The sequence below is a fragment of the Xylocopa sonorina genome, chromosome 8 (assembly GCF_050948175.1).
Source record: "Xylocopa sonorina isolate GNS202 chromosome 8, iyXylSono1_principal, whole genome shotgun sequence".
Classification (NCBI taxonomy): domain Eukaryota; kingdom Metazoa; phylum Arthropoda; class Insecta; order Hymenoptera; family Apidae; genus Xylocopa; species Xylocopa sonorina.
In genome coordinates this window covers 2531323-2653218 of record NC_135200.1, presented here as the reverse complement: position 1 = coordinate 2653218, position 121896 = coordinate 2531323, and the positions used below count along the sequence as shown (strand labels likewise).

The following is a 121896-nucleotide window of genomic DNA, read 5'->3' as shown; positions in this document are numbered from 1 at the left end:
CAAAAATATAAGCTCCAATAATCTTTAGCAATAATTCGTTCAGTTTTTGAACGTAAATCATTCGTTCGACTGTTTTCACGGGTGCAGCTATCCAATCCATCAATAGAAGCTATAAAAAATTCAATAATAATTTATCTTATAAAATAAATTCTGATTAATGTACAAAATAATAAATAAATTCCAAATTCAGATCACATCAGTTTCTTAGAAAATTTTTGAAATATACTGATGTGGATTGGAAAGCAACATTATTAATAGCCATATCTGTTTGCATTATCTCCATTATCTTCTTTTCGAGACGGTAATATTCGTTTCCTCGAAACAAAAAGAAAGAACGAACTTAAGTCGCAGTCAATTAAAGTTTGCAGCGAAGAAATCACCGCGTATGTTTTTGTAAATTCATCGATCATTTTATTGCCGTATCTCATTCCTCGTGTTTGAAAGATGAATTCCTCTTCCTGTGTCACACGTCGACCGTAAACAACGATAACACGTGTACCTTTCATCATCGCGTTCACAGTTTCAAAATCCATCCAATTGCGATAACACTTGCGCGCAACTCGTCTATCACAATTCGGTCGTAGCAACTCCCCAGTACTGTTGCATTCTGGTCGCGTCTTGCTCCAACGAGTCTAATCCGTTCCTCTCTTGAATGACGGCGAAATCGTACTCGAGATTATACGGCATCAGCCTCTGCAGGCTGCCAAAGTAAGCCGCGTTCGGGCCACCGTTCAGTAATCTCCTCCCGCTACCAAATCGCACGATTGGAGGCTTCGGTAGGGAAGGATTAAAGGATCTGGCACTTCCGAATCTCTTCGATAAAAAAGGCAAATTGCTGCCTAATTGAGGAGTGGACCTCGATTGACCGCGTCGGAGGGGGGTCCTCGTTAAGGTGTCCAATTCCTTGTCGAACAAGAGCTGAGTATTCTGTTCCAGCATGTATTCCCAACAACGAAATTGCTCCTCGCTGAGCGCGCCGGATCTCTCGGACACAGTGTCTTCTTGCGTTGTTATGCAACCTGATGCACCCTTGAAGTTTTATGTTTCATTTTATTTATAGAATTTTTTTATGTATACACAGTTAATAAATTGATAGCAGTAAAATATTGGCTAGATCCTGAAGACTTCCGTTTTTAACAGTTCGTTTTATAAAGAAAATTATTACTGTATAATGTTCGTCCAAAAATAGTTTAATATTTAGAAAAGTTCAAGTCTTTCTTCCTCGAAATTCTGTACATGACAATTATTTTATAAGTTATATACTGTTGTTTTGATATATCACTTTTTATGCTAGTTATTGAAGATTAGTTGATGTCTATGCTCTGTGAAGAAATAATATTTAAAGAAATTTATAAGAAATAAAAATATGTGGCTACCTTTCTTACACCATTCTCGTTCACGAAAACGCTTTGACGAGCTTTGTTCGTAGCTCTGGTGGCGGCACTCCCAGCCCAAACTCTACCGGATGGTTGCCTCGACTTAAAAGTACTGTCGCTGGCTTGATCCGATTGACCACTAGGTGAACTTCTATCATCTTTGTACGGCGGACTTTCATTCTCCTGTGTGCATCGTCTGTTCTTAAAATACCTGCCGGATCCGTTGTGAGCTTTGTTCGACCTGCACCATTTAAAGTTATTCAATTACCAATTATCGCCATAGTTGCAACAAGAATTAAGTGTAACGAGTTTTATTAGAATGTTTGAACTTTCAGGAAATTTTGTAACTACGAGAAAACGGCTTTCAGAAAGTAAAAAACACAGGTACACATCCTTTCATAAAATTATATGATCGTAACGAATAGCAAGGACATTATATAGGTAAGGACTGTTCCAGTTTAATGGTTTCGCTATCCCTTTGTGTTAGCGAAGTCAGTAAAGTCAGAATTACTGTTCCCTTTGTACGTACAGATATCACATACAAATAATAACTCAACTCCAGTCATAATAATTCAGATGCATTCAATTCTTCATTCCTTAATCAATTGCATTCATTCTCCATATAGTAATTAAATTATATTAAAACTATATTAAAATTACCAGACCAATGTGTCAAACTAACGTTTTACAGATGCTATTACACAATCTCATTCGAACTTTCTCACCTATTCACTATAGTTTTCAGCACGCCGTTTAAATAGTATCCCTCGCTCGCGTGACAGCAGCAAGGTCCTGGTGGTTTATGAGCAGCCGGTGGCACGCAACAAGGACAAGGGCACGCTGTTTCAGTTTGACCTCTGTTCTTTTCAACGGCGTGCCTCAGCTCTCTCATTAATTGATCCAAATCACCCTGATTCGGTCCCGTTAGTCGCACCACGACGATACTCAAATTATCCTCCGCGCCATAAGCTTGTGCCAGATCTTGAAGCCTTTTAGCGGCTAAAACAGGGCTAGCTTCTGCTCTGGCTTCTCGAACGGCTTCCTGAACACTCAATACTTCCCACAATCTTCTGTTGCCTATTATCACGAACTCATCGTCGTCCTCCAAATCCACTTCCTCGAAAGTTGGATCAGGCAACACTAGAGGGAACATGGCTGCGTTTCCCAATTGATTTTTCACAGGAACCTTCTTAGGCGAAGCCAAAATTAATGGGCCAGACGCCCTGCAGAGTACCGCTTTCGCGTCGCCTGAGGTGGCTACTTTCAACGCATATTTTGGCGGCGCTTTCGGATACCCTTGTTGCGATTGGATTTTGACGATATGCACCAGAGTCGCGTCGATCCCGTATTTCTGGCCTTTCTCTTTCAACTCCTTATGAGCGGACAGCAGCGTGTATTTTAGGTATTCCATCGACGTTTCCCGGACGGTCCTTTCTTCGAGTAAAAGGCGCGGTATCATCTCTTGGAGGGCACTGGGGGCTTCTTGGTTCGAGCCGCCGTCGAATATACCGAACAGCCCTTCCACGTTGCAGAATGACGGCATACGAACTTGCGACACGTACAGCCTGTGCATACGAATTATGCGATAAGCGTGGATAAAATTGAACGGTTCGTTTTGGGGTTAGCGATTGAACCTCTTCACAGGGGTGTGATAAAATGACAGAGAATATAAAGTGGAACGATTTTTAACATATATTGCTGCATTGTAATCTTTGACAATTATTAAACAACGACTGATATGCAACTTTGATTGTTTAATAATAAATGAGGATCGTTAAGAGCTATCATCGATCGCTTCCACCTTTCTCTAGCTCCTGCTGTTTCCGAAAATCCTAATCTCCACGGCTGTTCCGAACCCTTTTCAGCGGAAACGATCTCCTGTTGATGCGGGTGAGATGGTAAACTAGGTCTATTTTGCCCCGACACGTCGACCAACGATATTGGACGTTGAGATCTGTACACTTGGAATTGTCTGGGGTCAACGTGCAGCCTCGAGTTACAGGATATGTCGAGAAATTGGAGCTGTGGTGGCACTAGAGTAGCCAGATTTACTCTGTCCAGCTGATTATGGGCTAAGTCTAATACCTGCATGAAATGGCACCTCTAAATTAGTATACATTTCTTTGCATATTAATAAAATTAATAATAAAATTACAATTAAGAAAAACTAACAGAATAGTAGATTGAAGGAAATATTTGTTATAAGTTTTACCTTTAATGATGTAGTTTTATTAAACGTCGGGCAAGTTAGAAGTCGATTGGAATGTACACGCAACACCCGCAAATGTCGTAAATTAGCTACGTTATCCGGTAAGTATTGAAGACGATTTCCCGATAACACTAATTCTTCTAAATCCCTCCATGAAGCAATGCAACTGCAAGCGAACAGCCTTTTCACTTTCGATTTTAATACGGGATATTAAAGGGGATATAAATATATAGGGGGCACATAAATCGTACCTTTCTGGAAGCGTATCTAAAGTATTATACGCAATATGAAGTGCCCGTAAAGAAGTGAATTTCGCAAGAGTATCCAAAGCTGTGTCTGTTAAACAATTCGCAGTGAGATATAATTTCTCCAAGCTATTATTCTGTCGACTTTTGTTTCCTTCTCCCAACTGTGGAAGTTCTGACAATCGGTTGTTAGAAAGATTCAGCACTTTCATTCTACAACAAAGAAGATATTTCTATTTTCTCTCAAATACAATAATAGATTCTATTACAAAACAATTAATCAGTGGTTCTATTTTCTTCAATATTTAAAAAATGTAAATTCAGAGAAAATAAATTATTATTATGTCCGTCATGAAGGGAACGCATGAATGTTAGATTACATTACGTTGTTGCATATGCATGGTAAATGAAATAGTTCGCATACTTTTCCGTATTGCTGAAGAAACTCGTTGGTAACGCAGTCAGTGCATTGTCTTGTAGCGTCAAGTGAACGATGTTGAGTGGTTTCCTGGGTGGTGGAAGCGCTTGCAGTCTATTGTGGGGCAAGTGGAGGACTTCCAGTCTCGATGGCTGCGTTAGCAGTCTGTCTGGAAGAGCTGTTAAAGCATTGTGGGAGGCGAAAAGCGCGCGCAACAAGGGCAGGTCCGGTGTCCATTCCGGCAGCGCATCTAAATTGTTGCTAAAATATGAACGGACATTATTTAAATGAAGGAAATAATTTATGGGCAATATACTATTTTTTTAGTAGTATTTTAATGCAGCCCAGTGGCATGCAGTACATGGAAGCTTCGGAAGTGTCACTTCCCTTGTATTTTCTAAAACATAAATAATAAATACATATTGTGCGATTACTTTGGTCACTTTTAATATCTGTTTGTAATTTTTATGTGAACGCAGCTTCTTTATCGGCAAATTACACCGCACGCCATTGACGTAGATAGATTCATAATGTAACATTGCCAGATATACAATACTGGCAGTTACTAAAAGCTACATAATTCCATTCTATGATAATGATATATAATTTAATTAAAAGTTAAAGCATATTTTATAAATCCAAAGAATTTTATTAAAATTTCAATTTCATTTTTATTATATCACTTACTATGAAACGTCTAGATGCTCGAGATTCACTGGCACGGGTTCGATAGTCAACTTTTTTAATTCTGCAAAGTAATAAAAACAGTTTCAATATAAATTGTTGGTTGCGGAAGTGATGTGCAAAGAAAAATAAAAAAAAAAAGAAAAGTTCTCACTGTTATTCCCGGCAATAAGGGAAACAAGATTTCTCCCGCAGACTGTCAGTTCCGTTAAAATATTTCGCGCGCAACGGACGCTCCTCAGCTCTTGGAGCGCACTGATGTCCAATTTCTCAATGCTATTTTCACTGACGTCTAGATGCGTTAAATTCTTGATTAAAGAAGAAATAGAAACGGTAACGATCAGTAAACATTATCATAAGATTAATGCGTATATACATCGTAATTAGACACATTTGTTATTAGGAAAAGACTTACCCCGTAATTTCCCAGTATGATGTTCCCTTTCAATTGATTATTCCGTAAATTCACTTTGTACAAGTTATTCTGATTATTCTTTTCATCCTTGCAAACCTTGTTGTGGTCTGTTCTCGACAAAACATCCTAAAAATATCGAAGAAATTCCTCGTTTACTAGCTTAAATTCCATCAAATATTTTGTTATTGTTTGTTATATTTATTAATATTTTTTTAACATTTTTAGTGTTATTTTGTGGGCTTATATGTTTAATGGACAGTTCAATATAATCGTAAAATGTATACAAATATTGCACTGTATTGCACGCACATATGCAAGTGTGTAGTATGGTCCTCAATGGTGTCTCATTTGACCACCAGAGGGCCTACGACTCGATCGAGTTGCTCGAAAGTGAAACGTTCCGGCGAGTGTATATAAAGGTGTTGAGACGCGTGTTTCATCACTCTGGTTTCCCTTCAAATCACGCATAAATCTTTCGCCTTTTACTAAAGATTTCCGTGGTGGGGAACAATTGATGAGTCTATAGACTAATTTTTTGTGTACCCGGCGCAAGCTGGGTCGTAATATGAAATAAACATAATTCGCAGGTTTTTCCGCTTAATAAGGAAAGTATATGGAGCAATCCAATAACGCAAAGAAATTTGAATGTGATTATGAACTTTCCTTGTTTACTTTATTCGATGCAAGTTATCTTTCATCGTGAATTAATATATTAGTTCTTTTGGGAATGACAAGGTAGCGAAATTTCTAATAATTCTTTAAAAATAAAGGCTAAAGTAGCCTAGTAAAATTTTAGAGTATTGCTAGAGAAAATCGGGTGTGTACCTTGTATGAACTCTCACTACTTGAACAAAATGTCATTTGCTTAGGAGATAAAGTATATCTGCATGTTTACATCGCGTTTGAACAACGATCATATAACCCGGGTCTTGCTAAAAAATTCGATAAGATTTCTTGGTCGGTTCGGTGCGCGCATCAAAGTCAACAAAAGACACCTGTCTTTTTATCTCCAATTTGATAATCATTAAGAGACTCGTGCGTACATTATCATTCCTTGTTTGCAAATCTTTTACATTACAACTTATTTAGATGTTTGCAGGAATGTTTTATATAATATAATCTTGTATTTGAAAAGATGGATCTTTTAGCAAACGAGCTACATTCTTCGTAAATTAAATACTGTTACATTTTTCCGACAAATATATTCCAAGAATGCCAGGAATTGGATCGATTGAATTTCTGGAACGCGTTTCCAGATTCTCCGATTCGTTTTTCTCCCTCACGGCGTTAATTAACCGGGAATAATTGCCCGTGATTCGTTAGGTTGGAATGAGACTGTTTGCAACGCAGGTTGCCTCGCCATTCCGCACGCGTTCATCGTAACGGTGCTTCCGCGCGAATTTTGAATTACAAAACGGTTTAATAACGCCGCGAAACGCATTCCCACGTACCGTTAGCGCGAGCGCTCGCATGTTGAAGAAGGACGGCAGACAGCTAAGGCAATTTCCAGCCAAGGATATATTTCTCAGGTTCTTCAGCTCCGCGAGCTCGTATGGCAGCTCTCTAATCCCATTACGATCCAAAATCAGCTCCTTCAGGCTACGAACAATATATATCGTGTTACTTTCGAACAGTTATCGTCGAGGAAATTCGAATGAGAATATACGAAACTGTTATAGGTTTATGTATCGCGGTCATTAACGAAATTTCACCTGGCAGTGTAATAAACGCTCGCGAAGTGGTAGAAACTAGCCGTTTCGTCATCACAGAAATAATAACTTACAAGTTCATTATTTAATCAATTTTAATGCGTCTGCTGCTGAATTTTACGTTATCTTAGCGTTAAATTTTAAATTTTAGATTTTATCATATATCGTGAGTTTGTAGAAGGAAAATTCAACTGGCAATGCAAAATAGAAATCTTTACCTTGAATCAAAAATGTATTATATTCTTCATTCTATTTTCTGTTTATAATATCTTATTTGCAATAATTATTTATGCATTCATGTGCTTCATAGTTAAAGCTAAAATTATTATATAATACTGAGAAAAAAATAAATTTGTGCAATTCTGCATTTTTTTTCTCAGAATTATATATAAATACATAATGCATTTAGTATTAGAGAATTATGCGATGCAATGTCTTAATTCAAAATTTGAAATAGACAAAATTTTGGAGAATTCCTTTTATTGACACATCGCGTAGCACCTTCCGGTATATTCGATTGGATGGAAATAAATCGCGAGAAATTAAGCGTCACAGCTGCAACGATTTGATGTCAATGGACGTTGCACCCTCGCTGCACGGACAAACGAATCGGTGAACCTAAACGAACGAGCCGCCCACAGGATGTTCACTTGAGTAGAAAGTTTCAAATTATGGTGAAAACCTTCCTGGCAGTAAGCATCTGTGTCATCAGACGGACTTTCGGTTTTTAAAGTAAAATCGAAACTGTTGCCGCGTCAGATGGAACAGTCGAAGTTGCAAACACTGTGTAAGTAAGTACTTGTACAATTAATTTATTCGTAATCTTATATATTACCGAACGTATTTGTCATTTTTTAAGAAACATCTAGAAAAGTTCTATTTTCTTCACATATTTCTTCGTCGCTCGTCAGGATTTTTTACACGATTACTTTTTTATTCGATGAATAATATTTGTAAATTTATAACTATAAATCGATTTAAGAAAATTCGTTAGATTTTGCATTTCTTATGAAGATTTATTATTTCTTTTACAGGGTACTCGAATTTGGTTTGTAAAACTTTGACGTGATCCAAAATTTCAATGGAAATAGTCTTTTCAAGATAAAAAAATTAACATAATTCAAGTGTTATGTTTGGTGAATTAAAAATCGTTTAATGTCGAGAAATAAAGAAACTGACGTAGTATAATTTTTTAAATAACGCGAATACATTCCTAGTAAAAATTAATATGTGCGATTAAAAATTCTTTTTGATATAATTACTGTCTGCAGCCATTGCCTTGTTTAACCCTTCCATCGTATCAAGTCACCACTTTATCCTCTTATTGAACCTTGGAGCCACGCACTTGTTTCCGGAGCACGCAGCCACTTCTCACCTGCTTCGTAATTCCTTATGATTTCTTATTGTTTGATTGACGCTTAAAAAGCGTAGACGCCTGCAAAGACTCAAAGTATTCTTTTGATCATTCCTAATGAATAACCGGGACACTGTACTCTTCAGGTAACTTCCCTTCCGCGTTTCTCAGTTCTTTGTTATGCATTAAAACGTTCACTGCTTGCTTTTCATTCTATCGCTGTCCATTTAGAGCGCAACACCTTGAAAGAGGAACTTTTTCCAGAACAGCAAGTGCATTTAATATTCTTTAAAGTCCGTTCCGCAATTCACGGCGCTGACCCATTATTTTCAACGTGCTGCCATTTTCTTAGGTAGCGTTCACTTTAAAATTCGATGTATTAATATCAACAAGTGTCCGATATTAGTATTGAATAGTTCGCGTTTAAATTAATTGTATGTATACGTAGATTCAGTCTGGTGAAATTTTAACTTTTTATTCGAGTAGCACCCTGTTATCGTCTTCGTTATGGTACTCTTTTCCTGTTGAGTATTCCAAACAGACTTTCCCAATATATTGTAGCATTTTTCTTCGAGAGTGTTCCAGATTCCTCTGACTCTCATCAACACAATAAGAATTTCTTCTTTAATAGTATTTTATAAATACTCAGATTGTCCAATTATTTAACATCATTTTACTTAATTTACACCACATGGTAGGTTCATCATTATAGTACCAATTTGCCGATGAGAATCTTGAACAGTTCAAACTTTGCAACATCAACCAAGTCTCTGAATAATGTAACGTTAAATTATTTATGCAACATCTTCTTATTCCATTTGTAACTAGGATAGTACTTATCAATTTCTTCACAAAATTATTATCTAAATTTATACAGATTTATCAGTTACTTTTCCATTCAATTGATTGATTGATGTATTCGTACGTCTATTAATTTCCACAACGTGATACCATAATGTCCGTCCCATCCAAGAATGTCCTAAACAGTTTCAATGCTTCTCCATCAGAATCCACCGGTATTCTCACCACGAGATCATTCCAGATCATTCAATATCACCCTCCTGAGAACGTTTACCCTCTTCGCGGGTGTGTCACGGACAGCCTTCGCACTTGAACGGTTCTCCGTCAGATAGTTGAACAGTTTCTTCCGCAGAGTATATCCGGCGAACGTCAGTTGGCGAACCGTCAGGAGGTCCAGGGTACACGATTGGCCCGGGGAAGTTGCTAGTTGGTGCACGCTCGCGCGAGTTCTTCGGGGTACTAAGAAGCCCGTGACGAGCCGAACCGTATCGAAGCTACTCCTGCGCCAACGAGGAAAGAGGGAGGAGACCAAGGATGGCTTGGCTGACCACTCTGACGTAACAGAAATGGGGAGATTAGCTTCTGGCGATGGTGCAAGCCAGCATGTGCCGATTCCTCATGTTCTGGCCTGCTTGTGGTACCGGCAACCGGTTACCAGCCGCTGGTTAACAGGGTTGGTACGATTGATGTATGCTGTCGACCTGGTTGCGCTCTACGAAAGTTTGACACTCGGGCTGTTTCGATTTATTCATCATATCGTCGCGTTGGTAGCTGTCGCAATTGCAGTCAAGCATTTCTCAAGTTCGTCAACCGATAGGGAAACGATACTCCTTTCAAAAGTTTCAGATTGCGTTCGAAGTGTATTGTGTCGTTGCCTGATACGCAACGAGGATACGCAACAAGTGGACACGCATGTTTGAAAGTACCATCCTTTCAGAAGGTAGCGTTAACGGTTGTCACGACGGTGGTTCTGCATACATGTTAAGCAAAAGGGTTCGAATCATAATAATACGTTCAGACTCGAACGGTGTTCGAGTAAGATATCCACAGGTAACAATCGCAGTCTTTTCAGTCGTGTTTCACGAGAAACTCGATTTGCATGGCTACGCTGGCGTGCACGCGACTGCCATGGACCTGGCCAACGAGGGATGTGCGCTCTTTCTGATCGCGGCGTCTGATCGGGAAGTAATTGCACGGTTCCATCGTTTGGTCTGGCTCCATTGTTCCGCGAGTCTGGCCAGTTCACGTAGAAGGGATCCCGGTGATAAGAACCTTTTAAATCGCGCTTCTCGCGAAGGGCCCTCGTTTCTTCGTAGTTGGGAAACTTCGGCCCGTTACGTAGATTCTTCTTTAAGATCCTCTCATTGCTACGATCTCCGGTAGAGACCGCGCTGAATATTTTAAACGGCTCTTCCGCCCCCTCGGGGAAACGAACCGTCTCTGTTGGTCCTTTCAGTCACTTTCTTCTTTTTTTTCTCTCCTCGCTATTATTTTTCTCCTTTTTCTTTCCGACGAACGCGATGAGTCGTGTTGTACGCTTTCGAAGAGGCTTCGTTTCTGAGCCAAGATGGCCGTGTGAAGGAGTACTATTAATGGTGCTAACTGCGGATTAATGTCATGTATATTACGCGTAACATATTGTACATATTAATATTTAATTTGTGTATCGCTTGTTATACATGTTACAAGATGGCGATGGTATATATACAAGGTTTGACAAATATGAAATTATTTGTCCGCTTCTTTTTAATTATCTATAAGTAAGATTGTGGTTTTTTCTTAACTTGAATGAAAAGTGGGTACTTGTTTTGTTGAATGCTTCGTAGGATTTTTAGAAAATTGAATAAAATCAATGTTTAGTTTAAGGCTGGCTCAATCAGTGTTTAGTTTAAGGCTGGAAAGGAGGTTTATAATTAGACTACGAGCGTTCATATAAATTCGTACATTTAAAAACACAACTAAAAAGACGTGGCATTTAAACGGTAATTCCTTTGATTACAGAGTCTGGATACTGTAGCCGTACATTTCACTCTGCATAGTTCGTACGTGTTCCTGCATTTAAAATTCCCGTAAATGCATAAGAACATCCGTTTATTAATTATCCTTTATGTTAATTGCTAAGAATTACGATGCAATAATTTATGAAATTGTGCTGTAAAATATGGTAGAGAGTGGAAACAGTAAAATTCTATGGTTACTATTTTTTGAAGGGAAAAAATTAGATCTTCACAGAGCAAGGAAATGAATAGGTATACATTTTTAACGTCGAAGCATTTATTCTATAGGCGATGCTTTTACGTGCAGTTTTAATTACAGAAAGAAACTCTTCTTTCACCTATAAATAATGAAAGAGTTCGTTCACATTGACGATGAGAAAGAAGCGTCCAGCACAGCGAGGAATTTGATTTTCCATTTCTTCTGTAACGTATCGTTGGACCTAATATTGTTACCTAATTCATTTCTAATCATTTCTTGGCGTTCACTTTAAAAACAATTGAATTCAATCCGATGCATAGTTTAAAATTAGCTTGTTAGCAATTCCCGTTGTAATTTCCGTGCGAGTTTTGCATCGCTGCCATTTTCTGTTCACCTGTTGCGGTAATGAATGATTGAACACAGTTGTTGATCGCGGCGAATGAAACAGCTTTTTACTTTACTAATGAAATATATCTACGTAACACGTTCGGAAACTCGTTAAAATTCATGCAAGCATAGAATTTCCTGAATGTTGTGCGAAGTGCCTTTCAAGTAATAATTATTTCTTTCAGTCGCGTAGAAAATTATACGTATCTTAATGGGTAATTGGTTATTAATTACAATGTTGAAAATTAATCCGTTAATTAAGAATACAAAGGCTTATTTGCAGTTAATTAATTATTTTAAGAAGCTCTTAAAAGATTGTAAAATTGTTTAACGAGAGAATACATCTTCATCGATGATTTAGTCCATATTATGTGCGAGCTCCGTTGTTAACGAAAATTTCAGGGCTACATATTTTATTTTATTTTCCACTCGTTCCGCAGAACAACATTACCAGGTTCTAAGTAAGTATTTTTTTGCAGAGTTCAGCAATTTAAATATCATGCACTATAAAGCACTGCCCGTCGTACACATACAATTTATGTACTGTCATTTTTAATTATCAACCATTGTGCATTAGGCGAATAAGTGTTACGTTAAAATTGTTGACAGCGAAGTGCTATATTATTTTTCACTAATTTAAGCACTGCGACACATATTTCCACTCTTTATCTGATATTAACAAAAGTCAGCGAAATAAAATGTTATCCTCGTTTGAATAATTTCGCTGTACCACGGTCCCTAGTTTTGCTCCCCATGCACGCTACACTAGCTCAACCAGAAATCAAGCGATTACGTATAACAGAGGGAAAGAAAAATGCTATAAATGCAAGGTCAGCAAGGGGATTCGTACAATTTGCTTTAATTAACAGCACGTGCGCACAGCGATAATGAGGCTCGACTATGCAACGTGGGATTTTTCCTACGTAGACACACGTACACCTTTCCGTAATATAATTTTATATTTTCAACACGTTCTTCAATATGTTCAACGTATTCAACAACGTTTTCAATACGTTCTATTTGCTGATTTTAATTAGTAATCCAACGTTAGGACGTTTAAAAAATTCTTGATCCAAATATTTTTTTATAGTAACGATAAAAATTGTGTTCATTGTTTTTTAATACGTACGTACCATAGGATTTATCGTAGCTTCCAAAAATGACACAGGCTTCATTTATTTAATGCGCGAAGTTCTTACGGTACATACTTTTCATGGAAATGTCACTTAGGTAGCGAACTGAATAGATTTTCAAGAGAATTTTCACCCAAAAACATTCTAACTCACACAAATTCAATCTTTTCCCGAAACCACGCCACCCCCACCCCCCATTTTCATCGTCAGACTGTAGCCACTACAGCGTAGGATTTGAATTACGAGAACGTTCCTTTTGAATTACGAGGTCCGCCACATACTCTTTTAGTGAAATTATTATCATGAGATGGGTTCTGACACTAACTGACCTACAGGGGCCAGCTATTTATTGTAGAAAAAATAGTTTTGTATGTTCGAATTCAAGGAATACCATAAACTTGTAATATTTCTGGTGTCATGTTGTCTATTGATAATTACCATTCTGATTTTTATTGCGAGCACGTTGTATGCGCATTCAATGGTAACCTTAACGTTAAAAACTTGTAGACTTTAATATATCGCTATAAGTTATATTGAATCATAAGTAAAATTTGTAATGTTTTAGGAGTAAGAATTGCCATGTTTCATTTGTAACGTTAATCTAGTTAAAAATGTATAAATCATGTTTCCTTATTTTCTTACTTAAAATAATTTCTATTAAATGTTATATTTTATTGTATACCGCGCGCATTGTACCAGATTATCTTATTTCGTAATACTTTAATCAACAAATGTGTCTATTATACTTCAAAGTAGCAAGTCATATCTATTCTTGAAAAAAACAAATCATTCTATACAATTTATTAATGAAACTCTGCTATCCTAACTAATGCAGAAATTATTCAGCTTCGCAACAAAACAGCTTCAATTTCACGGAAACCCTCGAAACCACAATTTCCTCGGCTCCATTCGAAATTTCGCTCAGCTCTCGTCTGTCGCCAGCTGATTATTGGAAAGTTTCGCATTAATTCGGGCCGCGGCACTTCTTCCAGCGTCGTTTCCGCGCCACTGCTCGTCGATGTACGACTTCTCTCGGGCGTGTTGCCCAACGCTATTCCACCAACGGAGTCGGCGTTACCTTTTGCCACTCGCTCTCGTCCATACGCTTTTTCTTCTACATCTTGTTCCACCTTTTTCTTCTCTCTCTCTCTCTCTATCTCTCTCTCTCTCTCTTTCTGGAAGCGAACGAGGTGTGTATGCACGAGGCGCACATGTGTGTTACCAGGCTCGTGCTCAGACCGTAGTTCCTCCTTCTGCGGGTATCCCCGTTTCCGGCCTGTGGAAAGCACTTTTCGAGGAACTTTGCGTAACCTCCGCTTTAATTATACGGGCCTCTCGCGATCAACAGGCTAGATGAGACGGTTTGTGCGGATTTATCGGCCAATCAGCTCGCCCCACGCGTTTATATATTCGCTTACTTAGAAGGCGGACTTTCGCCGCTGTAACTTCGCGTATGTTGAACGAAATTGTTGCACCAGTTACGTTGTTAAATCTAATTCGTGCCACGACTGATTAAAGGAAAAGTGAAAAAGAGCAGCTCGTCTACGGCAGTGGTAGGAATATCGATTTAATTGTCGAAACCGAGTCGTTCAACAAAATTTGAACCGTATATGGAGATACGGTTTAAATAGTAGTTGACTAACGACGTTAGTTCGCCAGTTCGCTGGAACTGTTATGTTGACAGAGCAGATAGGATTTCCATTCGCGATATTGACGAGATTGAATCAACGCACGAGAGTGTTAAATGACAAGCTAGTTACTCTTTCTATTATGTCCACTCTATAATAAAGCAGTTAGGTGGCGTTGGTTAAGTAGCCCTGATCTCCCCTTCTGTTCTCGCTGTTAGCGTTTAATTTAGTCGGGTACGCGTGAAGTTTTATACGAACAAAGATGGAAGACAAGTATTTCGAATGCAACTATATAATATAATAATTGTGAATAATTTTTAGAGAAATTATGTTTCCAAACTTGATGCAACGATGCTGACACGTTTTTGGGTGAAGAGGAAATTATAGTTGATGATATGTAATACTGGTACGAGTAGTTTACTACTGTAGGGAAACAGTATTAGCTACAGATATATTGGAGAGGAAGGTTTAATTAGATAATGGGTGCGGAATGTGTACTATGCATGCATCGAGCGTCTCATTTTCATTAGTTGTTTCATTATTGCTGTTCGTGACAGTACTTGTTGTAGCTCTGTGTCTATTGCGTCCTCTTTAGCGTAATTTAATACAATCTTGAAAACTTCAATGAGTTATTATTTAAATTTGTTTTAAATCCATATTTATATAAGGTTATTTTTTTTTTTAGTTGCAATTTCTACGAATGTATCACTCATAAATTAATTTAATTTTTAAATAGTAACTTTTTAAGTTATTTCTATTCTTCTATTCTTGTATTGCTCTACTTTGCAGCATTTCTTCGGTTTAACGAATTAAATGGAAGAATTTCTATATCGCTTTCATTCTTTTGGTCCATTAGCCCCGTTGTATTCATTTTTGGAAATATTGAAACGCTTTGTGCGCCTATATATCGAAGTGCGCCTAAATACGAAGCGCAAAAACTACACAGATCACATTTTCTTCGAAAATTACACGGTAACCTAGCTCGCGGGGTATTGTAAGGTCCGTAATTGTAAGTTTGCGACTTCACGCGGCAGCCTCGCATAACTTAGTCGGAAAGTTTCAATTTCTAAAGCTACGGCAACTGAAACAACTCGAGGCGCAAGTTCGCGCGAGTTCGTTGCGTATGTAACGTTTGTTACTTTAATGATGTGTCCTTATTGCATCAGAATTGTACATAACGCGAATTAATAAGGCTACGGGAATAACTGGACTAGAATAACAAGAACAATTGTGTATTACCTACGGTGTAAAGTTGCAGCTACCGGTTCTTGCAAATCTAGCCTGCATATCGTTACTCGGAACTGTAATTCTCGTTCTATATAAATTTCTCCGAAGACTCCAGTGAGGAACCAACGACTAGGAAAAACAATAGCGGCACCTTTCGTATTTTCTAATAGACAACTCTAAAGAAGTTAATTAAAAATGTTCAAATTTAAATATACGAATTTATATATTGCAATAAGCAAATTAAATTAATTTGAAGTTAACAAAACATAGAAGAAATATATTTTACGACTACATACTTTGTCTAAGCTATAATTAAGAATGGTTGGATACTTTGAAGATTCACGCGCAATGTATTTTACCTCTTCACGATCCATTTACTATCGAACGAGATAGCTCGTTAATTAAAACGAAACGAGCGGCTCGTTAATCTACATTTACAGAGGCTACTTTGCGTACCGTAAAACACCTGCAATAGAACGAGTCCATTAATTTTTTAACTATTTTTTATCCTTTATTCCATTTATGAGAAATAATCGCCACCGGTGCTTAATTGTGCGATACTGATGGGCTGCAATGTTCCTTTGTTTAGTGCATGAACTGAATGAAATAGCTCGTTCTGTATAAATATAGTTTAATAGAGTTTGTTAATACAGTTTAATATGGTTTACTAAAGTAGTTTGCATGGTTATTAAAATGTATACGCGTCTTGTAGATACATTTACCCTTGAGTTCATTGAAACGAGTATGCATCTAACAAACCTGAACACAACGTGCATAATTCGAAGAAGTGGAAAATTATCTGAGATCGCTAAAATTTAATATCGCAATGATACGTCTACGTTTTCGTAGGACTAACTACTATTCCATTAGTATTAGAATCGCAACCCTTCATTTTTGCTAAAATTTTTTGCCTTTGAAGTGCCAAAGGAATACTTTAATCCATAAGGAAAATTCCGCGCATATATGCGTTTATTATGCAATGAGTTAAACTATTTCTCGTACGTACCGAGAATACACACAATGTTGAAATAACGTTCAATAACTATTAATCAAATTTTTCTTGCTGTTCATTTCACGTTTTACAGGTTTCGATAAAAGGGGAGCCATTTTTTGTTCCGTCCGCCATGCACGAAAAGCCTTTTACGCATTTTAACCGATCGAAACGAAATTAAATCAATTTTTTACGTTCCTCGGCAGACGTACCGGATGTTTCGCTGGGATCAATGAATTTCCGGGACGGGCGAAAGGGTTCGAATCGCGGTATCGATTCCTGTTCAAAGCCAGCTTCAATTATCCATAGGGGTTAGGCAATTTATCTTAATTAGCACACCGTCGACTAGGTAAGGGTGTTACGGATGCAAGGAAATCGGCAAATAATATATCTGACTCGGCGGTTCGTTCGATTAATTAACGGATAGCTTTCTATTATCACCGTACGAAAGCGTCGTTGATTTATCGACAGATCGGCGACGCGATAAACTTCGTTCGTCTCTGGGAATCGAACAACTCGCGTGTATTGGCGAACGAATTATCGTACATCGGGGGCACATTGGTGCTTGTGCTGTTAATTATTAATTCCAAGTTTAGAGCGTTTTAGCGATTGTGTTAACGATTGCGAAGATCACAAGATCAATCGACATTATTCGATGATCAAGAGATTCCTTATTTTAATTTGACCGATTTCTTTGTTTTATTTTTTTGTTAAGCACGTGGTAACGAATCTTTTTATATATCTTTAGATATCACTTGTTTAATACGTTTACGATTTTTAAATATTTATCATCTTTTAGAGATTATTGCGTGACATTCGAAATTCTAGTTAATATGCCGTAAATTGTCTTTCCTGTGAACTTCTGATAATGCAAATATTAACTTTCAAAATTAGGATACCACTGGGTTTTTTTTAAGTATTAAATACTATATCTGAAAAATAAGAGTATGAGATTCGTTGAACTCGAGGATTAATAACGGTAAGTACACGGTAAGCTTGGCTTTTCTTTTTATGGAATATTGGAAATTATGTAAAAAGGACTTTGCGCTTGACAAGCTTCAAGAATATTTAAAAGTTCAATTTTTGTTATACGATTAAAAATACTTCATTGAAGGGACGTTCTCTCCATTGGAACAGAAATATTCCTCATATTCCCTATATAGTTCCTCTCACTTTATTCAGTAAATACTTATCGATAATCTTAAGAAACACTGGTTCCTCAAGAAATCGATTTTTCTCAATCTAATGATTTTTAAGCAATTAAACTGTACATGTTTTATATTTTGCTTAAATATTTATATCATGTTATAATTATATTTATATCATACTTAATTCAAATTGGATACTTTTCCATTTACTTTTGTAGCAGAAGAATATTCGTAAAAAACTAAGAGTTTTCTTATTTTTAAAAAATGAAGCTATTAGATTTTCCCAAATAAATAATCTTTAATAATTTTTCTAGTACATTCAAGAATAATTGCTCGCAGTAGGGAAACATTCAGGGACTTAAGACGCGGCAGGTTGTTTTCCAGAGCAAAATCCGTTAAAATTGACTTTACATACTTGATAAGCTGGCTTATGCCGGGTGGAATCTTCTCAATTTTGTTGTCTGAGAGATTGAGGTAGATCAGCCCTGTGAGCTCCAGTAATTCCCGTGGTATTTTCACCAGCTCGTTGCTCTCCAAATGAAGGATATGAAGTTTCGGGAACCTACGTTGGAAAGAAACTTAATTAACTTCAACCGTGTCGAACGTTCCCAATAAACAATTCAATTCCACTGTTATAATTCTCCCGCGATCTTTATCCACTTAATAAATCAAATATTTTATACGAGTTGAAAAGCAGGAGTTTAAATAGTGGTTGATTTATGGGGAAATGAAACATGTACGTTGAAATAATCGGCTGTAAAGCGTAGACATAGTAATGGATGGCATACCGAAGTAGTTCAGATTGTATATGTTTAAGCAATACAGTATTCCTAAAAGCGTGGATATAAATAATCAAATATATTTTATTTTCGATATTTAAAATGCATTTTGTGCACTTTAATTCGTATTATTACATATCACGGAAATTTTATTACACGCTGCTAAAAAATGCACACGTAAAACTTCGATCAACGATATTAAATATTGATATTTAATATTAAATTTTACTTAATAAATTCACGTTTATTCGATATCACCGGAAGTACTCTCCGAAGTAAATATTAATATTTAAAAAACGTTGATCTCCAGCGTTGCGCGATTACATTTTACGTGGAATTATATGCGCCTGCTTTTATCATTTATCGAATTGCATATTCGTGAATTTAATAGGACGATATTTAATAAAATGTAGTGAAATCAAAGAGAAACGGGAGATAATATCTCGAAACTTGTAAGAGAATTAATGGAGGACGTTCCACTAATTTTAGCTCGTAAATTTTAATACCTGTGCAGCAACGCTAGGTTGTTATTCGCATTCGTAAGTTGATTCTGGCTTAATACCAGCTCTTCTATCGCGGGGAACGCTACAGCGCTGTCAGGGACCCTTGACAGCCCTCCGTTGCTGAGATCCAACTGCTTTGGGCACGATGACAATTGTATAGCCTGCAATAAGGTACCACGCTTTGTCAGTACGATGAAAGGAAATGAAAATTGACTTAGAACAATAACCAAGATTTCTCTAGCTACGCTCTTCAACTTCTTGCCATTTAACATTTTTGTTCCAATTTTTTCCTGCAGTTTAAATATCATACACTTACGAGCAACTAAATCGATTGAACCCTCCAGGTACGCGCGTAAAGTAAATTTGTTCAAAAATGGTGCAACTAATGGACAAAATACATATTAGTTTTTAATAATTAGATATTTAGCTTTAGATTGATACCAACATCATAAAAATTGGTCTACTATTTTTTAAATTGTCACTTCAATTCCAATAAGCAGAAAAAGCTAAAATATCCTTTTCTTGGAAACAATATTTTTATTAAATTAAAACTAAAAATTTGAATTTAATTCAAAGTTTATTTAATTTATTAAATTTCAATACTTGATATTGGTCTCCTAGCCTAAAGGATACTTTAGCTTTCTTTGTTCATTTCGGTCTTTTTGTATTCGGGTCATATAATTTAAGAAATAGTGAACCAATTTTTATGATGTTGGTATCAATTTAAAGCTAAATACCTAACCATTGAAAACTGATACGTTTTTTGTCCATTGGCTGTGCTATTTTTGAAAAAATTTACTTTATGTGCGTACCTAGAGGTTGAGCCGATTTATGTATGTAGAATCTTTATTAATGCAAGTTACATACTATTGAGAATATAAAATTCATATTAGGTACATTAAGATTTGTGTACGCGCAATTCACTTTTAATATTTCATTATATATACAAATTACGTAATAGATTAGAGAATATAATAAAACAAAATGTTTTAATTCACAATTGAATCGCATTCGAAATACGTTATCGTGTAAAAAAACTAAAACAATTAATACTTACTCTGGATCATGAACAGTACTTTTGTTAAAGGAACCTAACCTGTGCTATTTCACTTGTTTATAATATTATTTAATTATTAATAATACAAGGTCAAATATAACGTAACATTGAAATAACATTTAGTATTAGAAATATTTATTCCATCGCTGACATCCATGACTAAAATGAAAGTTGCACGGTAATACTTTTTCATGTGTTCCGCGAAACATTCGTGTTCCGCAAACAATCAATAAATGTTCGCACGAAATATTATATAATAGAGTACAACGAAACACTGTCTGCTTTATTATTAAAAATTGAAAAACATTTCTTTTATAGGCATGACAGAAGAATTGAAATAAATTCTTATTTTGTTAACCTAATATATCTCTGTTATTTATTATAACTATAAGCTCAAACTTTTTTTTAATGTCCCTAAAAAATGTTCGAACTTAAAAAGTGTTCAGCGATAAGAAAAGTTTGGGAAACACTGCAATAGCTACTTCTATGGCTACCGATGCATATTCTAGTATACTTGAAACAGCACGTAAAATCATATCTTCCTCGTGTTTCGAGCATTAGGTTAAATTATACAGTCTCGTCAAATAACTCTGTACATTCGATATAATGTTACTAACCTGAAAACGAACGAAAATGTACGAAACACGAAAAGGGTCCACGAAAAGGTTCGAGGTGAGCAATATCAATAGCGCATGGTTTTCGTCAGTTAATTATCAAAATGAAAGAGTGTTTTATCGAAAGAAGCCTCATTACCTCGGATTCCAGTGAATCCGCATCGATAGCGTCCCTGTCAAGATCACGTTCCTCCATAATAGCGAGCAGATCACCAAAACGCAGCATCTTTCGCGCGTCGTCCATCAATTCTTATGGTAATCGCCGGTTGGGTGACACGCGCATGCGCCACCTATTGTCCCGTGTTTGCGTATTTATTACGCAGGACGTCGATTTCAAGTTCCTGTCGCGCTTCTTTTAAACAGCGGCTATTCTTCCTGAGGCGCTAGTCCTGGCTAGCTAATGTTTATTCCGAAACTTTCGCGGGCCGCGCCACTCGAATTTCCCCTGATTTACAAATAGCTTCATCAGTTAACGGGCTAAGTATTTTTGTCTTCCTTCAAGCGGGACTTGTTAATGAATTCTCGGGAGTAAAGCGGATGGTCTTGAGAATTAGAGTGGCTGTTCGAGTTTTCAATGTGACACTGTAAATATGAATTCCTTCCTTTTTTTTACTATATCTGTGTTTTGAACTTAGTTTTCTTTCGGGTGATTCATTTTAGTCACGTATTTGTTATTAATTTACTCGTTCGTTCAACTTTATTCGATATAATGGATTTACACGCGTGTTCGTAAAGCATTAAATATAGCTTTGTAATTATTTTAATTATTTTTATAGTACCTGTACGGAGAGATTATATTTGGGTCAAAGTAATTAGAGGATAGCATTTAATTCGATATGCAAGCTAACGAATGCGTATATGTGCGTGTGCGCGTATGCCTGTGTTTTTATTCCACGTACGTAATAAAAGTATTGTTAACTGAATTTCTTATATATTAGTATTTCCCATAAATAACAAAATGAACTAGTATTTTTACATCAAAGTTGTTAATACAATTTATGATCGATTACTCGCCAACTCGAGTTTTCGACTGCAATTGACACAAAGCGATAAACGAACTCATATTATTTCATATTTTAGTCTTCGTTCGCATTTCATCGTCGACTTATTTTCGAAATATTACCAATCGATTTCTGTTTCTATCAAATCAACATCGCTGGCGAATTATATCGAAACTGAGCAAAATTGTAGTAACATCTTGCGCGAAATGACAGTTCGGACAAAATAGTTTAAACCCATTGAAACGTTTTAATCCATTCACTGCCAACCACGAGATGTTTCGTAGTAAGCGTATGTACCAAAACTGCCGGCTTTACGATGTCCCGTATTGTGTGCTGCAATTTTAGATTGATTACAATTTGTCACGGAATTTATAGCCGTTTGAGTTAGAAATTGTTAGACAAGATGACCCGCAAGTGCCATTTCAGTACTATATCTGTAACTTAATATTATTAGATTTTGTGAAATTTTGTGTTCTCATTAAATATTTCCTTTTATGCACATAAAATTTTGAACCTTATAGAATTATTAAAATTAATAAACATATAGTGATAAGTAATAGTAAATTACGATTACATAATTAACCTTATCAAAATAAACCTTTTATCAGACACATTACTTATATTTATATAAAAGATTAACATCTATATTCAAGGTATGAGTCTAAAAGCTTAATTTGGCTTACTTATATGGGTAACTTTCATATACATAAGAACAATTAAATGGAATTTAAATATTATTTTTAACTATTATCCAATAAAACCTTGGCACCCAGAGGTCAAGACCTTTTTTGCCTGGCAGTGAACGGGTTAACGTTGAATATTCCTGCGCCAATCGTTTAAGTCGTAACAACGAACAACGTGGAAGTGAAACAGTTGAAATTAGCCTTACGAATCAGTCGCGAGGCATATAAGCCCACGTTAAATAATCACGAGAACGAAAGCTATAAAGATTTTATGGTCGCGTTGGCTAAGTCCGGCCGTAAGTTCGCCCACTGCGGGAGAACTGATAGCCGCGGAAAGTTTTGCGAAATTGCGGAACAACCAGTTTGTAAGCATGAATTATAGGATCGATGATAAACGCGGTTACCACGGCTCGCGTATGCATACGCCTTCGGAATCCAAGTTTCGCACGGGTTCCACGCCTTTGGTACTTTTTCTAAGAGTCGAGTTACGAACCCTTCCCACTTGCTGGTGCTAACCCATACAAAATGGCGAGGAACGCAAAGAGGGAAACTTGATAGAAACCGTTTATTTCTTTTTGTTTTCAACGTTTCTAGTGCATCTAACGAATGTAAAAGGGTAATTATGCACTGAAATTGTACCCACGTTGCAAGGTTTTCTCTCGTTTAACTAAAAAATCGGGTGAATGTTACAATAAATGCATCCTATACTGTAATAGATATTAATTACGTTCTAATAGGTGGAATCGAGGGTAGGAAATCTGCGTTATTGCTCTCAGAGTCTCTGTCCAAGCCTCTCTGGCGTATAATACGGTGAAAGAGTTAAGCAATTTTATAACACAGCTATTAAAAGCATCGGGCAGTGAATATACGGTAATATAATTAAACGATGCTTCGTCGGAGGCTTCTATAAATATCTACATTAATGAGGGCCGCGCTTTGTATTTATCATACGAATTCATGAAATGGCGCGTAAGACACGAAGAGATTGCTGACGGGGAATTATTATTTCGTACCCGCGCACGTGCATTAATGAAACCGTTCGCTGCGATCATTAAATGTCTACTCACGGGCGTATAATAAATTTGAACGAGGCGAAAATGAATACTGTGTGGCGATAAAGACCGTACAAACATCTCTGCGTTCGCTGTGTTACATTAATAATCGGGAATTGCAATGTTCGGGCGAATCGGATGGGGTAATTAAGGGCTTTCTGTGTCACTGAAACAATTTGATAGAGAATATTAAGCGTATTTGATCTGAATGAACTGTAAAGGTAAAATCGTTATTTAAGAAGGTAACGTATCATTTATAAATCGTGGTTTACATTCGGTTGATCGATTAATGTATCTCACGCAGTAGAATTAAAATACATACGTTTTAAAAAACAATAATTTCTTGAATTATATCGTTTTTTAGTAGAAATTAACGATGCTGATTAATAATACGAAAAAGGTAGATAAATAATATGTAGCAGTTAATTTCATAGTTGAAATTCTAGTATTCTGATATAAGAATCGTTATAGTCAAGTAATTATTCGTACTGGTAACACACTACAGATTGCAAATAACCGTATTAAAAATTTTAACTAACAGAATGAAAATAATTTTGATCGCGTTGGTAGTATAAATTTATTTTTAATGTTTCTAATAATGATGTATATCTTATATAGTAATTAAATTATACATTCAAATGGTTTCATTTTTATTCATTGTCTAATAATAGAAATATTTCTGGTCAATCAATGGACATCTTTCCTCGTTTTACTATTTTGTTTTTACCGTGAATCTGAAAATACTATAAATATCACAGATAGAATGTAACCCATTGCTACCTTAATAACTAAAACGGAAGTTATAATTATTTTATCCTAGAGATCGAACGTCGTCCATGACAACTTCTTTTTTATTATTCATGTTTAAGGGTAAAAAGGAGCCAACGCTCAACATCAATTGCTGTCAATATCAATTGCCAGTTTTATTGTTGGAAAAAACTCGTCGATAATAGCTTAAGTAGCAACGATTAATTTATAGCTTTCCAGTCGATACATAAAGGATTGGTGGAGCCCTCATTATTAGTTGTAAGGGAATAATTTCACAGCTAGTCGAATTAGTCGAACACCCGCGCTGTATTTATTAATTAATCTACTGATTTCTCATGCAACTACTATTCAATGCTATCCTGTTATAATATGTTGAAAAATTATTCAAGAAAAGCTTGAAGAAACATTTGCAAAAGTGAGGGTAACCAATCCCCCTCCGAACCTTCGTCGCATCGATGAAAGAGAGTCGATCGATATCTTCTTCCCCTAAAAAATTCTTCTCAAAAGGATCATTTCAAGGAACACCTCGAATTCCAATCTTCTCCCCAATTTAACGTCGCAGTCGTTCTAGAAACTTTTCCACCGTTGCAACCTTTGCGCAGTATTACGCCCGACATCTTGTCGTGCAAAAAAAAAAAAAAAAGAAAGTGTCGAATTGAGAGAACAGCACACGTATCGGTTGGTTGACACGCGAGGTCGTGAGAACGAGAAGCAAACGAGGTAAAACGTCGTTCCTAGCTAACAGACGCGATGCCTCCGCGAGAAAAAAAGAAAAAAAGAAAGAAAAAAAGCAAGAAAGAAGGAAGGAATCAGAGGGAGGACGAACAAAAATGTGAAATTTCGCACGTCTACGTTCTACGGGAAGATCCTAACGAGGCACGTAACTTTTCTCGGCTATGACGGAGAAACTTGTATCGTTGCGATAAAGTGGCTCTCGATACACGACAGAAGTGTTCCGCGACGTGGATCGATACCCGTGTGACGAGAACTCGACTCCTGCCTACGCGCGCACGCATACACGCGCAATAAATTTTATTAATAAATACCAGACATTCTGTACGGGCTGTTCCAAGTGGGTGTAACAGATTACTCCCGCAGGCATCGCGACTAGCAATTCCGTCCCGAGAGGAAAGCTGTTTTTTGGGAAAATTCGAGAAATTCTATTTGCGTTAACATCCGACGAATCCAGGTTTCGATGGTTTCCTGGCTATTCTGCGTCACTTTTTTCCTTTACCGACCATATATCAGTGACGTATCCATCCAGTTTCATGAAACTGTATCAATGGCAGTGTCGCACTCTTCTGTTTAAATGCGTATATTCAAAAGTGACATATATGAATTGACACGGAATACTCGTTCGTACGCGAGCCGTTCGCAAGCCAGAGTGGCTAATTCCACTTTGACAATTTTTTTTAAATTTAGTACCAACCTATGGTTCGCTAACGCTGAAATTTATAACTTTCTCAATTTCGTGTTTTCCGTAATTAAGTGCTTTGGCAAATGAGAAGTCTGTCCTAAAAAGATTACTTCTCAATAACACCAATTAATGATATTCTAATTTATACCGAGAATGGATGGATCATCTGATAAAAAATAATACAAACAAACTGGAGCCATCTTAATCTCACGTAATCATCGGTCACGTAACATACCAGGTAAGAGTACACGAGCCCACTCGATCACGCTAATTTAATCAAATCCACCCTCTATCGATCACTTCGCACAAGGTACCCACAAAATCACGTCTCTTCTTCGCGTCACGAAAACCTCACATCCTCTCCGACGCCGTCGTCCATTGAGAGCAACTTCTACCGTTCTCCACCTGTCCTCCGCAACCCCCATGTTCGCCGTGAGCGTTAAACTCGCCCCCGTCGTGCGACGCCGTGGTCTGCACGAAATTTCGCAACGTCCCCGGCTCGGAATCTCGTTTCCGGACCGCGGGACCGTTCCACGCGGCGTTCCACCGTCTTTGAACGCGTCCACGGACCGTCTACGCTCGTCGGATACGGGGCATTATTCATGACTGGAGACAGAATCGTCACTGAGGTGGTCGGCAAGTTTGTCGCGTGTCTCTCGCCCGCATCTACCGGGAACCGGAAGAACACGCTCAGCTGGCCACCGTTCTGCAACCTGTTTCTCCGCTGTTCACGGCCGAGTCGGGACCGAAAGACAATTTCGATGGTTTCGACGGTGACGGCCGTTGGAGAACGGTACCCATTGGTATTTGACAACGGTATTTCTTCTTCTCTCGTTCTAGCTTTTTCAAGATGGATCGCAGGTTTTGATCATTGTTTTCTCTGGAGTAATACGTGATTTGTTTGAATTCAATATTCTTAGGTCTTTGTTAACTTTGAAAATCCTTTAAGTGTTTGGTAATAAGCTGATGGGTTTTAATATGGGAAAATATATTTAATATACTGGATGACATAGGTCGCGTTACGGCGAAGGCGAACGAAGAACTGATCAGGAAGAAAGAAATTTAAATGGAAGAAGATTTTACCATGGCGACGACACACACACCACACCGAACCGTGTGCATCGATATGCTTATGCAATGTCGGCAATATATAACAGTTACTATATAATGTATAAATAAAATATATGTCCTTTAATAGTTAGTATGTCGTCGATGAGAGGACAAGGATGGAAATCATGTTAGAAGAAATTTTGTGACGTATTTTACGCACAATATTCCATAAAATATATTTGTTTATTTTTTAATCGCATTATCGTATAAGTCAAGAAATATCTGAGGACGAAGACCAGATGGAGACGATACATGGCATAGAAATAACTATATAAAGTTTCTAGGACAATCAAGTAGTTTCAAATACAATTTTCTTTCTTAATGTGCCTGGCGGAGACTCGTAACAATCAATTTCGAGATCAATTTCGCGTACCGTTGAAATCCCCGCGTCTAACGGTTCGTTCCTATCGTTTTTGTCTTATTTCTACCGGCAAGGATCGTTCGTACCAAGGAGACGATGGTACTGATTGCAAGAAATTACCGCAAATTGCAAGTTCACTATGCCACCTCGGCTCTATTGCGGACTCATCTATCTCCAATCTCATAACCTTCCATAATACCCCTCGAACAGACTGGTAGGGGGGTTGAAACAAAAATGGAATCGCGCATTATCAAATTCGCCATCCACTTAGTGCGCAAATGGCGGTTTTATGGTAATGAACGAAGATTAGTGGAGGCAAGAATTTACTCGTATACTGCTCTCGGGTTTTGCTCTCTTTTCGGGTTAATGGAGCATCCTCTCTTTTGCATGATAAAAGTAATTCGCAATTTAGTATTTTAGTTATTTCACAATGTAGTAAAATATTTAGTATTTTATTTAAACTTCACAAATATAGTGAAATAAATTCTCTGTGCTACTAGCTGTTGCTATCGGATTCGTTTTTATACTTTTGGTGTCTGAAACCGGTTCTCTGCATCCACTGACGGTTTATTATATTCTATTTCTACTGTCTGACTCTGATTCTCTATATCTATTGACAATTTCCATCTAGTGAAGATAGTTTCAAATTCTCAACCTTCACTGGTTGCTTCTGACTTCAGTTTCTTACAGTTACTGGTTTGGTTACATCAACTCGATACAAAAGCGCAGGACTTATATCTACGATGAGATTTCGAATACTTACAAGTGTAATCTCTATAGTAGAGACAATATTGCTGACGCTTACATTCTTGCGTGCTCGTGACGACAATCGTACAATTGATACCTCTGTATTAAAGTTTGACGCGCGATATCTCTTCTGACGTTTCGTCTCGTTCAATATTCAGCTTTAAAAATACAAAAACTAACTAAAACTTTCGCGTCACAACTGCAAGTATTACAATTATTCGTGCAAATGAATTGCAAAAGGTTCCGTGTTCAATTTTTTAATTGCACGATTTTAAAACCACATCTCACCACGCCGACGCTTCATCAATACACGATGAAGGTTGCGATAAAGCCAACAGCAACGATAATGAATCGTTACAAGTTTTCCAATCAGAAACTCAATTTAGATTCGCTTCGAGACGAACAGGTAGACCCCAGCGGTGAGACCTCTTCAACTATTTATTCGCCCTCGTAAACGATGGATATAAATCGTTGCCCGTGCAAAGAGACAGCTCGGGCAGAACTCGACAACGTGCTCCAGTACTCGAAACAGAAATTACAGAAGTTCGGCGGTGAGGATTTTACGTTTTAAGCGGGAATCTCCCGGAACCTTTTGCAATGCCACCGAAATTCGGGACAGAGCTTCAGGTGGCACGGAAGAAGGGTCAGTGAATAATTTAATTAAACTCGCCGAAGCGGTTTAACGAAGTTTGCTATGTCTAAGAACGACCACGATCTTTCTTATCGTGAATTGAACGTCTCCATTAATATGCAAATGGGTTATAAAAGTGGAAACAGTAATTTAATCAGTTAGTCGCAGGTTTATTTCCATCAAAATTCTCATTCAGATTTTTCGATCAGACAATTCGAAAATTGAAACGCGAGACTACGGGGAGGAAAATTATAGAACAAGCTATGTATCTTCGGTTTTGAATGGAACACGACGCGTCGTTGGTGCGTCGATACTCTCGTTATTTCCGTTCGCATTCGGACACTCAACGTAAATGGAAAGTAATTAGAATCCCTGTTGAAAAAACTGACGTCAGCCTAAATTGTCGAACCTTTAATTGAAATTGATTCAGTAGGAAATGTCCGGACGCGGGACAATTTCGAGCGAAAACAGCGACGGGCCGCGCTCGTTAAATTGCTCGTCATAAGGGAGCGCCGGTTTCCGGTGCACAAGGACTCGTAATTAACGGAGTAATTAATCGAAAGTAGAAATTACCGTAGTGGAGATAAAATTGACGCGTAACAAATTTTTATTCCATTGTTATCTGTGAGCCAATTTTTTGACATTTCTGTATTCGACAAACTATCAAACGCAAACAAAAGGATTTCGAAGGTTTTAACGGAAACAAGCGTAATGGTAATTGATTGGGAATTTTTATTGAACACAGCACTCGGTTGCTTCTATATTCTTTTGTAGATTCTCTTATCGAATATTTTCGATTCTTCTGCAAATATTCGCATTTATCGCAACTATATCTTTTGTTTCGCATATGTATCAAGTCGTAATAAGATCATTCACACCCTACGTAATAAAAAGGAACTCAATTGTAAAAAGTAAACCTTATGAAAGCAAATGGATTTTGGCGAGAAAGACTAATTTTTGATATGGCAATAACGAGTTCTTGGGGATTAAAGCTAGTCTGGGTGAAGAAATTAAAGAATGTATGAACGAAGGGAACAAGAGAAAAACGAAAACGGAAAGGTATATGGTATTTCTGGAAAATTAAAAACGGCTACTTCTAAAAATTGGTTATAGAAATAGAAAGGAAAAGTGACGTATCGTGGATAAAGGAATGGCTTCGTACCGGGTGGGTTAAAGTGCGGAACAACCACGGACTCTTAAATATAATATAATTTGGACTTGGACATTTTTATTCAGTGCAACATGGACTCTAAATTTAGGATTTTAAATAACGATTAAGTATTAGTAATATAAGAATTTGTGATTATGAGTGCGAAGTTACACACGCAAATAAACTATTTGTAACGACGTTAGCGAAGCTGCAATTTAAGCTGTACTTGTTTCTTCATTAAGAATCTCCTTAGTTTCGTCATATTAATTATTCACACTAATTTGTAGACTGACACTTCTGTTTCTCCTAATTTGAAGGAAATCAATATTAAGAAAACTTTGGAACAGATAAGATTAGGTTCTATTAAAATGGAATGAATTTCGAAGACCATTGGCGAGTTGAAAAATTAAATTTATTTGGCTATTTAATATTCAAGGCAAGTGTATATCTATGTCACTTAGTTCTTTGGGCAGACGTCGAATTCGGGAGGAAGTAGAAAATAGTGGAGAAGCGCGTAGCCAACGACCGGGACGAATCTTCGATCGAACGGAAGGAAAATTGCCTATCTCTACCGATAAAAAGTTGCAAGGAAAGTTTAACCGGAGGAAAAGAATCGGCTATGTTAACTTTGCCCCCGCCGGAAAGTTGCGCCGCGAGAAACAGCGACTGAGCTACTATAAGCGATACAAAATATTTCTGAAAGTAGACGTTTACGCGTTCGATTGGTCGTCCGTTTGTGAAATTGATCACGTAAATTTCAGTTGAGCGCGAGTAGAATCGAAACCACTCTCTACCGTTGTTCCCCGCCATTTTTCCGAATTTACTTTTCAAACGAATAATATTTCCTCATAACACCTGAAATCTGTAATTAATATTACTATTTTTGTGGCACAAATTGAATTTCTACCTTACTTTTACATTTATTTTACAGTTGCGATTTTTGTGCTTTTTCGCAAAAAATTCGTATTTTAAAAAATATTCGAGGGTTTGAAAATTAAATTCGTGAATGATACATCACGAGAAGAATCGAAACGGTTCCTATTTGATTTTCAACCAGTAAAATATGTTATAACGTATTATTGCGTTTCATTGTTCACGTTTAATTGGCCGTTTTTAATTACGTGCGTTACGTTTTGCTTGTCACTGGTGTATTCAGGTATGCACGTCTGAAATTAAATGGTGAAAAATTATCCAGCTTATTACGTGTATTCACTTGACGGCAGGATAATTAATGATACCCAGGTGGACTCCCTTTGTTTTCGACCGAATAACCGTGAACATGCCGTTGCTTTTCGAGTATAATGTGATGTTTCTTTGTTAATAAGAAGCCAGGTTTCTCGTATCGCGAGAGAAAAATACTGCATTATCAAAGGTAAGGTTTTTAAATTAATTTTTCTGCAGGGCATGCGATTATTTTCGTACTTTTCTTTGATTATTTTCTCTCCTGTTTTCAGCACTGGAAATTATAAATATGCACGTGAAATATTAATAGTATCTTCAGAAAATATATTCTTGTTCATCTTATTTTAAATAAGATTTGAAAATATTGCAATTCTTGTTTGTTCAATCCTTAATATATGTAAATTTATTTATTCTTCTTCAATATTTATTGATATTCATTCAAATTGATATTCTTAATAACCAGTCTAATGAAATTTTATAATGTTCATGAATAATAAATTTCTTTGTGATTATAATTCTTTCTTAGCGAGGGTAGCTAAAAAATTTGCATGAGTGTCAGCACAGCATATTTACCAAAGAATTACAAACACTTGGTAAACAGAATGTATCTAAAACACTGTCATTAGATGCGAAGGTAGACGCTTTCTCGAAAATGAAGTCATATAGATTCGGATGAATATTCATAATGAATAACATGCAAATGTGCAATACGTACGTCGAGGTAACAAGAGTGCACTGGGTGGACCGAGGATAATATTGTATATTTTACACCCTTATTTGATGGCTCAATCAATTTTAACAAATTTACGTTCACGAGAATCCGTAAATTATTTTTCCTCAACTTATCCATTTTATTTTTTATAATTAATTATTTCTCTTTAATTTATCTCCATTTATTTTTAATTCAACTCTGGTAACAAGCTATTTTTTATTCGTATATATTCCAAATACCTATAAATACACGTAAAATATATTTAATCTACTTTTCATTGCATATATTTATTTTCAATTCAATACTTTTATCGAATATTTTACACATACTTTACTACATGTTACATAAAATTTTTAGTTAAATAATGAAAAAAAATTATATTCTAGTGAAAAAAGTCACGCCTAGTTACGATCTTCCTCCAGAGAACTTTACTCGCAGCGCGTTCCCGAAAACAACGTGTATTTTTACGATCGGCGGCAGATTTCCCTTTTCTTCCTTTGGTGTTTTTTTTTTTTTTTTTTTTTCCTCCACCAAAGCCAGAGGGGCATATTGTACCGCAGCGTTGCTTTATATCCCAGCGTTTGCATTTCACGCTGCGCGAAGCGTGTCGATCCAATCTCCAGTTGTTCGGACAAGTACCAGAACAAGCAATACGCAACTACATTGCGCCCGTTCATTACCATCCCCGCGTTTACGTGCATCCATACGTGTTTTTGCCCGCTGTCATTCGACACGCGTCGCGGAACACCCGCGAATTTTCCTCCATAGATTAGAATCGCCATCATTTTCCTTCTTCGATGGTGAAAAGGGCCCGATTTTTGACAGATTTCTCCGTTTCATTCTGTTTACTTCAGTGTATATGACTCGTCGTAACGATTACGTTTAATGGATCTATGTATTTGTTGAATTAACTAATACATTTCTTACTTTGGTTACTTATAGTTATCACCGCTATTTAACTCCGTTTTTTGTCATGGTAGATACTGTAATAACCTTTGTGCAACGCTATCGATTTCACGCCCCTTGTTTCTTTTTTCGTTTTCTCCTGCAGTAAAAACTTTTGATTGCAAACAAAAATAAAAAAATGGAGTTAAGACAAATCCAAGCGTTACACAAAGTTTGACGTCGAATGTGGACGATCAACATGGCAGCAAAAGCAACACTGCGATGCCAGATACTTCGATCATAGAATTACATCAATCACATCATAATGACAACATATTCCAACAGATTCAAGGGTTCAATGTCTTCATGCATCAACAAATCTACTCCACGTTCTCACTGTTACGGACACAAAAATCGACGAGGGAAACTACCCCCATTGTATCGCCACTCAAAGTCACCTATTCCTTGCACACCAAGGAAACCAAATTTCATCTGGCTAAGAACAGCGGAGGAGGCGGCAGCGCTCGAAAAATCCCGGGTAAAGTTCCCAGCCGGTTAAAGTAAGATAACGCCCCTTCGAACCGTATCTCGCGACTCCTCGTAATTTACGGGGGTGCGCGAGCCGGGCTGAATACGAACGGAGGGCCGGAAGTACACCACGGAAATATGGGAAGTGTCCTGGGGATACGGTTGGCATGGAACTTCGACTCGACGCAAAGAAACGGCACTCCCGCACACCCTCTGGCCTTCTATCGGGACGAGAAGGGATGGGGGATGGGGAAGGGATATTTGATACACACGAACGCCGCGCGGCGATATTTGAATAACGAGATAAGCATTCTTCTGGGCGCCTGGCCATAAACTCGCTCCGCGCCGTACTTATTTGCCGCCTGTTCTCGAGGGTTCCGTAAGGGGTGGATTGACAGAGTCGGTTCAGCGTGAGCGGGACGAGGGTTTGCGGCGGTTCAAGTGTTTTTCGGGTATTTCTGAGGGCAATTTAGAGCGAGGAGTTTGTCTCGGGGATGAATTGGATTTCGTGACGGAGTACGGGGCTAATCGAGTTCTCGTTGAAGGATGAGGTTATTAGGTTAAGAAAAAAATTGAATGTAGGTATAACTTGGGGGTATCTTTGGGATGGGGGGGGGGGGGGAGCGTAGCATTTCCTAATCAAGAAGAGAAAGAGTAGATAAATATTTAATCCCTCCAATTATTTTTCTTTTTATACTTGTTTCTCTTAAAATGTCAAGAAAGTTTACTATACAGTCTTCCATTGCATTTTGAGGACGATTTACTCTATTCTTGAAATTCTTCTAACCTAATCCTGGTTATTTGATTCTTCAATTGCTTTAAGTTCCACAAAAATAAAATTAAATCTCTTCTGACTACATTCTACAAAATTATAATATAATCGCATACATATAATATAATACGCATACAGATTCAGACCTCAAATCAAGATTTAAAAAATGAAAACCAAAATACGACCCCATTGAATGTGAGATAAGCACTACGCCAGAAGCACTAGCGAAATTAAAATAGACTCATCCCTTCTTGAATATATTATAAAATCATACCACAGAACAATCGCGAGAGTACAAAAAGTTCCAAACAAAATCAACTTCCTCTCTCTCTCTCTCCCTCTCTCTCTCTCTCTCCCTCTTTCTCTTTCTCCCTCTCTCTCTCTCTCTCTCTTTCTCTTGCACGAGATGAAATCTTACTTGACCAAGAAAATTCGTTGATCCAATTAGTCGATCGATATAAGATGATCGAATCGAGGGGTAAGAAAGTACTATGGAAAAAAAAGAAATAATAAAAAGATCGACGCCTCGCTCGGTGATTCAACTAGCACTTAGTTACTCGACATCTTTATCGAATGAACGAGCATCCTGGCCGCGATCGAAAGCTTCCAGCCACTAAAGTCCACCGACTCGAGGCAAGATTTACCCCGAAACGGAAACGAGCCCGTGTCTCTCGTTCTCCCGACTTGTTCCGATCGTTTCCTCGCCTTTCCACCGGTCCGCGCGGATGCCGGAGTGCTTTCAAATCGATGAACCGCGCGATGAATTATGAAACCCGTAATTCAGCCGAGCTTTAACCGGAGAGGCAAAAAACGGGTCGACGGTTTTCGTGGCCGACGGCGTCGCTTTTACGGGGTCAACCACTTCGATCACAACCGATCGTAAATCCGGGGAAGGGAAATACGTCTCGGAGTGGAGATCGAGGGGGTGGATAGGATAGGAGAGCGGTGAAGTTGATCGCCAAGGGATTCTGTTTCATCTCGATCGATTTTCACGCGCCAATATTAGCATAAACGAAGAGATCGTTGTATTGGTGCAACGTGGCTCTTTTGTAATTTTCTGCAAGCTTATTTATGCTTTGCAAGTTTCGCTTTGAAACTGATTTTAGACGATACGTGAAAATGGCACCAATGAAAGTTATGGGATTTAATCGTGGACACTAATGGTCATGTTTTACGCTTGATTCTCGATGGGATAAAGAATTTCGAGTATAAAGGTACTAAGATGTGTTTATTTTTATTTAAAATTGATCTCTTTCGAGATGTTTGACTTTGCTCGCCTTATAATTTTCATTGGTGACATTTTCGAGTATCGTTTAAAACAAGGGAGATATTTCAGATGGACAGAGTTCGTGGAACTATTTGTACATGCGTTAAGATGTTAAATTTTCCAAATCTTGTTTGACTATCGCTTCGTGTTACGAATAGCGTATGTAACAGGAATGTTTTAATGTACGCGTAAACCTCTTTTTGGAATTTTCTAAGTAGTAAGCTGGAAACGCGGGTAAACGAGTGTTGGTACGAGGAAAGGTAACATTTTTTAAGCTACCCCCGAGGAAATGGGGAGGGAAAATACGCGAGCCTCGGGTTTCTGAGAATTAGTGGTCAGCAGAGAATCAAAGGAAATTATATTCGAGGTACGTGTCTTGCGGTAAATTCGTGGAAAATCTTACATTTTTATGGCTAGAAAACCAAACAAATGAAAAACATGTTCTTCCTCTACCATTTCATTTTTTGAAAGTATTTTAGTAACGGGGAGGAAAGTGTTTATCTTTTCGAAAGAAATCTGAAGAACTATTTGAATGAAAATATTTCCACGAATTATTTCGATAAAGGATTTTGTTTAACTAAAGATAAAGAATTGCATTTAACTTCTTTACTGTTTAAAATGTACAATTTGCTAGTTCATTTCCGTGTTTTAATATCATTCTATGAATATTTGCTTTTATACACGGTCTAGCTAAAAATTTCGATTAAAAAATTGTGTAATCTTTTTACCTCTCTATTCGAGTTAATTTATTTAACCCAATTTGTTCGTTCACTTCTATATTTCAACGTTCCGAATTTACCTTAAAAGGAAACAAATTTCCGTTTGAGAAATGTTTCGCTTCTGCCCAATTTTTCGACAGTATGAATATTAATTAAAAAAAATTTGCAATTTTATGAGAACTAGTTGCCTCAAATACCATTTCCTGATGTCATTCCATTTGGGTTGGAAGTTACACAAACCTGAATAAAAATTGTTATCCCGCTCTCAGCTGAGTTTCACCGTTACTGGCCGCATTTAACGGTACTTTTATGCAAATAACTTGTTTCCTTGCAATTGAATCCCTTTACAGATCGCTGCTTTTGCGGCGAGCGTGAATCAGTTCCTTCCGCTCTCTCTACCAACAGCAGATGGCGCCAGCGATTGAGTATTGTTAATAATTTTATCGGATAATCGATGGGGAACTATCGTTTCTTCTTTCGGTAGATTAATCGGAAAATTGAGAACTCGATATAAATTGGTTGTGATCAAGGAATCGATTGAAAGCTGTTCCGTTGCTATTCAATGCGTTACCAGAAGGCAATGGGCACTCCCTGATAGTGCAAAGTTCCCGCTCAACTAAAGCACCCGTCGCTTCTACTGAAACCTAAAAGTTTTCCGGACATTATTACTCAAAATAGTTCTAAACTTGCTCCTTTAACGTGCGATATGCTTTTCATAGGTAATAAACAGACTCTGCAGTCTCGACGAAACGGCGATAGCTATATATAGCTAAATGTTGGGCTATTTTTTAATTTTCTATGATAACGATACGAATACGATCATTTTAATTTGCATACTCCGAATTATTTTTAAATTAACAGTTTTACGATGCAAACTAACGTCTTGAAAGTTGTTCTATACAAAATATAGAATAATTAATAACATTGAAAAAAACGTAATTTTCATATGTATTGATGCACAAAATAATGTAAAAATATTTACAGACAGTTTAATTTTTCTATATAACACTTCTTTTCGTTTTCAATTAATTATTTTCATTCCCGTAAAATTAGTCTGGTATTTCATCATCATCATCACCAATGTCTTAGACATTTGTTTTTGACTGTAACACCATAGCCTGGCTTGCCTTCAATAGTCGCGCGCAGCTTCCTTTTCAACAGAGAAATCCTCTCGTTGCACAATTTTCAGTGTTGAAAAATCAAGGGGACGAGGAAGAGAAGATCCACTTCTGAAAACCACCCCTCTGTCCCCGATGAACATCAGCCAGTGTCGCATTTTTTCGCCGCATTTCACATCGCGTCACTGTCTTTCACCCCTAACTTTGGCCCGTTGATGGCTGGCCACGCGGAAAACTGTTTCCCGGCAAATTTCTCCAAGGACTCGTTCACCGTCTCTATGAAGTTTTAAAATCCTCGGAATTCTGTGCGGACACAGGCGAGCCGTGTGTGCACGTCGCGTGAATTGCACGGCCGAACGATGCTCGAACCATGACTCAGGGTGTTTCGACGCGGGTTGAAAATTGGAGGAGCTTTCCATAGCGTACATCGTGTTAGGCGAGAGTACTTTTTTTCAATCGACTAGTGTTGATTTCATTTTACCAGAGGGAGAAAGGGGAGGGAGGGAGGGAGAGATATAGAGAGAGAGAGAGAGAGAGAGAGAGAGAGAGAGAGAGAGAGAGAGAGAGAGGGGGGGGGGTGGAATGAGAAAGTGAATAGGTGTTTTGAACGTAAACCTTTTCACTAGGCAAGCAAAGTTTTTTTTTTGTGAATTTAATTTCGTAGCTTTTGTACAGGAGGTGAAAATTGATGGCGAAGCGAAAAATTGTTCTCACTCTCAAAGCGAGCACTGTACTGTAAATTTGACGTAATGCTCGTACAGCACCATTTCGACAATGAACGATTTTGATTATCAAATTTGTGGGACGCGCAGAACTTCGCGTTTCATACTCTATGGACGTGAAAGCTTTGTTTGCTACGGGAGAATAATATAATTGCGATTCATTTCGCTGAACACCTATGACGAAACAATCGCTGGAACGGTTTGCGAACATTTTTACCCGTACCGTTTGATAAGGAAATTGATATCAAGTATATTCAATTTTCTGTTTCCAAAATTTCAAACGTTCTGCGATTTTTCGTTCGTATCATAGGTTTCATACGCCTGTTTCTCTTACCACCGACCCCTCAGTTAAGCAAAAATATATACGACTGTTAAAAGCAATAACAACAAATATCATCTTATTTATCTAATGAAAAATACACACAGGATCTTTTGAAATGTACCTTTCGAACTCAATTTAGAAGATTGCTCTTTCACTTTGTCTTGGACGTTCCGTCTGAACAGTTCGAGCTTACACCACTGAACTTCTCCGTTTCATTTCACAAATTGCGTCGTTTCTTTCCATATAATTTCTATAATTGATATTGTTCTATTAAGCAATTGGCCGTCTCCGAGCGTAAGAGAAGAGTCTAAGAAAAAATTCAACGAACACGATGCAATTTATGCCTCGAAGAGGCTGCGCTGTTTTTCTTTTTAAAGACGAGGGAACGCGGCTGCTTTAAGAGGGGCTGTTTACCCTCGATAGGTTTCACGCGAGCCACTCGTACGCGCGAGTGCTTTAATCGGGACACATTCTTTGATCGCGTCCCGCGTACCATTCGAGGTTTCGAGGGTCCTCGAAGATGGTTCTCGCGCGAGAAGAAGGAAAAAAATGGAGGCGGAGAGGGGATCATCTCTTTTGCTTGCGTTCGGGTCTCCGATTTCTATGACGGGTAACGAGCGGGAACTCGTGTACGCGACTCGTCCCCTTCGAAGACGATCCAACTAACGATTTAATGACGGTAGGAGGAACGTTGTTTCTCAGTAAGAGGGCGAAGCTTAGAAATTAAATGGCTTCGCATAATTATAACTTCCGAGTTTCATTTTGGATGCGTGTGTAAAAGAAGAAGAAAATTGTAGAACTTTTAAAAGTGCGAGAGAATTTTCTTAATTGTATAATAAAAGCTTGAAATAAAAATAGCTTGCATAAAATTACTTCAAGCAAGAATCACGCTTTCATACTTGGATATATTTATTATTATTTTAAGTAATCTTTGTCGCTATCTCTCACTAGTCATCGCGCTTTCGCTTCTTTCACTTCCTCTAAACTCCTCGCTTTTCAACTTTCTCATTTTATTCAGATTTTTAGATCGTGATTGCTTTGATTTGGACTTGGACATTTTCATTCGGTGCAACATACGCTTCACACTTAGGACTTTGAATATCAAGTAAGTACCAATTAAGTGAGTAACAAGAATATATATTTAACAGCTTACTAGGGTAACAAATATTTCTGGTATTGTATATTATGACGTAATTATAAGAATTGAAATATTTGATCCGAAATAGAATTGCAACGGAACGGCAATAATTTTATTCCGATATTAAATTTAATGCTTGCACAACGAAAATTCAGCTGTGCGAATAAATCGCACAGGTCGTTCGTACAGCTCGATTAGCATGCGATATGTTGAAAGACAGGCGATAAAGCTTTATAGCGGTAGTAATAGAAGAGAGATTTGTGAGGATTAAAATATAATTAAAATAAATTCACTCGGAGCGCGGCCGCGGGGATATTATTCTAAATACTGTGAAGGCACGCGCGTACCCGGAGGTCACCGCACGAAGTATTATAAAATGAAGTTATTGCGACGCAATATGCGGTTGATATACCGCTGGCACCTGCTGTTTCGCGTGCAATTGTTCGCTCCCGCGCTAGATTGGGTCTTTGCGTGGGCGTCGGGTAGTTTTGTGTTTGATGAGTTCGCGCGGACGTGATTTGTTAACAAACGCGCGGACCGTTTCTTCTTTTCCTTTAAATTGCACTTTCATCTCGATCGAGGTACTGAAAAAAAACGGCTAGGAAAAAGATTCTTTACAGAGAGCACCTTTTAATTGAGATATACGCCGCACGCGAGTAAATACGAACGTGTTTGCAATACATTTTTTAATGAATCTTTATTATGCGATACAAATTATCGTTGTTAAACAGTATTTATCGCTAAATTCTGCTATGCAGGAGAGAGAGTGGAAAATATCGACCATTTTTTATTTCAAGCGAAAGACATATTAATCTTCCTTCAGTATTTTACCCGGAAATTCTACTTAATTTTCAGAATTAATTTATTAAATAAGTGTCTGGTGTGAAGGATAAAGGGTTTTCATTAATTTAACATCATTACATTAAACTGTAATTATTAATAAATTCACTAAAAATGACTTGGACTTGCTAGAATATTTTCAGAAAAACCTCTCAATTGCAAACGGTTAGAAATATAGAAATTTACATTAATACATGAAGAAACGTTCAGTGTAAAATTATCTATCACATTTAAATCTAAAAAAATGTATCTCTCATTCACAATTACAAATTAATCCGAGGAAACTTAATCCCTTTTTCCAATTGGGGGTTGAAAACGGAAACGTTCAGCCATGGAAATTTCACGTGTATCGTGCAATGTGAATTGCAAAATCTTGCGATGTACATTTCGACCGACATATCTTGAAGAATGAAAAAGAAAAAGAAAAAGCGAGTACCCGCTCGAGCTACACTTTACTTACTTCCATCACGCGAGCAGCTAGACGACGATCGAAGACGCGGCGCGCCACTTGTGGCGCGCTTTAATCGCCAACCCTGTAGTCGAGAGCGTCGATCGTCCGGGGGGAAACGTCTTCCGATAATCCAACTTTTTATCACGCGAGTCGATCGCGAGGCAAGTTTCCACGGTTCGACGAAATTCGACGTCTGTATTACGTTCGAACGATGTTAAGACTTTTAAGAGGGGCGAGAATTGTCGAAGGGCAGGGATGGCGGTGAGAAAGAGCGGGGGGTGGAATGTTGGAAATCGAGGGGAAGTTGTAAGCGGTAACTTTCGCGAAGTGCCTTTCAGCGATTAAGAAGAAACTTTCGCGATTTACAGTGGATTTCGCCGCAGACCTCGACGATCCAATCGAAGATTTACGACTGAAATCGCCATTTGAACTTTATATCTTCTCGAACAACTTCGAAATTGGAGAGGCTTGTAAGTATCGCGGCCCCCGGGGATCGTTATCCGCGCCAGGTTTTCTTTACGTTTAATTGCGCGGAAGTTATGGCATCTCGATTGAATGGAGCCACGATTATTAAAATTGTTCGTTACCGATCGTCTCGACGATATCCTTCGCAGAATTTTAACTGCATATATATATAAATTGCCTGATAGATTAGTTCTAAATCATTTCCATTATACGTGTTCTTCTCCAATATACAATTGTTTATACAGTTTCAAATGTACACATAAAATATTGTTTTTTTAATTACAACTATTGTAAAGGATATCAATTCGGTCAGGAATTCAAAACAAAATTATATATGATATTGTTTGCAATTAAAAAAAGCATTATTTTATGACGATATGACGCTTCGATATCTAAGCCATATTAGTTGATAGTAAGATGAAAATTAATTATTCGTCATTACTTGTAACAAACGCAAGAAGATTTCCATTAAAAGTAATAAAAATTCGTGAAAGAAAATTATTTTGTAATTTTCGCAGGGAGCGATTCCGAAACCAAAGGGAATCCCTAAAATCTCTCGTATAACTTCGAAGAGCCAGCTATAAATAGCCGAAAACGGCTAATCCTAATTTCCAGCTTCTCATGGGTCTGATCGTTTCGTTGATCCAACATTAGCCCCCAAGGACCGTTCCAGGCTGGATTCAAGAGGCAACGAGAATTCGTGGCAAAGTTCGCGCAAACAGTTTTTCGATGCGCGATTTCGCAGCTAATTTCGAAACGCGCGGGAACGATGGTTCGAATTGGCGAATCAAATATTTAGCGGGGTCGAATCGACGGGTGGTGTAATAACGCGGCCGGGTCATTGGCTGGCGAAATTTTAATGTCTCGTTACTACGAAATCGGTGCCAGGCCGTGGTATAATAAATTCCACGGGAGGTGTCGCTGGTTAATATTGAATGCGACAAGCGACGCCTGTTAACGAGTATCGGCGATTTGCCGTGCAATCGGTTGTGAAAACCGCGGCGAAAGGAGGAACTGCCGTTCTGGGAACCGTTACGGCAAATTGGGGGATGAAATGTGTTTCTTTCTGTATTTTGTTCTGTTTACCATCGTCAATTTTAGTTTACTCTATAAATTTTGTAATTTAACGGTTTTGCAGAATTTTAAGAGGAGTTATTTCGTATTCAGTATTTGCATGTACAACGAGAATCAAAAAGTACAATTTCACGTTTACGTTGCGTAAATTAAAAATACGCTGGATCGCACGAACGACGAATTGACAAATGTAATTCTTATAAGGGTGAGCCGGTTTTATTTTTGTTTTTCGAACGAATCTGTTTGGTAAAGTGTGTACAGTGAAATTGCGGCGAAGGTTATACCTAATTGAACCATCGAAAACGCTACGAGACACACTGATTCTACTCTGCTATGTCAATTACGTTCTTCGTTAGGTAATCAGCATTTAGATTAATTTCCCGCGTATTCGAGAGCGCGGTTTCGTCGTTCCGAATGGAACTGTTCTAGAGCAGTATGAATGCGATGCGGATACATCGAAGGTACGCCCCGAATTCCCACAGGCATGAAACGCAATGAATACGATTAATTAATGATGCAATGACAGAGGAGGTGCTGATGATTGCAATATACCTATACCTTTTCTATATCCTCCATCCTGTGTCTCTGCTGTATTTACACACAGGGTTGATTAAACATAATTACCGCGGTATCTTTGTTTGTACGCATATTATGTAGAGTATCAAGAATTTCCAATTTCCAATATTTGAATATTTTATCAATATTTTTATAAATTATTTAAAATCTTCGTCTCTTTTTAAGTATTTAGATTTGATTGAACAATATACGTCTCTACAAATTAACCTTTTGCATCGAGGGCGAATTTAAAATTCGTCTTCTAACTCGTGGTCTCCGATATGGAGATAATGCAAATGTGAAATAAAACGAAGACAAGAGGATAAACAAAAAAGATACACTAACAGTATATTTAATCGATATAGATCCTCTCTTTCAAGGGATGGACGCGTGACTGCCTAGCTCGCTTCCTCGTCGCTCTTTGACACTTTCTCATCTCGACCGTTAGCCCACGTTACCCATTTACCATTTCCCACACAAGCAATTTTTAGTTCACATAAGGATAAAAACAAATCGTAATGACCTCATTTATTCTGTTGTAAAATGACAAATGTTATGCAAATGATAATGCTGTTACTGTTACTGTTACTTTTTGCTTTCAAGTACAAAGGGTTCAAATGCAAAATTGTCTACAACAATTGGTCTCGCGAGACCCTAGAGAATCGTTTAAAGGGAAGATAATACGAGCGGATCTGAGAAACAGAAATATTTTAAAAGTAACGTAAAAATTGAAACCACGTTAGGCACAACGCTCTGGTTACTCAGGGTAGTTTCCATCGCGGGAACTTGTAACAGCGTTCGTCGAGCAAGTTTCTTGAGCGCATCGAACTGCGACAAACGGAACTTTGTATTCCCCGGTTCGAGGGGCAACCGCAACGCGACGCGGGAATTCGTTACGAGGGACATTGATTTCCTCTCTCCCTCTACTATCGTGCAGCGAGTTCGATCGTGGATCGAACGTGCCCACGTGGACGTGGACGCGGACGCATCGCATGAAATACGGGATCATGATTCGGATAAATTCGTCTCTAAATATTCACCGATCGGGCCCGATACAAATAGGGTAGCAAGCATTCACGCGTGCACTCGATTTACTTGTCGTTCGCGAGGATTTGAATAATTCAACGCGCGTGCCGGCCATTTTCCTGGTTCCCCGTCCTTCCTCGTCAAGATGTCCGACCCGTTTCATTTTTGATCCACCTCTATTCTCCTTCCCCTCCGAATTTCCAACATTACCATCGATGTCTTTGTTTTACCTTTCGTTCACACGAAGTTACGAATTTAACTACTTAAACGAACCTACTTTAATTTTCGTTGCTTCTCTGTAGTACAACGGACGAACAGCAATTATATTTTTCCAACGAAAATAGTATTGAATTTATTTTATCTTTGAAAAAAAACCGCAAGCTCTTCGTTTTATCTATAAAGATTTAAGGAACTAGTAAATTGACTCAAGTCTCTTTTTCTATGAATCCACTCGTATACGTAAAAGGAAACGGATGTTACAAATTACAGTTGCGTGCAGAAATATTTGTTGGTAGTGAAGCGTGTTTCCATAAAAATAACAGCAAATACTGAAAATGACAGAAATAAAATAGTTCATTTATTTCGATTCTAAAATAGATACATTAGTATTATTATTATTAGTATTATTTATATTTTAATAAATATATAGAGATTACATTTTTCAAGAAGCTTTTACTATTTCTATGGACTCCAACGCCACTGACAAATTCATTCTCGTCGAGAGTACAATTTTTGATCTATAAATTTTTTAATCTCCAACTCGCAGTCTGAGCTGACTGAAAATTGTCATTTCATCCGAAATAATTTAAAGCACTCGCAACTTGTTCACGATACCCTTCGATTAACGAGTCGGGAAACAATCATAAACCACGGTTTATCGATGCATTGTAGATGGAACGCAATATATCATTGAAATGCAAATTGGAGGAAACGCGATCAACGAGATAAGACGTTCCATTCATAGTCCAGAAGGCAAATTGTCTACTGGTCTGGGTTAATTCGTCTATATAATACCGGGCATGCATAATGGTAATTTGCGATTATAAGCTGTTACGGTTACTGGCAACGTCGATCCTCGAACCGGTCAAAGTTCCCGTCCACCAGAGGGAGCTGGAAAGGGATAAATCCTTCTGCATAATTCATGTGACGTTTGCCAAGTAATATCGTTAAATGTCGAACAGATTCACCATCGTGGCAGCTGGTGCCCGAAATAGTTGCGGAGTTTCATCGTTTTCATTTACATTTTACGGTGCCGTCCATTTTCGTTGGCCAAGTTTCATTGCTTATTTGAGCATTTCGCGTAACTGAATATTTTAAATATCTCGAATAGTGATTGACATTGGAAATCTATTGATATACCGTTCCTATTAAAAAGTACTTAATTATTCACGGATAATTGCGTACAGATGTCTGCTCAAGGGGGTTAATTGTTTGCGATAACAATTAATATCGACAGAAACCATTTAGTATTCTTCGATCAGTTTCCTATGCTTTGAAACTATCGATACTTTGTGTTTTTCGTTACGTTTCCCATTTCGTATCTCGTGGCTACGAATTCTTCTTAGAAAGATATTTTCAGAAGAGGTAGAAATGTGTATAAATCTTAATGCGCCTCGCAAACAGCAAACGATAAGAGTTCTGACGCCGGATAATTTATACCAGGTTAAAATAAGTATCTCGATCACGCGAGACGTTACGAGTACGAGACGAACTTTCCTTCCTTCTACTGACTTTATTTAAAAGAAAAAACATTTTTCTCTCGCGTGTGCTTAACGTAAGAAAAGGGGTAAGAGTAAATTAATAGCGTACGCGAGATTGTCCGTCGACGAAACGACGAGGAACGGAGTAAGATGTTCACGTGAGATAGGAGAATGCGTGGCTAAATTTGCCAACCGCGATTAGCCGGGAGTTAGAAAGAGAAATTGTCACTCTTATCTTACTCTGCATATATCGCTGGAGAAATACGTGCATAACTATTTAGTATCTTTTTGCCATTTCAACGAAACAATTTAAACTCTTTTCTTCTTGTTTCAAAAACGTTTAGTTTAGTTTTTAAAACAAAAATAATTCATTTATCTTTGGCCACTAAAGGGTCGAAGAAAAATGTTTGGGATATTTGCATATAAATGTTGCATAATCGCTACAAATTTGCCTAAACGAAGCACTGTTCCGAACGTTGTAATTTCCCATACACTTACTTCCTGAAAATGCAAATGGCCGCCTTCCATAAACTCCAATTCCTGTGACTCGTTACGATCGCTTAAAATTCGTCCGATTTCCGGTTCGAGGGCGTACGTAACGAGAAAATGCAGGGAGGGTCACAGGTACCGTCCCTTCTCATTCCCGTTCTTAAAATAAAAGATCGATCTGTTCGCGTATCACGAATAACTACCGTTTCCAAGAATAGCGAAGCAATAACGCGAGATGCCCCGTTCGAGGGCAGCACAAAGAACCTGCTCAATCGTATTCCTCTCGCCTTTACTCCGTGGCCAATACCACGAACCATCCCCCTTTTCCTTTCTTCGTGATCTACATTTGGATATTAAAGTTTATTCATCGTGATTTCATATTCAGCCAGGTGCCCTCGGGGCAATGTTTGCATCATTCCGAATTCCGCCCGTTTCGAGTCACCGCGAATCACTCGATGGCATCAACTATCCCGGTCTCCTCGTCTCAATCGTCGATCTTTCAAACGTTATCCAGCCAGCTACGAAGAATACGGGAAAGGTTTCATCCCGCTCGTACGTTTGACGTGTCGCCGAGCCCCGTCTCGATGAGAAGCTTTCTTTATAGATTTTAGATATTGGAAATTCGGAATGCCCCGTACGTGCCTTCGCGGTGATTGGTTGGACGTCGGGTTGTTTGTTCATTCGGGAGTTAGCGAACATTTTTAGGCCCTCGTTTCGATGAAACGGCCATCTCTTGAAATTTCTCTGTTGGAAATCGATGGATTTCGTTTCAACTGGACGATTGTGTACTTATATTTGGTATTGCGCTTTAATTTTGCGTGTCTGTTGGAGGGGTGGTCGCGTAACGAGACGTAGTTGCACGTTATTCGGAGTGATATGAGATTTTTTTATTTGATTCCATTTTAGTATGGAAATATTGTCTTTCGATAATTATCTTTACAAAGTTCATTAACAAGTTCCTTAAAGAGTTCATTAACACGGTCAATAGCCACTTTCAATGACCTTTTCATTATGTTATACCAAAGATAAAATAGAATTTCCATTTCTTTTCTTATTGCTATAATCGTGTTTTGTAACAATAATTAATAACATCAATCAGTAAATATTCGAATATTACATTTCATTGTTACATTGTCGAGGTGCTTCTTAAGTTTATTATCCGCTACGGTCAGTTCAGGATATACGATATTTCCCCGTGGATCACACGGGGGTGAATTTTTACCCGCGATACTATCACTAGTCAAAAGAAGGCATTTCATCTCAATGTTTTGCTCGATAAGTAAAATTGAAGAAACTCCTTCCACAATTCCTATTAAAATTTACTTCAACGAATCCGTGCGTATCGTCTTTTTTAACATACGTCCTATGAAAACTATTGTAAGCGTATGCCTTCGTTATCCAAACTTAACTACTTGCTCGTCATTAACGTTAATGTGTGAAGTGAGCATATCCGAAAGACTTCACGTTGAACACTAATTTGCTCACGTCTGAACAATCAGAGTGATATACGATAAATGAACTGAGATATACTGTTGCGTCCTTAATTTTTCTTTGCTTAATTACTCTGATAGAATATCGAGGACGATTTTTACTGCCAATTTGAAGATGATTGTGTGCCGAAAGAACGAACAGTTTTCAATATATTCAACTCTATATTTAAATAATATTAATTTGATTTGTTTAGTTGATCTTAGTTGGTATAATTCCACAGTGGTATTTAAAAAAAGTATACGCTTATATACTTTGGAAAGCAGCAGTGAGCTGCTTTTGATTCTGTGGTGGTGATGGTCAGGGTAATTAACTCGAGGTTACTCGGCCTAACGGGACCTTTAATTAGGTATTTTGGGTTTATGATACATCAATTTTCGTCTATGTTTTCTAGCAACCTTTTAAAGCCTTAATCTCGATAACTTGAATTAAGAAGTTAATTAGCAAAAGTAGTAAGTAGAAATTGAGGCTTTTAAAAAATAACTAATTATAAGCGAACGTGGCATAAACTTGGTTTGAGTTTGTAGTTGTGTTTTGAATGAGACGGAACACAGTTAAACGCGTGAAAAATTCACATGAACTCGACTGTACTAAATTTCGAACGAATTCGTTGAAACAAAATCGAAAAGGGAACGCGGGGAACGAGTTCCTCTGCATTCCTGCGGAGGGCTGCTAATCGTTATTCCGATTTAATCCGATTTGCCCTCGGCCGCAATTGACCGTATATCGCGAGCAAAATTCCTTCCACTTTCTGGCCGGGCGTGTAACCGGTAATCGTCCGCGTTTATGATGCAATTTCGGATGCGCCGGACGCGTAAATCGAGTTGGCCCCGGTGAATTAGTGGGCCGCAACACCTAGCTAGACGCGTCGAGCGCGTGCAGCTAGGGCATCGCCGCGTTATTGCCGGGGTGATTCGATTAACCGGCGTCAAAACGCGGGGGATGCTTGTGTTTCACCTCATTTGCGAGCCCCGCGACGCGCCCTTCTCCTACGCTAGCCTGTCTTCATCAAAATCGGTTAATCGAATTACCGCCTACCACTTCCTATCCGCGCGTACACCCTCTCTCTAGTTCCAAAATTAATTATCAATCATTCAATTACGATTACCGTGACTTCTGTTTTCTTTTTTTTTTCTATATGATTAAAGAACGTATGTCGAGCATGTCCAAAGATTCTTTTGATATCGTTTATACGCAGCACAACACGACGGTTGAAACTTAATACTGTTGAGAAAAACGAGTTGCACTGATTCCAGAAGTGGAAACATTCCTACATGGGGTGTTTTCATTTTAAACGATCGAAATTCATCGATCTGTTCAGTGAATAGAAACGAGAGAAAATTAATTAATCGAGCGTAGGTTCTATATTTATATCTGATATCTTTACAGGATCCAGTCATATTCTTATCACAAATTTTTTTAGGAAGCTTCTGCAAGTATTTCTTCTTGGGGGTGTTAAAAACTGAGGTTCGTTTAACGATTGCGCTCGAGAGCAACCCTTTAATCGTTGGGAAGAAATCCCATCAGCCGAACAATTCACGCGTCCCTCTCCTAATCATCGATCGGAGGGGACCCAGTTATTGGCCAGCACGGGTCTCTGTCCACGGGTGGTCCGCGTGTGCACGCAGAAACTGCTCGACCAGTTTCGTGCCGCTAATATCGGGAGATATGAAATATCGGCCGAACGATGCCGATTGAATTCTAGAGCGGGCCGCTTATTGAACGGCCGCGGAGTTTCTTTATTCCCGGCAGGGAATCGAGCCTCGTCGTGAATGCAGCCGAAGAGCGGCGACTCCTTGGATATCTTTTTAAAGAAAACGGATCCCTGAACCTGTGCGAGGATGAGAGACAACGAGAGCGAGTGGAGAAACCGAGTGAGTGAACGCGAAAGAGAAAGAAAGTCTAAGAGTATGTGTGCGTGAAGCCAGAAGGGTAAACGAAGAAAAGAGAGAAAATGAAAAAGTTAGCGTTTCTATGTATCCGACATGTGAGGAAGAGTTAGCGAGTAAGAAAGGGAGTAACTAAACGACCATGTATCCGAGTGAATACACGTATCTATATATAACATATACATATAAATATATACGTGAGGGTGAGAGAAAGAGGAAGTTAGGTCAACAGCTTCTCGCTACAAGCGGATATAATCCCATAAGTCAGCCCTGTGACCGGCATTCGTTCAAACAAATATCGAAGAACGCCGATCGTCCGATTCTCCTCGCGTCTTCGAGGGACGGTTAAATGATCCTTCGTAGAGTGTACAGAATCATCGATCCACCCTGAACGCCTCGACTGCTCGACTAGCGCACACCTGGCCGTGGTCACTTTATCGGGTCCATCCAGTCGGCTTCGACTCGGCTGGCGGATCCTCGATTTTCAGGGAACACGCGGTTCGCGATCGTGAATATTGCACGGGCTGGATGGGTGGACATCCGACTCACCGAATGACCGCTTTATTGTCAGATACGTCGGTTTTATGTGCCTCCGACCCATAACTGCCGTTGGATCTACCGGTGTTTCAGGCTGCGTTCGATCGGTTCCAGAAGGTTGATTAACGATCGCGATTGTTTTAATTATCGGGGAGATCGAGTGCTGTTCGAGTTACACGGAAGTGTAATTTACGATGTCACGGATGGAGCAAAAATGTGTAACTTTTCGAAGCTACGGTAACTTTAGAGTAGAGGGATTATTGCAGTAAATGATTCACTTTTCTGTGCATCGTTCTTATTACTTTACTAATTACTGTTTTCTATTTTCGAAAACCCGTTAAAAATTTGGAGAAAGTGGTGTTAAAAGGTAAACTCGATCAAACTCGACTTAATTTCTCGTTTAACTACGTTTATTAATGAATCTACTCGCGCGACGTACTTAAAGGGTTGAACGATGGAAGAGTTTTATTAAAAGTAAACCAAGACGATACTTTTCATAATATTTGCAGATATACTTTAAATTTGTATAAGCAAAGCATGCTTCGAATATTGTAAATTTAAATATGATCAACTTTAGCAGTAAAACAGAAACATTAATATTCACAGAAGCATCGTCTGCGAAAATTAACAATTCGTTCGCAACTGAACCTTCTATCTCATTCTCTCTCTTTCCGTCTCTAAGTATTATAATTTCGAAACCCACCGTTGTCAAATTCATCCTCGAACTCGTTTTCAGAGTGTCATGCAAAATTCAGGGGCGAAAGGATAAGGATCGCTCATTCTCGCGCGGGTTAACCTAACCGGCACCCCAGGAATTGCTTTCGTCGACGAGAGCTTAAAGTTTAAGTCAGCCGCGATTGTCTGACAAACATTTCGCCCCCTCGAAGATTGATTCCGGCTTTGGAACTCCTCTCGTGGAAATCGTCTCACTTTTCACGCGTTTCCATTTTGTTTTCTTTTAGTTTCTTCGCGCGTCGCACCGCGGTGCCAATGTTAACGGATAAAGCGAACGGGAAAATTGATTAAATTTCCTCAAGCATTTAGTTCGTCGTATCCTTCTTTTTCTTTTAAAAGTAGAAATTGTCCTTCTTATTCTACTTGAAAAATACTATTTGACTATTTTTCAAGTTTTAGCCATCAAGTATTTGATTCGTAATTAACTTTGTATCTCTCTGAATTTTCTGTGTCTAATTCTTGAACAGTGGAGTATCACGTTGGAATATAAATAGGACCGTAAAATGTTTCGATTTGATCTTCCCAATTTTCAGAAATAGAACAGAAAATTCCGTTATACTATTATTTCCATATATTACCAGAAGATTGTATCAATGCTCGAGATTCAATAGACCTATTTCCAGCAAACGTACCAAAACATCGCGCATCACTCCAATTTTCAAAACTCTCGATTCTATTTAAAAATTCCCATTCATTTCCAATGAATGCAAACATCATTTCCTATTCAAGCATATTATGCAGAATCCTCTATACGTCTCCTTATCCGTAAGCTATTCATAGCGTACGCAGAAAATGTCTAACACCGCAACAGTTCCGTCCCTCGATAGCGTGCTCTTCGAAGCGATGTTTCGAATATCCCCTCGAGTTTTCCACCGGCGGACAAAGAGCACTCACGCCAATGAACCGGTTGCGATAGATATTTATCCGAAAATTACTCGAGCGTAGCCGCGATCCCAATTTGTTCCATTTCGTTCTCGCGCAGACTTCCCGAACGGGAATCATATTTTCGCGAGGAAGCGGGCGTTAAAAATCAGATTGGAAATTAAATTGACCGTGGCTCGAGCGGCTCTCTTCCCTACGGAGGTGGTTTCTTTGTGATCGCGCCCTTAATTGAAATTGGCAACTCGTTTAATCCCCCTTGGACCGTGGTACGCGCCCCTCGATTAAACCCTTTCACGTTTTGCTCGACCGTCTCCGCCGTGGCCGGCTTAATGGACAGGCGTTCGTTAACTCTGTTAATTATCACTAATCGATACCGACGAAAATGTTTCGTGCAAATAAGTGGAATGTTTTCATTCGTACCGTATTTCACTGTTTGCGATGGTTAAAAACACTTTTTAGGGAATTCGAGTACGTGCGTGCGATGAATGGACAATGGTTTAAGTATTGTCATTTAACTTTCAGGACAAAAGTTGCAATAAACATAGATTATAAAATTGATATTTTCTTCGGTTATAAATATTTTCAAAAATTCTATTTCACTTGTAACAAATAATTTCATTAACTCAACAGATTATGCACACCTCTTTAAACACCCTGCACAACAATAACTGTCAACAGTACTTGCAACCTGTTCCCCTGTACCCTAAAAAAATTCAGGACCCATCGATTTCAGAAAATTTCCACCACCAGTCTCCACCTTAGCACCTCTTCGACGAACCCAACTTTTCCTTTGAGCCGTGAAAGCAGCGCAGTTGAGAAGAAAAGAGGTGAACGAAGAAAGCTGAAGAGCGTGATCAACATAGAAACGAAGTTTCCCTATTGCGGCTCGGATTGTCCCGGTGTTTGACTTACCTGTTTAATCCAACTTTTCCACAAGTCCCTGTCCCAAGGGTGGTGAAAGCCGAGATATAAGTGTCTCGTCTCGCGATGGTGGCTCTCCTCCTGCTGTTGACTCTGGTGACACTGGTGTGTGACCCGCGGAAATCCAGTGATACGCAGCACGAGTTTACCGAGACGCGACGGGGCATAGCAGACAGCACCGCCGTTGGCCAGTTCCATCCATTCGGGCCGGGACTCCGGACAGGCTGGAATCAGGATGATTGATTTCGAATTTAGTTGCAGCCGGCTCGAGCCCGCGGTTATCGTTGCGTTAACAGACGCGGTAAGATTTAATGATGGCCTCAAGGGCTCGTCTCTTCGGCTCGTCTGTCCGTCGATTCAACGTGATAACCTTTCATCTCTATCTCTTTAAATTATTCCTCCTGCACCTCCTCCTTTTACACCTGGTTCCGTAATCGAAAAAAGTGCCTGAGATTTTAATTACATTTTTTCCAATTATGAATCAGAAATTGGAGATTTTTTAGAGCTATTATAATAGTGTACAAAATGTGAAGTTCGATGGTAGAGTGAGTGAACAAAATAATAATAACACGATTGAGAAAAGATATTTCACGTACAATTACTATTTGGGTATCCTGAAAAATAATTTTTAGTAAGAGATGTTCCCTCGTAGTATCCACACGTGCATCAAATTGCACAGCTTCTCGATCGAAACGAGCGGCCGATTCAAGCCGTCTCGTAATAATCCCTGGATTCTCGTTCGATCTAATTCTACCTCGCGAATGCGTGCCGCAAAATCGAAGTACAACAAACGGATATCGAATGAAAACTAGTCCGACAGGGAAGCCCGTACATAGAACGAAGCCGCGATTCGCTCTCCGGCGAATAATCCCCGACTTTTGATCACCGGTATACACTCGATCAGGCTAATCACGCTCGAAACGAAACGAGCCGCGCAAACAACCATCCGCTGCGAATCACGCCCCAACAGCGGGCATAAACATCGACAGCGCTCTTCAAAAACTCGTTCGATCGGCCGCCAGGGGGTGGCGTAGCTCGCGAAACGGCGCGCGGGCTGCTCGAGCAATTAGCTGACGAACGATAAATTCCCGGGGATCAACAGTTCCGTTGGCTTTTTGACAGTGACAAACGCAGCCGAGCCGCGTCATCTAATTACACGGGACTCCGAGTGGCAGGTGTCCATTGACGCTTCGAGTTACCAGCCAGCCAAGGGCGTGACAGAGAAGGGCTGCGAGAGGGGTTCATGAAGAGTTAGAGAGCGAGAGCGCGTCACCTCGTACGCGAGATGGAGAGAAGGAAAAAGTTTTCGTTCGAAAGTGTGTGTACGTGCGTGAGGAAGGGAGAGGGGGTTAACGAGCGACAGTGAGCGAGAAAGAGTTGGAAAGTATGTGTGAGACTAGAAGAGGGAGAGAGAGAGAGAAAGAGAGAAGGGTAGGGTGAGGTTTAAATCCCGATGCGTTCGTTTCACGCCGCGTGAGCCACGCCTAACGCGGGCCGCGGTTTGACAACGCGGCTCCGGCTGTCTGATCGAATTTTCCCGACAGCTTTCCGGGAAAACACCGATGCAAATCGGATTTTATGCGACCGGCGACGCGACTGGATCGCGCGCTACGCATCCCCCGAGTAATCCGGCTGGAATAATAACGCTGCACCCCCTCGTGGAACCCCGTCGACGCAACGATTCGATCTGGATCGTTGTTTCGATCGTGCGTCTGAATTTGTGATCGTGTTTCTGAGCGACGACGGGGTTGATATCGCGATTGCAAGAAAGCTGTTTTTCAATTTAAACGATAGGACCGAAGAAGCCATCGTTATCAGGAAATCTATTCGTATCGAACTATTTTCTTTCTTATTTATATTTGGTTTTAACAAATTCGTGAATCTGAAGCTCGAAAAGTCAAATCATTTTTCATTACTTCACCCACTAGACGACAATCTTGAAAATCAAAGAATATGTAAATATTATTTAAATGAACAATTATATTTAGTGATAACGATCTAAATAGAAATTATAGTATTATACATGATGTCCCATTTAAGTTAAAGCGAGCTGCTTCGTATATCTGTATATGTAGAAGAGAAGGGGTAAAAAAAAAATAGGGGGAAGAACATTTTGTTCTGGTCCTGTCGGTAGATTCATCGATATGGTTACCAAAATGGCGGAATTGCGTCTTAAACGCGAGGATGTTAGGAACACATCCAACGTGGCAAGTGACAGAAGACTACCCCAAAATTGACCTATTCAAACATTTTCGAAGTTGAGGTTAATACTAAAAAAATGGTTAATTATCTGGCGTGACCAAATTCTTTCTGTATGGATGCAGAGAATATATGAGGATACACGAGGATCAACTTATGTACAAATCATCACTTTCTAAAATATTTTAATTGAAAATAACTAGAACACGGAGTACAATATCATTTTTAAAATATATTTTAGTATCATCAACAGGCACGAAGATATTCGAGTGGTTCCATTCACAAGAGACACTCTCTTCGTTATTATTTTTTTATCACTATTATAAATTTGTATAAAAAAATTATATCTTCATATCGAATCATCATCGTTCGTTACATTGTTCATACGCACGTTCATCGCGTTAACACGTTTCAGGCGCAACCCTTACGGAGACATCGCGTTCCGCGTATTCCCACGAGAAGGAATTAATAATTACCGCTGATTTATTTCCACGCGAAAACAATTGCACGCTAATACGTATATACGAGCGTTCGTTTGATAATATTGTCCCCTTGGGTGCAATCGACCAGGGGAGTAATCCCTATCGGCTCGAATAATAGGATAATATTCGATGATATCGCGCGGGAAAAAAATGCCGGATTTAATTTAACGCCCTCGAAATTTTATTGCGTTTCGCGCGCGTTTGTGCTCGTTGTTAAAATAGCCGTAACTGTCGGTGAATGATAAACGCGTTATAAATCGTGCATGCGAACATTTCATTCTACGAAATGAAACGAGTATTCATTTGACCAAAAAAGTAAGTTGAATTTCATCAATTTTTAATGTATTTATCTGAAACTGATTGCTTGCTTTTAAGGAAACGCGCGCGGTTTCTTTAATTCGAGTGAAGTATTTTAAGAGAATAATTTAAATCATTTTGTTTTATTTATACATTTATCTGGTTCGAGTGAATTTCTATTTTCAGGACGCAAAGTCGGGATAGTATGGACATTTACCACAACCCAGAATTGATATCGAGTTGATTTTCTTTGTTGCGGTACGGCAGGAAGTAACAACGATGGTAAACCGTAGGGTGAGGGCAATTAAAACTTTTCGAAAAGCTTTCAAAGCAGGAGGGGTGGAAGGGGCGAGGGTAGGAGTGAGAGGTTGGTCAACGCTTCGGCTCATTATTAAGCAATCACGAAAAGTTTTCCTTGCGATGCTAATGTCGTCGTGGGACGTGGTCGATCAGTGAAATAGCTCTAACAAAGGGACGATCTTTCTTGCGATGGAACGCCGGAAAATGTTACTTAAAATGAAATTTCCGTCGCAGGGATCCAAGAATGAATCGAACGTTTGGTAATTAAGATTATGATATGGTTGAGTACGAGATTGGTATCGTTACTATTGAGAGTATGAAGTTGTATGAAGCCAATAGCGGCCTACGATCTGCAGTAAGAAAAAATCAGGAAAGCCAAAAGGAGAATAACGAAGCTAGGACAATCGTGCGATAATTTGTCTAGATGAAACTGTAGAGCAACTACCTCCGTTCTGACTTAAACGATTCTTTAATATGTTGCGGAAATTAATATTACAAAGCAAGTTGATTTTGTCTATAAGCGTGTTAAGTTGTGAAGTAAAGTTACTCATGTGTCTAATAAATTTTCGAAAGTGGCCTAAGTCTATTTAAAAAAAAACAGCTTGTTAGCTATTTTAGTATTTAAAATTGTGAATAATATATTTAAAATTACTATGATTTTGTAAAACGAAAATTAATCGGTTAATAGAATTATACAAATTTTTATTTTGTAAATGGCTCAAGTTTTGTTTTGAGAGTTTCAAACGGATATGGAATATATTATACGGTAATCTTTTATGAGATGATATGTTCTATTATTAATGTAGTACTGTTTCATCAGCACGGATAATGACTTTTTAAATAATAATAATTCTAATAGATATATATTTGATATAATATATTAGTAGAAACAAGTCAGTAAGAAGAATTACCAATGCTATGCAAATTGACAATGATAACGCTACTGTGTACACAGAATCTACTTTTCTTCAGTTTCCTGATAATTTGATTACTATTCAAAACTCAGGATTTATTCGCGCCGGGAGAATCCAAGAAACTTCAATAATATTCAATGCACGACGAAGGCAATTGCAACGTTAAAATACAACGATTTAATGGATTTATTACACTGTATACCATCTGTACATTATAATGATTTGAAATTCCTCCTGTATACGTAAATCAGAGAAGAATGAATAATTAGTTAATAATGAATAAAAGCTTAAAAGTTTTAATTTTATAACGTAAAATTGTATACATTTCTTTTTATTTCACAGAAAATTTCTTTCTTTCATAGACTTATGCCTTTTTGAGAACGAGAAAAGTTATTTCATTAATTTTGTAAATGATTTGTCTATTTAAAGACATCAAAAGAATACTTATATTTTAAGTAATGTTAACAATACTAATTGGGTTGGTAAATTATACATTCTTAGAAGCACGAAAATATTCTACTACCATTTTATTAGAGTTAACAATATTTATAAATTTATTATACCGCGAAGCCTTAAATATCTCGATTTGAAATAATTGTTTTTATTTTCGCTAAACTCAAGAAAACCTAATAGACTGCTACATTTATCGCAACTCGCAGTTGTAACAAAGAGCAGACAGAATTAATATCAGTAGCTATTTACTCGTATAATCTGTAGAATTCTAATTAAATAAAACTTAAATAGTTAACAATAGCAAATATCGTAACTATTTAATTAACTATTCTTTCACGAAATCGAATTTTGCAGATCAGAAATATAACGATACATGTGCAGATAATTTGAATAGCTTGAAACAAGATCAATTTTTATATTGTATTATCCAGAACCAGAACAAGTATGTAACAATTGCATAAGATGACAGTGTATGATGACAGGCATACGACTCCGTGTAATCAGGGAACGACAAGTACACCCTGGGACCGGTTCGAACTCTGCCGATTTAAACTGCGACCGCGGTGCCAGTTTCAATTACGAACTGCTCCTGCTCTTGCGCTTTGCAACGGCCCAGAAACAAATCTCGCGGTCACGTTGCCGTCAATGACGACTAGTGTCCCTAATTAACACGGCTTACCCTCCGCCAGACGGTTTAATTTTGAGTTTACCACACGGATCGCCACAAAAAGTTTCCCCATACGCGGTCAACACTTTCATCCCTTCTCGCAGTGATTAAAAAATTATTATACGATGACCTGATGATGGTCGAGTGAATTTTTCAAATTGTTGAAGTACTCATTCCACTGTTTCATTAAACAACTTGTCTCTTATTTTTTAAATTCGCCAGTTTTTGTTTTATTGCACGCGCTTTATATTCCTTCTCATGCAAAGGAGCAGCGAAGTAAATGTACGATAAAATAGTGTGTTCACAGTCCTTTATGATCATAGTCGCGAAGCTTGTGAATCGTGGAGAAAATTCTTTTAAAAGGACACGATTTATTTTCCAAAATCTTATTACTGTTAATTGGAAACATGATTTCATCCCTTTTTTTTTATTCCTTCGAGGAGTATATTGGAGGTGTTAACATCTGGAAATGAGATGTTAACGCATCGAAAGATTAAAAGAAAAGATAATTAGATCTGTATGTAAATATTTGATTACTTGGTATCTGAATGAATATTAGCTACGTATAAAGTAAGGAACCGAGGCTCGTTGATTTCGCGACGTTCCCTCGGCAAATTATCATAACTAGCCCAAAAAGCATCTCGAGTGTCTACCGCGAACGCTCCGCGCAATTTATACGGTGCATTAAAACCACTCGCTGGCGGAGGAAATCACGCGGAATTCGAGTTCGGCTCCTAGTTAAATGAATTTAAGCGAGTCACTTATTAGAGGATCAAACTTTTCGACGCCGGTGAAAATTCGACCCGTTTAAGCGGAAGACACTCTAGAGACTCAAACCGAGCCAATCCCCGTTTTGCACCTCGCTCTGCACCTATTTTCTGTTACATACATTTTCAACTACACACGCGTTGTGCAACAGACCTGTAATTAATACGATCGATGTCTCTGCTTTATCCATTCCTTAAAAAATACGCGTGCTTGCGTGCGAACGTTTGTTGGAGCTACAACGATGGTGGTAAAAGCAAAAAATGAATCTTGCTTTAAGAAATTGAATTCTGTATATAAACAGTGAAAGAAACCCATCGGTTCGAATGCCACCTAATGGCCAATTTTTTTCTCTTCAGGGGGAGAACCCAGGATTTTTTATCGGGTGTTCTCACTTTTTGTGTTCCAAACCTCTTAATAAAGCGCATAGTAAGAAGTATACCAGTAAAATTTCATTTTCTTTTACCTATACCCAATAGTAAGCAAAAATTCTACTCATGGGCCTTCCATGTAATTTACAACAGTTTCCCCCTAAATGACCCAAGGGAGATGAGACTCGGAGGAACATGCTTCAGTTTTAAAGTACCAGATACACAGAGCGCATCAAGCACAACCCTCTTTCTATTCCTATTCAGTACGCTAATTTTGTTAGTTTGTATATTACTTTTATTTTAAACAATATAAATTTGTTTATATGGAAATATATAATATTAAAGAAACTTCTAACAAATGTTAATCCTAGATAATTGTACATTTGGAGATGTTATCGTAGCAATCATACCACCTGTAAGACTTTGATGGAATGGTGTTATGTGACATCACGAGATCGAGTGACGTTTGTTCTACTTTTTGAAGACATGACGATTGCAGCGAAGAACCAGTTGCCGCATAGCTAGCGTACATAAGACATATAGTTCTTTGTCACTAATGTATTTTTTTTTTTATTTAATAAGTAAATATATGTACATTGCACACTCGAGTCTCAGCACCTTCGTGACTAGTAAAGTGAGTCACTCAAAGATAATAAGCACGAATGTTACTTCCTGAGATTTATTGTAATAGTCGTCTAACCGTCGACTGTTCAAGTGACAAAAATATCGAAGTTATTTTGAATATTGATGAACCCGCAAAAGACTCGATTCAAATTCTGACAGCTGCAGAATTTGAACCTTCTGTCCATCTAAGAAGCGTAGAATGGCGAAATACGTATGCAACTACCGCAACAAGGTTATTTATGGAGAGCGCACCTTTAATATTTGCCAAGATTGCAAACGTTCATTTTTACTACTTTTCTATATTTTAATAAAAGATATAGAATAACACTTCTCTTAAGTTACGCTAATTTTTTTGAAATAAATAATGAAATTATAATAATATACTTGTTTTTAATTCGTAGCGTACGAGAGGCGAATGATTAGTTACAAAGTAACACTGATTTAAGTTTAGTTACCTAGGGTTAAATATCTTAACTATTCAATTAATTGTACTTATGGGTAAATCGAAATCAAATGATAAAGATCAGAAATCCAACGATATATGTGCAGATATTTTCAATTACTTGAAACAGGATCAACAAAACAAGAGAGAGAGCAAACATACAATCCAGATTTAAAATAAATATATAACAATTGCATAAAAATATCACGTGTTAATTGAATATGTTTGGAAAAATCTCTAATTCATATCATCACGATATCGACGAATTCGATAATCCACAGTTCTCCAATTCTCAGATCCCTATAAAATTTCTATTATTGGTACACGTGATGCTCGCGCCAGTAAATTATTGCGAGGCAACATAAATAACTCGGGATAAAATATAGACGACCGTAAACTCGTGTAAAATATACGAAATATCGACAGTGCCAAGAGTACGTTCCGTCTCAGCGGAAAAAGACGTCGCGGACGGCCAAGTGGCATTTTTGCCTGCCAGTGGATTCATCCGAGTTCTTTTTTAAACCAGCTACCCGTTGACTCGTCTCGTTGCCGTCGACCGCGGCCCTTTTACGAGCGATTTTCGTCGTTGGCTAGACAGTACAGCCATTGTTCCAATTGCATTTGCAACTCTCTAAACGCAAACCTTTCGATGACTTTGAAATTATTCTAAAACGCAGTGTAAAAATAATTCTAATGATTGTCCTTGTGACACTGGCACTTCGAAATTGCAAAATACTTTTTTGAATAAATTGCAGCGAGTCACCATATGGTAATACTCTAGTTTAAAAAAGGGCTGTGCCTTTGAGAAGTGCCATAGGTACCTTTTTTTAATTAATACAAGGATTGCAATCAATTTAATCTCATCGCGCCTCGAATTATTTTTTAATGGTGTTACCAACAACTTCTTAATGTTTAAAGTGTTTTATTTGTAATTTACTTCAAAGAGTAGTTTCTCGATTGTTACTTGTAAACAATTTTCTTTACTAATTATGTTAAATGTATCTCTTAAACTTTGTTGTAATTTATATTTATGAAATTTCGGCTTATAGCCCAATGATATTATTTCTTTTTTTATTTATCGATGTCGAGCCACAATCGACAAAGGAATGCAAAGAGTTGCAAAGAAATATCATATATTTCTGTTTAAATAAATTATTCGGAAAGTAAACTGCATGTGTAACACACAAGATTGTAAGATCAGTTAGGCTAGCTTCCAAAATTTTCGACACGTGTGTTCACACAGAATTATTTTTCATTCTACGCATACGTTACATCAAAAAATATGTCTTAAAAGAATGAAAATAATTTTCGGTACCATAATTATTGATAATTATTAAGCTATATATGACAGGTTAGCATAAATGAAAAATGCCCTCGACAACGTATTCGAATTTCCACCGAGGCGTATAAATTGTGCTCGAAACTAAAGGGTTGAACGCGAACGCGTTTCTTACGAACGCAGAGGAGAGAGAGCAAACGTGAAACGACGCGTAGGAAATCGCCGAATGACCATATAAATATTCATCGAACGATTTAAATTCATATCTTCCGACGCCAATCGAGCGAGTGCCCTTTTTTTCTTTCCATCCGTGTACACGTGTGTACGTGTACGTTGGCAACGCGACGGTATAATTGAATCTACCGGAGAAAATGAAATTTTCTGTTCCCAGCAGTGAGAAAGGGACCGTACTGTTGTTGCTTTGGCCAGTCAAAAGAGAAAGTTTCGCGCATTATGTTTGTCGTGTTCCACTTTTTGAATGAAAATTGTGGCCGAGTTTATTCGCGGACGTCTGTTCTGTAGAAGTTGTCGTTGGGGTATTTTTTCGTTGTTCCCAAGTAGGTATTATCAGACGCGTGGTATTGTCACTCGGATAATTATCTCCGTGCGCGTTTTGAACTGTATGCAAAGGTGGAAAATTTTCAAATTCTGATAATTATGCATTATTTTCTTCAGTTCGTTTCAGTTCGTCTATTTCTGATCGAAAAAGTTCTACGCTGGAAGTTCAACTTGGGAACATTCTTTAAATGTACAAGATTAAATTTGCAACAAAGTTTACAAAATTTAATTAACATTTAACCTCTTCGGTTCGAGTAAAAATCGATAGGAAGAATATTTCTCCTTCGCAAACATTACAAAATTCTCATCGATTCCGTTACGATAGATTTGCTGCGATAAACGTAAATGTTAATATCATCGTCGAACTTAATCCAACATGTCCACAGATCTCCAATGGCCACTCTATCCACCGATAACCTAAATCATTCTTTCCTAAAGCTTATTAATAGTTCCCATCTTGGCTCTTCATCTACGAGTCCATAAAAAGACTTTACTTCGACCCCCAAACTTCGTTATGTTCTCAACAATTAATACTGATCCCACTTCTCTTAACATTATCATCGAATCCAATTTGACATATCTACGGACTTTCAATGACCATCAAATGGTTTACTCGGCAAATAATTTTGTGTATGCTCCTTTGATCTGATTTTTTATAATACCTCGCCTTTTCAGTTAAGGGGCCACTTTTTTCCTTAAAATATTTATATTCTCAGAAATCGTAGACTCCATATAGCAATAAATAATTACTGTTTAAACTAGTGGTTCTCAAATTTTTTGAAGTCGAGGCGCAATTAAAATCCTATAAATAATTCTAAGCGCACTACGTACAAATTACTGAGAAATATGTTATAATAATTAAGTCAAATATTACAGAAAAGAGTACATCAAATATACTTCTGTTGAACTTAAGGCTTCTTTATAATCAGTAAAAAGCGTCTAGAACGGTATGATGTTGGCCTAATTATGAGCCAGTAGATGATTGTCTTTGCAAGAAATAACGCTGTTAATTAATATAATACTGATGTATTAACAAAAAGAGCAGCATTTCCGTAATGAAATGATATAATAGAGTAACTATATTTATTTTTATATCTGGCACATTGTACAACATTCTCAAGAACCCCTACACCCCTATCCCAGAAATCTAAAAAAGATCACCCTTAACTCCTCTACGATTTATTTGCCTGCTCCAACAAATATTACTTCACCGTATCCCTCAAAGTCACATATACGAACAACCCCACAATCCACGAGGGTTGCCGACGTCGTCAAAGAGCCACCAGGGCCGACTCCTAAATTCACCTTTTCCGCAGCGTCGCGAGATTCGAAGAAAAGGCACCCTTTCAGTCTGGCAGGGTTGGGTCGCGCGGCGCAACCCTCCGAGACACGGGGCTTGATTAAACCACGGGTGGGCCGCCGGTAACAGGTGTTCGCCATCGGGCAACGGGCTCAATCAAGGGCGAACAACCATACTCGAGCGTAGCCGCGTTTCGCTGTCGTCCGCTGACTTCTGCTCGCGTCACTTTCCACCGACTTATTTACTTTTCGGGTATCCGCGACGGCCGCGCGGAATGAAAAGCCCATCGCCGTCGGCTCGGCCATGCTCCGGCTTAATTAGCCGGCGAAGTCGATCCGCGCGCTCTTTGACAGTGTTCTCGACAGTGTTCCCCGTTTGCTTTTAATTTGCCTTCTCCGCTGGACCGCGCTGTCGCTTTGTCGCGTCGACGTACACGTGGAAGGGAAGACACAGCAGGCTCCGCCTGTGTAGTTTTCGAATTAACGAGTCGTGACTGTTGGTGACTCGCGTGGACACGGAGGATTGGGAGTTTGTTTTTTGACGGGACTGCGCTGCGGGTTTCCGCGAGCTCTTTTTGACGATCGCTTACAGCCGACTATTTCTACAATTTACCGTTTCGAGTTTTTTTTTGCTGTGGTGGTATACGCGGTTCGGTTTTTTACAAAATTCTGCTACGAGTTACTTGTGCGTTTCTTTTACGTACGTTTCTGTACGGTTTTTTTCTTTGTGGAATGTTTATAAAAATGTGCATAATTAATTTTCTGTGAACTCTCTCTCTGTGAGACTTAATTATCTAAAGAAAAAGGAACGAGATGAAGTATAATAATCCGATATTTCAAATGAATTTAGGTTAATTCGGTTCTCGGATAGACCTTTGAAATTAAGTCGAAATCTTCATTCGTTAAGGTCGCTCGTGCAAATAACCACCATCGACTATCACACACACACCAGTGGTAATGGTCAAAGCAGCGATATTCGTAAAAAGACTGAAAGGAAAAGAGAAAAAGAAAGAAAAAAAACAGAGAGGAATTCTCCATTAAATTTGACGCTTTCAAGCTAGATCAAAACGATATGTACAAAGATACTTCACGCCTTTTCACCGGTATCGCAGCCATTTGCCAGTCGTCCATATTGGCGCTCCGATCGCTGCATTCCATCACGGATCCATAGCGAGCGTGCTCATTGATTCTGACATTTTTATCAAATGATAACGAAGTTGAACACCGCTTTGCCGAACGTGATCGGAATCGGATCGACGGGTTTATAAATTGCTCGATGCCATGGAAAACAGCCGCGCTCTGTAACTCCCTTTCTCGCGATCCGATTGCTCTTTTCGAAGACTCCGCCGAACCGTCGACATCGTTTCACCTTCTGCCTTTCTCTTTTTTCCTCTGTCTGTCTCTCTCTCTCCCTCTTTCTCTCTCTCTCTCTCTCTCTCTCTCTCTCTCTCTCTTCGTCACCGTTCTTTTTTCTTTTGTTCCGTCGTGTTTGTTTTAACCGGTAATCGACTCACCACGCTTCTGTTGTTCCTTCGTACAGCGAGCGGGCTCGAAAAATCGATATCCATTCGTATTGCTTTGAAAAAGTGAGTTCTTCGTGGTGTTTTTTGAATGAGCTTGCAGATCAGCTCGGTGGAAACTTTTTCAGAAATCAACTTTGTTACGCCAGTCGATGCTACGCTTTATTATTTCGGTTTTTTGGAGAACTGCTTGTATTTTTCAGTGGTTCTGGAAATCTCTGGATTTCCAAATATTGTCTGGCTTTTTTTTGTTGTGTATGTGAAATTTATAAATTGATGTTTGTATATTTCAATGTATACACCTTCAGTGAACTATCTTTTCTTATTTCTACTAGGTTCTTATAGTTTCTTGTAGGAAAGTAGAATAATTGAGACACCAGTTTGATCATTTTCGAATTGTACGAATTCTTTAAATTTGATGCAATTTTTAATCTGAATTTCTAGAAGCTAAACGATTAACTTTCCTCGAGTTACATTTACAAAGAATACGCTGTAATTTTTTAAATTTTAAACTACGATTTATTTACATGTACAATATCTTTTTCCCCTAAACAATTAATCAAAATGACTGTTTTTAGCGACATAGCGTTGTATCGCGATACAAACGCAATTACAAAAAAAGAGATAACTTTCTAAACGCGGTTAACCCAATATTTTCAGCCTATTTTCTCCCAGTCCTGTTTTCCGAAACATTTCGAGATTGGCTGTGAACATTGGAAAAGTTGCCGATCGATTAATTCGGAACGAGACATTTCGCTCTTTTTTTTTCCATTTTTTTTTCCCTTCGTTTTTTTCGACGGTTTCATCCGTTCGAGCTGGGCGCATTGTTTTTTTGCACGAGGCAATTTACGATCGACAGCTCGGCCCTGTTCCCTTCGCGACGAGCAGGGCTATCGATTCGAACAGACTTGATTAGCTTTCCTCCGTGGATTATCTGCTCGATCCTCGATGTCGTTCCGCGGCGATCGCTGCTGAATCGACGTCGACGCGATCTCCTCGTGTTCCGGGCTGCGATATTTCCTACCTTTAGATTTATCGTTTTATTTTTCGAAATTGGTAAAAAAGTATCGCGGTTTCGCGTGTCGTTATTGCCGATGATCGCTTCTCAAGTCAATATCCATCCTTAACGAGCGTTTACGAACTTACTGCTACCTTCTCGATTATTTAAAAAATAATTTCGTTACTTGGAATAATAATTTAATATTCTACATTTCGGTACACGGTCTCGCGTTATATAGAAAAATATTTGTTGTTGTAAAATGTTCATTATAAAACATCCCGTTAAGTAATAAACTCGTTTAATAATATCATTGCAAATTTCGCGTTCCTCGATCATTTAAAATAAACTACTAAAATTAAAAATTTATTAATTTTAATTTTAATTAATTACAAGACATTCATAAATCGATAGATAGTTCTTTGCAACTGAAATGTTATTTTGAAAACGGGTGATGAATAACTAACTCGTAATTTTAAACCACTCATGCGAAAAACTCATTCATTTTGCACATTCTCTCTCGCTCGCATTCCATAATATTCCGCATACAACATTTGAAACCCAAAGTATTGATTAACTAACAAAGATAAGTTTGTTATCCTTCACTAGTAATTATTTAGAACATTTAATACACAAGCATTATAGTAATTGGTAAGACGTCTGCTTATTTACCAATTAAACTTGCTGAAATTCAACTGTTTCTTTACCAATACTAATTGGCCATGCTTCTACACATACCCGACACCCATAACAACAAACATCAAACTCTGAACTTATTCCATTTGTAAGGATAATCTCAAGATCAACGGATCAAGAGAGCGACTGTTCTGCGACGCAGCGGCCACTTCCGGCCGCCATATTTCCCCAAACCAGCAAGTTCACTTCTACCTATTTCTAAGTATCACAGTGCTTTTAACTCGAATCGTTTCATAGACATTTCTCTAAGCCCTTCTCACGTATACTATTTCATTGGAGAAACGTCACCGCCCTCCCTCGATATCGTTCCACGATCAGCCATCGCGCGCGACGGACCCGACGTATCCGGACGTTTGAACCCGTAATTGCACGTCACCGCGATAAATCCCACGGTCGAAAGAAATTCTTGATCCGCGGCAGCACGCACTCGAGGATGGTGACAGGATCGTTTCGCGGGCCGGGATAAAGGCCGGAGGACGCGCGATAAATCATCGTGTCCCGTTCTGCGAACAGGAAACGCGGAGGCCGAAAGAATGGCGAAGGCTAGGTTTTAGGCAGAGCCCCGACCGGATGTACGGGCTACGCTGTTTCGCTGGATGATGGCCGCCCCTGTTTCGCTTTTATCACAGCGAAGAACTCGCGGACGTTTATGTAAAACGGAGGACCGTGATCCCGTGGAAAGCGTAAACGACGGTGGTGTCGCCGCGGTATAATGGCCACGCGAGGCGATAAAATTCAATGGTTTCCCAATGGTTCTATTATGCGGGACGCGTTGTAATTTCACGTCCGGGAGAGGACTTTCAGGTATTGTCGCGAAGAACAAAATGGAATTTGTTTTTCCGCGTTGGAAGCGAGCTTGACGAATCGCGCGGAGGACAAAAATGTAGAATTTCTTTTTTCAGGATACGTTTTTGGTAAGAGACAGAGTTTTCTAGGAATGAAACTGTGTAATTGAAATGGCATATGACGTATGGCGCTTGTCAGATAAATGGAGAAGTATTGTTTCAAATGGTAAATAATTTAATTTTTTTAATTTTCACCGAATTTGTTAAAAACGATGCGTGCACAACTGTCAAAATAATCGAAACGTGTTGTTTCGTTCGTATTAAAAATCGTTACCTCTAGCACTTTCATCGCTTATCATTTAAACTTCTGCGTTTCTCCTTCTTCGTCTTGTCAAATAACATTTCTGACGGAAACAAGTTCGAGAAATGATACAGCAAACTATTACTATAATTCCTTTTTCTTTTGTTTCCCACAAAAGTATTTCCAGCGTATAGAAGCGGACTTGAGAAATGGCACAGAGGGGCAAAATGTAATTCCTTCAACTGCGTTTTCTAAAGAATTATTTCTAGCAGGATCGGACTGGTTCAAAAAGCAGAAAAGGAGAGCAAATCACAATTTCTTCTTCTTTGATATCTAAAGAAATATTCTATTAATCTGATATCAAACTTTTGTCAAAGAATCCAGTTGAAATTATTTTAGTTACACTTAGTTGTCTCTATTTTTAAACAAAAATTGTTGGTAACGAACAAAATGGAAGTTATGGCCCGCAAACAGTCGATTCCAGTGACTGCAAAATGCAGCGAAAAAAAAATGTTATCGAAAGTTCAGCGATACGAAAAACAAGCCTATAAATCGATTTCTCGGTGACAACAAACGCAGTTCGCGTCTCGACTCGCGTTGTTACAACGTATACCAATTCCGGCAGCATCAGCTACCCCTAAAACCCTCGGAGCACCCTCTGCGCCCGATATTCCTCCATTTTTCCCTCGCGAAGTTGAGACGACCGCAAAAATCGACATCTGCTCGGGATAGCGAACACGGATATACCATATTCGGTCTCCGCGGGGAAACGAACGAAACGGACGTTTGTATTCGCGCTGACAGCTCCTTATATAACGGGTCAACGCCTCGAGCTTCTTTCGTACGTCCCAAGAAATCCAATTTAAAGTTCACTTATCAGTCACGGACGGAGTTACTTGTATCTTAGCCGGCGTTCGATCGGCACGGTTGCGGACGCGACGATTGATCGGCGCGAGGGAATCTCTGCCGGATACATAAATCAACGCTGCGAACAAATCGCGCGGGTCGATAACGGAAGTTGAAACGAGAAGGCGGCTCTCTGCTACGAACTGCTCTTACCCGCCATTTACGAGTCGATTTCGAGGGGGGTTGTCGTTTTGGCTTTAATCGTGGAACTTTGCCAATTTTTATTTCGACGAATTTCTGAGATTTTTGTTTTAAGGAAAGATAAAATTAAAAACGATAATTGTTCTGTTGTTTTCTCGATCTTAAAAATTATAATATTTTTGTTTTCAATAGACTGTAAATGATATTGGAATAAATTTAACGAAGTGATTCTCGAGAAGAGAACTACTGTATATTTTGTTGGGTTATAAGAAGAATATATTAGGCAGCAGGGAGTTTGACGCGAAAGTACGAGAAAAACAATGATTTGCAGGGAATCGTAAGGAATTATCGCTACTTTCTTATCCATTTTCATATGAAACGGGAAGATACTCCCGTTGCTCAGAAGTTGAAACTGTAAAAAAGGCAGAAAACTGGGAAACAATCGAGGGAAGCTGAGAGTCGAAGGAAAGAAGGGACGAGATTTATAAGTTGAAACTTTCTCGAAACGAGTTCGCGGAAGTTCTGATCGTCGAATTAAAATTACGAAGTTAGATTACGAGTTCGAGCGGCCAGTAGCACGGCAAGAAAACTGTATACAGGTAGCCCTCCTCTAACACGGTATCTTATAACACGGTTTCGCTATAACACGATTCGTAAATTGCGGGAAACCTCCTACAACACGGTATCCTACAACACGTTTTCGCTATAACGCGATGAGAAAACTGCAAATCCTTTGTACATACAACACTGTATGTACTTATACAGCCGCGGCGAGGCTTGCTGTCCTAAAGATACATCGTTGCGGAAATGTATGTAGGTCTGATGCGTATTAGGTATCCCAAGGCATGGACCAGCACTTGAGACGTTCACCAACGGAGACTGTTTAGTATAAGAGTTTTCCGTGCGGTCTTAGCCTTAGACTAATTTACGACCGGGTAAAGTGCCCGACGCGGCTCTGCTAGCCACGTGCACGATGTCACTTCCAAATTGCTGGAAGAGCAAGACGGTTGTTCCTCTTATCGGGCCCTATGTCCCCCGTAGGACATTGGGGTACGCCCAGTTAGGGTGGGAACACACGATTGCTGCTTAATAATTAGGCAACGCCTACGATAGTTCTGGTTTAAAATGCGTGTGTTTTTTCCTCGAAGAGTCAGTCAGTCAGTTTTCCGTGTGGTTTTCGTACGTTCTTTACTTTCATCTCCGTGGCCTGAAAACAAAAGTGTCTCACGCTGCTACTCGGTAGTCTACGTCGCGCCACGGTGTGTTAAAGAACAATTTTTTTATCTTTAAGACATTAAGCTTCAGCCCCAAGCAATGTCAGGTAAAGATAAAACAACGTTCAAGAGAAAATTCATTTCTTTAGAAGTAAAGATTCAAATCTTGGATCGTCTATCGAAAGGAGAAAAAGCATCCCACATTGGGAAAAACCTTAATTTGAACGAAGCAACAATTAGAACAATCAAGAAAAATGAAAAAGAAATCAGAAGTGCAGTTGCCGCAGGATCTTCGACATCCGCAAAACGTTCAGCCCGCCCCAGACCAGCAATAATTGAGAAAATGGAAAAGGCCCTCAGCATTTGGATTGACGATTGCTGTCAAAAAAAAATTCCATTAGATGGCAATATTATAAAACAAAAAGGATTAAAAATTTACAACCATCTCAAACAACAAGGAGAATCCTCTGTCAATCCAGATTTTGTGGCGAGTAAAGGTTGGTTCGAGAAATTCAAAAAGCGTTTTGCGATTCATAGCATAAGAATCCAAGGAGAGTCTGCGTCGGCTGATCATGAAGCTGCTAGGACGTATCCAGAAAAAATTCAAAACATTATAGCCGAGCAAGGATACACAGCAGATCAAGTTTTCAATGCCGACGAAACTGGGCTTTGGTGGAAAAAAATGCCCAGTAAAACTTTCATATCGAAGACAGAAAAAACTGCACCCGGATTTAAGGTGTCCAAAGATCGTTTAACGCTCCTTTTGTGCAGTAATGCATCGGGGGACTTCATGACAAAACCGATGCTAGTGTACAGATCTTTGAATCCTCGTGCACTAAAAAACGTGAATAAAAACACCTTGCCGGTATACTGGACAGCAAATTCGAGAGCTTGGGTAACAGGACATTTATTTAGAGATTGGTTTTTGAATTGTTTTGTGCCAAGCGTTGAGCGGTATTTAAAGCGAAAAAATTTGAGCTGCAAGGCGCTGTTGCTATTAGATAATGCTCCATGCCACCCACAAGATTTAACACATCCCAACATCAAAATAATGTTCTTACCACCGAACACTACTTCGTTGCTCCAACCACTGGATCAAGGTATTATTTACACCTTTAAAACATATTACATAAGAAGATCGTTACAGTGGATTTTAGACGCAACCGATTCGCAATCAATTAGCGTAATGGAAGCATGGAAGAAATTTTCCATCAAGCACTGCATCGATATCATATCTTTGTCACTGAATGAAATAAAAACATCAACATTAAATGCGTGTTGGAAGAAGATATGGCCCTCTGCAATTGAAACGGAAAACATACGTGAAACATTAGAAAATGAAATTGGTGCGATATTAGAAGTCGCTAAATCAATCGGAGGCGAAGGTTTTGTGGATATGGCTTCCAAAGACATTGAAGATTTATTAGTGGAAGAAGAAGTTGACGAAGCGGAATTAATCGAAATGGCATCCCTAGATGCAAATCAAATCGATTTTGAGGACGTTAGCTCTGACGAAGATTGTGCAGTCAAGAATTTAACATTAAAAAAATTACAAGAAGGCCTATGCTTAGCGGAAAATCTGGAATCATTTTTCTTGAATGAAGACCCTTCGACGGAAAGAAGTCGAAAATTCAAAAGGGAGCTGCAAAACTGTTTAGCTCCATACCGGGAAATTTACAATGATCTAATAAGAACCAGCAAGCAAAGTTCCATTACAGATTTTTTTAAGAGGGGAAAACATACAAAAACTTTAAATAACGAAAAAAGTTCAGAAAGTGAAGGCGATGTCGTTCCACCGAAAAAACGTTCTCGGTTGATTATACTGAGCAGTGACGACGAGTAAATTCATTAAATTATGGTTGCGTTAGATTAAAATATTTTTTTTATACTTTGTGTTGTACATACATTTATATTTTTAATAAAAATTACATTGTTTATGTCGAATTAAGAAAAATATTTGTTTTTAATAAGTTTTTGGAACGTAACCCCCCCTTTTTGCACTAGCTCTGGGTCTCATGCAACACGGTTTCACACAACACGGCATTTTCTAGGAACCTAACTACCGTGTTATAGGAGGGTTGCCTGTACATATATTGTATATAAATCTGTTCATAAAAAGGTCTCCTCCGTGCTATTCTATAATTTATACGATACCACCGATTGGTGTAATACAATCGTAGACTGCGTTTCCGTAACCCTGTCACGTTTTCTGATTTCGCTGACATTTTGCAAATGGATAAACGTGAGTGAGCGATTTCAATGAGTTTTGAATATTTTTATGCTTCGATTTGGATGAAATTCTGAGGGCAGTTTCCTTTTACGTAAAAACAGTATTGAAAAGTAGGATTTTTCGCGACTTTGAAATTATGACCAGAAACACTACATTACCTTATTAACGTAATGTCACTTTCTACGTTAGAGATGCAGCGCCAAGTAAAATTGCAGTACTAATTATAATAGAGCAGAATACCCTAGAATCAAAGATTTCTAAATTTTCTGCCAAAATTCTTCACGTGACTTAAGGAATTTACGAAAATCTCGTCAAATCATATATATTAAAGAAAGAAAAAAAAAATGTTTTCCTAGGTGACGATCGAGGAATCGCAGAAGCGCGATGATATACGTTTCAATAATTGCACTGGCAAGAAACGGAGCACGGGGCAAGAGATAAATCCGGCTCTTATCCCTTTCTTGCCCGTTCGACAGGCCCTGGGAGCTGTTCCTACCAACCGTTTCTTACGAATCCGGGGGATCTCGCGTGGAACACTTACCCGGATAAAGGAACAGCCTGGATCCGATGACAGCCAACGGGCGCCTCTTCCACTGGGGAAAAACCAACCCCTTCAACACGAGAGCGTAGCCGCAGCGGCTGTATCCCACCAGCTCTGCCAACGGAGATGCGGGTCCTGCAACGTAAACGATAAGAGGGTTAGTGACGGTACTACTAATCAGTGCCATCGTGGATTTCACTGTGTTTCTACTTCTCTAATTGTATTAGCTAATCGAATTGCGAACGGGCACGATGTTTCTGTATAAAAGAAGTTTCACAGGCAGACTTAATAGCGAGCGAATAGTTAGAGATTAGATAATAACTCTAATCAATAACTAATGATTGAACATTCTCTTAATACGTGATGTATTTGATTCATTACTCGACTCTGTTAAGTCCGGAATCCAATAACTCACTTGTTCAATAGCCACGTCACGTGGGGACGGTGAGGAGATTTATGAAGAGACGTGACCTTCCCTGCAGTGATCGAAAAAATAATGAACTGGTCACCGTAAGATCGTGTTACTATAACGAATCCAAGGAAATTCCCTATTTCGGGAAAGGGGAAGTGGAAAGATAGGTATTTTCGCCACAAGTGCATAAATTGATGGAGGCGAGAAAAAGAATTTCTCGACTTTTGGGGAGAAATGGAGATACGCGGCGAAAAGCAGAGTTCATTTTGTAAGTTGGTGTTTAAAAGTACTAGAATTGTAATAATTAATCGAATTGCCCAGGGGCACGATGTTTCTATGATTTTCGAAAATGTAGAAACAAACATTCTATAAAATTTGTAAAAAATAGAAATTATCTTGTCTTTTATAAATATTTCTTCTGTCCTTCTTTTTTAAATATATTTTAAGTACTTGGAGCTTTTTCAGCACTCGGGAAGTGAAATCACCGTGAACGTTAATCTTCTACACGAGTACAGTTGTAAAAAGTCCTGGAACTATAACGGCCCAGTATTAAAAGCTGAAACTAAAATGAAGGCTGAATTATATTAAAAGCCGCGTTCCACTTAATCCAATCGATGCTATATAATCGTAAATGTTAAACGAATTCCAGCGGCTCCATCAAAGGAAATTTAATTAAAAATTTCCAACTTAAACGGAGTTTCAAAACCGCGCGTTGCACTCGCACGGAACATTTCGCGCGCTGAATGCTCGTTTGAACAAAATTCAAAATGGTGAAACGCAAAATGAAATTATGTCAAAATTTCGTTTGCGTTTGAGAATCGCAGAAATTTTTCGAATCGTTATAAAAATTAATATTCGTGTGGACGGTTATTCTCGATCGTCGCCATTATGTTTCCGCGTGGCAGGGGGCTGTTGCGGGAAACGACGAAAAATAGGATCTCGAATTCAGCTTTCGTTCGTTGGAAGTTCCCCGCGGAAGAAGTTGCCGCGGAGCGGATTCGAAATTCATGAAATTGTAATTTCTTACCGCGCGGCAGCAGCCGCCGCGAAAATATTATGTGCGTGGAATTTCTGCAACTCCGAGGAAATACTGGGAACGCGGGGAATTAAGGGCGCGGGAGCCGATTTCACGGAACTACGGTAACTTTAATATACCTTGGCTACGGTATTACGAAAAATACCGAAGATAAGCAATAACTGATCGTCTTATTAAATTTCCCTTTATAGAGAGAAAATTCACCTTATATAAATACGATAGAGAGGCATGGTACGCGAATATTAGATATTATAGAACAAAATGATTGCATTTATTCCAAGTCTATTTTTACACGTTATATTTTTCTGTTCCCGATATCTTTTTTCTCTCAGATTTCGACGATACCTCGGATATTTTAAATATTCCAGCTATTTTCTAAAAAAAAGTAAGCGAAGCGAAAAGTAAAGGATTTCGTTTCATGAGAATCCGCGAACGTGTTTCCGAGCGACGAGCACGAGCCTTGTAAGCGACGAGTTTAGCACCGAATTAAGATTAGAAATGATTAACGCTGTGTGCAGGTGACACGTGTTCTCATCCCGCATTAATGCAGCTCCGCGTTAGAATTCACTTTCGATGTTACAGAAATTCGTCGTTAAATAACGCTTCACGGCGCGAAGCATGCACGTCATCCCTTGGAGGCATCGTAGACAGCGTTCACTCGTAACTATCCCCCGTATATCCGGTGTACAGGCTCGCGTAAACGTCCTTATAGTCTGTTCGGTTGGAACTACATGCCATATCCACCATCCTTCACCCTTTTACGCAAACTATTTCTTTTTCTTTACTGCAACTTATGTTTTTTCAACTTCCACGTTATATCCTTACTTTACAACTGTACTTCACTTTGAACCTGCCTTGCGCGTTTTCAAGCAGGAATTTCTCCATCATTATCCCTCTCTTTCTTTATAAAATATCGTGTACCGGTATTTTCGTGAGCATCCGCGGAATGTGTTCTAGAAAAGTTGTCTCGAAACCTCCGAGTCGTCGTTTCTGACGAATTGAAAAAAAAAGGGAGGGTGCAAAAAGTGTGTTTCTTGCGCACGGAGGGTGGTTTTATTAAATTGTTTGCTGGTATGTCGGTTAGAGGAGGGTTCCTTCCAGCAGAACGCGGTCCAAATGCATAGCTCCTTCAGGATTCCATCGTGTTGAATACCTTCGATCCTGAACGAGGCGGCGAGGGGGTTGGATCCGGGCATTCCGCAAATCCGCGCGTTTACCCGATGAACTAGCATCGGCGTGTATCTGTCAGCATACTGAACGAAAATCTATCGGATAAATATTGACGTTCACGCGGCTCCTGATGCGGCTTCCTGTTTGCTCGCCGATTAACAGAGCTCGGTTATCGCGAACCGCGCGCATAAATTATAATCAATCGTTGTCCACACGGATCCGTTCGACGCGTGACAACGATAACGGAAATTAAACGATTGCGAATCCTTTCCCGTGTCCCATGCTATCGCTTCGAACTAACTAAATTCTATTTTTCGTGGTTGTAGCGTATATCTTTATAGCGCACTTATGTTTATTATTCCACTTCAATATCAGAGATCGATATTCCTTGGTAAAGCTATTGCGGTGGTTCTCTAACACTTGCCACTAGAGGGACAGCAATTTTAACACATAAAGTAGTTTCTCGAACGTACCCGTTTACGCTTCTATGTAATTGAATTTCTAATCTGTTCCTTACATCCCCGCGTTTAAAGGAGCGACTTCGCCATTTTGGTAGCTTTATCGATGAGTCCACTAGCAGGCTTAGGATGAAACGTTTTTCCTTCTCTTGCTTTTTACTCACGTTCACTAATTAATTATGATTCAGAGTTGCCTGTCCATTTGAGTAAGCACACGAGAAGAGAATAAATTTTAATAGAGAGGATGAATTATTGGAGAATAATAATAAAATTGGTAGAATGAAAATCTAAACAAGAATATCGAGTCACTCGATGCTCGAAGAAGCCGTTCTAACAGCAATTCTTCATCTAGAGAATTTCCTCAGTCCCATCGAATTATCGAGATGTTTATCTACTGTCCACGAACGATATTTATCGAAAAACCGTAGCGAACGAAGCGTCGAGGGTGAAACGGAATCGCGGAAGATCACGGAGTGGTTGGCTAACTCGATTAACCCGTTGATAGCGGAGCCCGTCTGCCGGGCGAGCCATTTAAAGGCATGGTCGGCTGTGTAACAGGACCCAAGTACATCTTGTAATTATCCGCAGCTGTAAAAGGTCTCTGTCGGACAATTCGATGAAAGCAGCAGGAATCGAGTTGAATCGGTTCTCGTGTACCGTTTTGCTTCGCTCGGGACCTTTAAGATGAACAAATTTGCAAATTCTACCACCGTGTATTACATTCTCGAGGATAATTCTCATTTTAGGAGAATTACTTGAGCAATAATTACGGTTTATCGCAGAGTAGTCTTATTACCTCTAATATTAGCATTCGGATAATTATATTATTGATTTGGATAGAATTGTAATTCTGTGTGGAATATCCAGCTGTTTAACAAAAGGCTAAACGTGTACCTAGTAATTCTATGGTAAACGTAATATATGATAATGATTGGTGATATTTGTGCAAGTAATACCGCCCAAATTTAATGCTTTCGAAATTTTAAACTAAATTAATTGGTATCATAGACAACGGTAACTTCAGTCACATAACACTTGCACCTCGGCGTTGTACTCGTCACTTTACCGCAAGGAGTTAACAAGTATTCACGAATAAAAGAAACATAGGAAATTTCCGTGGACACATTCCAGGAATTCCTACAGGATTTTTTCGCTGCCACCTCGTTGAAGCGTCAATTAAATCGGTACCAAATACCAAGCGGACGAGAACTTCCGGTTCACGAACTATGGACGTCGTTCGGAAACTCGCAGAGACTTCCATGAAAATACGTCCGCCAGCGTCCGTCGGCTCGTCGTAATTTTCGAAATGGAACGGGGGTACGTCGTCCAGGCAGGCGCTAACTTCCTCAGCGAGCACCATTCGTCATCGCGCGGCGAACCCTCGAAGCTAGCGTGAGATTCCCGCTACGAATTCGCAGTCTAAACATTCACGTCGCTCGTTAATTATTTTGCACCGAGGCTGTAGCGGTAGCCGCCACCGCCACTTCGCGTTTAGGCGTCCCCCGTTAATATTTCAACGATTCCCGACCACAGTTCGATAAGCGTCTTAAGCGTTCGCGCGCGCAGTCGCCTGTGTATTTTGCGAGAATGCCTATGAATTTTCTATGACCACGGTTTGTGGGTTCAGGTTGTAACTGCGATTATTGTTGGTAATTATGGGAACGTTCAGGCATTCACGGAGAATTTCTCTTTACGAAGGTGTACGGAATGCGTGGAATAAAGTATAGTTGTTGTTTTCATTTCTGTTTGGTTTCACCGCATGAAACGAATTCTTTTGTAGTGAAATTTAATTTAATTGCGATGTGTTAAGTAGTCGTTACTTTGTTAAAATATGAGAATTTTTTATCAGATTTTTACTAGCTTTTAAAAATGGCTCGTTTAGTACGGACTGGTTCAGTTATTTTGGCTCGAGGGCCATTTTGTGGAAACGGAGGTTAGCGGAGGGCCGCAGCTTTTAAAGTGATTGCATTCGTCAATTAACTTTGCATTTCAGAAAAGTAATAAATTCCACCATAAGAATCAATAAATGTAAATTAAATAAAGTAGTTACAGTTTTATTCAATTTATTTATTGTGCTAACTTCATTTTGTCTGTAGCTGCAACTACATTTAATTTTAGAATCAGTTTAACGAGACGAATGGTACTCTATCACAATTTCCTACAATTTTTTTTAAATCAGGAGTGAAATTCTCCGTTCAAGGCAGATCTTCCTGACTGTCTTGGTGGACCGCTATTTGCCCACCCCTGGACTGGATGAAAGAAATGAAATACTTTAACGTGACTAGAACTACAAAAGAATAAGTATTTTTAGAGTGATATAAATTTTATTGTATACTCTATTTATTTTTAGTTGTATTTATTAAAATATAAATTTGGTGATAAGGTTAGGATAACAAATAAGTGATCTTATACGCGTAACAATGTAATCTTCGCTTGAATTTCTAAATCTAATTGTAATCTCAGTAAAGAGAGTTTCTAATCAACTGAATTTCAAATAAATTCAATATGCAATATAAATGTATCACAGAGGATTACAGTTTTACAATAAAAAGGAAATTAATTTTTACCTTTTTCATAATTAATTCCACTGTGACATGATCAACGATCACTATTCTAGCAAATTACCATACATAAATTACCATACTTTTTGTTCAATCAAACTCTGGCACTTTCAAATAATTCAATCATTTCCTTCCATCTCTTCCTGTTACACGTATCCACGATAATGTCACGAGGAAAATGGTAGTCGAATCAAAAATTGATTCTCTTCACTTTCTCGAGTGTCTTTTCTTTAATTACAGAACTCTATTTAGTCAGTTATTAATATTTGGAATCTTAATTTTCAATAGGAATATCCGTAGCTATTTGTTAGAGAATGGAGTTAATGGAACAAAGAATCTGAGTGAATAATCACGATTGCTTCTATATTCGGCTTCACCTCTTTTTTATTCAAAAAAATTGAGGTAGAAGCTGCATGTTCAACTGGCGTGCGGTGCATACTCTTTTTGGGAAGTCTCATCATTTATTTTAATAATAAAAATATAACAAGAGAAAAACTAACTGATACATATTCGCAGACGAGGCTAATACGTGAACGATTCGGTGACGAAAAGGAGAGAGAAATTCCTAAGGATGTCTGTGTTGACCCTCGAAAACGAAGAGAAAGTCCTGTCTCTTTGCTTCGATTGGTTAAGTATTTCCGCTCTGCACCACGGGGTACGATACGAACACGATGGTCTCCAGAGTATCATCAACCGACTTCCAAAAGTAAAAAAAGCATCGAGACCCAAGCATCAACTTCGCTCCACTCACCACTCATTGATTCCACTTTCGTACAGAAACTTTTAATGTCAGAATCGCGGAGGGATGCGCCACGGGGTGGCAGGAGTCGAGGTTCACGCGTGCCTCCTCAATTACTACGTTATTGCCGGTATTAATGAGCAATTTCTCGGGCCTCTGTGCCGTCGCGCCCGTAAACTCCAACTGCATCACCGGCAACTCACGTTATACAATTTAGCTTGTTAATTGAAGTTACGTTCGCGTGTAACCGCGACACCCGTTCCTGAGACCTCTCCAACCACCCCGTATCTCTCGCTTTTTTTCGTCCTCTTTTCCGTGGCCCTGAGAGCACCTAAAAAGCTTCCGGGAACAGCATGTCGCCTCGAATTTCGCGGAACCTCGCGGCCAGACAAGCGAACAACTTCGAGACTTCGATGGACTGGTTGAGAGCTTCGGAATTTCGCCGTTCGAGGGGATGTTCTTTGCGGTAAAAAGTACCCAAGTTCCGCTCTGAACGGTTATAGAGGGTGTAATGGGAGTTGTTGTCTCGAGGTTCGCGTTGGCTTGGGTGGGGTGATTGGTTTATAGGGTGCTTTAAAAGCACTGGTATGAATTTCGACGGGCAGCTGAGAGGATGGACGGAAGAAAAAGGCGTCGAGTACCAAATTCGATGAAGGTCGTACGTTCTTCGTATATGTCCGATGTTATTTAACATTATTTTCGCGTTTTAATGTAGAAATGTTATGAATTTTTAATTAGAAAAGAATTGAGCAAACGAATAAAAACTGTAGTGTTGAAGAAAATTTATGCGGGACAGTAATTAATTTCAAATATTGTGCTTTGGTTTCGCACGATTAAGAATAATCATGGTAATATTTTATTTGGTAAATTCTATCCAACGAATTCACATCAAAATGCAATGGAAGAATTGTAAAAGAGAAAATTGAAGTTTTATCAATGTCCATTGTTCGCTTGGCTTTTCGATTTATCGTCCAGACACCTGTAATTATTGTTTTCGGTACGATCGGTTATTCGCGGTGTTCTGAATTTTCGAAAAGCACACCGGTCGCCGACCAATCTATCGAAAACTGCAAAGCTGCCCCCTTGCTCTGTAATTTCGATGGAACAAAATATTATTTCGAACGAAAACAAGCGTCAAAGGATTACGAGCTTCCAACTGTCGATCGTTAAACGATCGAATATTCAATTTGCCAAATGAAATAACCAGTAAAGAGAGTTTCTCTGTTCTGTCGTCGTTCAGAGGAGAGTGTGCCGCGAAAAGCAGTGCAACGAAACATGGATGCTAAAATAAATTAAACTGGCACTCGAAACGTGAATGTATTCTAAAAGATTGTGCTCTATTTTAATAGAAAAAAATCATTTTACAACCGAGTAGAAAAATATTAACATTTTATATACTTTGTTCTAAAAAAATAAAAAAGTACAGTTTATTGCAAAAACTATTCTTCGTCCAATTATCCATAATACTATTAAAAAAAATTATCTTTCAATGCAACGAAGTAAAAACGCAATCAATTAATCGATTATTAATAATAAAAATTCTTAATTAAACTATTCCGTTAATATTCTACTTAAACAATTTTTGTAGCCCCAAAAGTGTGTCGTTTCTCTAATTCTCGGGACATCAACGGCTTTCATAAAAGACGCCAGTAAAGGGATTAACTTTTCAATTCGGTCCTATTCGCAGCAGCCACGGCGGAGTTAAAACGGAAATGCGAATGGCGATAATGAGTGTATACGTTCGTTCGTGCGAGGCGAAACTGTTCTTATAGGCATTAACGGGTAAGTATAACGAGCTTGGCGAATACGGGCGGTATCGAGAGGGTATTTCGAGCGGATGCTCTCAAAGAGGGCACGCGGTGAGACAGAATATGGAATAAAGTGCGCTGGGGTGGCACACGGAACAATTGCTCCGTTTGTACCGCGGAACCCAAAATTTAATTATATTCGTCACCGGTGGCATGCGAGTTTAACGATCGATCCTTTCTCGGTGAGAAAATTGTTTCGCTGCGAGCAAACGTTTTTTATTTGGTCAAACTAACTTTCTTGAGTGCTCCGCTTCACTCGTTGACTTAACGGCCAGTGGATGTTGTTTCATTAAAAAGGACGGATGCTTGAGAGTAATTGCTAATTTAAATTAATAACTTGGTTTATTTTCGCACCTTGCTGGCCGTTATTATATTCATAATACATACATTATTTTCCGTATGTTATGGCTCATGTATATTTGTTCAGTTTTTGATTAGAATTACTGCTGAAAGCCGGTATACTTTACCTAAGCTAAAATTTCTTTATACACTTACGATCAACTTAATCGACTTAACCTTCAGGTATGCGTATAAAGTAAATTTTTTCATAAATGGTGCAGCCAATGGAGAAAAACATATTAGTTCTTAATTATTAGGTTTTAGCTTTGCATTGAAACTAACATCATAAAAATTGGTCCGCTATTTTTTAAATTATGTGACTTGAATTCCAATGAACAAAAAAAGTAAAATATTCTTTAAGCTAGGGGAAAAAGGGGAGGGGGAATAACGCTAAGTATTGAAATTTATTAAATTAAATAAATTCTTAATGTTCAAATTTAAATTTTTGGTTTTAATTTAATAAAAATATCATTTCCAAAAAAAAGATATTTTAGCTTTTTTTGTTCATTGGAATTTGGGTCACATAATTTAATAAAAAATAGTCGACTAATTTTTTAAAAATAGTCGACTAATTTTTATGATGTTTGTATCAATTTATTGCTAAATACCTAATAATCCAAAACTAATATTCTTTTTGTCCATTGACTGAGACAATTTTTGAAAAAATTTACTTTATGTGACTTTAAACTTATTTTGTCATTTTTGCTTTTTAAAAAGATTGGATGTCAAACTTGCGAAGGAAAAGTATACAAAACGTACTAGTGCGTCAACGACAATCAAAATTAAACGGTCTACTAAAATTAGACGGTGATTAATGGGGTCTACTTTCTCGAGAAGTATCTGAATTCGATTGTTACGCCGTGGCGAAAATAATTAGTTCGATACGCATTCGCTGTGATGGAACAAAGGTAACGAGAAACACCGAAATTCCTGGCGATGATGCATCCACTTTCTATCAATGACACGGGGAATGATACATTAATCAAGGTAATGAAGAGACGATCTTCGGTTACACGCGATCCGAAACAATGCACGCTATGTCGTTAACAATGTGTTCGCCGTTCGTTGTTCGCCGGTTTCCGATGACGCGAGTTTGATGGGACTCCCTGACAATTGACAGCGCGCATGCATGTTACAATGGATATCTTGTGCGGCTATTGATCGCGCTGACGATACCAGAATCCGATTGCAATAAGATCGTTGGTAACGTACCGCCATTTCATTTCTGATTTTATTGCTTTCCGCTCGTTATAATAATGATAACATCGCCTTCTATAGAAAAGTAAACTAAAGTCTGATTAGGATTTTCATTGATTATTTTATACCTCATTCGAAACAAAATTTTAATTATCGTTCACTTTTCATTTGCTTCTCAATAATTTCTGTTCCGAGAAATTGTGCTCTTAACACTAGGTTTACCAAGGGGTCATTTTGACCCCCGTAAGAAAATGACCCTTTGGTAAACCTAGTGTTAAATTAATGATGCAATTGAAAGCGTGCAGTGTTATGTATTAATTGATTATTTTTTGGCGGGCTGGTGAATTAGCTCGTATTTATTATCTGAAAATTTGTAGCCGTAACCGAAGTTTGTGGTCTCAGGGTAATTGCGTAGCGTTATTGTTTGAGGGTTTACCAACTGTTTACGCAAATTTCTAACGCAGTCACTCGCGTTGATTAATTCATGTTTGCCTTTAATTTTATTCAAGATTCAAACAGATACGCAACTAAGGCTGCGAAATTTGAAAGGAACGATATGAAATGAAATAAATTGTAGTACTTTTCAACGATCTTGAAGATATATTTAAACGGTCGTTTAACAACCATTGTTCGGAAAAGGTTCATTAGTTTCCACTTTAATTAACTTCCCAACCCCTCTTCATGTTATATTATATCGGATAAAGTTAATTATTATTAGAAAAAATGATTATCGCTGCATTGTTAGAGCAGAAACTAATTAAACTGATAACTTATGTTTACCGCGAGGCAAGTTCTGGTAAAGTGCGCGTAAAAAAGAAGGCTGCATCAGTTTCAAAGTGGCGGTGGATTAAATAAACCGAACCACCTCTGTACTTAACTCGTGGCTAGCTACGATTTATCTTTATTATTGCAATTCACGCGAGAACGTTCCCAACACTTATTACGTTAACTCCACACGGACAGAGAGCGATCGATGCCTATGTAAAAAAGCTGCCAGCTTGCAGCTCTATGGGTGATTTAGATGAGCGAATAAAAATGAATTCCATATTAATTTTGATTAAATGCTTCGTAACGACGTGAAAACCCCTGAAAATCCGCGCTTCTTCAAATTTTATGACGCGGGTTTATTGTTGCATCGAATACCGTATAATCGGTGTGTACAGAGGTTTAAGTTTCATTTACGCTTTTCTTGTTTAAATTTTACCAACAACTTTATACATAATAGAAACGTTTATTTTATATTCACACTAAATGTTTCTATTTCATATCTACGGAAAAATAACAGGATTGCCATTGTTCGAAGCATTTTTACAAATTTTTGGCAGGAGTCTGAACAGGGTCTCGAACCCGGTAGCAATCAAATTTGGTTGGCGTATAATATATTAACGTTAAAGGTTGCCACCCGTTCGACTACCCTTAAAACAGTAAATTCATTTGGCCAGAGTCGTGTAGCTCCACGGGAGCGACCATGTTTAACCATAATAACCGCTAACGACGGCGAGTTTCCAGGGTGGAACTTCCGGAAACGAGGCGCCCGCCTTGCCAGGGAAAACGAGCCAACCGGCTAGCTAAGCTGAAACGTTAAATGCCGATTACAGGCTGGCCCATAGTTCGGAATTTCTCTCAGAAACTTTCCACCGGTCCCACCACCCAAGAGTTACACCCGAGACGGCGCCCGTTCCACTTGGACCGTTATTCTTATAGACATTCCTTTTCCTCTCTCCTAAGATTGTCAGCTGTTTTAAATAATTCAAGCTTATAGGTTTATTAACTCTCTAGGGGTCCGTGTAACTTTTAAGTCACATACTATTGTAACGACACTTTATTACATAATTTAGTTTTTTCCAATGGTGATGAATACATTTTATTATGTAATATTTTCTTAGCAACCAGTAACATTATTGGTTCTAAGTATCCGTTATAATAAAGTTGTTGGAACGACTCATTTGAAGGTAAATAATTGTTGATTTTACGTACGTAACGTTATTTATATCAATAACCAAAATTTAGACCATGTTAAGGTTTTTAATACATTAATTGTATCATCTATTGCCTCGATTTTGCTGCGGATGAAAGAGGAGAGCAGGAAGGAAAAGAGAGGGAAGAACGTTTCTTCCTGGGCCTGTTAGCGGACTCATCAGTATGGCTACGCTTGCTGGCCCTGACTTAGATATAGGGGATATTAGGGACAAGTCAGAAGTTTTATATATTGGAACGGATAGGTAATTGTGTACTTTTGGGAAACTGTAAGCGATGATGTCCCTCTAATGACGAGTGTCTGAAGGCCGCCACACATCTAATTTTTTTTGTTTAATTGAAGCGCTAGATATTTTGTAGGTTTTTAAGAGAAAATTATACAAAGTGAAACGAAATAAAAATAAGGAGCAATAAAGTTTCATTTGACTTCATTACACAAGCTATTCTTATCTATGTTTAAAAATTGTCCAGCACATAATTTGCATCACCATTATACTTCATTCAAACATATCTTTCACATCACTCTCAATTACATCCTTCGGGTCTTAAGCGACCCAGAACACGTTAAAAAGTACTCGAAACAAATTGCAACGCTCTTGTTCTTCAATTCGCAATTAACTATCAATTTAAAACCAGAATAAAAAGTTTTATCCAGAAAAAAGAAAAATCAAAGATGAAAGGACCTGTTAGTAGTCGCAATTCCTTATTCACCCCTTTTCGCTCGCCGACGTTTCTTATTTTCCCCGCGTGGACTCGAGTTTCCCTTCCACAGACGAGTGGCAAGAGTACCGCGGGGCTATCATTTAATTAGAATCTCGGAACGACGCGTCAATATCCTCTGTTCCAACAGCCTGTATCTTTGCGCCGCGCGAGGGGGTTGGAGAGCGCTCGAGTAAGCGCGTATCCAAGGTGGCAGGCAATTAGTAGCGTTATTTGATGGGCAAACACCGATTAACCATTCCGAAGTGCTGGGGGTGAGAACGGGTAGGAATTGTAAGGGGCACCGGGGGGTGAAGAGTAACCGAGACTTTGTTAAGGTCATAGTCTAGACTGGAGATTGCGCGCAACTGGCTAGGACTCTTCGCGAGTTTCAACGGAGAACGAGATATTTGGGCTAGATTGCGGTATAATGCAGGCTGTTTGCAATTCACAGACAATATCGGTTACGAACACAGAGCCGCGGATGATATACTTTTCTAATTATGATATTTCTGGTTCAAGATTCGTTTCTTACGGAGTGAAACTAATAATTATAGTCTAGGTGTTTGTTTAGGGTGTAATGTCTTTTACAGTTTGTGATACGGACAGCAGATCTGGTTCTTCTTCATCATGTATTATACAGCTTACTGTTAAGCCCACATTGGTAGCTCAACTAGCATTTACGTGCTCGATGGATTCGATTAACAGCCAATGGCGTATCATAGACTTTGATGCAGCCAATAAATCGGTCATAAAACACCGGACGGTTATCAGATGGGATCAAATAAAGAAATTACAGAAGAAATACTGCCAATAGCACTTTACATTACGAATTTCCAACCAGACATCCCTTTCAGCTACTGAACCGACTACCTGATAAGGTCTGAACTAACAAATACACAAAACGACTTCTTCGCATAAGCAATTACAGAATTAGCTTAACACACTTTTGCACTTCTTAGGCACCTCAGGCTAACACAATATAAGAACTTGATGACTTAAAATAATGCACGCAGAGTGAATACCAGACATCACAATTTATCAAGATATTACAGTTCAATCAACACATTCTCGCATGTCGCGTCTAGCCGCGCGGAATTTCGTCTCTGTTTCACTCTCTGAAGTTGTAAGGCTCAGATCTAACGCGGTTGCTCGCGACGTTGTCTGTCAAACTAATCCTGAACAGCTTGTTAATTACTTGCCACTTCTCGACTATGCGGAAGTGTTGAAGGTAATGACTGATTGTGATATTCGATTACGTTCGTTTGGTTCTATTACAAATTGTCTGCTTTTGTAAGAGAGTTTGTTTGGGTTTCGTTATTATTCGATCGTTGATAGCGGATAATTAACTCGTTCTGTTGGTATTTGCCGAAAGAATGCAAGTTACCAATCAGTCTGTCCCTTCGAGTATCGTCCACACCTTCTTGTACGCTCGAAAGAATTTTGGGAATTTTTTAAAGGTAAAGATTCCGGTCTGGTTTCGTTACGTGTACATATCGGACTAAACCTTGAGAAACACCTTGTTTAGAACACGCTATGGCTATCGAGGACGCCGAAATTAAAACTTCTAAGAACCATTGTATTAAACGTGATGGTCGTTTACGAAATTGCTTAAAACGTCTTAATCTTGGAAATAGCCTTTTGGTCACGAACGTGTAATAAACGAGACCTTCGAAGACCCCACGTTTTGTTGCTCCGTCGGTTGGAACATTGCATGTTAATTCGTACAAGGTTCGCATTCTAACTAATCGCTACCTAGTGAGAAACATAAATTTAACCGTAGTAATAATAACAGTTGAGGAGCCGTTACTTTGTTAGAATTTCCATTTTCTTAGTATTATATTCATGTTTGTAACAACAGTTAATACATTGTAACAACACTAGATCTTCAAATTTTATATTCCATTGTTATAGCCATGCTCCTTAGGTTTATTATCCGTTCAATTCGGAACTCATGGTATTTTCCTTGTGCATCACACGGGAGTGAACTTAATATGTGGGAGAAAAAGAGCATTCCATCTCAAAACTTTGCTCGACAAATAAAGTTGAAAAGAACCCTTCCACAGTTTCAACTAAAACTTAGGTCGATAAAGACTATTATAAGCATAGAAAATTACATATTTATCAAACCACTTTACATATCGTTTAATATTTAATAAAGTCTTGTCTCTGTTCTCAAGTCTGGATCTATACTTTCCGTCATCTACAACTTTAACTGTTCGCTTGTCGTTAAAGTTAACGTGTGAAGTGAGCATTACCCAAAATACTATTCATTCAAATTGAACATTTAATTTGCCTACGTTTAAACTACGTTCCTGTTAGATTAGGAGGTGGAATTCTTCTGTTTCATTGAAAATTGTTGATCACTTTCTCCTTACTTTTATCTAATATTGATTCTTTGTCTTTTGATACTTTTCTTCATCCCTTTGATCTGCTAGGAGTGAATAAAATGTCGGAGGAAAAGTAAGAGTAGAGTGGTATCGTAGTTTTGAGAAATAACTGTAGATACATGGCTTTAAGAATTATTTAGGGAATCGTGCCTGGTGGAAGATAGAGTTGGCGAACAGCAGCCATTTTTGGGTATATTTGGAGAAAAGTGTGAGTGATTGGTGGGAAAACCAATCGATGAGAAAAGAAGAAATAAGGATCGTTCAGATTTTAGTTTGGATTTCTGTTTTGCTAGGTTGAAAGCATAAAGAGTATTTAATCTTTTTCACTATTTTCTGGCTTCGCCAGGTATAAAAACGATTCCTAAAATTCAATTCCATCGTTTTCCTCGATTTCGTTAATTAAATTGCAGTGTCATAATCGCGTCAACAACGCGATAGCAATATCTTGTACTCGATAGAAAATAACCCAGTATAAATCTTAGAAAAATGATCACGTTCGAATTTCTGAAACGTTATCAGCCCAGGCGTCTCTCCAAGTCACGTAACCGAATCCCCCGTAATATTTTTATATAACACTACCTCTGAAAGCAACGAGGACACTAAGTACTAGTCCACGCGACATTTTACGCTCTATCATTTCTCTTCAATATCCACGATACTCTCGCTCCTTTGTATTAACCTCAACGACGTCCGCGATGTTTCTGTTCCTAATTACTAGTGTGCAAAAAAGGGAGCTTTAATAACGAGAATACGTGGGTGTATTAAAGTTTACCAACCGAGTTTCTACTTCGAAACGAGCTCGCCGGTCTTTTAACCGCGTCCTTTGTAACTCGTTCACGAGCTTTTAATTTTCCCCATCATACGTTACAATTTTCATCCTCGTTCTTACCATCAAGCGTCGTTAATCGACCAGCTAATTTGGATTATAGTATAGCAGAAATTGTATACTCCGCAATTTGAGGCGTTAATCGAAGGCTCCGAGTAATCCAGCGATTATTCAAATTATTTAATATATAAAAGCTCGAGCAATTTAAACTTTTATCAATCTTTTTTATCCTGAAACATAAACATTTGAAAAATTTGATTTTTACGATAACCAATACCCCACGCGAGTAATCGATAATTTTTTACTTCCACGTAAGCTCATCAATACCGGGCTTGTTAGCTATCGAAGTGGAGCAGTTTGAAAAAGTTGTACTTCGCTTAAAGAGAATTTAATCACAGCTCTTCAGCTCACTCGCCTCTTCAGCTTCCTTTTTTATCCATTCTTACCACGATTCGAAGAAATCGTTATCTTTTGCAACCTGTTTTAACGTGGAAACGAACGTGAGGGGCAGAAAGACTCAGATTAGACGCATAACAAACCCGTGTTACAGTCATGCCAGAAACACGCTGGCGTAAAGTTAACCGGGGACAATGCACATCCGATTTCCGCCGCAGCGGCCATTCACTGCTAGGAATTCGGTCGCGTTTAAACTCTACGGTTAGTTGATCGACCGATTAACGCCGCACAATCATTTCACGGACAGCAACGTAATTAGTTATAGCAATTCGACGTGTACACACTTGTGTACACTTGTACATTGATGAAAAATTAGAGCAATTAAAAAATTTTTAACTTTTAGAAAGTATTTCTGTTGTTAATACTCTTAGAAAAATTATTTCTGTTGTTATACTCTTTTTAATTTGAGGTGCACGGATGGAAAAAGAACACGCGTAATCTCGCTCTCAATTTTAATAACAAAGATAACAATAATAGTGATCAAGAACGGGAGCGGTTAGAATTCTTCCGATATGCTAGACGGCTCAATGCCCTCACTAGCTACGCGTACTCGTACTACTCGAATTGAACAGACGGTTCTAAACGAACTGTTCTAGACAAACTGGTTCGGCTGAACTGTTCTGAACGAATTGTAGGCTCTGAATGAACTGATTCGAGGACAAAAATGTCGCTTCTTAAAAATGTATATAGAAAAGGATGGATGCGCCGACGAGAAAAGCGAAAACGTTTCCAGGAAAATGCAAGAACCGGAAATTGGTCATAAATAAACCAAAGTTAAGGGTCTATCGTACATGACTGGTCAAAGCTCAGTCACGACAAAACCTGCACTGGGCCGTGGGAACGCATTGTAATGTTCGAACTGAAAATTTACTGTTTCTAAGAATTAGGAACAATTGCGTAATCGTAGCCGTTACAAATGATTGCTGTATTTTACGTTAAATAGGATCTTGATTATTGAAACGAAGAATATGTAATACAAAAATTGTTACTTTTTTGTCTTTCTTGGACATTAATATTATTCAACATAAACTATTTTCTTCTACACAGAAATAGAGTTAGAGTTCGAGTTATTGTTATAAATATTAAATTTTATCCGAGTCAGAATTTTTTTGTAAGAGTAACACGCGAAAGCAACATTCACGATATACAAGTCTGATCCAGTCAATTAATTCGACTAATTACCTACCATAATTTACTGCATCGTTTGAACAGTGTATTTATTTGCGTTTTCCAATAGGCGTCTAATTAGCGCGATTAACGCGCTTAATTATACACTTGTAAATGGCTGCGATTGATGCGCCAATCGTTATGAGTCGTACAATTAGCGTTTGTCATAAAAACGACCGACTTCCAACGTTTATCCGCGTGATTCTTTTATCGTTTGTGTACAAACGAAAAATTCGACGTCTACGTGGTACCAATAATCTCGATACGACACGAATATAAGAAATATAAATTCAACCGAGGAATTTCAAATAACATTTCAAATAAATTATTTTTTCTTTTTTTCGATGGACGAAAAATCGGCGAATTAAAAATCTGCCGGTAGCGAGGATGAAAAAAAGAGCAGAACAGCGGCAGCAATTTCGAAAGCTCGACAATCTACATTCGCCAACGTCCCTGAGAGGCGTCCTTTCCAATAAAAGGACGAGCCCATGCATTTCCGAGGGCGTCGCTGGGCGCGAATTTCGTTACACGGCCCGCGCTCCCCTGGTTGCGGCCGAGGGTGTGCAAATTTAAAGGGTGCAAATGAGAAATGGCGCGCGACCAACCCCGTTCGACGTCGCGCTGACACTGATGAAAGCTTGCATCCCTGATTTCTCTTGGAACGACCGCGATTTTTCCAAGAATTTCTCTTTTTTCCTTATCAAAAGGAAGAGAGGAACTTTCGGAAAGTTTTTTCCATTTTCTCTCTTTTTATTTACCAACGAAAATGGGGGGAATTATAATTGACTGCAGCTTTAGCATTTTAGCTGATGTTAGTGTAACACTGTAAAAAATAACGATTAAAATTTCGATTACATATTCAAAATTTTAACGCTATAACAATCTTTTAATTTCTGATCTTTAATTTCACTGAAAAGCTCCAAACCCTTTATTAACCCAAAAATATTTCTCTTCGTGCTTCATTTCACTAGATTCAAATTTTTGCTTGTTAGATACCAACCTATAAAAAAAATAAATAAAATAAAATAAACCCTAGAAATATTTCAAGCAACAAAATTTCCTTGTCAGCAACCCGATCGAACGTCTAAAATATGTATTATTCAACAGGCTCCGCTATTATTCGGCGGCGGTATCACCGTCGACTACCACGTATTACGATGGAATACCAAATGTAACGAGAAATAACGAAATGAGGCGCGAAGGGCGCGATCGATGGGCGCGCGCGCGCATGTTAAAAGCTTGCGAGAGCAGTTGGTACAGGATACGAATAAATCGCACTCACCCACGTGGAAAGCGATGAGGTGCCGTAATTCAGGATCGACTCCTAGCCGGGACCGTCTCGACGCGTCCTGGTAGCCGAGCTTTTGGAGAAATTGGTCTTGTATCTCGAGCGGTTTCTCGTGGGAAGCCAATCTTCTCCCGGACTCGCCTCCATACTGAAAAACGAGCGTAATCTCTTAATGGATCTTATTATCGGCTCGCGTTACTGAGCAAGACCGTTCCTGCCAGATCTTGCTTACATAAAGAAGGGAATGTAATCTTGTTCGGTTGGCTAGCTGGCGGGATTTGCGGGGTAAAAGTGAGCAATTCTTTGCGGCGAACCGAATCGAGAAAGAGTTGCGTCATTTTTTAGGGTGGAAGGGCAGATCAAAGGTCTCTCTGATTTTTTTTCATGGTGCGTAGTACAGGATGCAGAACTATAATATTCCGCATTACCTTATTTTAAATATCATAAAATAGTAAATTAACAGGGATATCTACTTTTCGAAGAAAAGTAAAATGTAACTTTGTTTCAACAATGATTCGAAGCTTTTTAAAATAAGATGTCAGAATAATAAGTGAAAGTGAGTCGTGCTGATTTTGCACACATCAAGAGCCTCGGTCCTGTCAACGATTTCTCGACAGAAAGATACAAGAAATGAAGGACATCTCATTCGTCGCTATAATAAACATCTGTTCTCGTTACTCAGAACGCCATCCATTTCCTAATATATCGAACTTTCACGCACTACGCGTAAATCAAACTCGTGCTCGTTACGAAGTCATGAAAAAAAAAAAAAAACGAAGAAGGCATCCCAAAAGAGAAAAAGAAAGAAGAGTTCGACTAATATTTTCCAGTTTTGCCGAGTTTCGTAGCCTCGCGCACCCCTCCGTCACGAACGACGAGTTTTTTCACGTGTTACCGCGTAAATCTTTCTAACTTAATTAAGCTGGACGCGCGGACTGGCCGCGTTCCATCTTAATTTCGACAACGAGGCCTGCGAGGCCATTCGAGGGCTCGTCATACGTATCTGCCGCGGTGAATTTTCTGGATTAAGGCACCAACCACGAATTCCCTTTCATCTTTGGTAATTAGAAAAGATTTCAGCATTACCTAATGATATTTCATCCTATGATTTCCAACAAAATTTGGTGCTAACCATTCGTTCTACCATACAAAGATAAATGCATACGCATTAAAATCTAGGAAAAGTAATATAATATATTAATAAAAATAAAGTAATATAATTTAGGAATAGTAATTAATGCATTACAATTTAAGAAGAGTAATATAATAAAAAAGAGAAATTTTCATAAGTAAAATGGATTATTTTCATTTTTTTCATATCAGTTTTTTTTCGTTCAAAAAAATGTCTAAACACTGTTACAAACTCATCAAAAATATGTAAATATCCTCTGGAACGCGCTCTGTACAAAAATAATACCACCCCACCGCCTTAACTTCTCGCATTTACTCAAACACCGTTACTATATTCCCCACAAATCCAACGTTCTCTCAAGTATGTAATTCCAAAACCCATTAAACATCCATTCGAAAAGCAAAACGCTCCAACAATCCTAATTTGAACTTGAAAGCACCGCGTCGCGCGACTCTGTTTACGACTTCCGTTTTACTGCTTCCCGTGGCCGAGGATAGCGAGGTAGTTCGGAAAAACGGCCCGTAATCCACGGACCAGCGATCGCGGCTCTCCATTCGACGCGCGACGTTCCCAGAATTCGAACTAGGATTTTAATATCGCAACCCTTCGCGCGGACTTATCCAAGTCTTCGACGCCGTTTCCCTCGCGTCGAGTCGCGAACTTTTCGATCTGGATACGTCCGCAAGACACGCTTCTACGTACGAGAACACTCCGCTGGGAGGGGCTTTCGACGCCCCGTCGATCGAGAAGTTTCAATCCTTTGGAGAATGTGTAACTTTGATCAAACGCCGGCTTTTTTCGGCTGCAATCGGCCGAACTTTAACCGGAAGTTCGACCATTCGGTATTATGAGCGTAGACAGAGACATAAAACCGCACTTTACTATTTTCTTTAATTTCTTGCTGAATTTGTTTATCAAAAGTGAGGATACGGATAACCACCCCTTTATAACACTGTATTTTTATGACGTTGTTTAAATTATAAAACAACGAGTGTGTAACATCTTATGAGGACTCTATTAATTTTTTTTTTTTTATATGTATTTGTAAAGAGCGTTTGCTTTATATTTGTAGCATTTTTTAAAACACATATTACTTTACTTTCTTTGAAACAGATTGGTGTACTTTAATTTTCCATTTTGTAGAATTTATTTTACAAAATACTTCTCCATATTATGGACATTTAACACTTTTGAATATTAAAGGTGATCCATTTAACGGAAAGGTGGTATTTTAAGGTTCTTCGGTTTACGAAAGTATCAGTCGTTGTGTGTTAGGAGAATCAAACTGACAACTGGTAGACACTATAGGTAATTGGAAATGTTTAGAAGTTTTGTTGGTGCTCGTTAAGATATACTGGGTAGACTGAGCAATTTCGGAAATTAACTCCAAGTAAGATCAGATAGTGCACTATAAACCGATTAAATCGGTTTAGAGTTTGGACTTCTGTGTAGAGTTTCGAACAACTTAACGGCGAGGGTTAGATTTCTATAAAATCTAAAGTGCACGATGAAGAGTTAATGTTTATTTATCTTACAGGGAATAAATATTCTCTTCGCTTCGCCACTTCCTCCTTGCGCGTCGTCGCTGAAAAAAGGGGATAAAAAATAATTCAGTAGCGAGGCAATCGTGCTACGACTCGAAACGGCGATGCGAAGCTCGGTTTATCGACGCGCAAAATATTCGGGGAGAAGTTTATTCGGCGGATTATTAAAAAATAATCAACCGCGACGTTAACAACGGGCAGGCACATCGCCGTTTCACCTGGCGTAATTAAAATATTCGGTTCGAATATTATACCTCGCGCGAGAGTACGCGTTCTCTAGATTCCCCTCGTATTATCAAACCCCGTGATCCTGGGGGATTACGCCGCGTTGTTTTTTGATTCGCGATTCATTTCGCTGGAAATATGGATTCTCGTTTTGTTCGTACGAATTTTCCAAAAAGTGTGAGATATGAATAAAAAGACAATAGACAATCCCTTTTTGTTCCTGCATATGAATATATAAATATTAATCGAATTGAGCTGTTTTCGTTTTGTTTTAATTCGTCGAGAAACTCCAAGTCCTTTTTTAATTTAAATACTTCTGCCACTTGTTATGTGTATATATGTAAATTTATTGAGTAATATAGAGAGACTTCAAGTATAATTTATTGTGCATTTTATCGTAATATTTTCTCTTCTTATCGAAATCGTAAAGAATAACTGTTTCAATCTTCTGCATCAGAGATTTTCTTCAACAATATTTCAAATTGGTTCTACCTAGTAAAGAAATGTTTGATTTTCGTCAGTGATGGTGACGTTCAACACGCATTACATTATTTAACGTTCGTACCCCTATTTCGAAAATATTGAGGTGATAATAAAATTCTTTAAAATAGAAATAGAATTTCTAAGATGTTGATGTACAATTTATTTCTGTTTCACATATTTATAGAATACGAAAATCTTGTTAATGAACGCCACGCAAAACCCTAGCCAGCCAAATTCCCATTTCATGTGGAAAACAAATCAAAGGGAATTGTAACGGAATCGTGAGTACAAGGATCTAGTTCAGCTGCCGACTAAACATCAATCTTGGCGAGCGAAACAAGGGTTCATAATGCAGCAGGCGAATCATTCGTACGTCTTTGCAGAGAACGGACAGGCGTGTGTACATAAATGGCGCCTGCCCGGTGCAATACCCCCGAGATTATTTCCTTTCGCGTAAGTTTCCATCCAACCGAGACAAACAAAACCAGTCATATTGCGGAAATTCTATAAAAGAGCCTTGTCTACTTTCGCAACAGACGATCGTCCCACAGAACGTTTCGTCACATTTTCCGTTAAATAGCCCATTGAGTTTTGCATTCGCAAACTTTCAGCTCTCGTTAATGAGATCCTATATTAATTTCAAAATTTCATTTAGGAAATTTTGATTCAACGTTCAAACAGAATGACGTTATTTGATGAAAATTTTTAAACATTTTAAAAGATTGTTTTACAACGACCATTGGTTTGGATGGTTTTGGTTCTTTTCTCATTTCCTTTTCTTTATTTTTGTTACGCTACGCGAATATTTAACACTTATATTTTAGTAGTCAGTATTAGTAGTTGAACTGAACGTAAGTATTTTTCTATTTATAATGAGTCTATAATGCGTTTTACCTGCTTTATATTGTCTGTTTATTAATTGAATTAATTAATTTAGCGTAAATGGATCGTTTGAAATAACCTAACAAACTTAAACTGTACCTAGAAAATAGTGACCAACTATTAATTAAACGATTGTACCATAAATACAAGTAAACTGTGTTCAGATTTGCAGAGTTTTGTTTAAATCTATAATAAATGTTTCAGAGAAATTTGATACGTTGCCAAACAACCAGATTATAAATTTAAAGTGGAAAAGATATATTTTAAACATTTCTAATATATCGCAATAAAATAAAATTGTTCAATCAAACCTAATATTTGTTTATTAATAGTTATTTCAGTTGAAATTAATAGATAGTGTCCTCGATTCGATATAAAGGTCACATTTGTCGGATTTCTGGTACAGAAAATAAATTGAGATGTCCGACATTCGATACAATATCTGATTAACAGTAACTCACAACAGTGTCGTTTAACAAACTAATTACTCGACAGCCAGTTAACGGTGTATATTTCCAGTCAAAGGTCGCAATTTATAGATGAAAAGCGAATATTCTATCGACTTGTTGGGATTCCAGTCGAACAATTTCAGCGTCAGGTTTTGAAATTTATTTCAAAAGAATGCATACTTCATGGTAAAAATTGCTCGGCGAACCACAGTCCGTCACAGATATCGAATCCGGGACGCTGTGTTAGCTTTCCATGGTATGATTTTGCAACGCAACGCAACGCATGCTTTTAATTTTTTACAAACATCCACCCTCGGCTTTTTTGTTATTTTCGAAAAATCCATATTGTTTATACAGAACAGAGCGGATAGAAGTCATTTATATATCCATCGAAAAAATTTCATTTGGAAAATTTCATTGGAAAAAGGATGAAACCGATTCACAACTGATAAAAGTGATTGTTCATTCGGAAATGGTCCGGTCATACGCGAAATTAAACAAACCTGAATCAACGTAAAAAAATTGTTATTTTGTCAGCTATTTGTCTGATTGCGTAACTGTCAATAACGGTGTCACTTCATTCGGAGTTAACTCTCTGCACTCAACGAACACACTCCTCGATCATCAATTCGAACCACTTTTGAAACATTCCAAGCGTAAAACGATTTTTGTTACACAAATGTAAAATGAAGAATTTGATAAGTCTAATGTACCTGAAAATGAAGAAAGCAGAACAAAATATACAAATGCTTTACAAGCCAAATTAATCTTTATGCTTTTTTTTATAAGAAATCGTGTTTACTTTAAACTAAACGAACTGTTTGTTCTCAAGCAACCACAACGACTCGTCATCGGTTACTAAACGGGTTTGAAACGAATATTCCAGCGAAACCTCGATAACTAAATCACCGTATCACCGTTCCAACTTGTTCGCCGCGAAATTACTATGCATAAATCCCAAAGAAAATTCGTGGGGAGCTCCTCCAGCCACCATATTCCGAACCGACTCATCTGCGAAAGTGGCGAGAGATATAGGCGAGCGATGGGTTCGAAAAGGAAGGAGTCCGCTATTCTATCAAATGGTGGCTGATCGATCGATTCGATTCGATCCGATTTCGTCGATCCTTCCGTCGGCCTGGGAACGCGTTGTCTTCCGGGGGAGGATCAACCTGCTGCCACGTCTACGTGTACGCGAGAACCGCCCTCAACGTGGCTGCGAACGAAAACAAATTGGACCCTCCAATTTCCCTTCGCTAAGAGCCTGTACGAACTGGGCGGCTCTTTAACAAAGCCCGGGTAATTAAAACTGTGGTTGTTTTGCAAGCAATCGATACTGTGTTTATCTAACCTACAACCATGGTATTGAAGCTTTGTTTCATTTCCATGATAATATTTGTCTTCGTTGAAAATTGTGCTTAATTATGCCACCCACTTGAACCCAAGCGCAACTTTTCTCGCACCTCGACCGCTCGAACCTGATAGACGCAACTAGAATCATTAACGAATGAACTAGTTAGAGCATCCTGGGCGTCAGAAGCAAGATTCGGAGGTTCACGAACGGGTTTGAAAGAAAATCCTCGTTCATGCTTGCGAAAGCCTTAGTCTCGTTCGATAGAAACGATGTTATCGATCCACAATGGAGAAACTAGGGTGGTTGCGCTCCTCCAGGGGCTCGCGCGTAATTAACAAAACTCATTATAAGCAGCCAACATTTCTATACGTATATATGTATAACATATGCGCCGATTTATCTCTGGTGGTTCCGTTTATTTTGGAAACGTCACGCAAATTGCACCTCTTAAACATTCACCGTATCGTATCGTCATAAAACGGTTTCACAATTTTGTGTATTGTTATTAAGAATGAATTTTTGAAATATAAAGCTTTTGAACGGTCGTTCATATATTTATTTAAAGGGAGGGAAATCTTAATCCTAATTCATTGCTTAAACGAAGGGTTAAAAAATGTAGTGTTTTATTGTATTATAGCTAACGTGAAATGAACGGTCCACTGGTGCTTTTGAATGAACAATTTCTATTCACAGGGCCAGAGCATGCTAACGGTGATTTTATAAAAATGGCTACAAATAGGGAATTAATTCTCAATTAACTAATTGCATTAAAAAATCGCGTATTCATCGCGTTGTTCTCTCGACGAACAATTTTGCCAAATCGATACTCTCGAACCGGAATACCCGCTGTCGGTGGTGTTATTTTTCGGTTGGACCGTGTGAAGCTATTTTTGTTTTCGGGCAAACTTAGTCGAATAACAATTTTTGCATCGAAAAACAAAAACGGATATATTTTCGCTTTCCAGGTGCGTTTCTTTTAAAATAAAAAAAAACATATATGTATATATATATGAATCCTGGTTTCGCGTGTAACTAAATAAAAACTTCGCGAACGGCTTGTTCGTAGAACAATTCACGAGCAGCCACATTTAACGTGTCCTTCTCGCAGGTAAATGGTGTTCCACGATTCTCACTGTCCTATAGCACATCCCCAAAGCCTTAGACAATTGACAAAAAAATTTTCCGTTATTTTGAGAAATAACTTCTTGATCCACACTGATTAATTTTTACATTGAAAATAAATTCTCATACAATTTAATATACATATAATACAAATCTAGTTTCAATCAATACCTGTTAAATAAATGAAATGTTCAAACTAAATATTTTCCTAACTAAATATTTCGGGGCGAAATTAAAAATAATTCGTTTCGATTAAGAAAATATATGTCAAACAGATCGATGCAACTCCGATTACGTAAACTTCTTTCGATACGGGTATGGTCTCAGACTTTTGAACAGTCCCGTATACATGTACGTCCCTCAGCTTTTTCTATATCGCTTAAATCTACGAGGAGAGGGCGGAGGGATGCCATCCAGTGGAGAATATTCTGTTTAATGGGCCACGATAAAGCCTCGATCGCTTCGTCAAAAAGCAGTTCACGGTTGGAGCGTGTGTCCGGCAAGTTTACGATTTTTATGAAAGCTCTAAGCTGGACACTGGCACCGCGGTTTATATTTATTTATGGGGTGGTGGCGCGGCGTGGATTCGTCGTTCCCGACTTTACACTCGGATCCACTCCCCCGGGGGAAATCGTACGCGCAGTTTATCTGCCCTTTCTTCTCGACTTTACGGCCCGAAACCGCTATTAGGTCACTGCGCGAGTCCCATCGGTTTCTACGGTGCTCGCGTACAGGTTTCTCCCTTCGAATGCATCGAGAGGGATGAAAAACTCGCGCGTTCCCGAAAACTTTTTCATAAAGTAGTTAACAATTTTCTGATTCGATGACAAACGGTCGAACGATTCGATTTTAGTGTTACAGACCAAATCAAAGTTCACGAGTCCTCGGACAGTGAATTAGAAAGTATTTCGAATTTATGTAAAAGAAGGCGCACACGTTCGTGTGCTTTCAAGTTCTAAAGGATGAAATGACTACTGATTTAAGCTTAAGAGTTATATACTGTAAAAGTATAAAGAAAGAGTTGAAGAAAAAGAGATTCATTATATTAAATGTTATTGATAATATCATGTCATTGATATAACATGTACAAGATCATCAAAACAAAATTGCCGTAAACGTAACCGGTTGGGAAAAAATAAAAGATTGGTCCACTAACTTCAAATTCCCCTTGGAAGATAGTAACGTATCTTTTAAGACCAGTCATTTCGACTGGTTCTGGTAGGAGCAGTTTCGTTTTTTTCCATCAACATGTAAGGGAAAGCTTGGCGTTGAGAAGCGCTCGAGGGGATTGTCTAGTTTGCGTCACCTTAAAGTCGAGCAGAAAAGTAGGACGATAGAATCTAAGGAGGTGGTCATAATCTAGGGCCTTCACGGCATTCCATCGTGCAATAAAGACCTGACTACGCGATCGCGATGCAGAAACAGAAATTCTTCCTGAGCGGAAACACCGATATAACTTTGAAGCCTTATTTAACATACTTTGTATCATCGTATGTCGCATCACTTAATCTACAATAATAAACTACCGTCCATACAAACGCGTGTCAAATGGACATGCGAGAATACTTGGCAACAAGTAAACATATCGGTCTCGTCCTCAAATTTATGTCATAATCGAAAGGTCTCGCGCAGCCAAACGTACCGGTTCACCTCGTATATCGCAGGAATCTCGACGCGCGTCTCGATCCGTTCCAATCCTGTTTCGCGCGACTATATTCACCGAGTTGCTGTTGCGCTCAATTTTTCAAACGGAAAGAAGATTCGAGCATCGATCTATCCGCGCTATATCAATCCCCAAACTCGCAATCCTCATCCTCTAAAAGAAAAAAGAAAAACCAGAAACGCTCGACTACAACCCCTGCAGCTTGTTCGACCTTCGAAAGGGTAACACGGGAGAGATCGCGTAATCGCCGTTCCATTCCACAGCTTCAAACTTTCATCGGCGATTCGCGCGTGTACAGATCAAAACTGGTAGAAATTCCGTGATACCTCGACCGGTAGTATCGCAACGGGAGAAAAAAAGCTTTGCAGCCCCTGGAAACGGTCTAATCGTGATCCTTTAATCCGCTTAGCGGAGCGACGCGGCAAGGAGTGGCGGGAAACTGACGGGAAATTTATAGACGGGTTGTTAAAATAATATCGAGCTAATGGATGTCACAGACGAGATGTTCGATGCAAAATTCTCGACGGAGAGCAATTTGTTCTTTTTTTTTCTTTTTTGTAATTAAAATTGTGTCGTGTATGTATGTGCGAATGTGTGGGATGGGAAGGTTGAGAACTCTTGACGTAACGAGCCTTTCGCAAAAAATCGCTCGGATTTTTATTGGATTAATTAAATCGAATCGAACGAGTATCGGGTCGTACGACACACCGCTGGTATAATGCGCGCTAATGAAGCTGCCGATAGGGAGAAATGAATTTCGAGGTACAAGGGCGACGGTTAATTGGAAGATGTCCCGCTGTTAATTTTATTTCTTTCCTTTTTTTTGCACGCGTGGAAATATTCGGACGTCCTCGACGAATTGTTGATAATCGGGTCGCTCTAATTACTTTGTTCCGATTTCGATAAAATTTCATTTTTTTGCACGCGAGATGTGCATCCAACATAAAAAGAAAAATTCATGTCCACCCAAAATTAATTTCTCAATTTATTACACATGTCCACTTATTTGTCTTTGTTTCCTAATTTTATTAGTTGAACGATGCAAAATTTTCTTTACACGTCCGCGATGAGAAATGTGCATTTTTATGGCCGTTTATTTATCTTCCTTTGGCGAAATAAATTTTTTCGTTCGATCAGACGCGGAGAAAGTGAATAACATTTTTCACATTGTTGACAGCGTTCGACGGGAATCGAATCGTATATTATTTCTCGTTATTTCGCGTTCGTCGAATTGTTATCAAAATCGTAACGATGGCCCCGATTAAATTTTAAGTAAATCATTCTATAGCGATATCTCCGATTTCTCGTTTAAATCTATTATTAAACTCAAATTGCTTTCGTTGCATTCAGTTTGAATGGTGGCTAAAATGCAAAGTCTGATAATCCCAATAACATTACCCTGAAATTATTTTCGTCATTAGATATGTTCATGAAACATTCCATGGACCAACAAACAGTTGTCGTAATCACGTCTCTTTCATGCGGCGAATAGTTTACAAGTAAATTTAAACGACGCAATTAAACGACTCACCCCGTACATATACGAATCACTGTATTGCCTATCTCGATTATAACCAATTTCAAATGAAAGCATAATTCAATATCACCACGTCGATCTAAACTGTATAACAGAAAAGCGCCTTAATTCCACATCAATTACAACGGAGAACAAAAGAGAACCAACAGCAGAAATTACGAAAGTTCCGTGAAATTAATATTGAATCGCGGAAGCGTAGAATAGAATTACGTTACGGGAAGAAATGAAATACGAAAGAGGAATTTAAAGTAAGACACGATCGATCACGATACACTCTTTGGTAGGTAAAAGTTTCATCGGATGATTTTATTCGAGAGTGTAACTGGTCGAAACAATATGTCGAGTAGTCAAAAATGATAATTCGCCCGGTCATTCACGTAGAAAATGACGAGGGGGTTAATGGCTCGTCCTGCGTGCGTCGCGATTGAAAAAAAAAAGAAAATCGCGGGGCCGAAATTGCGTCGAGCGTTCGACCATTTTGCATTATTCTCCGGCGGCGGTAATTCACGATGGCGCACGGTTCTCGTAAATGGGCCGGAATTTCGCCGAGGGGAACACTGATGCGACAACGGGTATCCGTATTTTACGTTCGAAACAATTGTAAATATCGGGGTAATATAACGGAATAAATTCGATCGGGAAAGAATGGAGAACGGGTATCGGAAATATTAATTGCGAGAAGCTGTTGCCGGGCCTTCGCGCTAAATCAGGCGTTTTAAATCCGCGTTACCCGCTTCCCCGTCTAGGTAAAACGGTCTTGGGAACGTTCGTTTACTTCCTTCGGTTTAAAAAGATATTAACGTAAGGAGATTTTACGAGCGCTTATTCGTTCTTTTTAAAAACTGGGTTAAATTCTTCCCTTCCCTTGCCTTTCCTTCCCTTTCCTTCCTTCCTTCCGCTGATGCTGTGGAATTTATTTGTATATTATTTAGATGTTTGTGAATTTTTAGGAACGTTTCATTCTGATAAGTCTACGAGTTCTATTTTCGAAGCGAATGTTTTTGTTATAAAATTAATTATTACAATTGCAGATCTGTGATATTTGATCTCTTAAAAAGCTAAGAGAACACAATTAAAAAAGATTGAAATCCTATCCTCATTCACTTTTCCTACCTTCGCTAATAACAAAAATAATATACAAATAATTCACAATTATACAAATTATGCATTTAATATTTTCATAGGTATTTCTCTAAAATGAATACCCGAGCGTGAAATTACCTGCACGCATACAAGTGTTCGTTTCCATAGGTGAAAACAGACGGAAGCAATAGTTTGGACGTGTTCGAAGCGAGCAACAAACAAGCCCGAAAACAGCCGTGGGTACGGTCGCGGCCCTTCAGCGTCGGGTAAAACGGACGCGATTCCAAGCGATTGCTCGATTCAGTATCCGACGCACGTTGAAAGCGGTTCATTTGAATATCCGTCGCGCTGGATAGAAGCACGAAGAGGTATAAATGGGAAGCCGCGCGCCGTTTTACTGCGCCATTTCGCGGCTCAGAATCCCCGATAATTATTAAATCTACGGGCGTGTTGCGTCCCGCGCACGGAATGAAAAATATCAACAGCGAGTCAGAGGTGGGGATGAGACGAAAAAATAAAAATGCGGCTACGAGAGAATCTTTATATGTTGCCTGGTGTTACGAGGCCATCGGGGTCGGAGGTCGAAATCTTCCGTGACTTTTAACGGCAATTTAATCTCAGAACCTGGTGAAAATAACCGATGAATGAACGTGGGCTCTTTCTTGACTAGGTAAATGGTTCCCTATCGATTGTTCGGTTCAAGCTGCGGGATTTATTGTAGTGGCGAACGATCCACATCAATACGATAAAGCTGGAAATATATGAATCAGATCAATATATAAAGTGGGTTTCCGTTTCGATGTTCCTAGGAAGAACGTCATTGTTGCGTCGCGATCGCTAGAACAGTCCGATTTTAGCTCGAAGAGTTTCGAGACTTCACTCGTTGATATAAATGAAATTTTGTTTTCGACAAAGACTTAATGTTAGTAATAGCTCCATGCGTTTCTGAAGAATGGTGTGCGTCCCGTATCGTTAGTAGCTAATATAGTTGAAACCAAGTTTATGATGCTGACGTTTATAATTAGATATTCTTGAGGATTGACATATTGTAAACGTAGGTGCTTACTTAGGTATCATACGTTTTCCCCTCAATCACTCTATTTCTGATTTTCGTGATTCTACCCCCAGGAAAGGGTAGCGACCATCTTTACTTTAAATACTAGGCAGCTGATTAGTGCGCGGCTGCTTCGCCACTTTGAATATAAATGTAGAAATTTATAAATAAGATCAGCGTTGATTGTTTATTCATGATTCACATAAGTTACGCCCATCTGTCTTCTAAATCATAACTTTACCCGCTATTATCATGATACTAATTTCTATTTTCTTTAGATAATACCATTCTAAGTATCAAGACTGGTTGATACATGAGCTAATTGATGCCCTTGGGAACGCCAATCGCTCAAACAATAAAGAAAGAAAAAATTAAGATCAGCATCGATTAGTAGTATCAATTATGCGTATACTAAAGAATAACTGATAGAGTTCACTTATTCGAAGATTTTATACTTGGACACTCCAACTCAACCTAAATCAAGCCCTCTTCTGTAACCGAGCTGTACCTGCGACGCGACACAAGGTTCACAACAAAGTTGGAAGTGTAAAAAGTAATATCGCTGCACGATCTCCTCGATCCTTTGTATAGAGTTTAAGAAACTGTTTCTTCGTATAGATTTTAAGAAACTGTTCTCTTATTTATGTATAATATACATTCAATTCATATAATTGGGAGCAAGTTGATATGGTTCAAGATGGTTGCTTTCTGATGTAAACGTAGCGTGATGCGCGATTCTGGTTCAATACCTCGATATTGAAGTCAAGTTTTGACTTGGGATAGCAGGTAGGCTTGAACAATTGAGGACTGATGTTCTGCAGAAAATAAAGCTTTATTATGATTGGAGAGAAACTATTTAAGAAGGTTAAGAGAAGAGTAGAAGGGTGTGAAATCCAGTGTGAGTAATGGTGAAAGCACGATGAGTAATGAACGATAGACTAAGACTAAACCAATATTTGGAAAATATGACAGTGCGTATAATGAAGTTTAGTCAGTTGATCGTCGATATATCACGTTTTAAATATCACCCTCGCGTCGTTTAATCAATAATTTACTCTGGAATGCGAGTGACAGCGCAGAAGCATCCCTTGATTTTGAAAATAAACTGAAAATCCATCATAAAAATAGCGAGGAATATTTTTAAAATATCTCTCCGCGACTTTTCGTTCTCTTCTCGTGTGAAACATTCGAGAGAATTGGCACCGTTGGCCTAAATTCTTCATTCGAGAGGCATTTCCAGCAGAGAAAATATCCACGGTGACTGGTCTCATTAAGGCGACGATCAAGCGGAGACAGGGACTCTGTCAGTCGGCGCGTAAGTCTTCCAGATTGCGCACATTGTTCCCGCAGCCTTGACGGATGAGCTTGACGTGTCAACGCCGTCAAGATCTGGCTTCAACCGTTGGTATTGTGGCGCGAAACGCGGGCTTCCGGTACCGCGAGGGATCCCGCTCGAAATCCGCCGCTAATTTCGCTCACGTCTCTGTCTTCCCTTTGCAAATCGCGCACAAACGCCCTAAGAATTCTGCAATTCTCGTTTAATGCCTGAAGCAACTTCTCTTCACGATTCAACTACTATAATATATAATCGATACAAATTAACTAATTTTTTATTCGTTAAGCGAATCGATGTATGTGTTATCGTGAAACACCGGAATTAGAGAATGTCAGTATTCACCGGTGAACGTTGGCACATGCCAAATACGTCGGTGAAAGGACGAATATTTGGTTATATTATTATACATTCGGATTATCACCGGTATATGTCGACACAGATAACACAGGTAACCTCTGGTGGAGGTTGAAACAACAAGCCGAGAATACACAACCAGAAAGAGGCAACAGAAACTGTACTATACTATACTGCAAAAATTAAACAAAGATTAAATGCTGTTGCAATATAAAATGTACCACATAATACAGTGCTCGCTAACTTGTGATTCGCGATGTTAATTTTTGGTCAAGTTTTTTGGATGCACATATAAGTAAAATTTTATGCATCAGCAATAAGAAAATTTTTTTTAACCAGTAGCCCACCGAATGAGTTTAACTTTGAAAGTAGCTCACGCATGTATTAAGTTTGGAAACTACTGAGATAATATAAGGGTAATTGAACCGTGAAGTCGTAGTTCCGAAGAGAATCGTTTTAATGTACTATTTGTTCTTTGATGAAGCATGTACGATAGCGAGACGTTAAATAGATTTAACTTTTAATTACAACTGTCTTCTTTTAAACTGCCTCCTCCGAATTCTGTAGAAGCCCAAAATCTCGAACAATACCTATAGATGCCTACTAGAAGGACCACCCATAACAATGGGACTGAATGAACACAGCATTTCAATGGTGACTAGAAACTTAAAGTGACTAACTACATTGTCTGTTTACTTGGTCGTGCTGAGTCTTGTGTACGAAATATCTAAATATTCTGTTTCATCCCTTTCAGTATCGATGGCGCATTTGTAGAGAAGTCCAATTAATCGTCATGCAGCGACCTCTTGCTGATCCCACATTTGGCGACCAGAAGTAGAATACTTCTTAAAATTGCGACAATGGTCAATTACTATTAAGAATCAGAAAACGATCGACTAAAATTCTTTTTTCTTTTTCAAAAATAGTATTTACTTGCGACCCTGTTATAAATCTGGATGTCGCTGCCTGTAACACTCTCTATAGTACGAAAAAGTAAAGCATATAGAACACGCTCCTTCTCCCGGAAATCTTCCTTTTACCTTGATAAAAAAGGTATTATACGAAAATACTCAAATAAACAGCCTCTAATACATTTATATAACAGGAGAATTCTATAATAAGAAAATAACTTACGACAAGAATATAAGGCTAGACGATCTCAAGATGAAATTTAACAATGAACTAACAAAATACGAGGAAACAAACAACCCTACTAAAAATTGGTGATTGAAAACCAAATAAACACACAGGACAAATCCTGCTCCTCCGAATATCGTTGAATCCACTGACTGTCATATAAGTAACAAATAGTCAGACTAAATACCTTTAAGACTATTATAAATATATTAATAAAAATATATACTATACACAATAAAGTTAAGATTCAAAACTTTTACTAAACGCTAAAACTATTTTATGCAAATCGTCAGTTCAGTTATCCCATAGCACAATTTAAGTATTCCCCAGATCAACCTGTTATACCATCCTAATCATAAGCTTAAACTTCCTTTGTATACCGTTATAATTTTTGTCCGTTTTAAGTTTATTGCACCTTTATATATATCTGGTTTTTTTCTATCTTGGTACAATAAACGTTCGTTAAACAAAAAGAATGGTTAAAACAGTCGCCCAGCAAACGAAAAAGATCCGGGATCAAATCTCGATCGGCTAAATCTTTCTCATTCGTTCAAAACATGAGCAAAAATTACAAATCCAAATTACTATTCTTATTTTTTATTTTGAGAAGTGACAGAACGCGATTTCGAACGAACGAAGGCAAATCCGTCGCGACGAATCGTGATTCGAGTTTAATCGCGTTTCTATTGATTACACGGCCATCTGTAGCGGGTGACGAGCATCGATTTGAGCGAGGATAGGTTTTTGACGGGAATATTGTGATAGCTGGAAAGCTTGGCGGGAAATGTTTGCCCGACGGATTTCCGTTTCGAACGATTAATTTTATACGTATGTATATTAGCTGCGGGTGATTAATCGTAAGCGGGTCGTGTGAAGCTGCATCATTTTGAATAATTGTCTGCGTTTGGGTTGATTCTGCATAAATTGGATAAATAGAATTTTATACAGCATTGCCACTTTAAATTTACCCCTTTGCAAAGCAAATTCATCCCTTTTGCGAATCGAATAAAATTCTACTTAAATATTTTATTTAAAAAAAGGACATCAATTGTAAACCAGGTAATAAGAAAAAAAATTGTAAAAGATACAGATATTTATTTAAAAGTAATTCCAATTTAACCAATTCATTATGATCAATATAAATTACGTAATTCATAATTATATAATTAATAGTATGTGATGTATGGAAATTGAGTGTAAATATAATTTGTGTATCCTAGCCTATATATACATACATAATGGTTCTGCTGCCGCAGTTGCTGGCTGGCTTAAAGGGTTGATGGTAATTTGACTCTTCAAAAGATCAACATATTTGTGTTTTCTTATTGATATTTGCACACAGTTTTCATATGTACAGACTATAAACATTAATTATGTAATTACGTATTACGTAATATGTCCTGATTTTAATAAATTGACAAATCCTTTTAAATAAATGTCTGTACCTTTTTGAACAAAATTTTTTATTTCTTACTACTTAGCTTGTATGTGATGAGGTGTTCTTTTAAATAAAAATATTTAAGCAGAAGTAATTAATTTTCAAAGGGGTAAATTTGATTTAAAAAAGAGTGATTTTAAAATATAAATACTGTAAAGACAATTGAATTTAGATAAAATGAAAATATATTTTTTCAGCATAACCGTGATAATGGATGTACGCAGTTTCAGTTGTATTTTGAAACCAGAAGACATAAAATAAAGTTATCATTCAAAATCACCCGTTAAAATGATTAATAGAGGGAAACTTTCGCTGAATGCGATTCAGAATAAAATGGAAACGATGGGTTAGGAAAAAAATTCAATAATAAAATTGCAATTAGCGATAATAAGTTTGAAAGATGAAATTGCAACCTCTTTTCATGAAAAATAATTAGCAGTGATTGCAGTGATTCCTCGTGTTGTTTTTAATGGAGACAAGTGTTACGATCCAGAAATCAGGAATCCTGGTCGAACAGCAGCTTCGAACGGCCGGGAACGACTTTCGAATTCGTGGAATGCCCCAAGTTCCTCATAGTTACCCGGAGAATGTCAGGAACTCGAGAGCGGAGGGTACGCAACCCCCGTGCGAACTTGTCCCACCATTATGTAATTAAACACCTGTTCGCGGTGCGAACCGGTCAGTCACGTGTTACCAACTACCTGACTTCCTTGCCACAGTTTCTCAGATCGGGGACACCTGTTTCAACGGTGTTCCAGAAGCGCGCCAGCTGCCTGGCACATTCGTTCGCATACCGTTCCGGACGCTAATAAACGTCTCGCAACGGCGACTGCGTTACTCACACGGCAACAACTTATATTCGGATATATAAATTAATTGAAACTGACAAGGATACGATCGCGATTCCCCTTTTTTCTTTGGTTGAGACGAGGAAAAAATTGAACAGTCAAGTTGATTCATTTACTTTTTTTGAGAAAGTTCCTAATTTACTATCCAAGTGATATTTCAGTCAACTGTCTAAGTCTTTTTCTAATGAAAATAAAAATTTGTTGAAAAGTTGTGAAAAAATTGGAATAGTAATGGTTTGGAAGAGACGTAAAAAAATAGTCGAAATACTATTTCCATATTAATGCGACATGTATGTGTAATATCAGTATTTTTGTAAGAGAACCAGAAAAGGGAATGCTTAACGAAAGTCAGGTCTAAGGGCAGGTGAAAGCTTTCCCGGGCAATTCGTTAGCGAGGGTGATGAGTTTATGGTGGTGGGAGTAAGATGTAGGAGAGAGGATTTTCAAAAAAGACAGTTTTGCGTTGCCTAGAGAAAGAAAAATACCTGCACACTGCGAGATATATTGCTGTTGAACGATTTTTGTTTTACTATATTTCTTTTTTTAAGTAAATCGTAATTACTTTTCACATATATCACATGTGTTACTGTGAAAGACCGATATCTGGCAAATCTCCATATGGCAATTCTCCGATGAATATCAGTGCATGTACCAAATATTTGCTAAATATCGTTATTTCTCACTTATATCGGTAAATGTCGACGTTCAGCATGCACCGATGGTGAATGTTAAATAGAAATATTTTTATTACGTTATGGCAAAAATTGTAATATACGAAATATGTTAAAATAGGAGAAAGTTTAAATAATAGCACATGTAAATAAATTGTTGAAAAGAAAATAATGCCAATAATAAATTTACACGTGAATTATGTGATTAACGTAACAAAATTTGATCTACTGCAACAATTTAAACTGTCACGACACTTTCAATTGCATGCGAGTCCCTTGCTTTCACAGCTGCATCGAATCGTGGAACACTTGTTTTTGCAATTACAGCGTGTATAGCCTTGTCTTTCGATCCCCACCGAAATATTTGTCTTTCACCGACGTATTCAGTATGTATCGACATACCGAGATACGAATTCCAATAACGACTCGTCCCAGCATAAAAAGAAAAAGTCCTCGCGATTACTATTACGATAACAATCTCGATAATTAGATTAAAAATTCGCTAAGAAAATGCATTTATGAGCGCGAGCCCGCTGAAAAGAGGGCCGAAGACAGAAGAAACAGACGGCGGATGGGGAAAACAGCAAGTTCATCTTCGTCGTTATTGCGGCCGTCTGTACACACACGTAGGAAGCTTCGAAGTTGAAGTAATCGAGTGGGTTCTTTTAAGAGGCACGGCTGCTGTTCGAGTCTCGGGACTCCTTTGATTACTGGCGCGTACCTCGTTATCTTTGAGGAGCCGGCGTCTTACTCATTATACGCCGTCGCGCGAACGGTGGAAAGGAAAGTTTCAGGGTGCGACGCGCGCGAGATCGGTTCCTTCGGATGAGAAAGGCGAACGGACTCGCGAGTCAACCCTTTAACTACACCAGACGCCTTTACGCCGCGATCCCGACCGCGGTCCCAGTCTTATTGAAATTAATCGTTCTGTATCATCCGTGTCTCGAACCGTATTAAAAACAAATGCATGTGCTCGTACGAGATGTAAAATATTGAAGGTTAACTTGAGATCTTCGATCGAAAATTCACTTTCGAAGGAACAGAAAAACTATATCGATATGGCAGCTGCAAAGAAAAATAGCAGATATTTTCCGTACCGTTGAAATATAATATAATTAAAACCAAGTTTATGATGTGAACGCTTGTGATTAGCTATTTCTCGAGGCTGCCAATTTATTATAAAATTATTATAAAAATTCACGCTATTGCCGTGTTAATAGCTCTTGACGTATCATAAACCTAAAACCTCTTAAGTATTATCTGCTTGGTTGTTTGACTCCGAGTCATCTTTCTCTTGACGGGTTTCTCTGTTGTTCTGCCCTCACGGCAAGGTACTTTGTATATAATACTACTTTGTATATAATCGTTACTTTTTATATAAGGGTAGAAAGTTATAAATAAGAACAATGTTGAATATTTTCACATAAGCTACGTCTACCTGTCTCTATACTTATAAACCTTGCATACCAAATCTTTCTCTTCGCATGAGCGCTTGTCTGCAATTCAAATTTTAACTTAAACCCACCAAATATAAATTCCAACTCAAAACTGCTTCATACTAATAATAAACCTAAGAAATCTAGAACATCAAGCTGACTTCTGCTCAAGCTCTGACCGAGATACTGAAATGCGACACTCGCGTATCAAAACTAAATAATTTATTGTTTTTAGTACGAGTTTAAACTAACCTTTTACTGGCTCTCGTACGCACATAGTGTAATGTGTAATATTTGTGAAATATGAATTTTTTTTATCGCAACCGTGAATATCCACAATTTAATTATAATAAGTATCTCGTGCTTTGGTTTTGTTCCACGAAGCGATTTATGATCTTCGTTAGAGAGGTTGAAAGAAAGATTCGTTCGGATGGAATCGCAGTAACGTGGCCTGCGTTCCAATTATTCGAGTTTTATTGAAGGCTACGAATGCTTTGCAATTGTGTGCTTAGATTATTGGAGATCGATCGAGGAATGCGATTGTTTTCCAATTGGTTTATGGTAGAGAATATTTCTGCTTGTAAAAACTGTGAATTCTAAAATTTCGCTTTTGTGTATCTGAACAGTTTAATGCATAATTTGAATTATGTATAAATAATATAAATTTGTTCTTTCAGTAGAATAATATTTCGATTAATTTGCATTATCTAATTTGATTTATATATTATGATATTATTCTGTATATTTGTAGCATGACGCTGACAACGAATATCTTTGCATCTATTTTTTAATCAAATTATTTCAAATTTATTCTCGGACGTTTCAATTATTTTCCACTGTTATGAAAATATAGAATTCATTGTTGGAAACGTAACGGTGAACAACGAACGCTGCAGAATGAAGAGAAATGTTCAGAATTTATAAAAAAAGGAAAAATACGAAATAAATTATCGTTAGTATTATTATCACTATTATCGTTTACTGTTACTACTATAATTATTATTATTACTATCATTCTTATATCAACCTAAATGTTTAATTAGTCCAATACAATCTGTTACGTATATTTTTAATTTTCCATCGTGTAACACTCTGTTCTAGAATCACTTGAACGAATTTGATGTCAAAGGGAGTATTCACCATCATGAACAACCATCATAAACGAGAATTCCAATACTAAAGCGCGAGCAGCAAACATTTTTCGTTTCAATAAGTTTATCCAGCTACGCTTATAGTTTCGAACATCTGACCGGCTGTTTAACCTTACCAAATATCTGGTTCAACGTGACCTAAAACGCAGGTGGACGATGTTATTGGGTATCGGAGATTCGGCACGATCACGTTCCCAATGTAGGTATTACTCGGGAAATGCATAAAGAGGAGGCTAATAAAAGCAACTCGACTTGACATTGCTCCACAAATATCACCCTTATGCTCCCCTAAATAGGAAATCCATATTCCGGAAGAATCTAACCGAGCTGTTCCCTTCTTGGAATCAAACTCAATATTAACCCCGATTTTAGTTCATCGATCCAAGCGAAACACTGCGGGCAATTTTAACACAGAATATCAAGTAATTTTCCAATTTGTAACATGTTAATGTCGTAATTATCTATAGTTTCGAACACGAAGAGAAAAATTATTATTTTTTTACATGTATTCAGTTTTAGAAGAGTGTCAATTTAACACGCAATTTTCTCGGCCATTATCACTTAAAGGTACAGTTTTATAACACTTTTTAAGGTCGAAGAAAAAGAAATTTGGCGATTAGAATACGAAACGCAGAAAGATTAACAAAAAAAGAAGTCAAGTGTGTGAAACTAATCACATTTTGATTCGCACGGTCGAAGCACTAAAATGCTTAAACACTCGTCTGAGCACAGTGACATATTACATATAATAATAATAATTATTATTATTATTATATTATAAACTTAAGATTACGCAGCATCCCTTAAAGTCTCACAGATTCATCCAATCCACAGAAAGTAAAAAAAAAATCAAGCACGATATTACAGATACACACAAAAGCCATATCTACTTTTCTTTCGAGAGGAGGAAATAATGACACGTCCTGGGGTCCCGCTGGGACGGCGAAAGGAAATCGCGTGGCTCGGATCCCATCGGAGGGATCTTGCGGTTCGCCAGGATTTCCGGTCCGCTCGGTGTCGCAGACGTCGTTAATGCTCGAGCACGCGATAAAGCTCGCGATGATATTCCGTTCAAAACCCGTTCGCATTCCTTTTTTTTTTTTCTCGCCCCGTTCCACGGGATTCTGCTCGGTACCCGTCGTTTACCTGCCCCCTTTCTCCGTTCTTAAATCGCGCTTTCTTATCACGTTTCACTTCGCCCGTCTCGAGCTCGTTTCAACTTCGAGTTTCCTTGTCGACCGTCTGTCGTATACCCCGTTTCGCTCGAGGATCTATCGCTGATGCAACGGTGAATGCTGCTTCGCTGTTTCGGCGTTTCTTCGACTTTTCGTGCGACCCTTCTTTGGTGACTTAAAATCTTTGAATTACCATATTTGCAAATGTAACGTGCGTATACATTTTCGAAGTGAAAGATTATTTCAAGATCGTGGCGTACTAATGACAGTCAATTTATACGCGAACAAATTTTTTGTAAAACAAGATTCGATATCATTTTTTTTTGTATCATCATCGCTATCGAAGCAGATACGTACTCAACTCGCCATCTTTCATTTTAAATAAATTACCCCAACCTCCACTTTCTTTTATACTTCCAACTTGATACAAAAATCGATTCGTGTTTTCATATCATCACGAATGCCATAGATGGTATTTTCAATATCATATCACGTCAACGAGCTCGCAGGAGCCGTTTAGCTAGCTATCTTCGAATGAACTCGTCAAGCTAATTAACTCTTCATCCCTCGCTCTAAACAAACTACCCCACTCATCCGCCTACTCCCATCAACTCTGAAGATGAACAAAGAGCGAAGAAAAAAAAATAACCTATATACATATATCCCCCAATTTTCAAGTAAACACCCTGTGAACTCATCGCGAGAGACGTCGTAAGCGGCGCGTTCCTCGTGCCGTAGCTCATTAGCATGTCCGCTTCCCTCATTAACTTGAGCGGTCGCGTATCCTTTGCGTCGTAAATCAAATGAATAATTAGCCGCGGAAGTTCGAGCTCGCTTACCTGTATAAACAGGGACAAGTCGTCGCCTAACAGCATGTCCCTGCAGACATCCCTGCCGGTGGTGTCCAGAGTGAGATAGACGAGGCTGCTCTCGATCCCGGTGTGTATCCTGACCCAGCCGCTTCCGCCCGCGACGTCCGCCCCGACTCCGGAGTCCCACGAGGAATTAAACGTCCCCTGAAGCCTGTCCGCCTTCGGGCTGGCCGCCTCCGACAAAGGGCTACCGTTCTCCAAAGAATCATCGAAACTCTCCCTACTCTTCTCGTCCTGTGCCTCTGTGATCCTCGTCGTCTGTGCAAAATGTAAATTTTAATAAACGCACATTCGCACCTGCGCTGGTCATTCTATATTTAACAATTGCTGAAGATTCGTTAAATAAATTTTGAAAATTGCCATCTGTATAAGCGAAGCTTAAGATTTGTTAAAAAATACTTGAGATGTAAGGTGTTTCAAAGTTTTTTAACAGAACGGTGAAAAGCCAGTAGTGGAACCATATGTGAATAACAGAGATAAAGCGTACTCCAAGGTAAAAGTCTCTACAGAACAAAGAATAAACTCCGACATGTAATTTCCTTACACTCTGAACCACCGGCTTCTCGCGATCGAATCTGTCGATGGTCTCGTCCAGATTTCCTAAGATCTCGTCTTCCAGTGCAGGCTGCTCGGTAACCTGGTCACTAATCTCTGCCCTGCTTCTCCTTCCAGACTTATCATTAGCCTGATCGATGCCAGTCGCACGTTTCGCCTCTGTTTCGTCCCGACTCCCCGGCTTCTTCGAGACGGCCCTCTCGATCGGCTCGCCCTTGTCCGGCTGCAGGATTCTCGCTTCGTTAGAGCGCTCGCCGTAGCTCTCCGGGTACAATCTCGAGCTCCCCAGACAATCGGTGTCGTCGTTGATCGCTCCGTCCTCTGTCCTCTCCTCCTCTCTCTCGTTCGAATAAAAAACACTCTTCCTGTCCTCGTCCCGTTTCGATCTGGAACCGTATTCGACCCTCGTCGAGGTCCGCCTCTCTTTATTCTCGTCAGGCTCGTAGAACCCTGGCCTCGGAGCCATGATGAAGTTCTCGTTATCGCGCAGGGTCCTCGTCTTTGACGGTGTCTTCGTCGATCGTTTCTTGTCGGACGTGTCCGAGCGATGATCCTTCGAGGCGGTCAGCTTCTCGCAGTGCTCCTTCGAGAACGTGAACTTATTTATGTCCAGCCTACGCTGTCTCAACGAATCCTGGCACGACTTCTGCACCAGGCACTCCGATTTCGGCCTCGTCTTCTCCTTTCGTCTGGCCTCCGCGTACGCGTGCTCCTCTTTACGGGATTCTTTGCTCTCGATCGGGGTTAATCTACTTCTCACGCTTTGCTCTTTCGCGCTACCTTTCGACAGAGAGTCCTTCGAGTCCTTCGAATGGTTCTTCGACCTGGACTTCTGTTGGAACCGTTCGTAGTTCGCCAGTATCTTCTGGTTCAATTCGTGAATCAATTCCAGCCTCTTCGAGATCGAGTCGTTCGTCTTGTCCACCTTCTTCCTACCCCATTTACCGTTCACGCTTTCCTCCTCTTCGCCTTTCACCGACTTCTGCGTCTTCGCGGCAGCGGACAGCTGACGCCTCTGCTTGGTAGATTTCCTGGAACCACCGGTCCCTTCGCTAGGTATCCCTATTTCATATTTCGAGTCGCTTTTGATCACGTTCCCCTCCTCCTCAGCCCTCTCGATCACGTCTATTTCAATGGACCACGAGTCCTTGCGTCTCTTGTCTTGGTCTTGATGGAATCCTGACACGTTCATCAACCCCAAACTGGTCTTGCCGTTCTTGCTGTTCTCTCTACGGTCTTGTCTATCCACGATGTTCTGCCCAATCTCCATCTCCGGTTTCCTCCGGTTCCCGCTCAGTTCTATCCCTTTCCTGGCGTCTGGACGTACCTCAAGGCCAGCGCTGGACCCGCTGCTCAGGCTGATCCTCTCGTTCAACTCCCAGTTGATGGTTGGCCGAGCCCTCGCGTCGACCACGTTGCGGCTAACTATGGGACAGAGGCCAAGCTTCTGATTCAAATCCTGCAGGGGCGCCGCTTGGCCAGCTGTGTTCGCGCTCGATCGGACCTTCAATCCTCTGGTCGAGGAGAGTCTGCGAGATCTCCTCAGCTTGGTGGACGTCGCGCCGTCCGGGGATTCACCCGCGATCACCATCTTGATTACGGATCATTCGTCGTCCCTTAAGGGGTTTAAGAGACGGTTTCGTGAATGATCGATCGAGTCGTGAGACGATCGAAATCGTGGAGTTGTATCGGTGAATGGGGTGGCATGGTTATCGGTCCATGCACGTAGCGTTCTTGGTTCTGTCTGGAAGCATTGTTCGATGGAGTTAGAAGAGAATTTGGAGGCGGATGTTTTGCGAGATCCAGAATTTAATTTTAATTCTTATTTTACTGTTTTCGAGTGCGCGTGACGGAATTTATGTATCGTGAAATGATGGTGCAGAAAGTCTGATTACGTGTTCTACTAATTATCTTGTTTGTAGTAAAAACGGGAAATGGTGTTTTAAAATGAGATACTTATAACCTTAGAGTTTGAAATACGATTTTTGGGGGTTTACAAGTTTTTTAGTCCACAACATTTTAAACAATATACGAAAAATTGGCAAATTCCACTCGATCCTTCGAATATAGTTTTAATAAATACTTTATTAAATTCAATCAACTTATAATTATTACTTTTTCCAATAAAAATTAATTTTTTGTAGAACAAAATCATTTTCCACGACAGAATATAATTTTTTTCGATATATAAAATGACGCATCAAAGAAGTATCATTTTTTCGGTTTTTCTGACGAAATTTTGTAACGCAAGACGATTCTATTCAGAAAGCTCTACGGTTCGGTAACGGTGACAGAGAACGTGGAGAACGAGTGTCCTTGAAGACGGTATAAATTTTGCGGATGCGACGATAAACGAATCCCTGTCGGTGGGCTAGCGATAGATAAATAGAAAGCAAGATACGTGATTTGAACGGGCAAACTCGATACGTTTCGCTTCTCTTTGTGCGCCTTCGACTATTTTCCGGTTATAGAGGCGGTTTCAAAACTATTGGTACAGATTTAAAAACTTAAGCAAACACCGATCACCGATTTACTATAATTTCTGATATGTTCAAATCTACCATCTCCAAATGCATTCGAAAACATATTAAAAATGACAGTATCGAACAAGTATTATTTTTCAGTTCCTTTTACAATTTTTCCAACATTTCCAATTATTAAACGAAGCATCGATTAAAAATTCAGAGGATTTCAACGGCTCGTTAAAAAACTGTATACAGAACGATGCGAAAGGTAGCACGAATTACCAGGCATGCGTGTAATCGTTATCGAAAAATGTATTGAATTTTGCATTCAACGAATGGTCAGCGATTTAATAATATTTTTTACGAGAAATTTGACCAGTACGATGTTGTTTGCCTAAATTGAACTATTCATCCGAACTGTAAACGTATCGAATAAATCGTTGAATATTGAAAACTTGCTGGCAATAGAATTTTCATGGCTCTCATCTCGTTCCATCGGTTCAGCTGGCTTCAGCTATTAGTTTTGCGGCACCCTGTACAGATTTCCGAGGAATCTCGTGAAATGTAATTCTCCGGCCGTATAGGGACGCTTTTGTGCACCTACGGCGTCGAGTAAATGGGAAAAGTGGAAAAATACACATCGATTTCGTATGAACGTGATATACGTCTGGTATCATTACAGTTATCAATACTATAAAGTGGATGAGCGATGCATTCGACGCTGAGAGAATTCAAGCGACGGATAGACCGCGGATGAGAAATGGAAAAGAAGAAGGTGCAAGATGCACTTAACGTTCGGAAGATCGAGCATCGAAGTGCCCCTCGAATATCGTAATACTTAAAGGATGAAGCGAGATTCTCGTTTTTACGTCGAGTGTACATCGAAATACGAATTTCCGTAATTATCCACAGTTTAATGAAGAAGAACAGCGATAATTAAATTTGATAACAGCATCGATTTGCTGTTTGGAGAGTACATAATAACAGTGGTATATAGAGTGTTGGAGAAATTTGAATGTTTCACCGATGTTGGGGCCGTTAATAAATAAAGTTGATAATGATATCCGTTCCCTGTATCGAAGATTATCATTTTGGGAACCGTAAACGTTACTTTTAACGTTCGCGAATTGATAACACGAATTATGCATCAAAAGTGTGGCCATTTGTTCCGTTTTAATTTAAATTGTTAATTTCTACTATTACGTATGTTTTTGATTAATGACAAAAAATAAATGACTATTAAATTCTCTGGCGTTATTACAGGTCACTGACTTCCAGGCGAAGGAGATTTAAAAATATTTGGCTAAAGTGTCGCTTGTATAGCGAAGGATAATGAAATTATCGTTTCGTTGTTAATTAATAATTTGCATTTCATATGTTACGCGTGGAATATTCTGAAATGCGAACGGGAGTGAATGTGTAAAATGAATGACTTTATCGAATGAATGTTTTAAAACAGTAGGACAGTTGTACATCATCTGACTTGAATACAACATCTCAGTTGTAAAAAATTATCTACCAACTTTTAAATTTCCTGTAATTGTCTTCTATTAATAAATATCTTAAAATAGTGAATTAGAGACTACAATAAATAGTTCAGAATTTAAAAAAATTTTTTTAATGTTCAAAATAACATGAAATTGAGCGATTGTAAAACTTAAAAGGTTAAGATTAATTAAAATATGCTAGGTAGTATATAATTATTCCTCTAGTTTTCATCAATTTATACTTTACTAGACAATCGAAATTTCCATTATCAGTGGTACTTTATATCCGATATTAATTTTTAGAAAATTCTACATCTCTCCACAGGAGACTAAAAACGTTCGCGAGCCACGTAACCCACTTTACAATCAACCCTCCACATTTTCCATCAATCTTAAATCCCCAATTACAATATTCCACATCCTGTTAAAACGAAATAAAAATTTCCATTAACGGTACAGTTCGATTTACACGAGCCCGCGTTATTATTCCTCGCGAAACCTCACAGGCACCGATTTAATTGAAAGAGCATAAAAAAAAAGGCGTCGCAGGGTCGATTGCCATCGAAGCGCTCGACAATCGACGTCCGCGGGAACAAAAGAGCCTTTCGATCGACGGGCATCGTAAGAGCAACGGGGTTGGTCCCTCCGATTGGTCGCCGTTTAATTGGAAAACCGAAAGGTTAAGCGACACCCGAAGAGTTCTCTCGGTGCCGTCTTCGAGTCCTCCGCTCGTCTTCTCCGACGTCTTCTCCTTCGTTATTGTTGGAATCTCGTTCGCGACAAGTGGCGTTGGCGAAAGAAAGCATTCCCGATCGGATCGCGACGAGGGTGGAAAGTAAAACGCGGGAAAGAGCTCTCGATGCGAGGAACGGGGGGATTCCTTCCTTCGGCGCGTTTCCGCTGAGCCGCGACCATTTGATAAATACTTGCGGAACAATGACACGAATTACCATTGTTTCTCGAGACGCGGTTCGAGGAAAGTTATTGCGGGCCGCGCGACCAGCCATTAATTCCGATTGCTGGACGCTAATTTCGTGTTGCGAGAGCCGCGGAAGGAAATCCTTCTGTCGATGAAATATCGACGATGCATTTCGTCGTCTCGTGGTTTCTTCGTTCGCTTTCTCATTTTTTTTTCCAATTGTTCCAATTGCACGAAGGACTTTCAATGCAGGCCTTTATTTCTTCGAATGCTTTTTTCGTTCGTTATTATCGAGATTATTTATTTGATGTAATTTGATAATTGAACAATGAGAGTGTATAAATAATTTCGAAAATCAGAGTAAGCCATCACATTTATAATTCATATCTTGTGCTATCGATTTGCAACCATGTAATTACACAGACGTCGATCAAGACTGAACAATCTGATTCGTCAAGAGCACAGTTGAGTCTAAGATCATTTTTAATGACTAGTGGAAAGGTTGTACGTTATAAGATGTAATTAAATTTCTTTTAAATTAAACGAAAGTATATTTGAACAGAAAGTGTGCAACGTTTAAATGGTATCTCTCAGAGTGTAAATGAAATTGGTAGGAATATCATTGACAATATCGTGCGAGCGTGGAAGCAGTCCTCGACGTCGCCCTAATTTAAAGCCGGCCGATGTAATACAAAGTAGATCGAGCGGAAGGCAGTGAAAATAAGCGATATAATATTTTCAGGAACGTATCATCGGGGAATCGGGGCGAGAAAAATATGTCTCTGGTCAATGAAGTGGCTAAATAAATTCGAAGCGGCTGATTCGTTGCGGCAAATGAACGCTGCTCCGCAAAAAGGTTAAATTTAAAGAGGCGCAAAGAGAAAACGACGGCAAAAATAAATGACACGTAAGATGTTCAATTATTGCTTTCGTACGATCGAAAACATATATTCGAAAGAATAACCATGTTCTTAATGTTACATTTGATAAATTTTTAAACAAATTACAATCTTAAATGTAACATTGTTAACTAAAATCGACTCGACTCGATCGCTTTATCCTTTTAAACACACGATCGCGCTAAATCGTTCCAAGAGAATAGAGAAATTTATTTCGCATCGATTCGATCGCGCCATTTCCAACGAGCATCAACAAAGGGGGGAGGTGGATTAAACCCGTATCGTTGCGAGAAGGCATCGAAACCCCGTATTTTTCGACGCTCTAACGAAGTCCATCAGGGAATCTTCTTACCCAAATCCTTTAATATCATTAAATAGTTGGATACACGGGGATTACGTTCGATTGGACAAACACGAGTACTCGAGAACGATAATTCCAGCCTTATCGAGCGTATTTGGGCAGCCGCCCGCGCGGTATTGTTTCAAATATTGCCAGACAAATATTTCCCGTCGCCCAGCCCTCTAATGCAGCTAAAATTTACTATCAATCCATTATCGACGTCGACAATATCGATCGCGTCGCGGGGGAATTTTCGATATCACCGTGGCGTGGAGCCCACACCTCGTGGGCGTAATACGAAATCTATCGGCCGGAAATGAGCGAAAATAAACGGTGTACCATTCCCAGTGACGTATCGCCGGAGGAATCGAGTCGTGAAATATTACATCGGCCAATAAAAATAAGGATCTCGAGCGGAAATCTGATTAAAATCGATGCCGCTTCGAAGTCAACACCGCTCGTATTCGATGGATGTTGAATACAGAAAAAAAAAGAAAAAGGAACCCATTATCATTAGAATCGTACGGGAATGGTGTTCTCGATTGTTCGTTAATTTCACGTTCGTCACGCGTGTTCCATCGAGGAATCGATGTTTACACGCGCGACGTGTTCGAGAATTAATAATTATTTATCTCGACCAACGAGAAATTAACAGCGGGCCATGATTGATTTCACGGATTGATAATATTGAAATTCAACGTAAGTGGAATTGATTGTGTACAGCCGGCATTGTTAGCGTGCTAGCGAGGTACAAATTTTCCCTTCGTTCCGACATATGATTAAAGTCGATTAATGGAAAATATCCCCAGCCGAGGGGGATATTAACTGGAAATCATAATAACGTTCGTTAACAAACGGACAGCTCGCATTTTCGCGTCTGCATTACGACAGTCGATACGTATTCGCGATGCCAACGGCAAACTCCTTTTATTTGCCTCGTGTGGTTCGATTGGTGGAACCGCGATTTAAAAGAACAAACCGATCGTATTCGGTAAAGATGGATTATTTGATCAACGTTATTTTGTTTTCACACGGTGTCCATTGAAATTATTAACCAATAATAAATAAATTTTTTTAATGTCATCGAAGCTGGACAAATTTGATCAATTCTTTTTCATAATTAAATGCATTCAAATTTTTTCTTTAATAATTTAAAGATAAAATTTTTTATTTTCGTTTTAAGTTGGTATACGACATGATTAAAGAAAACAAAGTGTCTAAATATCTTATTTCAGTTCGAAGATAGAAGAAAATGTTATAGAAAAAAATTGTGCAGTTCAAGGAGGCAATATGACGATATAAATAATGTTTTCATTGCTGTTGTTAACAAGATTTTTTCAGGTTATTTTAGTTCCCTAAATGGCGTGATATATTTTTTAATTTCATACGGAAAATTGTAAAATCCAGCATAAAGCAGTTAATATGTTCGCGTTTTATGGATTCGCGTAACAGGAAATCGTACGGAAGTACGATGTACGGAAGTTTTTATCGTATAACGCATATTCATATCGCTATATTAAGAGTGGTCGCGTGAAAAAGCAAACAATTACGAAATAGAAAAAGTCGGCAATGA

General features: G+C 38.6%; 1 protein-coding gene and 1 non-coding gene across 2 annotated transcripts; one reads left to right on the top strand and one right to left on the bottom strand.

Annotated features, from left to right (window-relative positions):
- Positions 1-441: 441 nt before the first annotated feature.
- Positions 442-115804, bottom strand: Phlpp (PH domain leucine-rich repeat protein phosphatase). Its single transcript, XM_076899563.1, has 18 exons — positions 114203-115804; positions 113626-113898; positions 90710-90863; positions 72193-72327; positions 52203-52435; positions 19207-19364; positions 18337-18483; positions 6799-6946; positions 5348-5473; positions 5087-5240; positions 4936-4996; positions 4255-4509; positions 3837-4043; positions 3589-3751; positions 3178-3461; positions 2102-2941; positions 1377-1617; positions 442-1029 (listed from the first exon to the last, which is right to left on the bottom strand). Exons 1-18 carry the CDS (start codon positions 115802-115804, stop codon positions 568-570), a joined length of 5643 nt encoding a protein of 1880 aa, XP_076755678.1. The 3' UTR covers positions 442-567.
- Positions 5787-5907, top strand: LOC143426559 (U5 spliceosomal RNA). Its single transcript, XR_013102167.1, has one exon. It is a non-coding gene; the product is annotated as a U5 spliceosomal RNA (small nuclear RNA).
- Positions 115805-121896: the final 6092 nt, after the last annotated feature.

Bases quoted from the DNA above. Each gene is read 5' to 3' on its own strand.
- Phlpp (XM_076899563.1), bottom strand. From the start codon at position 115,804: ATGGTGATCGCGGGTGAATCCCCGGACGGCGCGACGTCCACCAAGCTG. The intron at 113,899-114,202 runs GTAAGGAAATTA...AGGATCACAGAG, and splicing joins AGAAGCCGGTGGTTCAGAGT to GCACAGGACGAGAAGAGTAG. The intron at 1,030-1,376 runs GTAGCCACATAT...TAAAACTTCAAG, and splicing joins ACGAGAATGGTGTAAGAAAG to GGTGCATCAGGTTGCATAAC.